Here is a 104,644-nt window from a genome sequence, read left to right as displayed (position 1 = left end):
CTGCAGCAGTAGCCATGGGCAGAGGGTGCAGTTGTCTGCTCCTGTCCAAGGGCATCAACATGGGGGTCTGGGCCAGTTCCTCAGACTAGGTCTCTGTCTATAGTCCAGCTGCTGTTTGGGGCTGAGCTGCTGACTCTGCTCTGTCCTCTCTGCCATCAGGCCCTTCACCATGCCTGGGATGCTCCTCTGCACAGGTGGTCTAGAGGCTGCGGCCAACTGTCCTTGAGCAGCATTGGCCACTGCGCTCAGGAGAGATGCAGTTGCCTTGGAGCTGAGGAAGGTTGCCTTGAGAAGGGCCCCAGGTGGCAGGTTCTGTCCTCCCAGGCTGAAGGTTACCCTGCCTCAGGCAGGGGTGTTCCCCTTTGAGAAGCTTCAGGCCGGCGCTTGCCAGGCAGCGTCTCCACACATCTGTGCCTGGTTATTGTCAGAACGCAATGAAGCCAAAGGGTGATTGCATCTCCTGCTTGGGGCTCTAATGTAATCACTGCCAGGGCCACAGCAAAGGCTCCCTGTACAGCAATGTGGAGCCCAGAAGTTGCATCAGGCTCTTTCAGCCCTGACTCATTAAAGACACCAACTTCTGATCTCTGCTGGGTGTGGGGTCCCGGACAGGTCAGGCCACCAGGTTGATCTGCAGCGTGTGTCCCTGCTTTCCCCAGAGCCAGGCTGTAGAGGGGAGCATCTGTGCACACCAGAGCCAGCCCAGTGCCCCCGAGGGTGGCCAGGAGCCGGGTGGCTCAGTGACCGTTCCTCACACAACCATCCTGCCTTATGGTGCTGCTGGCGGAGCTCTCCTCAGAGACTCCTTGACTCTGGTGGGGTGCCTTGGGAATTCACAAGCCAACCGCTGGCTGGTGCTGAGTTGGTGCACCTACCCTGCCCATCCCACTGTGATGGAGGCCAGTGCCTGGATGACCCCCACCATTCTCCAAAACCCCCTTATAACCTTTCTTTCCACTCCATGCCAGCTGCCAGAGGTGGTTGTGGGGCCACAGGCTCCCCTACTGCAGAGGAAGGACTCACAGCCCTGGGGATGGGTTGATGTAGGCTCTGACGAGCCGGCAGTGGTGACAACATCATCACTGCCATGGAGGAGAAACGTGCTGCCCAGCAGGCATGACCCCATGCCTGCTCCACATCCCGCTGGGTGCTCTGGGCCTTTACAAGGTGGCCATTGTTCAGGAAGGTCCCCATCCCATGAGGGCAAGTGTCACCCTGCTCGTCGCCGTTCCTGGGAGGAGAAACATCTGCCACTGTGTGGGGTGGGTGCCAGGGAGGAGGAGAGCCACCAGTGGCAGGAAGGTGGCTCCAGCCCATGATCCTGGCTGGGGACCATGGCAAGGCAGCAGCTCATCCAGTGGCCCACGTCCCACCAGAGCCCCGGGTAGCCACAGGCACGTACAGAACTTCTCCAGTGAGCGACCAAGGAAGGCTTGCTCAAGGTAGCCATGGAAAAGCAGGATGGTGGCACCCAACCACACAACAGGAGCGTTATGGGAAGGAGATGAAGGGAAGTGGAGGTCCAAAGCCCAGCGCTGAGTCAGGTTGAGCAAGAGCTGCCTCCCTTGAGCCACCGATCCCCACCGATTGTGAAATGGATGCTGGGGCCTGGAGAAAAGCCTCCTCCCCCAGCCCTTATCTTTGCTGCTTCCTCCTCCTCTAGGACTGTGCCTGGGCAGTCCCAGCTTGTGCAAAACGAAGCTGAGAAGCTCTGGGGCTAATTAATTACTAGTTGCTGGTAATGCTGACTGAGCCCCCGGGGACTCCAAGGCTGGAGCAGAGGAGAAAGTGCAGCAAGATACTGGAAAATTACTGTTTAATTCTTCAGCATTAGACTGGAAAATTACTGTTTAACTCTTCAGCATTACGTCTGAATATATGGCATCTGGCAGATAAAGGACAGGAAGAGGCTGATAACGAGCTGGCCATGGCAGCAGCTCTGTAAGCCTCGTCCTCCCCGGCAGCAGGGGTGGCCAGGTCCCTGGAGGGTTGGCTCCAGCCCTGGTGAGAGTTCAGTGTCCGGTTGGATGCAGGTCCTTGGGCCAGCGCTGGCCATGCCATCAGTAGTCCTGCTGAGTGTCGCAGCCCAGGAGCTCTATCCGCAGGGCAATGTGGTTGTGCCACCGGCGGGGGTGTATCCTCACGTAGCGTGCAAAGAGGGGGGGCTCCAGGGTATTCGTCACTGGGCTGGTGTGGTCTTGATTTGCCTTGAAAATCTGGAGAGGAGAGAGAAATCAGGGGGTGCGCTCTCCTCTGCTGGTATAGCGAGCCCATGACATTATCAACCGAGACAAGCATCACTTGGGAACGTTTTAGGGAGGGAGAAGCACAGCCCGCCTCATGGCTTTTGCAAAAAATCCCATGAGCATGTTTGCTGGCAAGGGCTGTGCTTACTGCCCTGGGGGTGGCCATGGGCTGCCTCTGGCCATGGAGCAGCTCTGCCTACCTTCTCCTTGCCGTCCTGCAGGACCGGGCTCCAGTGCACGCCGTTCTGGCTGCTGGAGACAGCAAACTCCTTCACAAACATAGGGGTGAAGACAGCTTTGGCACCTTGGGTTATGATTGCGGTCACCTTCTTGATTACTTCAAAGTCCACCTGCAACCACTCGCTGGGGTTGTTGCTCTGGGGAAGGACAGACCGCTTTCAGCCCTTCAGCAGCAACGAGAAAGACACACCTGTCGCAGCTGAAGCCAAGCTAGCCCTGCACATAGTCCTGGGCATCACCTGCCCTACCAGGTGTCTGGTTGGAGCTGCTGGGTGCTAAAATCAGGCAACTTGCACAGTGCGTGTGGCTGTACACACTACCCACGCAGCCCTGACCAGGAGAGATTGCAAGTACCCAGCCTCCCTGCTGGGATGCCCCCCTGCCTGCCCCGGGACCTCCTTGCACAGGCTACCTTTGGCCTCCATGCGTTGGTCCTCCCCTGCAGGTTCAGGCGGGCCTGGGAGGGTGACCAGTTGGAGAAGACGCTGATGCTGGAGGAGGATGCAGAGATGCGCTGGTCAGGGATCCCTCTGTTCTCCATTCCTAGGGGCATGGAGCAGCCTGGAAGAGAGGAGGGATGCTTCTTATAGCCATCACGGAGATGCCTTCTGGCTGTTCACTGCTCCAGCCGCCCGCCATGCATTTTCCCTGGTTACAGGTCCTCCTGTGCCTTGCTGCAGCGTCACGGTCCCTGCACTGGTCAGGGCCCCTCCATGCAGCGTGGCTCTGGCTGGGGAGTGCCAAACTACCCCTGCCACTAGTCCCACCTTCTTTTCTCCCTGGAGATTTTACCTAGGAGGAATGTGAAGAATTTGTGCATCTGCCAGGACATAAGGAGCACCTGTCTCCAGGGGAAGGGCAAGAATACCTAGCACGGAGACACCCTGCACCTGGTGTGATGGGGCACACTTGTGGCAAGGGGTGACAGCACAGCCACTGCTGCTTGTAGCTGCTGGAGAGCCTACCCTTTTGGTATGTGAAGCTAAAGAAAGGATCCCAGAGCACCACTGCCCCGGGCAGCACTGTGGGCCAGAGCAGGCTTGCCTTGGAGCCCCTGCCTGGACATGTTCCTGTGCAACCTGCTCTAGGTGGACCTGCTTTGGTAGGGGGGTTGGACCAGATGATCTCCAGAGGTCCCTTCCAACCCCACGTCATTCTGCGGTCTATCATTCTGTGATCTGCAGAGTGGCAAAAACAGAGGAAAAGCCAATAGCATCTGTCTCTGCGTGTTACCTGCTCCCCCAGACTGAGGCAGCAGCTCCCCAGCTATCAGCTTAGCTGCTGCTGGAGGTCTGGTGGTGCAGAAAAAGCAGTGGTGAGAAGTGTCCCCATACACTCCCTCTGGCATTGCCTTCTCTAAGAGCATAATGAGATTTTTCCAGCTTTGTTCCCCACCCCCCGACATCTCAATGCCATCTCCAGCCTCCTCCCTACCCCCTCCACAACCGCCTGGGGTGTCCTGAAACACGTGGGGCTGGCGCTCAGCACCCCACTGTGTCAAGCCCCAGCTTTGGTGCTCGGTGCCCGGAGGTGGGACGTACTGTTCAGATCGCAGCCGATGAGCTCCATGCGCAGTGTGGTCCGGATGCTGTAGTGAGTGGGGTTAATTCGGATGTACCGGGCTACGATCGGAGGGTTGAAGTGATTTTCTTTCACTCCGGTTGCATCCACGTTTCCAAAGAACAGCTGCAGGGAAAGGGAGAAAAAGGATTGTTGTGCCAGTGGAAAGAGAACTAGACAGGACCAGGATTAGTGGGGAGAAGAACATTCCTGTCTGGCACTTCTGTATCTTATCACCATCCTTACATGAGAATGGCAGCTCAGGGAAATGTTTTCAGATGTGATTCAGACCAAAGAAGTGTGAATGGGCCAAATCAGGATGAATCACAGAGAAACAGGAGGAGGAAAAACTTCGAGTCTGTGCAAACAAACATGTTTTTATATTTTCACCAAACAGAGGAGAGAAAAAGAAGGAAAAAAAAAAAAAAAGTAATTCCTGGGACTTTTGAACCTGGGAAAAGTTTTGGCCACAGCTGGTGTACATGATGGAGGCTTTTCTGGATACTTTCCTTCTCCCGCTAGAACAACCAGCTTATGTTCATTTAGGTTGTGGGGTTTTTTCTGATGAGATCCCCCAAATCATCTGCATCTACACAATGTTATCAGAAAGCCAAATTTGCCTTTGGGGTCAAAAAAGATATTCAGGCAAAAATCTTATGCCTAGCTCTAAGTAACATGCTGCATAACGTCAAGTGGTGGATTTCACAGCCACCTGGGATTGTGGAAAGAAATAGCTCAGTCAATGTAAAATGAGACAGATGGACACAGACAGCAAGTCCCTTGCAGATCTGTGATCTGCGATTCAGTCATCCTGGCAGTGAATGCTCACTGTTCCTGCCCTAATCAAATATCTCAAGGACTCAGGAGATCTCTGCCCTGTGCACAGAGCTCCCCTAGCCCTCATCACCCCAAGAGACCCCATTCTGGGGATACACTCTCCTCAAGACCCGCTTGCCTTACCATCTGGGTGCTGGTAGCGTTCCCCTTGTATGTCTTCCACCTTTGCCCATCAAGGCTGTAGAAGACAACAAACTGCGATACGTAAAGGCTGGAGAACTTTTGACGGGCCCCTTGGGTTTTTATGCCGTGAATAATCATGAGATGCAAAAGGTCCACCTGAGAATGAAAGTCAGGGATTCATTTCTGATGGAAAACTCAAGCCATGTTCAGGCAATGCACTGTTAACCCGTGGAACTCACTTCCTTGTGACGTAACTGAGCCCAAACCATGACAACAGGTTATGAAAATATTTAAAATAGTCTTTCATAAGGGCAGAAGTCAGCCAACAGCGGGGAGAGGGCAGGGGAGAGCTGTTTGGAGAGGTGAGCTGTTCTCACTTGGTCTTTGGGGGATTTTTTGCACAATCCAATGCTTTAGTCAGACCATCAAGTGATTCCTCTGCTGCACTGAGAATGGATTTGGGGGTCAGGCCAGCAGCAACCATGGCCAGACCACCTGCCACCAGGATCTCAGAGCTCCCCTCCCAGAGGGGAAGTAGCAGGATGTAGCTGGGGAGACACTGGCCATCCATGCAGGTCCTTCTGGGCAGTGCATCAGCCACCAGCATGCCTTTGCAATGTCCCCAGTGGTGTCTCCAGTCACAGGGCCCCTCTTACCTGGATCCAGGCATTGCCGCTGTTGGTGCTCCAAGCATTGATGGAGCCAGTGTTATCCAGCCTGGCCAGGTAAGGAGCCCACTGCCCTGCGAGGAGAGCACACAAATATGAGGGTGCTGCTGGCCCCTGGTGCTGCCCAGCCTGAGGCGGTGAGAAGTTCATCCACAGGATGGAGCCTGAGGATCACTCTAGGGTTTAGTAGCCACATACAGGGTGGCAGAACACTGACAGGATGGGCCAGACACGTGGGAAGGCACCTCCACATCTTAAGTGGGATGCTGGCATGGGCAGGGATGGAGGAAGGATGCTGCCAGGGACTCGGTGTAGCAGAGCCTTGGCCCGGCAATCACGTGAGTTGTGTTGGCTGAAGCTGGCCCGACTTCAGCTGCCTTCCTTGCAGCAACAACCCCTACTCACCGTACTGCCCCGACGCTGTGATCTGAGAGTCTGCAATGTGGCCCGAGGCCAGGCCGAGGGCATTCCGGCAGTCTGCAGCCAAACAGGGAGAAGGAGGGTGAAAACCAGGGAGAGCTGATTAGATAACAAGGCTTTTGAAGGAAAAGCCTAGGCTGGGTAGGTTGTCTCAAGCCTCCAGGAGCCCCCAGGCTTGTTTGTCTCACACCAAACTGTGAGTTTCAGATGCTTCTACATCCACCCCTGAATTTTAGGGGTGCTGGAAGTTCTTGCTCCCGTCCCCAGTGGCAGCAGCAGAGAGTCCCCAGCATCAGTCACAGAAGCCTCTTGCCAAACTCCTGTCCCTGAGTCCCTGACCTCTCATTCCCGTGTCCTGATCTCCCAGTAATGCTGACAAGTGTCTCTTCCTTATACCCATGTCTTGCTCCTGAGCCTTTTTGTTGCTAGGCAGCATCTTTTAAAAACAAATATCACGTCGCTAAAGGAAAGTCTGCCTGACACCTCTGTCTCTCTGTGTCTCTCTTCTGGTCTGCTGAGCACAGGGCTGTTTGTCTCTTATAATAACCATTATTATTAGCGACTTGTCACATCTTGGCATCTCCACCGCATGGCAAATGCTTCTGGGGAAAATGCGAATTTGAAGTCTTATGCACATTTGTAACTTATGGGAACAGTTTCTGGCTGACACTTAATACTCTGTTAGGAAGAGGAGAGACTGTCGCTGATAAAATACTGCTCTCACACACCGCTTCCCCCGGTGCTTACTTATGGCGAGGTGGAATCGTGTTGTTCAGGGGTGAATGGAGTCAGAGGTTTCCTGGATTTTGCAGTTGCTCTTGGGGCTGTGTCTATCAGAGCAACCTGTAGTCAGGCAGTGTCACTCGCTGCCTCCTGCCATCACTCCATGCCTCAGTTTACCTCTCGACACGAGGTTAGGCAGCTGGGGACTGTACCCTCCCGACAGCGTGGGGCAGGCACCGGCATGTGCCTGCGGTTGCTGGGGCAAGTGCATTTTACAGGAGGGTCCAGGGACCCTCAGGTTTGGAAAACAAGAGCTTTGGGGACAAATATTTACAGGCAAATGAAGCTGGTCTCCCAGCCTTCACCCCAACCATGTCCCCAGCTCTGTGCTTTGTAGGGTGGCAAAGGCTGAAGTTGTGCCTTTCTTTAAGTGAAAACCCAGAAGACCTCACTTGGGCCACCCCAGGGGAAACGCTGAGAGCCCTGGGGGACAGGGAGCTCAAAAACATGCTGACCGTGGCCATGGCAGCAAGCAGGCGAGGGCACAAAGAGGATCACTCACTCATGTTGTACACGAGGAAGAGAGCACTCATCCCAGCTTGCTGGTGCTCCCCCACTTTGCACTCTACTCGCCAGATCCCGGCATGTGAAGGCCACATCTCCACCGTTCCGAAGACACCTGGCCAGGAATGGAGAGCAGAGGGGAATTACTGGCTGGAATGGGATGCCACCATGCCAAGCACTATGCAAACACGGAGGCAGACTCTTCCAGATCCATTCCCCCCTCCTTGCTATCCCCCCAGAGACTTGGCACTTCCTAATGGGCATGGACATGAAGCCCCAGCAGTTGGGTGTACACGGTGCCCGCGCTGTGTCTCACCGGGATAAAGGTTGTAGACTCCCATGCGATACTCCTGGCTGGTCCTGATGCTGAACAGCTGCCCGTGAAAGTGGACGGAGTGGATATCCTCAGTGCTGCCCATGTTCAGGAGGTGCCATCGGACCCGCTGCTGCTGAGCCATCACCAGCCCAGGCAGCGTGTCACTCACGTAGCCGTTGATGGCTGGGGAAGGCAACGGTCAGGAGCAGCTCAAGGCTTCAGGGTTTTCCCATCCCAATATAGGTTGTGGGATGGAAAGGGCAAGGGTGAGACTCACCATGGAAGGAATGGTTTCTCTTAAAGTCAGGGTTATCCTGCTGGATGCGGCAGGGAGGGCGGCAGTTCCTCTCCATGTTCTCCAGGAAGTACCAGCTTTTGGTCTCATCAAAGATAGTGAAGAGCAGGGAAAACTCCTGCACAGCCAGCTGCCGCCTGAAAACGAAGCTCAGCACCCCACGGCGGCAGATGATCAGTGGCCCAATAAGGCCAGAGTGCAGATCCTTCTCCTGTCAGGGAGCCAGAAAAGAAGGGTTTGCCTCAGAGGGGGAGGCAGCGCTGATGCCCACAAGTGGCACAGCAGTGAGGAAAGCGGTGGCTCTGTCTCATCCCTGGCCTGGCTCCCACTCATGCACAGGGCATGGCACATGCAGGGCGGGAAGGACAAACTGGGTTCACTGGGGGATCCTCACTCTGCCCCTAGATAAGAAAGGCTGTGCAGCATGTATTTGCATGTGCTTTCCATGAGAAGTGGTATGTGTCTGTCTGTCTGTCCAAGTGTCCAACAGTCCCTATCCCACTACCATTGGAACCCACGGGCCAAATTCAGCTAGATTTGGCAGAGGGGTAGGGGACTACAAAATGCTGGTTCCCTGCGAGTCTCATAAGCTGGTACAACTGGGGGAAGGGGGGGGACAAAAACAATTAAGAGAAGGGAAGAGAGGAGAAAGCACCAGCATGGATTCATTACTCTATTAGACACCTGAGAATCTATGCAGCCACAGGCTGCTCTCAGCACAGCACCGCAGGAAAAGCCTTGACCTCACAGCCAGGACCCAGGCGTGCTGCCCGTCTCTCCTTCCTGGGATGCTCCTACCTACCAGGTCCACGTTGGAAAAGTAAGCCCAGGCCTTGCAGTCGAACTCGTGGGTGGTGGGTGCCATCTGAGGCAGGACTTTCCAGGAGTACCTCCGGAGCTCGCCGGGCTGCACCGCCTCTCCACCCTGCGTTGTACCCTGCGTCTCCTCGTAGGCTTGCAGTGTGGAGTGGAAGGAGAAGGGTCGTGAGGCCAGGTTCTTGAACGTAATCTGCATCGGAGGGAAGGGAAAGCAAAGGGATTGTAGGAGGGGGCTAGGTGTAGGGCTGAGAGTGCCCTGGACCCTGGGGTTGGATCCAACCAGCTGGTGGGAAGGAGGCAGCCATGCCCCTGGTGCCCAGACCTCCAGTTGGGTCAACTCCTGCTGAACCACAAGGTGTGGCTGTGCAGTGTGATCCCTAACGGAAAGCTCATCCGGCCACGTCAGCAGGATGAGGCCCTCTGCCTGCTCAGTGGGAGCCAGGGCAGCTACACTACTGTCTCTGGAGCCCAAAGATGCTCAATCCATCCTGGTGAAGACTTCAGTGAAAACTGGGCAACTTCTCCAGGCATATGAGTCCTGAGCCTGGTGAAGAGCCTTTCACCTCTTCCTTAGGTGGGCACTAAAGGACCATTGGTGGTGAGGGAAGCCCAAGCCTGCCCTCACATAGAGCACCCAAAGAAGCTGTACTGAACCCTGCTTAGCTCATTACGCTCTTTACAATACCTTCACCCAAAAGGCTCCCCATGGAGCTCAGGAGCTGTTACAGGGGTTGGGTCTGTCTCTGGGCCAGGGTGTTGCATCTGAACACTCTGAGGTTCTTACTGGCCCATTCCTCCACCCACTGAGGTCCCTCTGAATGGTGGCTCTGCCTCCCAACGTGGTGCCATACACATGCCATGCAGGGTGCCAACAGGGCAGCTCCTGCCCCCGAGCCCTGAAGGTGAACCTGCTGGCATTGCAGCGCTTGCAGGCCCACCTCAGCTCTCCCTCCGGCTGAGCACTGCCAGCAACGGGGGGATTTCAGGTTTCATAGGAAATGGGAACTTTCAATTCACCATGATGACGTCTTCAACTTCTGCCCTGATGTACGGCCCGAGGATGCCCAAGTGCTCGTCCAGCTCTCCCCGCTGCAGCGGCTGCGTGAAGGAATCGTCCATGTACTCTCGGAAAACCACCTTGCGGTACTGCCGGAAAGGCTTCCTCCTGCCGCTCCAAGGGTCCCTGCTGGGGTGAAGGCAGTTGAGCAGGTGATACTGTCCCACAGGGAGGACACAGAGCCTAGAGCACCCCTGACCCAATTGCAAGGAAGCTGGAGTTACAAAACTCCCCAAGTGGAGGGAAGGGCCTGGGAGCATCCTTCCCCTGGGCTGCTTGGCTGGGTCATACAGTCATAGACCTGTGATCCTGCCTGCCAGGACATGCCAACTCACTCACGAAGCCATGCCAGGCAGTGCAGGAGAAATACATGAGAGACAGACACACTTACGTGGCTTTTAGGAAGTGCTGGGGTCTCTGGTTCCTGTATTCCCACATCACCTCCACCGCTGCAATGAAGTATTGCCGTACCTCCCCCTGGAAGGAGCGCGGGTCGTGCTCCTCTTCCCCGTAGATGTCGAAATCCTCCATGGTCTGCTCTGTGTCACTGTACTCATCGTAGTCCAGCTTGTCAGCCCTTGGCCTCGAGGGGCTGGAATGGGTGCCGTTGCTCAGAGCCAGACTCTCCCTATGTCCCGGGGCATGGTTCCTCTGCCCAGCTGTGCTGTTGCTTTCCCCATCCTCCTTGGGGTCTCCTAGGCCCTGCCCCTCTCTCTTCCCGGTTTCTCTGGGGACATCTTCCCCACTGAGCACCTGCCATTCATCCGGACTGGTTTGCACATATTTGACTGTTTTTTTGGTAGTGCTGTGGTTGTGAGCAGGGCTGCTGGGAGACAGGGAATAGTTCTCTTTGGAGGCTGCTTTCATAAGGCTTTCTTCCAGGCTTTGCCCAGACATGCTCTCAGGCATGTAGTTCTCCGTGGCATTGGTCTTGACCTGCTGAGGCTGAGGACTGAACAGACCCAGATGCTCCACAGAGTTTGTCTCCTCCTCCATCTGGCTTCTCCCCTGAGCTTCCTCGCTCCCAGGAGCCCCCCAGACAGCACCTCTGCCCAGCTGCTCCTCGGCCAAAACTGGGCTCTCCAAGTCCCCAGCATGTCCCACTGCCCCCAGGGAGATTGGGTCCCAGTTTGAGGCCAGGTCTGCAGCCACAGCAGCAGCCTGAGTTTCTGAGCTGCTTGCTGCCATCGCCACCTTGCTCCCCAGTGCTCCCTGCATAGGGAAGGAGTGTCCACTGCGCTGGGCCACCTCATTGCTGCTCCGTACACCCCCATCGCTGCTTGGCCTTCCCTCAGGATGCATCTCGTCAGCACCATCTCCAAGCAGAGCCTGTGGACCATCGCTGCCCGGCTGTAGTCTCCCCTCAACCATGTTTGACTTTTCTTCCAGGCTTTGCTGGGCCACCATCACCTCAGGCAAAGTGCTGCTTGGTATCAGGGACCTCTTTTTGAAGCGAGCACTGCAAAAAGGGGAATGAGGTCCACACACCTTTGAGGCTTTCTTATTCACTGGTGTCTCAGGGGTCTGGCTGGCCAGATCCTGCTCTGCTCTGTTACCCTCAGAGAGGGGCTCCCTACTGCCAGGCCAACTGGGAAGACCCAGACCATGCATCAGGTCTCTGCTCTCCAGTGACCTGGCTTGTCGAGGCCTCCAGTCGGGGCCACTCACGCTCGGGGCTGGAGCTCCGTGTCTTGGAAGCTGCTCAGGGCTGTTTAAGAAGGCATTTGGGAACTGCCTTGTGTCATTGGCCATGACATTTGATTCAGGAAAGGCAAGATTGTCCATCTCTGGCAACTCCTTAGTGGCTGTAGCATCCTGAAACACTGCCTCCAAGACTAATTCATCTCTCTCCTCTGTCATCACGTAGCTGGAAGGCTCGATGTCATTGCTGTGTGGAAATGTGGTTTCTAGAAGGCCTGTGCCTTTGGCAAGTTCACCGGCTTCTTGTTCTGTGCCACTTTCTGCATGCAAGGAGTTACTCTCATCTGTGGGGATTTGTTCTTGTAGAGATTTGCTGGGTCCTAGGTCTGAGAAAGAAACATTTTTCCCTTCAAAAAATTCATAAAAGCCTTGCGAAACCACTTCATGAGGTCTTTTTTCCAGCCTAGCATCTACCTCATTTGATGAATAATTGCTTTCTCTGGTGTCACTGTGAACCACAGCGTGAGAAGTCCTGTTGTCTTCTGTCTCACCTGAAGATGCAGGATTGCCCAGTGTGGAAGAAGAATTATGATCAGTACTTAAAGCCAGTTCTCCATTGATTGTGTCCTGTGACTCGTATAGATTTAAGGACATTTTATCAGCCCCTATTCGCAACTTTTCCTCACCACCCTGTGAAGATGTGTCCTGAAGTCCCAGATTGTGCTCCAGGTCATTCTGGTGAAATGAGCTCCTGTTCTCTTGAAAAGGAGCTTTGCTAGCACCATAAGCAGTTGAGTCCCACAAGCTTGTTGCATGAGTAGTTGTCTTTTGAGGCTCTGCTTCCAGGATCTCTAATGTACCACCAGACTGGACCATTGTCCTTTTTACTGATTCCCGCACCTCTGAGATTTTTGTCACCTTCTTTCCTGCCAGAGCATCTTCTGGAGCTGGTGTGGCTTGACCTTCTTCTGAGCTCACAGTACCATGGACCCTTCCACTGACACTTGCCAAGTGTTCTCCAGGTGGGAGAGCCCCAAAACCTTCATCCTGGCTGATGGTTTTTGACAATTCTTCTTCATCTTCCAGGAAGGATTCATAGGACACTGGGTCATAGTTTGTCTCTGGCAGAGAAGGCATGGAAATACCAGGTAGGTGTGGGATTGTTCCTAAAAGCGTGGATGTGTCATTAGAAGAGGGATCAGAAATCCTATCATTGCTCAGGAGGGCCCCATGGTTGGGTTCTGTCAAGCACAATCTTGGCTTCTCTGTCTCATTTCTGGAAGAGGTGACGTTGTTCAGCTGCTCATTCACACATGGCCTGCGCAATCTCTTTCTTTTAGAAAAGCCCCTGGGTTGGAAGTCAAAGGCATCCTCCTCATCCTCAAAATCCAAATAATCTTCCCCATCAGGGTATTGCTCATATTGGCACTGCGAGACTGTGAACTTGGCGCGCATCCCTCGGTCTCTGAAATCAGAATTCAGGCACCCCAGCATCCAGACGCCTGTCTCAAGAGAGGACAAGAGGACACCATCAGGCCACCGTGGTGGGAAATCAAAAGAGCTGCCATCCCCATACCACTCCCTTGCTAGTGCGACCTATATTTTCAGGCAGCCTCTGGGTTATGGTTGAGATTTCGTGTTTTCATAACGCCTAGAGTATTTAACAGCTGGACTCACAAGACATCAGGGTTGCTGGCAACATCAGAGCCAGTCCTGACAAGCACCATCATCAGGGCCAGCGTTTCCTGTGAGAGCAACACACACCCGCGAGGCCCCAACAATAGCTTTGTGAGAACAGTTAATGCACCGAGAACCCACGGAGCCTCCAGGATCATTGCCAGCAGCAGAGTAATCACCACAATCCACCCCCAAAAGACATGCTGGTGCTGTCAAATACACCTCTCTCCCAGACGCAGTCGTCACGTCTCTCCCACTCAAGGGGAGAGAAATGAGAAGGCTGCCTCTCGCTCACATCCCCGGCCAATGCGTTGGCTCCCCGCAGCGAGCGCCGTCCCTCCAGGCGCCACGAGTGGGTGAGGAAGGTGTGTAATAACCAGGCTCTGACGCTGGAGAGAGCTGTCATCTGCTGCCGGCCGAGCTGCTTCACACCAGCGGGCAAAAATCAGAGCTCAAACGGACCCAGCGTTTGGCTGGGCTTTGGAAAGCTTCCTGGGGGTATCTAGAAACCCTGTCCCCTTGGCTCAGGGTGCAGCGCTCGTGACCATCGTGTCAGCGTTTGCAACCACACGGTAAATTCTTCTTTTCCCCTGCGAGCGAGGAAATGGTTAACGGCACCGTTTTTGCAAATGCTAAGGAAAAAATGCTGAGCGTGGGGGGGGAAATAAAACCGAACTCTGAAGCAAATCCTTCCTAGGACTTCTCCATGGCTGCCATTCCTGTCCCTGGCAGAGGTGTGGGGGTAAATGGGATGCTGTGACCAGCGGCTGAACCCACAGCAGGGACAGCTCTGCCACTCCTCGTGACCTCCGAGCTTGGAGCCAAGGGTGCAGATGCAAAGTCCACGGGGCTCACGTTACTGCAGCCAGTGTGACCTTAACACACCCTATTAACGAAGTAAAATCCAATAATTTAATTTCTTTGATTTAAGCTCTGGAAGGATTTAATCGTCCCTCTCGATTTGCTGTTCCAGCAGGTTGCGCATCCCTTTGCTCCCAGGGCTGCCAAAATGTGACCGGGTACCAGAGACCTGGCTGGAGGCGCTCACTTATCTCTGCTGTGATGCCCACCCCATGGTTTATAGAATAGCCCACGTTACTCACCTGGCTTTTCCAAACTCATGAAGACGGTTTCTCCAGAAAACGGGAATAGGGTGAGCACGTCCTCGAAGACCATGTTGCGCTTGAAAGTGTTTCCAGAGAAGAAGATGGAGAGGAAATCCGTTTGGGCCCCAACACTCAGGACGTACCAGTACACAACTTCATTCAGGCAGAGTTTTGGTTGGAGGTTGTCAAACACGAAGCCGTTAATAGCTGGAAGAGAGCAGGGGTGAAACATTTCATCAGGAGCTGATTCCCCCATGGCTGCCGAGCTGCTGCATGTTCCCTGGGGCAGGGATGAGCCTGTGCCTGCCGGGGCTGCAGGGAATACATGAGAACAGTCTGCAGGGAACCCCTGGCCAAACACTCACTGTGCATCACGTTGGAGGCATAAAACTGGGGGTCCTGGGTATCCACATGGGCTGCATCAGTGCAGAACCGCCTGATGTTCTCCTCCAGGTACCAGCTGCGGTTCTCATCGAAGACGGAAAACAGCACCAACCTTGCATTGTCTGACATTATCTGGAAGGAAGAGAGGGAAGGAGCTATTCCTGGTCCGATCAGAGCACCCCACAGGGCCCAGTGTAGACGCCAGGTCCTAGTCTGGGTGCATGGGGAAGAGTTTACTGCTATTTCACAGGAGTTAGGGTCCAGGTTTGAGGAGAAGGGAGCATGCAAGGGAGGACTGGGACTGATGAGAACAGGGTTGAAGAGCGCAGGACAGACAAATTTGGTTTTACCCAAATATTTCACCCACCACAGTTATTCCAGCCTTTCAGCCTGACAGTTGAGGCGACAAAGGAAGGACCCACCTGATTTCCTCTCTGATCCATGGTCTTCTTAAAGCAGATCAGGAGGGGCCCGATCAGGCCTGAAGCTGTGTCTCGGACCGGGTCGATGGAGCTGTAGTAGAAACGGGTGAGGCAGCGAGGATCCGCCTGCGTTGGCCCATCCTCAGTGGTGACTTTCCAGCTGTAGGTGAAGGACTGGCCAGGGGGGATAGGAATGTCCTTCACGTCCTTACCTGGCAACACACAGCCCAAGGACAGATCAGTTAGGTCGGGGCTGCTCCCAAATGGGGTGATGCCACTTTTTAAAAGAGCTCGGAAAGGAGGTTTTCTGACCACACAAGTTGCATTGAAAACTGCCCAAACCCCCACCCACCCCAGGATGGCACACTGGCTGCTAGCGTGGAAAGTTGATCTGGGCAAAAGTTGCCCCTGGGACCAGGTGAGGATGGAGAAGCACATGCCTACTTTTGAAAGCCCTTGGAACTCCTGCAAACTGGAAAATTTGCCCAGTCTCAGCAGTGTCTGGGCTCTGGGCTGCCTAGAGATGAAGGTACAGGTTTGCAGATGAAGGTACAGAGCTGGGCAGGACTGAAATGGGTGAAAAACAAAGCAAAGAAAGATAGATTTTTAAGCAAAAACAGCTAGACCATGAGAAAACCAAGGAGGACATCTGGAAGGAACAGAAGGAAAACTCAAATGCAAATAAATCCTCTGAGCATTCAGCAGGATCTTGCACTGATGTAGCCTTAGGAAAAGACCTTTCTCTGCTCCAAGTGCCCAGATGAGCTGCTGTATAAGGACAGTTTGCAAAGCTCATGTGTCAGTCAGGGTAGAAATAGCTCTTTTTGTTTATACTCCACTAAAGAGCATCATTCCTGTGGCTCCAGGACCATGACTTGTCCTCTTTCATAGAGTTGAATGGCTGGCAAAGCTGGTGAGCCACATCTGGCTGGGGGATGTTGACAGAGGGACAGGGACAGGGCTCCCAGCTCCCTTGCGTGGCTTGGCTCCTTTAATCTTGCCAGCCGATTGGGCCGCTTTGCCCTTTTGACTCTCCTGAAGGAAAACCTTAATTTAGATAGTAACAGGTCACAAAGCTGACCCAGTTCACTGAACTCATTAGTGGCTGCTGTCCTGATTGTGCCACTTCTGCTGCAGCAGAGGAGTTTTTGTCCAGCCTCTGCAATTGCTCCCATCATTGTCATGCACCCAAAAGGGCAGAGAAGAGGAGGGGAGAGGGATGGGGCACGATTTTTCCCTGGTGGGATGTGGGATGGTCTTTCACAAGTCGTGACCCTGGGAAGATGATGGCAGGGCATGAGAGCAGTTCTGAGAAAGGGACCTGGTAACTCAACAACTCCAGAATAAAAACCATGAAGTTGGAAGAGGGAGAGTCTGAATCGTTATTAAGTGTCCCCCCCCATTAAAGCGGGGCAGGTGGGAGCCCATGGAATGAGGACTGTAAGCAAACTGGCAAACACAGGCAGGATAACCAGGGTGGTTCCTGCCTCATCAGAAAGTGGAAGCCTCCAGGATGGACCAGACAATCTGGTCCCAGCTCCCTGGCTGACAATGCCCCTTCTTCCAGCCATCATCCAGGCCTTCCTTAAAGGCAGGGTTACATGGCACCAAGGGGGACATGAATCATTATCATCTCCGGGATTGCAGGTCTCAGGCGCTTGCATGGATGAGTTGGAAAACCAGTCTTACCATGGGCTGCAGAAAGCTCTCCTGGCCCAGAAGAATGGCAGTGGCCAAATGATGTCCCACATGCTTGTGCCAATGCCCAAATTGATGTGCCATGTGGCCTGCCTTACCTTGAGAGGACTTTATGGTGTGGTATGGCCTTACGCTGGTGAGGCCATGAGGGTAGATGTTGTATGGTCGGCTTGCCAGGTTCCTGAACACGATCTGAAATAAGGACAGCCAGCAGGAAGATTTAATGCTTTCTGAACATTGTGAGCTCTTGGGACTGCCCTCACTGTCCTCGCAGGGAGGGAAACACTGGGCAGCGGTGCTCTGGGATCAGCTACCTGCCAGTGTGCAGTGGGGAGGAGCCCAGACGTGTCTGGGACCACAAAGTAGGAGTCAGAATAGAAGAAATGACTGTTTATTTCTCTACCAATGTACACTGTGGGAGTTGTTCATTTTAGGGAGGGCATGAAAATATCAGATTTATTAAAGGGAAAGTTGCTGTCTTTAGTCTCACTTTGCATGAGACAGAAGAGGTCTGTCAATCCAGGAGGCCTCCGAGGACCAAGACACTAAGTATGCACAGCAATCAACAGCTTCAAAGTGCTTCCCCAGTTCACCGCATGAAGCCCTTCATTTATTTCTCTAAATATCTCTGTTGGGGCTTTGCCACAGGCGTTACCTTCAGCTCCATGCCCACACCTGCACACAGAAACCCAGGCAAGGAGCAGAAATGTGATGCTCCTGGAAACCATCCTATTCCTCCTGGCAGCAAACAAGTCAAGTGGTCGGTAGAGGCACTTGGGGAGACACAAGAAACAGTCCCCAGTACTATATGGTAAGAGCACACAGATGGAGAAGAGTGGAGGATGAGAGGACACTCTTGCCTCAGAGGAAGGTGCTGGATGCCATCTCTCATGGATTAATTCACAGGATTCCTAAAATGCCTGCAATGAAGTCAAATCAAGGGGACCGGGCCATATCCTGTGTATCTCTGCTGATCTCACCAAGAGTATTTAGCTTTAGCTTTCAGTAACATCTGCCCTTCTGGTGAACTTTGGACATTACCAAACATGACAGAGCACCTCAACGATTTATGTCAGACCTTAGCCACAAACCAAGAGCTATTAGGAGGAACATCATCAAACTTAGAAGTTTCCCCTTCCAGTCTTACCTTAAACTGATCTCCAACTTCTCCCTTAATGACAGGCCCCAGAATTCCCTTGTCCAGATCATTTGACACCTTGCGCTTCTTGAAGGTTGCATCCTCGTACTCCACAAACATCACTTTCTTATACTTTGAACCAATCCTCTGAGGGCCAGCCTCCAGGAACAGGCTCGTGATGTTTCTGCAGGCAAGGCAGAGAAAGAGCAAATGGCCACATGGGGGACACTGTCAGGACCAGAGCAAGACCTTCCATCATCCAAGGACCTACACAGCTGCCCGGGGACTACCAGTGCACAGTGGGGACACCCATCCCTGCAATCACAATCTGCATCCTGGGGATTAAGGTTTCAACTGATTCAGTGCTTCTTTAATGGAGAAAACTTCAACCAGGTTCCACAGTAGCATCCTTGGGCTGACACTGTCCTGTTCTGCGAGGAAGCGGTGGCTGTGGGAGCTGAGAGCCTGGCAGGTTGTCCTGTGTCAGGGAAAACCCCCAGTATCTGGGCATAAGGCAACAGAACAGCTGCCTTTTCTCGATCAGGAGAGGACACCTCCTCTGGGTTGGGGGCTGCAGGTGGGGATTTCTGCCCCACACGCTTTGCTCCAGCAGCCACTCTCTGGGATCCCCATCTAGAGCAGAACACGGTGACCCCGCTACCTGTGTCAGCAGTGACGTCGGGACTGGTGACAAGTGTCATCTCCATGCAGCAGTGACTAAGGTACTTCTGCTGAGGTATTGCACTTGCATCACCTCTCCCTCCAAGAAGTGGGGCAGCAACAGGGACTAATTGTCTCTGCCATCTAGAGCAGGACCTTCCAGACAGGGCAATGAGACCCACATGTCCTGGCTGCGCAGGACCTCCTGGCTAGAAGGTGAGAAGGGTCACCAGGAGCCACTGCCTGCTTAGAAGGGGCTGGCCCCAGAGACCTGGGCAACAGAGAGACAAATGCCCCAGCAGCAAATGCCTCTGCAGGACATTTGGTAGAATGAAGCAAAGCCAGGTCCTGCCTTCCCATGGCCTCCCCAAGACCATCCTTGTCCTGCATCCATACTGCCAACATTAAAAAGAACAAAACTGTCCAGGTTGGGCATAAGGAAAACAAATTTCTGTGGAAAAGGGGAAGAGCTGGCAGGGCTGCCTCGAGGAGCAGCCTCATGGGCACCCATCCCCTCTCTCACCTGTCCAGAGACACTGGCTTCACGGGGGCGTAGTCCCAGTCCATTTCCTCAGCCGCGATGTAGTAAGTCCAGGTCACAGGGTTCTCTTTGGCAAAAGAGCGCACTTGGATCACATGAAAAGTTTCCTCATCTTCTTCAGGGTAATCCATGTCCTCTGGGTCATCTGACAGCTGTCCCATCTTCATCAGGCGCTCCTCTGGACACTCCTCCACCTTCACAATGGCTTCCATGCCAGCTGGGATTAAAACCAGTCAGAAAGCGTCACATTGACATGCCAGCACAGGCCCACACTCTCCTAGGTTCTACTTGGGAGATGGCCTCTCCATCAAACCGTCCATCGCATGGGTCAACCTATACCATCCTGGTCACAGGTCAGGTTGTACGTGGATGTAACACTATGGCACCTTGGAGCTGCAGCACTGCATAGAACCCTGAGCCCGGGCCCACCCCTAAACTTCTTTTCCCCCAAGCTCTTGCAGAATAAGGTTACCTTGCTGATGGGACAGCATTTGGCAGAACATCCGAAACCAGCCAGCCGTTCCTGGCATGGTCTGGGCTGTGAGATATGTGGCAGGGGAGATTTCTAGGCTGCTGAGACGGTGGCCTCTCACCAGAAACGTGTGACCTTCGAAGAAGATGGAGTGGACTTCTGGCCCAGTGCCCAGCCCAATCACGTGCCAGTGGACCTGCTTCTTGAGGCACAGTGTGAGTCCTGCCAGGAGAGAAGAAATGCACCCAGGAGTCAGCGCTGTGTCCATCCCTTGTCCCCACTCTTGGTGTCATGGAGTCAGAGCCTGAGACATGCTGAGTAGTCCCCTGCCCTGTGAGGTGGTGGCTTCAAGCTGGAGAAGTCGCATGTGAACGTGGACTGTCTGAGCAAACCAGAGGCACAGGCGACATCACCCCCCTGAGATAAGATTGGATTTACAGAGTGAGGGGTGTGCTGATGGAAACTCAGTGGGATGCAGTGGCAAAAGAGGTAGATGTGCTCCTTGACTCTATAAATATGGGAATTGGGAACTGGAAAGGGGAATAATTTGCCTCATCACTGGCGAGCCTGATACTAAAACATTGCATCAGGGGCAGTAGCTGAAATACCCCAAAAAGGGCAGAGAGAGGTCACCAGGGTTATTTGAAGGCTGAAGAAAATTCCTTCTTCAGAGAGACTCAAAGAGCTCAGTGTGCTTAGGAAATGGGAGAGGACTTGACTCCATTGTAAAAATATTTTCCTGGGGAGAAATTAGAGTGTGCTGAAGGGCTGTGTAATCTAGCACGGAAGTGAATAACAAGAACAAGTTCCTGGAAGTTGAAGCCAAACAAAGTCAAATACAGAGTCAAGCGCTTGTTTTTGGCACTGAGTGTGATAGGTGACTGGAACAGATCCCAAGAGTCCCGGAGGAGACAGGGTGGAGGCTCCGTCCTGAGGGTCTCAGCTCTCCATTGCTACCTCTCCATCAGACTCCTCTCAGGCCACGTCCCACAGCCAGACAGGAGGCTGCTGGGTGGAGGTGGATACCTTCTCAAGGGGAAAACCGCTGTGCAGACACAGTGGCTGACCATGAGGTCTATTCAGCTCCTAAGCTCCATAGATCCACCAGGACAGGGAATTCAGGGGAGTTTTTCTTTTGCCTTTTATTGGAGAACGGCCAGACCCAGGTGGGAGGTTTCAGGGTGCGGTTTACCAAGCTTGCTGATGGAAATGACTCTCCTGACACTGTTTCCCAGTTTGCCTTGGAGATTCTTCACCCTCAGGCAAACTAGACCTTCTCCCAGAAGAACATCAGAAAATGCCAACATTTGTCTTCACTGAGACCACAAACAGCCTTTTCTTTTGCTTTTCTGGAGAAAAGAAGGCTGAGGGAGACCTTATCACTTTCTACAATTGCATGAAAGGAGGTTGTAGTGAGGCGGGAGTTGGTCTCTTCTCCCAAGTAGCAAGTGAGAAGACAAGAGGAAACGGTCTCAAGTTGTGCCAGGAGGGGGTTGGGTTGGATATTGGGAGAAATTTCCTCACTGAAAGAGTTACCAAACACCAGAACAGGCTGCCCAGGGACGTGGTTGAGTCACCATTCCTGCAGGTATTTAAAAGATGCGTAGAAGTGGCACTTGGGGACATAGTTTAGTGGTAACTTGGCAGTGTCAGGTTTACTGTTGGACTCAATGATCTTAAGGGTCTTTTCCAACCTAAATGATTCTATGGTTCTATTCTGCAGATCCTACAGAGGTGTGTTGTCAGAGCCAGGCTAGTGAGAACTGAATTTTGCCCTCAATGCTACCTCCAGCTTCGTTCACAGAGCTACAAGAGATGAAACTCTTTGCTACCAACACTATTCCTGGAGACATCCGAGGGGGTCAGCTGCACTTGGCAGCACAGACAGCTGGAAACAGGTCCTGCCCCACTCTAAATGGGCAAGGCAGATCATGGAGTTGAGATGTGATAGTCCTCCTGGGGTGAAGACAGCCTAGCAGATCCATCACCTGGAAACTACTCTTGATGTCCCTTCTCACATCATTTCACAAGCTAACTTGAGTTTACAGACCCTGTTCCTACCACCTCCCCTGCCCTCCATCCCTGTCCCCGGCACCCCGACACTCACCAGGCAGTGAGCCGTTGATGTAGCCATTGATGGTGTGCAATTCTGTCCTGTTGTGAGACAGGGGCTGAGAACCTGCCACGGAGCCAGGCTCAGAGTACCAGCTTTTCCCTGTGGAGATAGGAGGACGCAGTCAGCTTCCACTTGAGAGCATTTAAAAGAAGAAGGAAACCTTCCCACTGGGGTGAAACAGTATGAAAGCCAAAATCCAGTAAGGTCAGATGTGTGGTGCCTGTTGGAAATCCACCGCAGACCTGGCCATGGCTCTGCATGAATATGTTGGTGGCCATTGCACGGGACAGGGCATTACTCCCCAGCAGCTTTGGCTTGTGTGATGGGCACAAGGCCAGGGCATGGGGCGGTAGAGCTGAGGGGGCTGCACGCTCCCTGCACCTGGGGCACAGAAGGAGTAATGGCAGTACTGTACCAGGAGGACATTGGCTGGGGAGCTGTACAAGGCTCAAACCCTGGGGAGACAGAGTGGGACCTCAGCAGCTGTGTTCACACCACGGCCAAAGCACACACCCCGGACTAGGCTGAATTCAGGTTCCGACACCAGTCACCAGGGTACTTACCCTCATCAAACACTGCGAAGAGCATCACAAACTCTTGCTGCACGTTCTGGTTCCCATCACTCATCAGGCTCCCTGCAAGATGTCACAACACAAATCTCTTTAAAGGTCAGCAAGCACCATGCCCGTCTCACCAGGGAATTCCCTTTGTGCCCCTCCAAATCAAGGCCAGGCTGTGGATTGCTTTTCTCACATTCACAACTGGCACAGCCTTGTTTCCAGCCTTGCAGTCCCCAGAAGCCCATGGTTGAGAGGCAGCTGCCCCCAGAAGACATCAAAAGGTCTGTTTGTGCTGCCTTCTCCTCACAGGATACACTTAGTCACCTGGAAGAGCCCATTTTTGCTAGCCCCCTCATCAGCACCATCGTCTGTGCTCGCTCTTCGTCTAGACTTCGCTCATCAGTGGAGAAACTCCTCCTGGTGAGTCACTGGAGCCTGAAGACAGTGCCCTGGAAGGAGGTGACTCATGCCCATTCCTCTCCAGTGACTACAGAGGGGTCTGCACAACCACCTCCAGGAGACAGCTCAACAAGGGGTGACCAATCCCACCTTAGGTACACTTCTTGGTGCCTTGCACCCAGCAAGTATTAACAGTCAGGATTTCACCACCTCCATGTTTACCGAAGGAAGGAGAGCAGGCACAGGTACTGTGGACCAGGCAGTGCCCCAGGTGTCCTGCCTCTCTCCTGCCTGATCTTTAACCCTTGCCGAGACAAACTTCCCTCTAGTTCTTCCCACAAAACCCTGTTTGACAAAGCCCCTGGCTGACACTGAACAATCACAGTTTGGTGAAGTTCTGAAGGAAAGACATTTATGCCTCCACAGCAAGTCACCGCACGGATAGATAAGGTTCAGATACAAGGTAGAAGACTTCATCTGGGGTCTGAAGTCTTGCAAAGGAAAGAAACAATCGATTACTCCCCAGCAGGGAAATCCAAAGTGTGTTTGGCTCCTGCACTGGGAAGGGACACTTTGAGGAAAGGGCCAAACCCCAAAAGTGCTGTTGTTGACCACAGTTTACTGACTCCACTGCCACGTTCAGCCTCTAGAAGGGATCTTTGATTTTTCTGCTTTTTCATTCATGACTGCATGTGACCTGTCCCCATTCTGTACTGTCCTTACCAGGTCGGCACACGAGCAGGGCTCCGATCAAACCAGAGTTGATGTCCTTCACGCTGTCGGTGTTGGAGGAGTAGGAGTGGGTCAGGCACGCTGAGTCACCATCCGTGGGACCCTGGTTTTGCTGGATTTCCCAGATGTACGTGTGTGTCTTCCCCGGGTTCACCCTGTCACCCTCCTTCTCTGGCTGGCTGGCCTCATCCTCATACCCTGCACCTAAAGCCAAAGGAACAGCTAGATGTCAGCAAAGGTTCATCCCCAAGACACTGTGGCTACAGAAATGCCTCTTTCCCCAACCCCATGGCCTCTCTCCACCCCAGCCCCCACAGCCAGCCCAACTCCCACTGGCAATAGGTGGTCTCAGGGCAGTGAGCAGAGCTGTGCCAGAGACTTGACGGTTGGGCTGTGCACCCACCATCTTCCCTGAAGCTGAAGGGCACAGTCTTTCTGGCCCCAAGCATCCAACCTCAGGTTTAACCTGTGTATTATCTCTATAATTGCCCGACTCACCCTCTGACGCCTTCCAGTAGGACACCCCGACAGCATGGATGTTGTACGGGCGGGAGGCCAGGTTCTTAAACGTGATGACCACTGTGTCATAGACTTCTGCTCGGATGGTGGGGCCCAGGAGACCTGAAGGGAGGAAGACAACAGGGTCAGGCAGCTGATACCCACCCATGGGCTCCAAAGGGTCTGGGCTTTCCACCTGCACAATTAGCAGGTGTCCTTCAAGTACCACAGCAGCATCATCTGCTCCAGCACCAGCAAGGCTCCCTCTATCCCAGCAGCTCTGCTCTACTGGGACTTTACCCAGGTGCTTTCCCGTTCCTGGCCGAGGAACTGCCAGCACCCAACCCAGGATGAGTTTGGCCATTGTCATGGAGAGCTTGGGGTGACCGCGCTGCAGATGCTTCTTACCCATCCACGCTGGCTTGGGCTTGGGCTGCGTGAACGAGGCATCAGAATACTCCACAAACACGGCCTTCCTGTACTGGGGAAGGACACCAGGAGCGGGGGGCTGTGGGCCTGGGTGCCCCAACACACTGCAGGAAGAAGAAAAAACCAAGGCTGATTGTGCAGCCCCATCCACGGATGGGCAGCAGCCATCCTCTTCCTCCCCTCACCACCAGCTTGCTCATGGTGTGCCAGCCCCGGGGATCACTCCCCCTGTTATGTCCTTTGGGTTTCCTGGCAACCCCCCAGGTGTGTCTGGAAATGTTTTGCTCAGCTCATGGATGACAACGTGGCAGTGATTAATGTCACGGTGTTAGTCACGATGGGAGAAGGCACAATGGCAGGAGGCACAGCGCCATACCCAGGACAGCCACAGGCATCGCTGCCAGTCCCTGCCTCGTGCCTCACCTGGCTTCGTGCTTCCCCACCAGCAGAGACCCAGGGCACTGGGATTGCTGGGATAGCAGTGTCATGGTGGCCTCTGCCCTGCAGGCACCCCCCAACACCATCCCCAGCATCTTCAGGTGTGGCAGACACATCACATCCTGAATAACCTTGAGCATCCTCCCCAGCTTCCCCTGGGGAAGAGACTGTCAGGATGCATGGCAGTTTGCTCTGTGGTCCGAGCAACGTCCCCACACTCATTTATTTTCTGACCAAACTGGGATTTACAGCCAGCTCCTAAAAAACTGCTCCTTGCAGCAGGAGGATAAAGGAGCCCCAAACGTATTTCACACCCCACTTATCTCTGCTGGCCGCTTTCTATCTCTATAAGTGGCTTAATAAATTCATTTTCCAGAAGGAATCCAGCACATTTATCAGGATAAAAAAGCCATTAATTTCTCCAGGGATTTTAGAGGCTGGCTTATCAGCCCTGGGACTGACACCATTTCCAGTAACCAGACAGACCGCTTCCAGTCTTGTTTTGTTTGGAGCAAAAGTCAGGTGGTATTTTCTTCCCTCTGAAGAGGCAGCGAGGATTGCTCTCCCCCTCTGACTAAGCCTTCATTCAGGCAGCGGTTCCCTTTGCGACTCTTCCTCAAGAGGAAGAGGAAGGAGCCGGAGTGAGTCAAATTTGGGAAAGGGCGACGCATGCTCGCCCCCACACCGCCGGCTGGAAGCCACCTGCAGCCGGGGGATGCTGCGGGGAGAGAGGGATTCACCCTCCCTGGGGACAGAGCAGGACGGGTGCCCACAAAAACCCCACACGTGCCCAGCTTCTGCCTTTCCCACCACTGCTATAACCCCCTGTTCGGGCTGGCAGGAAGCCCCCAGCAGACACAGCCCCAGTGAGCAGGGCCACTGCATTCAGCTGGCTTTGCCCACCAGCCGTTATCACGCCTGGCTCGATGGCAGTAGGGTCCAGACCAAGCTTTGCTCTCCAGGGTGACCCCAGGCTGGGAGGTGGCAGTGCCGCGGGGTCGCTGGCACCGGGCTCTCCACTGTCAGGAAGCTGTGCCTTAATCTCTAACTTGCAGAAAGCCCAGCTTTCAAAAATACATCCCTGAGATATGAGGGTCTGGTCCTGCTAATTCTGCGGTAAACAAGGCAGGAATCCTCTGGAGCCAGGGGGGTTTTGCTGGCGTGTGGGGCCATGGCTGGGAGGAGACTTGGTGACACCAGGGCCCGGCGCTGGCGCAGCAGAGCCTGACAGCCTTTGCAGGGGATGAGGAGGCAGAGTTCGGAGCGAGGACATCTGATCCAAGTGCTTCTGGCCGGTCCTCTGCACTTGGGGTCCCCGTGGACTTCCTACCCCACGGGCGGCTGAAGCTGAGGCAGGGAGACAAGTTCCTGGCGCCTCGGATCAGCATTGTTAGCCGTACTATCTGTTCATCTCTCCGAGCCGGGAGACGGCCAAGGTAAACAGCCTGCGCTGCCCGAAGCACTCAAACACGGGCTGCTGCTACGTGGCCGCCAGCTCTGAGCCAGAGCTGAGATCCCTGGGGCTGTCGCAGGACGTGCTGGTCCCGGCTCTGACCCCACCGGTAGGGTTGTGTTTGGGAGGAAGAGAAACTGAAATCATGGGGAAGGCGTAAGCAGCCCCGGCCCCGTGTGCTGTAGCCCATTCATTTGGCAGAGCTTCCCACCAACGTGCCGGAGAAACTGCCGGACACATAACAAGGGTTTTGGAGGTCCTGCCTGGAGGTGCACCCTTAGGTGCTGCTATGAGATGCTGGTACCATGAGGGAGAACGGGTGGAGCAGAAGACACAACACACACAACTCCGAGGCAGCCCAGCTCTGCTCCTGCTACACTCCTACATGCCCTTTCTCCCCAGACTGGCCATTTTCCTGTGCCCTCCCCACACGGGGGGAGCTGGGCTGAAACTGCACAGCCAGGGAAAAGGCACCGTCATCCAGCTGGGAACAGCCAAGCCGAGCAAGCCCCAGTTCCTACCATTGCTTCCCAGGAGCCGTGTTGCCCTGACCTCCCCTGCCTCTCTGGGGTGGAGCACGCCACCAAGCCCTTCTTGAGAAGGCCAAATTTATCTTTCCCCATTCTAGAGAAGAAGTGACCTCAGACTGCCTGCTGATACCCCGCTCGCCCTCAGGGGCGCCCGCAGCCAGGTCCCTGAGTCACTCCCGGGTCAGAAACGATGCACGAGCGCTTCACTAAAGCCAGTGCCGAAATGGAAAGCTGCAGGGTTGAATTAACAGCGTGAGCGACCTCACCTCCACAGTGCATCGTTAGTAAAAGCAGGGCGGGGGGGGGGGGGCATTAGTAAAATGGGTGTGGGGGTGTGTGTGCTGGAAGCAGTTTTCCAAAGGGAGTAAAAAACAACATAACTGGTACAGTGACTACGGCAGTTAGTCAGGCTGACCTGGCCCACCACCGGAGCCTGGTTTCCAGTGCCTGACCACAGCTCCACACTCCTCAAGCCAGTACGGGTCTGAGAGAGGGTTGTGGGCTGATATCGCCCCAGCGCAGAGCCTGGGGAAGGGGACGTGGCAGCAGGAAGGGGTACAGCTTGGTCCACAGGGGACGTAGCTGCCCCACTCTGCTCCCCATGCTGAGCTCAGAACAGCCCGTTCACAGCCACGCGTGCCCAAGCCAACCGTGTCTCCAGACAACACCGTCCCAATGCCTGAGCAATGAAACTACCACTTTTCTTTCCCACTCCAAAGAATCTGGGCAAAACCACCCTGCCTTCCTCCCTCTTGTCGCTGTGAACAAACACCATTCTTTGCCCAAACACTACCAATTGTTTTCATTCCTTAAAGGAAAAATTTCAGCCCCAGCAATATAATGTACGCAAAGATATAAATACCTAGAGCTGGGTTTTACCGGACACAGTGGAAAGCTTTTGCTGCTCTGAGTTACATCAAGGGGGCACAGCCAACCTCCTTCTGCAGCCCCCAGGCAGGGAAGCATAGAACCCCATCTCCCCAAAGCTCCCCAGGTGCAGAGCAGAAGAGAAATCCCAGGCTGGAGAACCAGCTCTTGGCTCTGGGCACAGACTTTAAAGGCTCACAGGCAAACGGCATTAAAATAAAGCAGCACAGAGCATGTCTGCATCTTTCTCTACAGATTTATACCACCTGTGCATTATTAGGAGTTGCACTTAGTGACTCCCCATCGTGCAGAATCATCCGTTCCAGCTGTGCCAACAGCTCAGTACACCCACCTAGCCAGGTTGCCCCCAGGTGCTTGCCTGGACCCAAGCTCATGGTGCTGTGTGTGCCAGGGTGGGAGAACACACGTAGCAGGGTGCTGGAATTGCAATAGAAAGAGCCTCACCCTGCAGGCGCTTGCAGCACGGAGAGCAGGTCGCTGTGCGTGTAGTCCCAGGCGGTTTCCACTGCACCGATATAGTATCTTCTGACTTTGCTGATGCCCTCCTCAACCAGGCAGAGGAGCAGGAGGCCACGCAGGGCTCCCACCAGCATCGTGCCTGTCAGCCGGGAACCGCTCCTGCTTCAGGAGAAAAAGTGAAAAGGAAGGAATGAGAAAGGAAAGAGGAGAGGAAAGCCTTTATCTTCTCATCCAGCCGCTGTAATCCACAGGAGGCGATGATTTAAAGCCAGCACCCACAGGCTCAGTCAGAGCGCTGGAGAGTTTCTCAAAGACATCAGGAGAGGAATTGCCCGAGCAGGTTAGTACAAAGAGGAATGTGTGAGTGATGAACTCTCCCTCTCTTCCTCTGGAGTGCCAGTGACAGGAGGAGAGGAAAAAACAAAAGGAAAGGGAGGGCGAGCGCAGCAGTAAGCTCCGCTGCAGGACCCAGCTGGCTCAGTGTCCTGGCGGGTGTCCGGGAGCGAGGTGGGGAAAGGGAGGGTTGCAGAGGAAGGGGAATTTAGGTGCGGTCTCTGCCTGGTCCCACCTTCCCTCTCACGGCAGAGGAGAAGGAGGAGAGCGGGTTGCAGGCTAGTGCCCCGCTGCCATCCAGCCTACAGGACCCTTTATTTCCCACGCAGGGCAGCCTGGGCTTGTACCTGGGGCTGGAGCTCCCCAGGGAGCTGGCAGCTGCCTTCTGTACCTGCTAACCCAAATAGCTTGAGGAAATGGTGATTTAGGGGAAAATTTGCCTTCAGGATGCAGATGGCTTATTGATACGAAGCAGGAGAGGCTGCCCTGTCGCCCCCCCGCACCCGGTGCTGGGAGCTTGCAGGGCACTTTGCATCTGCAGGGGCAGGGCTGGGGGTGAGGAAATAGCCAGGGATGTAATATGCGTGTACGTATGTGGGGTGCATTGCTGTCCCCCGGGTGGCCGCACCTCAAGGAGTGACAATTTAGCCACACAACCTCGCTTCGAGCCACACGGGAGGGAGAGGGTTGGGGTGATCTCTGGGAGTCCCCCTCCCGCCAGCCCTTCCTCACCCTTCTCCTCTTCTCCCAGAGTCCTGCAGAACAGCTCAGAGAAGACGCACTGAAATGTTTTTGCGAATTTCTTCCGTTTTAAACTCACAAATTTTCTATTTATCTTTTTAAAAGCCCAGGAAATCCCGCACACGCCCCCAAAATGCACACATATGTGCTCACGCACACACACACCAGCACGTGGTTCTCCCTCAGCTCACGAAGGCAGGAAGATGAGGAGAAACGCCCTGCGTGGTCCCGGCGTCTGCTGGGCGAGCGAGGTGAGGAAACATCCCATAAATCACACTGTAGGGCAGCAGGAGTGCAACGGGGGTGGTGACCCCTTTGGTGACAGCCTCAATGTGTGCAGAAGCATCCATGTGACAGGTCTTGGTGCCTGGGCAACAGAGGGAGGCGGTGGGGATGGTGGAGGGATGGGTGATTTGGGGTCCCAGATGTGAATCCTCAGTGTGGATGGGACTGGTAGGATATGGGACGGGAGATAGGACCTGAGCCCCCTTGGGTAAGGGCAATCCCAGCGGATGCAGGAACACATTCCCTGGTGTCCCACTGCCCCATGTAGCCCAGTGTACCCTGGGAATGAGCACCCCAGCCCCACGGGCTCACTGTGCAGGAGCACCCCATGTCCCTGGGGTCAGTGATGGCTCTCTGTCCCCCTCCCTCAGAGAGGGGCCAGTTCTTGTCACTTCACTGGGTACACCCTCTCTCTGCCCACCCCTCTCCTTACGGCAGCCCCGGACCCGAGGGGGAAAACCATCCCAGACAGCTGTGTCTGGCTGGGGCTCCCACAGCAGCAGAAAGGAGCCCCCGGGGGGACTCCCCCTCGGTCCATGTAAAACCCCAACACGTCGAGGGGCTGCCCACTCCTTCCTGCGCTCGCCCAGGGGCCGGCTGATGCAGCAGGAGCCGGGGTAAAAAGTGCTCCCCACACACACACAACCCTGCTCCTGGAGAGGCAAAAATCCAGTGGGAAACACATTTCCTCCAGCTCATGCACTGGCGGCTGGCCCCGTGCCCAGCCTGGGGCTCCTTTTCTTTGCGAGGAAGATGAGCAACAGCCCGCCCCATGTTTTCCAGCAAGTATTTTGGGGCAAAACAAGCGGTGTGACACATTCGGGGATGCCCCCGGGTGCTTTGCACCACCTGCCCTGGCGCGGTGAAGTAGAAGGATATTGTTCAGTGCTGGAGGGGAAAGTGTTGTCTGGAGGTCCGGGAGAGACACGGGAGATCCGGGTTGTGCTTCTGGCAGCGGTGTCCCCTGCAGTATTGGACGTGACTTTACTCCAGTCATCCTGTCTGGGAATCTCCCAGTGCTGTGAGATTGTGCTCACCCGGAAAGTCTGGAAAAGGTGTTTCTTTCAGAAACAAGCAGATGACGAAAACGTCGCCAAGCGGACAACATGACTGTGAAGTGGGCAGTCGGGGGGTGGCAGCACAGGATGGGCACACAGTAGGGTTGGGGTTGGCTGTCAGGAGGGGTGCTGCAGCTCTGGCTGCTGGAAATCTGCAGGAGGTGGCATGGGGGCTTCTTGCCTCTAACCCTGGCAGAGATGCTCCAGGCACTGCAGGATGAAAACATCCAGGGATCACGGAGGGGAGTCAGGCAAAGCTTCCCTTGGGGGCTGCAATGGCAGGAGTCTGGACACAGTCAGAAATGAATGGTTGTGACACTGGCAGGTGCCGAATTTCTGGGTTTAACCTTCTACAGGAAGGCAGGTCCAGGTTCCTGACCCAGAGACATGAGTAAACTGGAGAGATGGGTTCTAACCCAAGGGAGCAGAAAGAAAATGATATTATCCAAATACTCAAGGCTGTGGGAAAGGGAATCCAGGTGTGAAACTGGAGGACGCTTGGAAGTAAGTTGGGAAAGGGGCCCAGATCCTGGCGCTCACTGCACGCAGTGGGTAGCTTTGTGCAGGCAGGAGAGAGCCAGCGCAGAGCAAAGCGTGCCAAGGACAGCCTGGCTCCCCCCCCAGCACAGCCTGGATATGTGATGGGGAAGCCAGGACAGACTCCTGCCGCCGAGAGTCCTGGAGAAACCTGCTTGGCCAGAGCCAATGACCCACGTGCACCCAGAAAGTGTTGGCTGTTTCCCTGAATTGTGCAGTCTTCAGCTCAATACAGGGCTGGGGCAGATAAAAATGACTCAGAACAAAGTGAGCCATGTCTGATCTCTCCTGGGACTTTTTTGTGTGTATGTATGTGAGAGTGCGAGCGAGTGACTCATGGCAGCTTCTTGGGAATGTAGAGCATCTCAGAAGCAGCAGCCACCCACGGGGCACTCATCCTTCCCAGCACTCACATGGGCAGAGGACACCGGGACACCAGCTGTGCCGCATGGCACCGGCAATCCGGCAGAAGGACCAGGCATGGCCCCTTGTACCAGCACTTCCGATCTGGAGCATCTCCCACTGCTGCCTGCATCCTATCTGGACCCTGCCTGCCCTTAGAGAGGGCTTGGTTTTAGAGTGTGGCTGCTCCAGAAGGAGGAATGGCATCCCAAGGGTTGGCAGGACACATCCCTGCTCTTCCACAGATGTGCCCTGGGCAAGTCCCCGCCATGTGGGCTTGCCACGCTTCTTCCCCGTGCCGCCGGGCGCACGCTGCTGGATGGCTCCTGCCCAGCCTGCTGGCCATGCCCACCTGGATGCGTGCCACGCTGACTCATTTAACCAAATGCCGTAGGAAATCCCTGTCACCTTTCCAGCACCTCCCTGCACAGCGGGAGTGAAGGATGCTGCGGGGGTTTCCAGCCTCCCCTCCAGAGCCAGCGCTGGAGTTCAGTCACAATGTGTTTATCCCACGTAACCAGCCTCACCGTGCACTGCAAGGGCAGAGGTGCTTTAGGGGAGCCACTTTTTTCAGAACCCAGTGTCTCAGTTAGGAAGAAAAAACAACTAAAACAAACCACCAACCCACCAGCCCAAAAAAAAAAGGCTTCTCTCCTGCTGCTTTTGTCTCCACCCAGGCTACTGCTAAACCAGCCCAGAGGGAGAGACAAACCCTGGCCCTAGTGCAGATAAATCACAGCAGGAGCAAAGCCCACACCTGTCCTTGGGGGAAAAAACCTCCCTCCTTTGGAATCAAAGTTCTGGGGCTGGAGGAGAAATGCCTGGTGGACCTTGCTCGGCTGCTGCGCCCCAGCAATGACGGAGCAAAGCGGGGCTGCGGCCTCACCAGCTCACAGACCAGCCGACCTGGAGAGAGCAGGACCCCGAGGGAGCAGCAGCACAGCGGAGCCGATGGCACCAACACCCCTGAGTACCCGGCAAATCCAGCCCTGAGGTACCCTAACCCCAGAGCAGAAACACCGACGTGGAGGAGGTCCCAAAAATAAGCCTCCTCTCCTCCCCTGGCTTTCCCTGCAAGAAGTGGGTCAGCGGAGCATTTCTGCTTTCTCTCTCATTTCTCACGTCAGAGGCATCTCTGAATGATTCAGGCAGCGGCAGCACAACGGCCGTGCTCCTGACACAGGGCTCCCCGGGGGGTTCTGCCTGCAGGAGCCGGGCAGGACAAGCATTCGGGGAGGTCTCACCGGCCAGAGGATGCTCCCCACGGCTGCTGGCTTCACTCGGCTATTACTAAAGGATCTTTGCTCCTCAAGTGTCAGAGCAGCCCAGGGAAAACAAGAGCAACCTCCAGGCTCACACGTCCTTCATAAGTCAGCTAATTAACCTGGTTGATCCAACGAGGCTCAGAGCAATTTCTCTCCCCTGGGCTTGCTTTGAGGGTCGCTGCTGCTGGGTCAGCCTGGAGATGGGGTCTTTTTTTCCCAAGGGGTGTCTGGTTTTGGGTGTCTAATGTGTACTGTGCTAGTTCATTTCCTGAGACAGCCTGGCTGCTGGAAAAACTCCTGGAATAAGCCCCAAGACCCCAGGGCTGCTCATACTCAGCAAGACTTGCCCTGCACCCCCCAAGAAGTGGGTCTCCTCCGCAGACACTGTGCTTGGGGCTGTGGGGAAGGGGCACTGTCCCCTGTGCCAGCCTGCCTTCTTGATCCCTAAACCTGGCTGGCATAAATCCCAGCTGCTGGCAGGAGGGAGCAGAAAGCCCCTTCCTTTGCGGGGTGTAGGTGGGGGAGGCTGGGGGAGAGCCAGCCTGTGCTGAAAAGCCCCCATGACAGCCGGGGGGGAGTGAAGGAGAAGGGCTGTCACCCCCACCCAGAGTGGCATGAAGGGCTGGAACCCACGTTTGTTTCATTTCCAGAAAATGAGAAAAGAGAGAGAGAGACAGCGGCGGAGAGAGAAACCCCGCTGAAAATCCCCGGGCTCTTGCTTTGACGGGGCTGAGCTGCAAATTTCCTTTCTGCAAGCTGCAGCGTGCCCCCGGCCAGCCCCCGAGCCGGGGCTGTCCCTGCGCGGCTGCGTGACACCAGCGCGGATGTCCCAGCCCAGGGGAAGGGGAATTCAGAGCTTGCTTCTCGCCGTACTAAAAGCAGCGACTCGGTGGTGGACGCGGCAGAGCACCGGACGGCCAGGGCCACGAGGCTGGCAGCATCGGGGCCACATCACACTGGGCCACCGGGAGTAGCAGCTTGGGAGCCCCAGGACACTGCAGTGGGGACACGTTTCCTACCAACGAGGGACCCTGGAATCTGGCGGAGGTGGCCAGGTATGGTGCCTTGCTAAGGCGCCCGGAGGGGCATCATGGGTCCATTTACAAGGCATTTTTGGGGGGCTCTGCAAGTGTGGACTCGCTGGGGGGACGTGGTTTTGTTGACGGTGTTCTTGCCCGGTACTGCTCACCCTGACCGTGCACTGGAAGCCCGTATGGGCTGGTGAGCTGCAGCTCAGCCCAGCCACGCAGGATGGGAGGAGGTGGTCCTGCCAGGAGGGAGGGGAAGCCTTTGAGATGGGGAATGGCTTTTCGTGCCTCTTGTCTCCTGACCTGAACAGGGCTGCTGGCCAGGAAGGCATCCTGCTGGAAATGTCAGTGGCTGCAGGGTGCTGAGGTACTGGTGCTGGCCCCTGTGCCACCCTCTGTTCCATGCTGGGCCTGACCCTGCTGCACAGGAGCCCCCTGCAGCCCTTCTAGCCCCCCTGTCAGCCCAGTTCCTTCCCCGCTGTGGGAGGAAGCCGAGTGCCTGTCCCGGGCGATGCTGCACGTGCGCCAGGAAGGATGGGGCCATGGGGCAGATGCTCAGGCCAGAGGGTGCCCCTGGGACCACGTGTAGGGGGGACCCCACAGCTGGCACTGGGGAGGTGGCACAAGAGGAACCCTGCCTGGCAGCCCTTTGCCCAGGGCAGGGAGACAAAACCAGACACGTGTGGCGATGGAAGCCCACCACCCACCCAACACGCAGGAGACCCCAGTGCCACCTGACAGTGGTGTTCGGATGGGACTTTTGAGATGAAACACTGCCGCCAGGCTCCCACTTTCCCCCAGCCATCCCTCCCATTGGCCATCCCCTCCTCGGCCACCGGATCTTCTTTTCCCAGGGAAAGCTGCTCTGCTCACTGCCAGCCCTGCCCAGGGAGGAGGCAGAGGGAGACCCAGCAGAGACATGGTGCTCTTGGCTGCTCAGTAGTCGGTGTAGGATCTGTCCGACAGTCTCGCTAACAGCTACATCTGATTACTGGGTCACCAAAGGGTGACCACGCTGCACCCGCAGGAACTGCCCTCTGATCTGCTGGGGACGGGACGACTGGGACTCTCTGGGAGCATGGTGGGGACAGAACCCTGATCCTGAGCAACGCCCTGGGGCTTTGGCTGCCCAGGAGAGCAAATGCAGGAGCTTTCCAGTTGCCAGAGAGTAAATAAACCCTTGTTGAGTGCAGTCTCCTTCTCCAGGTGGTTATGAGAGCAAAAGTCCTTTGGAGCATCCTGTCTACAGGGTCCCTGGAGCTCAAGGGCTGGGCACTGGGCTGGACACCCAGATTCTCTCCTCCTGCACATCTCCACATGTGTCCCTCCAGCTGTGCCTTGCCCAGCCCTGGGCACCGCAGCCAGCCGGGTCTCAAGTCCCAAACCAGCTGTGGGCAGCAGCCCCCGGCCCCCACGGCACGACAGAGTGTAAGATGTCATGCCTCGGTCCCATGGGAAGCGGTGTCCCCCCACTGTGGTTTGGGTGTGCACACACCGCGCCAGCCGGTTCCCCCCTAACCGGGGCAGCGCAGGAAACACGTGCGGTGCTGCTGCAGCTCCCGACACGTCCCCAACTGCCCGAGGGAGGGGAAGGAGGCGCCGGGCCATTTGTGAGTGGGACATCATGGCCACTGCGGCCGAGTGCTGCTGTTGGTTCCCAGAACGTTGTCTGTTCCCCCACCCGGTCCATGCCGCTGGCGTTCCTGCTCCCACTCACACCCTGGTTTCCATTAAACCCACGAGAGCATCAAACCCGGCTCCTCCCTGGCTTTACAGCCTCTCCAGAAGAATCTCTCTTATTTTGCCTGTTGTGTCTCAGGTTTTCTGGCGTGCCCAGGTGGGGAGTGGGTTTGTCCTGCAGGAGTTCAAGTGAGTAACGGCTCGGAAATCAAAGGGATGGCTGTTTCGGGGCAGACAATAATGGCTGCCCCAAAGGGGGCTCGGGGGCACATCAGGGCAGAGCCAGGGGCGCGTGTGAGGGACGCAGAGCAGCAGACCCTCCACGCCGCTTCCAACGTGCCCGAGACCCCCAGCCCCACCACCCGCCCACCCGGCTCCTCCGTGTCACCCAAGTCGGGAGAAGGAGTCCTGGCTCAGGTGGCGTGGCGCTGAGCTGCGGCGCTGGTCCTGGCTGGGAGAGAGTTCGTTTTCTGTGGATTTGTGCTGAAAACAAGCATTGATAATTCAGGGGCGTTTCAGCTCTCGCTGAGCAGCGCTCACGCAGCCAAGGCCTCTCCTGCTCCTCACATCACCCCGCCAGCCGGGGCTGGGGGTGCTCAGGAAGCTGGGAGGGGACACAGCCGGGACCAAAGGGATATTCCCGACCGTATGATGTCACGTTCAGGACACAGAACTGGGGAAGAAGGAGGAAAGGGGGGGGACACACTCAGAACGATGGCGTTTGTCTTCCCAAAGTCACCGCTAGGCGTGATGGCACCCTGCTCTCCCGGAGATGGCCGATCACCTGAGGACAGGGTCTGAGAGGCCCTGGGGAGGCCTGAGGACGGGAGCAGTGAATTAATTCCTTATTTCTCTTTGCGTGCGCGGCTTTTATGTACCTATTAAACTGTTTTTACCTCAACCCACGAGTTTTCTCCCTTTTACCTTCCCCATTTCCCCCCACCCCACCCCACCCACCGAGGGGATGTCACCGAGCGACTGAGCCGCCCGGGCAGGCGCTGTTTGTTTTAATGAACCCCCAAAGGCCCAACGCCGCCGCTCGACCCCCTCGCCCGCCCTCCCTCCCCGGCCCCACGCGTGCCCGCAGCCGCCATGACACCCCGCGCGCGCTGCCGCCATGACACCCCGCGCGCGCTGCCGCCCGCCCCTTCCTGCTCCCGCGCGCCTGCGCCGCCTGGTCACGTGCTCGCGGCGGCCCGGTAGCGGCGGCGAGCGGAGCCCAGCGGCGCGATGGCGGTGCCGAGCGGAGGTGGGCAGGGCCGGGCGGGATGGCGGCGGCGACAGGTCCCCCCCTACTCCTCTCCCCGCTGCCGGCGGGTCCCCGGCTCCCCCAGCTCGCCCCCGCCCCGCCCCGCCGGAGAGCGGGGCTCGTGGCCTGCGCGGCGCCGTTTCCATTGGCAACGCGCGGCGGCCGGTAGCGGGGCCTAGCCACCGCCTGAGGGCCCGAAGGGTCGCAGGACGCTCTGGGGGCGGCTCCCGGGACACGGCTCCTCAGACCGCGCCTTTTCCTCAGGGACATGACCTGCGAGAGCACGGAGGGGGTGAGGGGTCCCGGGGACGGGGTCTGAGAGGCCCTGGGGAGACCTGAGGAAGGGTCTGAGGGGTCCGGGGGAGACCTGAGGAGGGGGTCTGAGAGGCTGTGGGGAGACCCGAGAACAGGGTCTGAGGTGTCCCGGGGAGACCCAAGGACGGGGTCTGAGAGGTCCCAGGGAGACCCGAGGATGGGGTCTGAGAGGTCCCAGGGAGACCCGAGGATGGGGTCTGAGAGGCCCTGGGGAGACCCGAGGATGGGGTCTGAGGGATCCCGGGGAGGCCCGAGGACGGGGTCTGAGGGGTTCTGGGGAGGCCCTCGGGGAAAATGATGTGGGGCCTGGGGGTTCCCAAAGGCCCGTGGGGAAGTGCCAGGCCCCGTGGGCTGTGTGACTAGGTGGGTGTCCCATGTCCCTGGAGAGGCCTTGGGCAGGGGGCTGTGGGACATCAGTCCCGGTACTGAGCCTCTCCAGGTGCCTGCAGGTATGAAGGAGGACTCGTTCAACGTGCTGGACTTGGCGGAGTACACCAAGAACCGACCCTGGTGGCGCAAGGTCTTCGCCCCCAGCTCGGGGTCGAGCGCTGAGAAATACAACGTGGCCACGCAGCTGCTGATCGGAGGGGTCACAGGATGGTAAGCTGTGCTGGGTTACCGCTGCTGCTGGTGGCAGGCAGGATGCCTGTGGGGACTAGCCAGGCTTTCGGGAACACGCTGACAGGTGCAGGGTGGTCATCTGGCAGTCTCACAGAGAGGGCAAGTGTCCAGTGTGCTCAGTCCACTGTGCCCTGGCACACTCTTCTCAGTGGTGGGAGGTCTTAAAAGCTGTCTCTAAAGGGGAGCCGGAGAACTGACGCTATCTCCTAGTGAAGATAATGGCATCAGGCTTTAATTTTTGAGGTGAGAGAATTCTCTTTTAACTTCTGATGTAAAGTGGTGGTGTTGAATTTAAGACAGGCAAATATGAGCCTCTTGGAAAACAAGGATATCTCCTTCCTAGGAGGCGGATGTGCTTCGGGCATCTGCACAAAACCCTCCTGCGGAGGTGGCTTATGGCACCTGTGGGCATGGTTCCTGGGGTTTCGTGTCGCTTGTAGCAAGTGCTGGGGCTGGTGGCTTGTGGCTCTTTTTGCAGCTTCATTCCCACGGCAGCATGGCTTGAGTGGAAAACTTGGTGTAATCCCACTGCTTTGCTTCTTGCTCTGCCTGTCTCCTTCATCTGGTATAGGGGTAACCATCTGAAAGATCTTCATTTTCTGATAAAAATATGAGCTGGCCACCTCTCTCTTGTATCTTCATGAAGTGTATGTATTCAGAAATGGGTTAAGAGGAGGTTGCTGTGTTGTTTTGCAATGTTGACAAGGAAACTGGGGTCAAAGTAAAGTCTGACCCCAAAGTGAAGACATGAAAGTCTGGTTTGGGTGGGACAACACACTAGCCCTTTGCTGCATGACTGAGCAACGGGATGGTGCTTTCTTGAGTTCTGGTGGCTGCAGTGATGTCTTTCATGTTGAGAGGGTGTAACCCAGTTTGGAGACTTGTATTTCTTTAAACCACTGCTGCCTGCCTGGTTCAGAAATTTTCTCTTCTGAGAAATGAAAATTAAGAAGTTGTTTGGGCAACAAAGAATCCTGCCTTGTGACCTGCTCCCCGTGCTCTACCATGGAGCCGCAGCAGATGTGCTGCCTAAATTTCCCTATTTCCCTTCAGAGATGGTACCAGTTTAAAAAAAAAAAAATAAAAAAAAATCACTTGTTGATTTTGATGAAATCACATGCTTCCGATTACTCTTTTGGGAGGTTGATGTTGAAGAGATAAGAATCAAAACTGCAAAAGGCTGAAATGCGATAGGGAGAAGTAAAAAGCTATAAAGCATCCCTTCTGGCTGGGTGCAGATCCTTTCTCTTTCTCTCTGGTTGCATGTGGGTTTCTTCTGCCATTTGTCGGGCTGTCTGCGAGTCTTGGGTAATTACTGCCAAAGGCAGCCTTGGCTGTGGGAAGCATGTTGAGGAGTATGTGTTTGGTGTCTCATTCTCCTGACTGGATCCTGGTTGATTTGTAGGTGTACTGGATTCATCTTCCAGAAAGTTGGGAAGCTGGCAGCGACAGCAGTGGGAGGTGGCTTTTTCCTACTTCAGGTGTGTATGAACAGTGGGTCAGGCTTTCCAAGAACTGTGCTGGTGGCGACGAAGGGCTGTCGAGTGATTGTTACCTGTTGAGACGGGTGGAGCCAATTCCACACTCTGCCAGGAGCTCTGCGTGGCTGTGGATGCCAAGGGTGTGTGTTCCCCGGGGCACACAGATGTGGCAGCAAAGCAGGGTCTGTGGGTGTAAACTTGATTGCCAAAAGGTTGGCAATCCTTTTTGGTCTGCTCTGACCCTCTGCAGCTGAGGGTCTGCTCACAAAGGCACGTGGGGGCTATTACTGCAGGGGCACCTGAGTGAAGCAGGAGGCAGCCTTTGGCTGTGGCAAACCACGCTGCTGCTGCAGGACTGCCTGGTCAGAACAGGCTACTGTACTTAGTCCTGTGCCTATGGAGATGGTGTTCCTGGAGGAACAGCCCTGGATGTGTCCTGGAACAGCCCAAGGATGATTTGTCCCTGTCTGTGATAAGCTTCCTGTCAACCCGGCTACCTGAGGAGTCAGGCCGGCACAGATGGGGCTCTCTGTAAAGTATTGGGGAAGAGGAGAGAAACAGAGATACACCTCTGTCCTCAACCATTTTTCCTGGTTTCCAAGAACCTTGGCACTGAGGGGAGCTGCTCGGATGTGAACATTCAGCTTGTGCATCCTGCAGGAGGCAGCAGTCTTACTTGTTTGCTTCTCAAGGCGCTGTCTGTGTGTGACTCGTTCTCCCCGCTCTTCTGGCTCTGCTTGTTCTGCCGAAAGCCCAAAAGTGTTCTCTGAGCAGGGAGAGTTTCACTGGTGAATCATCCTGACCAGATAAAATATTTAGAGAGGAACAGGCTATTAATAGCTGTGTCCACCCACAGCAGCAGGAGAGCTGCAGAGAGTCCCAACAACATACGTGGCAGTTGCGAGGGGGAGGTGATGCCAGCTTCACGTTAGAGAATAGAGGCTGAAACAGGCTAAGCTGCAATGCGTGCCCTGCTGTTGGGGGATTACTGCGGAGGACAGATGTTGCAGGACAATTAATACAGCTACAGGGGTGGTCCTTTGGCCAATTTTTAAGCGAGTGTGCTCATCCTCTCAGCCAGCTGGACCAGCGTGTGGGAGGTGGCTGTGGTCAGGGAAGGTGGGTGGGCAAGGGGGTCTGTTTAGCCATGGTCACATGGGACTTTACTCCAGCAACTTTCTTGCTACCCCTCACTACTGTAGATTGCAAACCACACGGGATACATCAAAGTGGACTGGAAGCTAGTAGAACGGGACGTGAACAAAGCCAAGCAGCAGCTGAAATTTCACAGCAGCGGTAACAAAATGTCTCCAGAAGTGAAAAGCAAAGTGGATGAGGTGAGACAACTCTCCCAGGGCGTGTGTGGGTGCTTAGCTGGAGGGACAGGAGAAAGTGGGATTGACTCTTGGGCTCTTAAGGATCTTGGGTTGTGCAAATACAAGGAGGGGATGATTGCATGAGAGCAAAACTGGAGAGACATCAAAGCTATCTATGTGTATTTGAGACAACCAGGGTGGCTCCTGGACATGACACCGGCTCGCCATGTGTTGCTGCAAATTCCTTGGGGTTGGGAGAAAGCGTGCTGGGGTTGTGCGGAGAAGTGTCTCTTCAGTCTGACAGGAAAAGCTGAGCAGATCTGGCAGCAGAGTGGCCTCGTTACCCTGGACTCTGCTGTGCCCTGGTCTGGCAGATGCAGTCAGCGGCCCCTTCTGTCAGAGTGACTGTGCTGGTTGTGAGAGAGCCCTGGAGCACGTAGGCTTGGACTGCAGCTCTTGGAGCATCTGGGCTGCACTGGGACCAGACCAGTTCAGGAGCTTTACGTGCAGCAGGGAGATCGGGGAGGGGATATTATTAGGTAGAACACTTTTCCCAGACCTGAGCAGTGGCCTCTCTCTGAGCATCGCTCACGTTGGAGAACAGCTTGAGGGATGTCTTCTGATGGGGAGGGTGCGTGGGTGGCCTGCTGTTGTTGAACACTGTTGGCTCTTCTCTCCCCTGCTCAGGTGATCATCTTTCTGAAGAAGAATGTTATCCTGACTGGAGGGTTTGCTGGAGGATTCCTGCTCGGAATGGCATCCTAGAAACTGCACTCGACAGTCCCTTCATGCCTAGTCTCCCCTGCCCTCCTCTACTGCTGTTCTCTCTCACTTAGAAGTCAAAGGATATTGCCGACAGGCACAATCCCTTCTGCTCACAGGTTCCAGCCCTTATTTCTTACAATGCTGCTTCTGATTTCCAACTTTTTTCCCTGTCTGGGCTGTTAGGGTGCTGGGATCGATCTGAAAGCTTATGACTCCCGGTGTATCATTGTGATTCCTTTCCCCACCAAATACGCCCAGTCTCAAATTTTCTGATGAGTTGCGGCCTCATAAACATGTAGCGGCAGAGAAATCTCTAAAATACGCTTCTTCCCAGGTGCTCAGGCTGTTACATGTACGTTTATCTGCCGGTGTATGTATACAACAGCCGTCAGCTCTTCACTGCTGTTTAGCTTGCACTTTTTCCGCCCCGGTACCTGGAAAGCCTGTGCTTCCTTCTGTGCAGAGATGGTGTGTGCAGTCCAAAATATGCTTGGCTGTCCGGGAGGGGGGGATGCAGAAATGTCAGGGGACAGCCTGGGCTGTGTCCAGGGCAGGTGGATAAGGAGCAAGTTCACTCTGTATGTGGTGCTGGGGGTTCTCCTGCCCCCCCCTGGCCGTTGCACTGCACGTAGATGGCCGTTTGGCTTCTCCCCTGCTGTTATTTATACCCCTTACTGGAACCGCAGCACTGGCACCGCTGATGGAAACTGAGCACCGCGGGTGACTCTCCGGGCCCTTTCCTCATCATGTGTTCTAAAAGTCACCAAGCTTCCTGCGCTGTAGAGCGTCTTTCTCACTTGCTAGCCGATTGCTCAGCCTTTGAAACGTGCTGAGGTGCTCTCTGGTGGTGGGCAGGCTTCCAGCATGCTTGACATGTCTGTGTCAGGCGAGAGCTGGCGTAGGCCACGTGCGTTTCAGCTGTGCCGCTTACTGTAAATCACCTTGGGCTTCAGACTGGTGTCTGCCATGACTTTCTCTGGCCACTTTGGCAGTGGTGATGCTCTTAGAGCCGTAGCCATGTGGGACAGGAAGTGCATCCTTGTTTAGGGCACATTGTACTGGTCCAGGGTCCCTGTTGCCAGCTCTGCTGGAGCGGTGGCAAGGGAGGATGTGAAATCTGGAGTGCGGTCCTTTACCTGCCTCTGCAGAGCACAAACTCCATCTCCCCGGTCTCTGCAAGCAACCGAAGTGACAGAACTGTTGGGAAAACCAGGTTGTGCTCTTGTGGGAGTGGCTCGTTTCCATACTGTCTAGGCTATTTTCTTTCCTTCTTTGTTTTTACCATTTCCACACAAAAAAAAAAGCTGCTGGCTTAATTCCCTCTGCTGCAGCCCTTCTCCTGCAGGTGACGAGGCAGCCCAGATGCAGAGCTCAGCTCTTTTTGGCCAGTCTGTCCCCGTGCAGCTGTGTGCAGAGCAGAACTCTAACCTACGAGAGAAAATGACTAAAAAAACCCCCCAAAATCCCTTAGAGGTGTTCTGCACTGGCTGTGCCGGGCTGGCATTGCCGCTTTCCAGAGCGTGGGGACTTGCATGATGGTTGGGTGATGTCCTCCTGCAGGTACATGTAGGAGTTCTTTCCAAGAACGTGTTTTTTTTTGTGTTCCCATCCTTCAGTGGGAAACATGCAAGGGAATGATGATGCACGTGGGGATCGGGACGCAGCACCTGGCTCTGCGGCTGCACCCCATCTCCAGTGCCATGTAATGCCTTTTTGATTATCCCTGCTGCTCCCAGCAGAGCTAGAAACGGGGATTTCCCCCTGCCAAGAGCTGCTGGAAGAGGTGGAAGGGTGGGTTCTTCCACCAGAGGTTTTGGAATGAGCGCTTGCAGTTGTTAACTGTGTTTCAGCTCTGTTGATTGTCAGTGTAGCAACGCAATTAGCTGAGGTTTTCTCACCTTCAGGATCTGAAAAGAAGCTGCGGGTAATCAAGAAACGGAAGTTGGTCTCTTTGCTGCTCTCCTGCCATAGGTGGCCACCAAGGAGAATGAGGAGCAGCTGGGCTCACTTCCATGTAATGATGGTCTTCCTAAAAGCCATCCAGGAAGGAGTGATGTGATGCAGCAAATAGACCTTCAGTAAATTGGTGTTCGGGAATGGAATGACAGATGATGGTGATGGTTTTGGGGTTTTTTGATCTATATGTTTTTTTGTGTGTAGGAACCCTGCAGGGCTGAAGGTGCACGAATGGATACGTTTGTATCGCAGGGTCTCTCTTCTTCCTGTAGGAAAACAGCGTTGCTGCCCCTCTGCCTGCTGTGCTGTATGACACAACTTCTTCTGAGGTGCACTAATCTCCACAAAGCTTTCTCCAGCGACGAAGCTCAAAGTAAATCATTAACAGATGGTAGGGATGTATTTCAGGCTTAAATCAGTCACGGTTTCTGCCCAGCCCCGGGGAAGGGTGCGCTGGGTTCTGCTTTACGGGGTCCCGACTCGCTGCTATGGGGAGAAGTGGCCCAGAGAGGGAGCTCAAACGCCTCATTTGCTGCTGGAAAGGGGAAACAAGTGACAAATTCGCATTGAGTTGGGTGTGAGTGCAGGCAGGGAATGGAGGAGGACATCAGGATCTGGCCAATCTTTCCGCTGTGCCGGCGTCGGGCTCGCGGCTGGCACCGTGTGATGCTGTGGGCTCCCACTGGAAGCTTTGATGCTGAATCGACCTCTGTGGGGAGGCATTTTCAAGGTTGCAGGTGCCAAGATGAGGTGTTTCCCCACGCCCCCACCCGCCCCTGCTCTTTTTTGGTCTTGTTTCAACAACTTCTGGTGTCTGTTCCAGTACGAGAAGGTTTTTAAAAAAAAAAAAAAAAACAACACCACATTAGGCTTTTAAAGTGTTTTTATATATTGTATGTAAATGCTTGTTGAAGTGATATTTTATTAAACGGTTTTGCTCTAATAGTTTCTACGTGTGAGGTCTGACTTCTCGGGAACCAGCGTGGCGGTTTCGTTTCACCGGCTGTTGTTGCGGGTGACTCGGGGGGGCGGGGGGGGGAGCAGTTACAGCCAGCCCGGTAGCCCGAGGCCAGCAGCCTTCCCTCTTCTCTGCAGGTAAATCCATCTCCTCCATGATCCTGGCGCCAATCACCCGTGTTCCTAAAAGGTGGGATGTTTCTGGGGCAGGAGGGTTCAGACCCTCCCTGCTGAGCAAGTTTGCTCCACTCAAGTAGAAACGGGCACGGAGATGAGGCTTTAATAGGCACAACGGAAGCCTAAATACTTATTTTTTTTATCATCTGCCAGTGACTTTTTCTCCCACTGCTGCTGCTCAGAGAGGGCAAAAGCGGAAAACGAGCTACTTGTCAACTGTTTGAGCTGCTTTACAACATTGTCATCACTTTCCCCTACTTTTCAGGAATACTAAAACCCCTATTTTGTCTTGAGGGTTTTTTTTCAGGGGGGTGGGAGGGGAAGGCCAGCCCTGAATGATTCTCATCTTGAGCCCCGGGTTATAAAAATACCAAGCGGCTTCTATATTAAACACGATGATATCGCTGTGAATGGCAGGCAAGCTGCCCGCCTGCAGCTACGTTGTATTCTCAATAAACAACCAAACCCAGCCGACAGTTTGTTCCAGTCATTTATTTTGTATCACGGTATTTCAGAGCGGTGAATACAGATGGTTTGCTTTTCTAGGCTTCAATAACACTCAACTATTGTGCCTAGACTACAGTGGTCTGTTTATAGAAGCTGTATTTTATAAGTAAGTTGATCACAGCACAAAAGTCCTTTACGGCTAGATCTAATGACAGAGTTAGGAGCCGGGTGGGTTTGAAGTCTGGTATTTAAGGTGCCAAGGCCATGAGAGGGCCTCGGCACCCGCTGAGGTGCCTGGACTCCTGCTACAGGGGATGGAGAGACTTAGGCAGCTCTGAGGGGTGATGCAGGAACCTGTCTACTGAGCTCTTCCTACAGGTCACAGGAAAATTGCTGCTGCGCGAGCGAGAACTTCTGAAAAGCCATCTCTCCCTTGGGGTCCAGACACAGCCGGTTTGTGAGTGAGTCTGAAATGCTTTGTTGAAAGCCTACGACTGCTTGTTCAGTAAGCAGCACCTAAATCCGTTCTTGGATCTAGCCCAGGGCTTTGTGTCAGGCCTCTGGGTGCCAGCGGGTTGAACTGCGCTGGGTTCGTAACATATTGCTTAAAAGGTGTTCAATTATACATAAATTTATAAATTTTATATCAACAGTCAGATCTCTCAAATGAATATTGCTTTTTTTTTTTTTTTCTTCTTCTTTTTAAAAATAAATCCTATTCCTGTAGCAATCCCTGAAATGTTCCTGTAACATCTTTGTCATGCAAATAGCAGCGTGTAGGCAATTCAAATAGAAAGTAACCAAAAAATCTGTCCAGTGGGAAAGTGAGGCACTTGGGCAAAGTGACTTGTGGTCACTCGTGATCTATGCAAGACCTAGGAACAACCCCCAGACCCGATTCCCGTTCTTGAGCTTGGACCACTGGACAGGCAAATGTTGTCTGGAACTACTGCGTGGTGGCAGCAATACCTTTGCTGTGTCAAAAATGGGCTTGTTTCGTGTGTAACGCTTAAACTCACTCACTCTTCTGAGCTCGTTTCCCGTACCTCCCGCTCCGCAGGCCAGAATAACTCGGTTCCAGTTCTCCATTTTGGGAGCAAGGATGGATTAGAGTAAGGTAAGCATTCTAAAAACATCGAGTTGACTTTTCACAGACACAGGTGCGATGCAAAGACAATGCAGAGATGACGTTTTGGTACAGAAAACAAAAGTCTGTTAACCATCTGTTGGTACTGCGTTAGATTTTTTTGGTGTGCCGGATGGTGTGGTCTTAGGAGCGATCTGGCTTTCCTGAAAGTCTAAAGAAGGCTTGAAAAAACACAGACGAGCTCTGCAGGTGAGTCCACGCTCCGGTACCTGCTGGAGCCGCATTGTGTTACTGAGGTGATGGGGGAATTCCTTCTGAAGTCGCCTTAAGCTTTTCTCTCTCCCTTTCTTCTTTCTCAAACCCTGAACAACAGACGGATCTGCCCTTGGGGTACCGGGCGCAGCACTTCCGCATCTCCCGCAGCACGCTTTCACACTTAGACTCCACGTAGTTGTTCACTGGAAAATAAGAAGGAGACGCTAAGTCTGCAGAGGGAAACAGCTTTTGTCCCCGGAGGGGACGCGTCTAACCCAGCCCTAAGCGCGTTGCTCTGAAAAGCAAGAGCTGCTTACAAGCATTTCATCGCTTTCTCGGCTCTACGACAACCTCTCTTTAGTTTCCGCTATCTAAAGCCACGCAGAGGCAGCCTCGCCGTCGTGGGTGGGAGCGTCCTCGGTCCCCCAGTTCTGTAGCTGTCACATCTCACTACAGTAAGAACGAGCTTTCCCTTATCGCTGCCCTTCAATCCTTACTTTCTTTAGCCCGGGTGCTTTTAAGCTGGATCTTGTCATCCAAGACTTTCAACCCAGCTGCCGTGTGACTATAAGGGTCACAGCCGAGTGTGAATGTAAGAGCATCCAAAGAGGACGTGGTGTGAGCAGGGACACCCTTTGGCAGCAGGAGGTTTGTCAGAGGAAGGGGTGAGGAGTTTGACTGGAGCCAACCTCCTGCTGGGGGCCTGCTGTGGGCAGGCTGCAGCTTTGCAGCGTGACCGGAGCAAGCAGGAGCGCTCCGCCAGCAGCTGAACCCAACTGCGCAGAGCCAGCGACACGACCACCTTCCACACAAAGGTCTCGCCTCCAGCTCAGGAGGTCCCTTAGCCACACAACTAGCGTCACCTCCTCTTGCTTTCCTTCCTAGGCTTCTCCTCTTGGACACTGCGGAGCTGGGACACGGGGCTAAACAAGCTCTTCATCTGAGCTGGGATGAGCAGACTCGTGTCTTTGTGCCTGGCACGGCTATGCCCACCTCTGTGCTTTCTCCACGTTGCCTTTGTGGCAGGCTGGGAGAGATCTCACCGCACCGGCAGGTTCAGGCACTGCGGGACGCGGGTGATTCATCCAGCAGCCCTTCCACCCTGGCGCTTTGCTGGCTGCCACCGCCGGCTGAGGTGACAAAGCCCACGGTGCTTTGCAGGGCTGGCCACCAGGCTCTGGGAGAGAAGCCCTGCCGGGTACGTGAGCAGACTGAGTCTGTGGCCTGAATTAATAACTACCCGCCTGCCTGCAGGGAAGCGCAGGGCGTGCAGAGCCACCCGCACTGCCTCGGATGAGCCTCACAACCACTACACAGCTGCACCTGCCACCGATTTTTTTAAAAGACTAAAAGAAGCAGCAGCAGCAACCCAATGTGAGAAAGGCACAGCACACGCTGGAGAGCCCAGAAAACAGCAGCGAACGCCCTCCGGTTAACGAGCAAGCCAGCCCCACTCTGATCACTGGGTTGTGAGTTGCCTAACTGGGCTGGCGAGTGACCTCTTAACACAAGCACAGAGGTCACCCCTGAGCAAAAGGTTATGGCGATGTTACTGCTTTTTGCAAGCTGAGGAGGCCTGGCAGGCCCTCGGAGAGGAGAGCTAACCTCTCTCTGCCATGCCCTGCTGATGAGGAGGGCTCCAGGGCTCTCCTGACTGTTCCTCTGCCTGTGCAGGTTTGTTTCTTGAACTAGAGCTACATCCAGGCACACTCTGCTATCTGTCAGGGGCGCACTCCTGAAAAGCACAGCGGTTAGTGATACAATGGATAGCAAAACACAAAAGAGATCTACAGTGAGCATTCGGTCTCACAGAGGAAGCAGGCAAGATCTTTTGGAATCAATGACCCTCTCCAAGACCAGCCTCTGAAAAGCCAGCATCTCCCAAAGGTCCCTTCTGCCCTCCATCTTCTCCACTGTGTCACTGTGGTCACTGTCCCTGTGTATTTGTCAGTTAAGGCTCCGTAAGCGTCCTCTATTGCATTAATTCTTAGAGGGAAAAATTGTTTTTGCTGTCTGTCAGCTCAGCTGCTTCATCTGTGCAACTCCACAGCAGGACAACACACGAACAACAGCAGCACTCCAAAACCAGAGCTAGGGAAGCGGTGGGCAGAGGAGGGTGCACGGGGCAGTCAGAGCTTCCTCGCTAACACTGAACCATTCAGATCAAATCCAGCCACAAACCTCCACAGGTAAACCACTTGGAACAACCTCCATGAAAGTTAAAAAATTAACATTGTCACAAGTGGAACCAAACCAGGGTCAAATATTAGCTTTTAAGTGCAGTTACTATGGGGAGAGAAGGCAGCCCTTCATGGAAGAATGCTCCAAACCATGAGGACAGTACAAGTGTCCAGACAAACGTTGGGGACATGTAGAGGGGGTTGTCTGAGCTGAAGGCAGCTTACAAAAACCAATCCTGGGAAAGAGAGACATCTACCAATAAATGACTATTGCTTCCCCCTAATTTTTCCCACCTGCTTTTCCTCCCATGCCCCTCCTCAGCCACAGAGGCTGTTGTGTTACCTGCACAGATCGCTGGAGCCTGCAAAGCCAACCTTCTGCTTCCCCAGCACGACCCCCTCTGCCCTCCCTGCTGTATTTTAGCTAACCCGCTTGGAGTCCGCAAATAAATTAAAGGCAGAAACGGGTTGCTGTGGAACTGGCCTGGCTGGTTTTAGCTGTGGCATTGCTAGCCTCCTCATCCCTGGATCCACCAGGAGTTATCCTCAGGAGAAGCTCAGAGTGTGCTGGGGAAGGGCTCCACCAGGTAAGTTAGGAAGGACTCTTCCCCATAGGGCTGAGCTGCCTTGGCACAGAGGAGTGTTTTCTCTTAGTCCTTCCATAAGGCAAATCCTTTTCCAAAAAGCAATCAAAGTTTTTAAAAAATAACGTCCTCTGCAATAACAAGCCTGCTCTCCTCAACTCAGGCTCCCAAAACATTTTATCACATCATCTCCCTCGCCCCTACAAATATTTAGCTAAGCTGATACAAAACAACTTGTACAGGTCTCCAGAGGGAGAGCATCTCACACCTCGAGGCCAGATCACAGATCCTCAACCCCTTCCTGACAGACATCTGTCTGACCTGCTCTTAAAAACACCCCTGGAGCTAGAAGCTCTGCAGCCTTCTCATACGATCCACCCACCACCCACTCTGTGAGAGAGCTTATTATACCGTCTAGCTCTCCCCGCCTACAGCCGCGTCCCAAGACAACACATGGGATCTCGCTCCCAGCACGGAGAACACTCTGAAAGCAGCACAACGTTACCGTTACAAACGCTCTGTTTTGTACTAATGGTGTCTCATCATTTCAAATCAAGCACAAGGGAATTCTATCAAAACCATAGCTTAGTTTGCTTTGCAGCCAGGTGATGCTAATGTGCTTGTTTTCTTCCTTTTCAAGGTGAAAAGAGAACAGGGTTAAGTATAAAGAATTAAGTTCCACCCAAAGGTCAAGACACCAAAAAGACAAAAATGACACTTGGTACCTTGCAAGCATTTCTGTATTGCACAGGCTTGTTTCTGGCAGGGATCCTTCTGGGACATGTTCAGAGAACTAAAATGATAGGAAAATGTTACTGTAGAAACAACGTGCTTTTCAGGGGGCGCAGGGCGGGGAGGAGGGGGGTGGCAAGACAACTGTCCTAAAGCCAAGGCTTTAAAGAGCTCTCAATTTCCCTCTCTGTCACAGATAGATCAGAAAACATCTGTTGCTGCTCGCAGGTGCCTGCCAACGTACGCAAGAATTCTCTGTGTCTGGCTAATGGGTGATAATGTGGACAATGAATACGGGAAGTTTTATGTTGCCAGGCTTGACGGCATTTTTCTTTTCTCTGGTCAAAATGTGTCCTTTTCCACTTGGATGCACCAAGATTCCAGCAAATATTCAAATTAACACGGCTGACTATTTTTTTAACAGTTCTGTGCCTCTACACCTTATACTAAAGCATATATTTGCATAAAAGCCCTCTGTGCGACCTCTACACAACCAAGGATTTGGTGTTAGTCATATAACTACAGCTGGAGGAAGCATTTAAAAAACCAACCAAAGAAAACAACTTAGTTGGGTATGTCCCATAAAGACAACAAGGAGGGCTTTTTTGCTTTGTTTCAGGAGAAAATCTTTCAGAAATCCCGCACCCCCCCCAAAAACCAGCCTGGAGGACAGCTCCAACTTGCTCAAATCCCTAGAAAGCGAGATTTCAGACACTCAATTTGACTTTCTGTGGCTGTGACACCCGTAACTGTCATCTTCAGTGAGAGATCAAAAGACAAGCGATAACTGGTGGTACTAGTAGTTGGATGGGAGACCTCTACAGGAAAGCACCGCCGTTACCGAAAGCGGTGATGGGACTTCAGCTCCCTCTGAGCCACAGTTCAGCTCCTGCCCCTGCCCAGAGCAAGGGAGGTGCCGACTTTCAAATTTCTGACAATTCACCAGCCCGCAGCACTTTTCAATATCGCTAGGGCATCAGTTCCAGCATCCTGGCCAAACTCCACTTGGGGCAATTACATTCTGCCTACCTAGAACTCCCCCTGATGTTTCACTTGGACACAATACTCCTCTTCACTGCCTGTCCTAAACTCTTGTGTGATGTTGCTGTGTGTTGTTTAACTGCTTCCACCTCAGAGGTGGCTGCATTTCAGTGGAGAGAGAATCATTTATTGTACAAAATATACAACGACATCTTCCTAGAGCCACTGCTCCTGAAAGACAAAAATTCATATTAAAGAATGACTGGGAATAAACAGAGCACAGTACAAAGCAGGGGTAATGTCTCCACGTACCAGATTAATCACCAGGCACGAGTTTAAGCAGCAGTTCTTCAACACCACCGAGCTGTAAGCGACAAGGAAAAGTTCAATACGTCTACAGTTAACTGTGGCTGAGCTAATGGACTTCAACAAAATAACAGTCCTTTGCCGTCCCTCAAGGATCTCAAATGACTTCACAAACAGGCATGACTATGGTCTATTGTTGCCACCATCCTTACCATGAGATGGTGCTCTATCTCCCAAACGCGAGAGTTACTATCCCTGTACTGCTCACCCTGGGACAGCTGCCACATATGAGGCAGCCGGGATGGGGGGAGCTGGCTGGGTCGCAGCGCCTCACCCAGGGGAACCTGAACTCTTTGGATCCGAGCCCTCAGCATACCTTCCTCCTGGGGGGAAAAGTAACAAAAAGAGCAGGGAGTTACAGGCAATGCAGTAGAGGCACCTGCAACAGCAAAGCTACAATCACTGGGAAGCCCCAAAGGACACTTGCCTCTTCCGCAGCCACGAGCCACGTTTTGCGGTGCTCATCGCAGTAAACACCTACGCGTCGCACCCAGAGTCGGACAGGAGGAGCGCCTGCGTGCCCTCCTTCTGCCATTCCCCCAGCGGCGGCAGGATGCTCCCGTTAGGTGGTCGGCATCAGCCCGCAGGACGCACGCATGGTCTCTTTTAGCTCTGAATACATTGACGGAGAAAGCTCTCAGACCTGAAAAGGCACCTCTGGGTGGCGTCTGACTTACGGTGTGAGATGCTACGTGCTGAAACGTCCCTAAAAGTCAGCTCGGGAAACTAAGGTGGTGTCTAAGTGAACAGAGATTTCGTGAGAAGTTGTACGCTGGGACGTGCGTGCTGTATGGCGTTTGTAAGGCATTCTGGGGCAAAAGGTGCTATTGGTACAAAGTTAAACCCTGTGAGTATTGGCTTTGCTTATTCCACTAACAGTCCTATTAACAGTCTTGGTGTAAAATAGGGGGAGGAAAAAAAAAAAAAGAAAAAGAAAAAGAAAAAAGTGGTTTACAGAGGAGTTCCGTGGCTAAGGATGGTCTAAATCCCAAAAGCAAAACTTGTGACAAGAGGTGAAATTAGCTTAACAAGAACGAAGATCAGTCTGGAGACAAAGCATGAAACTCCGTATGCGCCACTCTCATATTTGGAACTTGCGGAGCTGTCATTGTGAAGGGTCCTTCGTCTCATCTCTCAAGGGGATGGCAGCATTGTCCGTTCAGATACAAGCTTCTGGTGACCAGCTCTTGTGACCTTGCGTAGTTCGGCTTTTAGATGGTTACAGAGAGCCACCGATAGCAGCAGGGGCAAAGGAATTTTGGACATTGAGGTGGTTCTTCCTACCAGAATTTTTGTTTAACAGCAAGTTTATCTGAGTACCAGTTAGAGCAAGCTGAGCCATTAGCAAATGAAGGTCAGGGGAAATGATTCTCTCTTTGAACCCTAGAAGAGGTAATCAAAATGGTACAGACAGTCTTCATTCTTTATCTAGGTTTAAAGTAGAACAGAATTAAGCTGTAATACATATAACATCCTCCTGCTATGAAGCAGATGCAATATTCCTATCGCAGTGAAACACAGTGGTCTTCTGAAAACTTGTAAAGCTATAAGGCATATTTCAGACAGCAGCAAGAAAATCTGGGTACAAAATAAAGCAGGGAAAGTCAGGGAGAGAAAAAAAAAGTTGTTACACATTGGGGTATACATATATAACAGGAAATACACTTCCATGTTGCCTTTCTATATCTTACATCAGTGCTTCTCTACCTTTTTGAATCAAAGAATCACTCAGCCTTTTTGAAAACAAAACACCAACCACGGATCAGCCTGAACAGCACTGTCACAGTATTTTCATTTCTGACAAAGAAAACTTTGAATGTTCTTTTATTGTTTCTTTTTCTCCCATTCTGTTTGTTTCCTTGCTTGATGTGCGGGAATGTGTACGTGCATTCTAAAAAGCACCACTGTTCTGAAGACCATCCTGTGACGTGGTACAGCCATTCCAAGCAATGCCCCAGCAGCTGGATCGCTGGCATTTAGAGGAATGTGAAAGCAGACTGACAAGCCCCACAAGGCCTTCAAGAATAAGCTATGAGGGTTAAAGGGACATTTCTGTAAGTCCTTTTCATTCTGCTTTACCCCGAGTCACTTTAAAAAAATTAAGCCCGTGTGCGGAAATCACTTTGCCCAACAGCGAAATGCAGCAGTCGCCGCTGCTCATTTTCAGTCAGCTGAATGTAATCACCCAGGTTGGAATTTGGCCAGGATACTCTCCTACTCTGCAGCAAACTGCCAAAAGCTCCATCATGACCAAAAATGCTCAAGAACTTGCTTTTATACCCCATTCGAAGCTGGAATTTCTACAGCTTGTCATCCCCAGAAGCAGAGGACTCAAGACTGACTTCAGTATTGGAGAAATATTACTCGGTAAATAAACACTATTTCCTATAGCAAGTAAACTCTCCGGGAAGGTCTCCTATCCAAATACTAACCTGGTTCAGTCTTGCTGAACTACAGGTAGGAGGACTAAAGCACAACACATATGTTTGTGTTTATTGTGTATGGACATGGCAGTAATGGCAGGTACAGGACCAACAGAACAAGGTCTCATGCAGAGGACACTGTGCAGAATGGGCAGCAGTTAAACATGAATTTTCACCCTTTGCCCCACTAATTCGTCCCAAACTTCCTCCGAACTCCATAGCTCTGAGTTCAGTTGCCAAAGTTCAAAGGCCCAGTCTGGCCTCTCTTTCCAACAGCCTCGAAGACTGTTACGAAGGTGCCCAGTTAGTACCACAAATAAAATCTTGAGGTCAGGCAAAACCGTCAATTGGGTTTGAAGTAAGACAGGTCTGTCTTCAGCACTCAAACATACAAAAGAAACAGGAGATCTGAAAAAGCATGCGCTTAGACATTTGCACCTGAGACTATAAGAAGGGAAAAACATATACAATGCCTATTTTTGCAGATTTTATCAGAAAGCAATAAAAAAGCCTGAAGGAAGATACGGGTGAAAGGAGAAGTAAGCTTACTTATATTTAAAACAAGTTGTAAAACCTGTTTCTTATATCGCTTGCTTTATAATCTATTAAAAAAACCCACTGCATCCAAAAAAACAATCAGTTTAAATGTGCAGGATTGCAGCGTCACCCTTTGACACAGATTTTAATGTTCCCATCAACATAATTGCAGAGATCTGAGCTGCTTAAGGTATTGATTTGGGGAGATTTAAAGCCCAATCTCCACAGACAGGAACAAGACTTGCAGGGATTTGTCCATCTCAGTATCAGGCCTTAGAAGTTTAATGCTGTTCTGGGACCTGGATGGATTTCTGAGCCATACAATACATGAATAAATGTGAAAATGGCCAGGAGGAGGACTGCATCTTATGACGAAGACAATTTATTTGCTTTTAAATTGGGTACATTAAAATATTTATGAAAACAGTGAAAGGAATTGCTCCAGCTGCTGCTCGGACCAACCCCAGAGCTGGAGGTCAGCATGCTGAACAAACTCCACCCTTTTATTACCTTCTATTTTATCAGGGGACTGGGTCACATTGTTAGAAGAGTTCAGCTGTCACTTAGGAACCAAGGGAAAAAAAAAACCAAAAAAAACCCTGATGCTGTGGCTCAGTGAACAGGGCACACTGCTCTGCTAACACAGCTTCTGGACCAAGGCTGGCCAATTAGGCCTTCTGGTGGAGAGCGTGCAGCTGCCTGCGCGCCTCCATGCGTGCAAGATTTCAGGGAGCTAAAAGACAGCTGAGCTTTCCTGAAAAACCCAGCCTGCATCTTGCAACAAGTCAGGGATCAGACGAGCTGTCTGCTGATGTAAGAGCATGTTGACTCACTCTAAAGCTTCTTCTTGGGGGTTTGGACTCTACTCTGCCTGGAGCACTCGCCCTGAGCAAGCACCTCCGTGACTCCACACTCCGCTCTACCCGACCTACTGAGGGGTAGCAGATGCTCACCGACCAGCCGGGGCTGTCCAGCAGTTTGGGGAGGGAAGGTCTAGCTTTGGTAGGATCTAAAGAAACAGGAAGACAAAAAGAAAAAAAAAACAAAAAACAAAAAACAAAAACATATGGACAAAGTGTGCGGGGAGCCCCGGGGAAGGGAGGGGAGGTCGAGGAAAGGGCTGAGGGAGCCAGGCCCAGTGAAGGGCCGGCTAAGGAGGGGGTGCGGGGAGGCGGTGCGTCCGGGGGGAGCAGGGAGGGCTGGCTGGGGAGGGGGTGCGGGACCGGTGCGGGGAGGCGGCGGGGAAGGCCCGGCCGCCGCGGCGGGAAGAGGGCGCAGCACGTCTCTATAGCAACCGCCTCCCACCCGGGCCGGGCCTGCGGGGCTCGGCGGCCGCCCCTCGGCGTGAGACGGCGCCAGGCGGAGCGGGAGGCGCTGGGCCGGGCCCATGGGGCCGCCCGCCCGTGACCTACCTGCAGCCCCGCGCCAGGTGACAGCCACCGCCGTGTGCACCGAGCAAAGCCTTCCCCCGCCCTCCCCTCTGACCCCGCCGCCTCCCCCCTCCCGGGCTGCTCGCAGGCCCCAATGGCCGGGCCCGCAGCGGAGCCCCGCCCCGAGCCGGGTCGGGCCGCCCCGCTCCGCCCGTCCCCCTCCGTTCCGCCGCCCGCACCGCCCCGTCCCGCCCCGGCGGAACCCCGGGGCCGCCGCTCGCGTGGGCGACACGGGCGTTTCCGCCGGGAGGCACCGCTCGTCTCTCCGGAAGCCAGGCGCCACCTTGGCCGCGCCGATTGGCTGGAAGGGCGGGGAGCCCCGTTGGGATTGGCTTCGCTGGCGAGAGTGGGCGGGGAAAGTGGGGCTTGTCCCTACCGACTTCCGGGACGGCGGGGGGGAAGACGGGTGGGTGGCGGCAAGATGGCGGTGCAGGCGGTACACCTGGAGGCCGACGCCTTCCTGGTGTGCCTCAACCACGCGCTGAGCACCGAGAAGGAGGAGGTCATGGGGCTCTGCATCGGCGAGGTACCGGGGCCGGGTGGGGCTGCCGCGGGGAGACGGCGGGAGGCGGTGCTGCCCGGGCGGGGCGAGTGGCTTTCGCCGCTGCGGGCCGTGGGAGGGCGGGCTGCGGGCTCTTACCGTCTGAGCGGGGCTCGGTCTCCGCGGCGGGGAGCGTTGTGCGGGCCTGCGTGGGGGCGGTTCCGCTCCAGCCTTCCCTCTCCGGCCCTGACTCGCACAAAGCTGGGAGCGAGGAAAGCTTCCAGCCCGGCCGCACTCTGTACCGTCTCCTGCTGGAGCGACAGGAGCCGGCCCTTTCCCTGAGGGTGGTTGTGCCTTTAGCAGAGAAAATGATGGGGTTTTCTTTCTGTGTCGCTAGGTTGATACCAGCCGAATCGTTCATATCCATTCTGTCATCATCCTGCGCCGCTCCGATAAGAGAAAAGACCGCGTGGAAATTTCGCCAGAGCAGCTTTCAGCCGCTTCTACTGAAGCGGAGATATCCTTTGGCAGGGGCAGCACCAAACCTGCCAGTGAGGTGGTTTAAATTATGTTTTAAATTTGTTCTTGAAGTTGCCCGCTGCTTCCCTCCTACAGCCGTTGGGTTTGGAGGGCTGTCGCCGTTCTTCTTTGGTTCCAGTTTGCAGTAGAATTGTGTTATAACTGTGGTTTGAGTTTTTTTTATAATTTCTTCGTATTTGGTCACAAGTAAAATTGAATCCTGTTTTTTGGGGAGGTTAGCAGTTCTGCAGGGAAACTTTGTAGAAGATGAAAGGTTGACAAGTCTCTGTTTCCAAGTCTCTGCGTCCTTTTCCCTGCGGATGCTCAAGGATGCTGTTTTGGACACCTTGCTGCCGTGTCACTTAATGCCACATGCAAACAAAAGCCAGTTTGCTTCTGCAGCAGCGGCATCCTGTCAGTGCTGGGGAAGGGGCTTCCACCAGCTTCCTGCCGCGTGTCTTGTCACCCCTCGAAAGGGATCTGGAATTCTGTTGAGCGATGAGAAACTCTTTTAAAAATCTGCTGGGTTTCCTTGTACAAAAAATCCTGCTTCGGCAGGGGAGTTGGACTAGATGATCTTTATGGTCCCTTCCAACTCTAAAAATTCAGTGAAATTCAGTGGAAAAAAAAAAATAAAAATAAAATTCTGCCGTTTGCTCTGTTGGTTTCAAAAGCACCTTGACTCACACACAGGTTGGCTGAAATGACGGGACGTCCCATGAGAGTTGTGGGCTGGTACCACTCTCATCCTCATATAACTGTCTGGCCATCGCACGTCGGTAAGAGCGGTCTTGGGTTGGGTTCGATGTGAAAAGTCACAGTTGGATAACTGTGTACAGCAGAGGGCTACAGAGATGATGAGGGGCCTGGAGCATCTCTCTTACGAGGAAAGGCTGAGGGACTTGGGTCTTTTTAGTCTGGAGAAGAGAAGACTGAGGGGGGGATCTGATCAACACCTATAAATACTTAAAGGGTGGGTGTCAAGAGGAAGGGGCCAGTCTTTTTTCAGTGGTGCCCAGTGACAGGACAAGAGGAAACGGGCACAAACTTGAACATAAGAAGCTCCATCTAAACATGAGGAGGAACTTCTTCACTTTGCGGGTGGCAGAGCCCTGGGACAGGCAGCCCAGGGTGGTGGTGGAGTCTCCGTCTCTGGAGACATTCAAAACCCACCTCGACATGTTCCTGTGCAACCTGCTCTGGGTGGACCTTCTTTGCCAGGAGGGTTGGACTAGATGATTTCCAGAGGTCCCTTCCAACCCCATATCATTCTGTGATTACTCAGTTTACTGGATTTTTTTAGAGCTGTACGTCCCAACTATCAAAGTTTGGTTTCTCAAATGTCCTCTGGTAGGACAAGATTGTCTGGGTGGGCTTCAGGAACCTCTGCCAGTGTAGCCCCATTCCTGTCTGTATCCTCCAGGTGCTCAAACTGCACGAGACTGGGTAGTCGCAGATCAGCTAGTACTAGTACTACTGTTCTTCCAGACAGGAAAGCTAGACCTTGAGGGTGGGGAATAGCAAAAAACGCTGTGGGAATCTGTGATGCCCAAAAGCCTGCTGTGATGATTTTTGACATTTGTGAGTGTTAATGAAAAAATTAAAACTTTTTTGAGAGAAGCATGCAAGTATGTTTTAAGTGTTGGGCATTATGCCTATATAGTGATCTGTGGCACCAGGCTGATTCTAAGATCAGTTCTTGTTTTGTTAACCCATCCTGTATTTTTAAGATTTGCTGTTTAATTACATTTTAAATTGGATCTTTTTTTAAAAAAACAAACAAACCTTAGTCCCCTGGGGTAAGTACTTTAAAATAAAGCTTGTGCCATTTGTTACCAAATTCCAAGCCATCCTTCAAAAGGTGGCAAATCTTTTTCCGCTCCTTCAGGTGACCAATGCCATCCTCATTCTCTTACTTCTCTGTCTGCAGATGTCCGCACGCAAGCTATGTATCAGATGATGGACCAAGGTTTTGTAGGGCTTATCTTTTCCTGCTTCATTGAAGACAAAAACACAAAGGTAGGCAACTTAAGAATGGCAACAAATTCTCCAAGTACTCATGAGAAACATCAGCCCCAGGGCAAAGCTGAAATCCTTGGATGCAGCCTGTAAGAAGGGCTGAGCTCTGCTTGGAGCACAGTCAAAGCACAACTAGAATGGTGATGTTTGGATCGTAATCCCAATGACAGAAGAATGAGTTATTAATTACTCTGTGCTGACCCACAGCCTTGCTCTCCAGCCAGCAGAGCTGGGCTGGTACCAGGGGTCTGGGGCTGCATCAGGTGGCTGCAATATGTGTGTGCATTGGAATGTGTGAGTGCCCTTCAGCTCTTCAGTCCAAATACAGCTCATGGCACCTCTGTCCCTCTGGCCTCTTTAGGAGATGCTGCTGTAGCATGAGATAAGCCGATAGAGATGTCTCTTGTCTAGGTTTTCCAGGTATCTGTCGTTTAAGACTCTTTTTATAGTCAGTGGATATGTCAATATCTGCTTGTAAACAGTTCCATCCAGCATACCAATCAAAAAGCATGTACCTTTGCAACCTGTTAAAATGCTATTTGAAAGGATATTCTACTTCCTAAAGGAATATGTGGGTTTAGATAATTTTTTTTGCTCTTGGAATCTGACTTTCTTCTGTCTCTCTTAGACAGGCAGGATTCTCTACACCTGCTTCCAGTCCATTCAGGCCCAGAAGAGCTCAGAGTGAGTACAGCAGAAGAATATTATGTCCAGCGTCAGGCTGTGTTTCATCTTGTCTCTCCTTTCTGGGTTGTCTCAAATAAGCGGCTTCTGGGTTTATCTTGAGGAGCAAATACTATAGACGTGCTTGAATGAGCTAATACAGGGTGCTTGAAGAGAATCTAAAGATTAGGACTGATTAATTCAGACTAGAAAATTCGGTAGCTTAAGATTTGATGTAGGACTCTGTAGTCTGAGTACGAATTTGGGCTGTAATCCGTTGTATAGAAGGCCCATCCTTTTGCTTTCAACTGTAGAGGTCGAGGCTACAAGTTTGCCTGGTGTAGAGTCCCCACCAACTGCACACACATTGTGCATCGTATTGTCAGTAAAGGCCATCTAGTTGCTTTAGCATTAAAATTTAAGACAAGTGTGTGGCTATAAAAGGCTCCCGTTTACCCATCAGCTCAGGCATGTGTTCCCAAAAGTAAATCTGCAGCAATGGCATGCGTTGGACAGGCTGTTGCAGGTTTGTAGAAGTCCTTTTTCTTTCTCTGCTGCTTTGAAGTTAATTGTGTCTGATGCCTTTTTAGATATGAAAGGATTGAAATTCCTATTCATGTTGTCCCCCACGAAACCATTGGGAAAGTGTGTCTGGAATCAGCTGTAGAGCTGCCCAAGATCCTTTGCCAAGAAGAGCAAGATGCCTACAGGAGAATTCACAGGTAACAACAGCGGGGCTGCACCCCTCTCCAAGACTGTTAGCAACAGTAGAACACGTTAGCAGTACTTAAAGTACCATAACCTTAGCAGGGGTATAGAAAATAAGAAGCATTAGCAGCTCATGTGCCTTTGTAGGAGAACTGATTGAATACCTTCGCACTAAGGAGTCTGAGTTCTCTCAGCTTTGCACACAAGAATTAAGCATATACACTTCTTTCCTGCAACAAAAAAAAAAAGAGCTAGAACGTGTGTGAGCTGATAGTGGCAATGGCACTTCAGCGATGTGTCTGCGTATGACAGTAATTAGTGTTTAACCAGGGCAAGAGTGCTGAGAAGTCTGAAAAATGAGATTAAGTTTCAGCTTTTTTTCTTTTTCTGCCTCTGGTGCTCAACACATGTTTTTGTGCTGTAAGCTCTTTGTTATCCTTATGAATGTACAAAGCTTCAACAAGTGAAGAGGTTCAGATGTACCTGCAGCGTCAGGGACTTGTAGGTAGCTGGTTCTATAGCCTGGGTTTGCCTAATACACAATTCACTGCTGTCTTGTCACTAACCTGCATTCTGTTCGTTCTCTTAGTCTCACCCATCTAGACTCCGTAACCAAGATTCATAATGGCTCAGGTAAGGATTCTTTTTTCGCATGCACAAATCCAGGGTGGTGCTCCCAGAGTCAAAACAGTAGAGCCTGGAGCAGGGGTTGGTTTGGCTCTAATTTTGGGGGAAGAGTAGACCACAGCTGTGTAACAGTTCTCTCTTTGCCATAAAAGGCGTTTGCAAATAAGTATAAAAGCACAAACTTTTGTCTTTTTCTTTGCCATACAGTTCATATCCAATCATAAACACTGTGTAACCCAAAGATTGCCCTGGGACTGTTACCTTGTTACGTAAAGTCTAGTGGAGGATCAGAATTGTAACTAAACACTTTAAAGGAACACACCAAGGCCTGTAAAATAACCTAATCCTGCGGTTTATGAATCTGTTGTATCCTTCAGGCTTTGTACAATTGGTTACAATTACAATAGACATTGGGGTTTTTTGGTTGGTTTGGGGGTTATTGTTGTTAGAACAGTAAGGGGATTTTGGATTTGGTGAGTCTTGAAGTAGCATCTGGCTGATCTATACACATGCATCTCCTGGTACTTCCTGTATGTTACATGTATGTGACAATTTTGCTTTTGCCAGTGAGACAGGGTGAATCCTAAACACACTTCTGTTCCAAGATAAATACCCCGTTGTCCATTCTCATGTGCTCAATAAATGAGGCATTCTTTGCTTCTGAATTTAGAAATTAATTAGCATCAATGATGACTGACTTACATGCAGACTTCCAGATTTTTGCTGTAGATCTGTCATCCCTCCCCTGGGTATCTAAAGCTCAGATTGAAATTGCTTGTTGCCCTGTTTAGCAAACTGCTGATTCTGACTTTCCTGTGGGGGTGTCTGGTTGTCTTGGCCAGGATGCTGGAGGGTTTTCTTGGCTGTCTCTAATGCTCGTCTTTGGGGTTGTAGCACATCGAGTCTTTTGTGTGTTTGCACTGGCATGAAATGTTCTTCCTCTTTCCAGTGTTCACAAAGAACCTCTGCAGCCAGATGTCTGCCATCAGTGGGCCGCTCCTTCAGTGGCTGGAGGACAGACTAGAGCAGAACAAACAGCGGGTGCAGGAGCTGCAGCAGGAGAAAGAGCAGCTCCTGGAGGAACTAGCAGCTTTAGAGTGAAGGCAGAAACGCAGACCCTTCAGAAAAGAGACATGGAAAAAAACCTCTACGAGACCTACTTCTGGCTGAAGAGTGGCCCTGCACTGCCTTACAGTGAAAATACTAGCTGTGCCTCTTCTCTTGCCCCATGCAGCAAAGAGCTCTTCTGCGGGATAAGGGCTTTATCTGCCCCAGGTTGATGGAAAGCAGTGGTATCTCTCCAGGTGCTACGTGATGCAGTGCAGTTGTAGCTCAGTGGTGGGGTTGGGCAGCACCTGAAGAGACGTCAGTTCTGGAAGGCACACACCTAAGGAATGTGTTGTTTCTCCTTCCCCTATATTTTGACAGAAGTCTTACTGCTTTACATGTATTCCAGGAGCCTAGAATGGGAGGGTTAAAGGGGAAAAGTGTGTCCTTGCAGTCATATCTGATGCTGCCAACTTCTGCCGCCTTTTAGTAGCTTCAGTTGACCGTGGTCTTTTATCTAGTAATGTTCTGGATTACTGATTATCCACCCAGGCAGGTGGGAGGGAAGCTTGGGAAGAGACCTGGAAGAACTTTGACATAGGATCTGTGTTCAGCGTACTTCAAACCAAATAAAGAATTCCAAAGCCAGAGCTGTTTGGAGTAGAAATTAAATGGATGCTACAAAGTGTTGGTGCCTGCAATTTTTGGACACGGTCTGTATTCTTTTGCTTTGTGTGATGCTGTTGCGTGCCCAGCGCTGAGGTTCTTCACAAAATAGAGTGGTTTTGCTGGCTTAGTGGGAGGAGTCTGGTTCCTTCCCAGAGGGGAAAAAGGTTAACATGCTGAGAAGAGAACTGAAAAATATGCAAGCCTGTCCTTCTTACATGCTGAACTTAATTGCAGAAATTTCATTAGATTGACATGGAACAAAATACCTTGTTCTTGAACTAATCCTTTAAATGTTCTTGCTGTTGCATTTCAGAGTATCCCCCATCACATCCATCATCATCATCTGCGTTCTGTTATGTGAAGCCTGTCACCTGAGTGAAGGAACCAACAGCACAGTTAACACTTGTTTCAGCTCCTTGGTTCTAATGTAGATCTTTACACGCTCAAGTAGATGAAAATGAGCTGCCTACATTAGTGGAGGTTGTGACATTCCTGATAACTCATTAGCTTGACCGTGTTATTGGGGGAGTTGAGAAAGAGGCACTTCTCTTCCAGTGAACAGCCAATATTGATTAGCAACAGTAAATTGCTGTCAGACCTGGAAGCCCCTTAACCAGCTTGTTTTTGTCAGATTTCTTTTCAATCTTTCTGCATTGATATTAGCAAAACCCGTAACAGTAGAACTTTGAAGTAAAATGCTCGCTTTTTTTTTTCTTAAAAGTGCTGTAAATAGTATTTTTCTTTAATTAGTTTTTGAACAGTGTCTTTGTTCTGTTGGTTTTATTATTGTTTTTGAGTTCAAGTGCTCTTTACCTTGATCTTTGTTGGGGGGTTGTCCCTCACTGTCCCTAGGCTCCGTGAGAGCTCCTTGGCGATCAGCTGGCAGCTGACTTTCCAGTGCCATTTCCCAGAGTATCCTGCCAAGCACATCCCAGTCAGAGCCCAAACGAGCTCTCCTGCAGTCCAAGCCTGCTATTTGGTTAGTTTTATTTTGCTTCCCTCAAGATCCCAGCCAGGGCCGATGGATTGCCCCCCCCTCTAGGGAGGCGTGGGACCGTTCCCACTCGAGGTTACACCTCACAGGAAAAAGAAGTTGGTTTGGTTTTGGCTCTCTATCCGCTCCCTGAGTTTTGTCCTCTCAGACTCCCGACGCTTGACGGGCCCAGAAGTGGAGGGGGCGGCGGCGGGAAGCGGCGCCCTCAGGCCCTCCCGGCCCGCCGTTGCGGCCTGCAGGCCCCGGTGAGCGCCGCCCGGTACCGCGGCGGGTCGGCAGCTAGGGGAAACGCTTCCCGTGACGGCAGGGGTTAACGATGAGAGCTAAGGTTGGTTTGTAAACACCGGGAACGGCCGGCGAGAAAGGACGGCTGCCGTCCCCGCCGCCGGGGCACAGACGGCGCTCGGGGCGCGGCACCCTGTACTGCGCATGCGCCAGGCCTCCGCGGCGGGGGACGGCGGCTGCACTGCGCATGCGCACTCCGGCGGCGGGAACTATTCTGTCATGGAGTCGTTTGGGTTGGATGGGACCTTAAAGATCGTCCAGTTCCAACCCCCCTGCCCTGGGCAGGGTCCCCTTCCACCAGACCAGGTTGCTCAAAGCCCCATCCAACCTGGCCTTGAACCCCTCCAGGGATGGGGCATCCACAGCTTCTCTGGGCAACCTGTTCCAGTGTCTCACCGCCCTCAGGGTAAAGAATTCCTTCTAATATCTAATCTAAATCTGCTCTCTTCCCGTTTGAAGCCGTTACCTCTTGTCCTGTCAGGCCTATCCTAATTCAGTGAGCTCTACCAGTGAGGTTCAAAACACAGGGAGCGTAGGGCCAGGGCAGTGACCGTCCACCCGTACTGGGCACTGGTGAGTGTCCAGTGCACGAGTGCTGTGTCCAGTTTTGGGTTCCTCACGACAAGAAAAACACTGAGGTGCTGGAGCGGGTCCAGAGAAGGGCAACGGAGCTGGTGAAGGGTCTGGAGCACAAGTCTTGTGAGGAGCAGCTGAGGGAGCTGGGGTTGTTCAGCCTGGAGAAAAGGAGGCTGAGGGGAGACCTTCTCGCTCTCTACAACTCCCTGAAAGGAGGTTATAGTGAGGTAGGTGTCAATCTCTTCTCCCAAGTGACAGGCGACAGGACAAGAGGAAACGGCCTCAAGTTGCACCAGGGGAGGTTTAGACTGGTTATTAGGAAAAATTTTTACACTGAAAGGGTTATTAAGCATTGGAATAGGCTGCCCCGGCAAGTGATGGAATCGCATACCTGAAGGTATTTAAAAGATGGGTAGATGTGGTGCTGAGGGACATGGTTTAGCAATGGTTTTTGTCAGTGTTAGGTTAACGGTTGGACCTGATGATCTGGAAGGTCCCTTCCAACCTACACGATTCTATGATTCTAACTTTTAATACAGCCCTGAATGTACATTGTCTTATGCTCCCCTTATGGTACCCTGCAGCACCGGCTGTCCCTTACTGCCCAGTATTTTTTCAGCGTCTCAGCAAAATAGTCATAGTTTTTAACGAAATCTGAATTTTGCTTTTTGTTTGTTTGTTTTTTCTAGGTATAAGGATCTACAAGTGGCCCTGAAGTTACGTTGTATGCTGGTTCCTCTCCCACCCCCTCTCTGGTACATAGAGTGAAGTAGGTACTAAAATACCTGAGGAGACAGATGGGTTTTGGTCCACTGAAAAGGTGGGTTTTCTTTTAATTTGCACATAGTTCTCAATTTTCTGTGTCCTTTGCAATGTAACCTGCTTGCTTTTGGAAACTTCTGCTCTTGTCTCTGGAGAGACTGATGTCATGATTCCCTTATAGGCAGGGATTCCCTTATAGGCAGGGAATCTATGATGAGTAGAAAGCTGAGAGCAGGAAGCTCAGCAAAAGCCTCAAAACCACCTGTTTATGAAAATATATTGAATTATATCAGTGACATATGAATGTCTGCTGTGAGGAAAGAAAGTCTGGACGTTGGTGTCTGGCATTTTGAGTTTTAGCCACACCACTCACTTCAGTGTAGGTAGTTGTGGCAGTTGGTTTTCTAGTTTGGTCCATATAGCCGTCTCCTGATGCACAGTGCCGTCCTCAGTCTTGTTCTGCTTTGATTTGTAATGAAGACTCCAGAACAGAATCTCATCAGCCTGCTTGGTCTTCTCAAGATTTCTGTTACAACTGGAGTAAAGAAAGGTATGTTTCGCTTGTATTAGGTGATTATTAATGCTAAGCTTAAATCTTAGAGTTAGGAAGATCATGGGTTTGGGAGCTCATATTACTGCAGGATCTTGCTAAGCTCAGGAAAATATGATGGAAGCTGATGTCAGTTACAGGGAATATTTCAGGGTTAGTTCTTAGGAAGGTGTGAGTCAGTGCATTGGTTTTGTGACTAATGTTACAGGTAATGTTACAGCTGGGGTTAGGATTAAGGAACTGGAAAGAGCAGCTGGATGAACAGAGATCAGTGCAGGATGTTTCAGAGTTTGAACAATTCAGATGGCAGTAAACAAAATGAACAGAAGCCAAACTATTTCTTTCATCTTGGAATGTCTCTTATAGTACAAAGGAAGATTAGGGCAGTCATCAGGTTTGATGGCTTATGTGTGTTTGAAGACAGTACCTATGGAAAAAAATCATGCTTGTATTTAACCAAGCACAGGTTCTGAGCTCTGTGAGGTCTGGGACAGACATTCTTCTCTGAATCCAGGTATGAGAATGGATTAGGTTATTTCTCAGAACTCTTTTCATTACCATGCAGTAGGTTACCACCTTTGCTGGTGGCGTACATCGTATGTGGGCTTTCCTGACAGAGCTGGGTTAGGGAACACTCCCATAAGCTCCTCAGTCACTGCTTTGTTAAGAGATGGAACTTCCAGCAAGCAGTAGCAGAAGATACAATCTCCTAATGGCAAAGCAGGACTCTAGAAGACAGCCATCCCCTACCTTAAATCAGAGAGGGAATCGTGTCTCTTGCTGCATTCAGTTTAACTTTAGAAAGCAAAACAAACCAGGAGGTTCCTCAGTAGTAAAGAACTGTGAAAAAATATGGGTTTTGGCCTCTTGACAATCTAGCACCTGACAGAAGGTGTTGGATATGACTCTTTTCTTTAAACTCAAATCTGTCTGAGCGAGACTTTTATTCCCACCTAAGACTGGTTTGTTTGGAATTACCTTAAATTGACTGGGAACTAGTTCCAGCTGAAGCTCTGCGAATCAGTCCAAAACTGAAGTAAACCCCCCCAGTCAGAGCTTTCAGTGGTTGAACCGCAGCAGAGGGACGCGATTTCCTTGTTATTTTTCTGGGTCTGTTTGAGTTTCATAACTGGACACCTGCAAGGCCAAATTAGGCATTTTTATGCACAGAAACTCTCCAGTTCCAGTGTTAGTAGCCAGTGGTAGCAGAGGATAGGCTTGTTTCAGAAGTACCTTGTTTGGGGAATTAAGACACTGTTTCTATGACTCTTACACAGATGCAGAAATCTTGGAGCTTAAGCACACAGTGGTTTGCGTTCCAGAAATGCGACTTAGAAGTTTGCCTAGGTTAAAACCTGTCCTGCTATCTCCTTTTCCTTTCTATTTTCTAAAGCTCATTAGAACAGGTATTTCTTTGCTCATATTTATGTCCATAACGTTTCTATAATTATGGCTAATTGCATCCTGTTAAATTAGAGAGCTGGGTTTTACCTTTCAGGACATGGCTGTTTCTCAGTAGCAGAAGCAAGTAACAGATGTGAAAACAGTCTCCAGGAGGAAAGCATGACATGAAACAAACATTTATTAAAAAGGACTGTACAGACAAATTAAACAAGTAGCACACTGTTACTCCTACTGGGCACAGGAGTAAAATATATAAAACACAGAAGCCAGTGGAAACACCAGATATTGCTAAAATACCTAAATGCTAAAAAGAAAACCTATGTTGGAGGAATTAGAAAACTGTAAAATAAAGGAAAGCACTTTTGTTTATTTAAAGGGCTAGTAAAGTCTTAATTTATTGAATAGTCTGCTATTTAAAATAACACATCAATGGCTATTCTTTCAAAATTAGATTCTGTAACTTGAAGCCCCTGGCAGGTTCAGTCAGTCAGTGTCCTGTTTAGAAAGCTGAAGTTGAATTCAGGCAGTGCAAGTATCAAAATTTGGCTTATGTCTTCTCTGTAGTTAATGAGGTCCTTGGCACGAAAGTTTGAACAACTGATCTACCCCAGCTTGGGTACGAAAATGTCTATAGCAAAGCCTTTAAACACAGTAGACTGTTTGCATCCTTTCAGCATGAGCTTAAGGTTGGGGGCAGGGGGAGAGGCTTGTGATTCTTTTTTTTCTGCCATTTGGTTGAAGAACAACATGACTGTCCTTTGAGGGAAGTGAGGAACCAGGAAAAGACCCTGGAAATCATCTATAACAAAAGAATCCAGTAATTTTGTTGTTGCTTGAATACCCATTGAAAAGGGAATGACAAAGCCAGGGTTAAACAAGACTTTAGTAATATAAAAGTCTTGTAAGCTTTGAGAAGGGTCTCTTCGTGGCTAGTAAGAGAATTTACCCCAAATAAGAATGAATTTAAGCCAAGTGAAGAAGTATCCTCAAAGAACCTTAGGTACAAAGGAAGAGGTCATTGCTGCTCCACGGAGCAAAAATGCACTAGACTTGTGCTAAGAACTGTACTTCAGACGGCTTCCTCCTCTGACTGAAAAACAAAAAAATCAGTATTTCATAATTATCCCTCTAGTCCCTTGAGAAAGGTGCCTGGGAGAAAAGGGCCTGGGGCTGTCAGGAGAAGAGCTCTTCAGTTAAACTTCCTTAATTAATCTGTAAGAGAAAAGGAGAATACTGGTTCCCTATGAAAGATACTGCTTCCCTCCCCCCGCCCCCAGGATCCCTTAATAATAATACAGATTTTGTCTCCTTGAAATAGTTAGAACTGTAGAATACCTTTAGTTGGAAGGGACCCATAAGCATCATTGAGTCCAGCTCCCTGCTCCTTGCAGGACTACCTACCACTAAGCCATGACTAAGAGCATTGTTCAGATGCTCTTTGGACTCTGACAGGCCTGGTGCCGTGACCACTTCCCTGGGGAGCCTCTTCCAGTGACTGACCACCTTCTCAATGAAGAACCTTCTCTTAATGTCCAATCTGACCTTCTCCTGATGCAGCTTCATTCCATTTCCTCATGTTTGGTTGCTGGTCACCAGCGAGAGGAGATCAGCAGCTCCTCCTCCGCTGTCCCCCTTGAGGAAGCTGTAGACTGGGATGAGGTCACCCCTCAGTGATGAGATCCCCCCTCAGCCTTCTCTTCTCCAAGCTGAACAAACCAAGTAACCTCAGCTGCTCCTCGTAAGTCTTGCACTGGAGGCCTTTCACCATCTTCGTCACCCTCCTCTGGACACACTCCAATAGTTTGATGTTCTTCTTACATTGAGGTGTCCAAAACTGCACACGGTGCTTGAGGCCGCACCAGTGGGACAGTCACCTCCCTGGCCCGGCTGGCCATGCTGTGCTCCATGCACCCCGGGACACGGTTGCCCCTTTGGGCTGCCAGGGCACGCTGTTGACTCAAACTCAATTGGACTCATATTCAGTTGGACTCATTCTCACGCTATTCATACGGCAGAACTTCATAAAGGACGTGAAAACAGATTTGTAAGCGCTAATACATGATTGATACAAACACAACATGTCATATTCACATTTTTTTTCTTTTTTTTTTAAAAAACCAAACCTTGTTAAACACGAGGGCACAAGAGACTACTTTAAAAAAGTAAAAAATACAAAACTGCTGTACTAAATCAGTAAACGGTGCATCCAGTTTAGAGCTCCAGAGATCTCCCAAGAAAGAAAGAACCTGCCAAAGTACCAGTGAAGTGAGAGCAGCTACGACTACCCCTATCTGTCTCAGAACGGTGAGTCGAAGTTTCTACAAATCTATCCTCCTATTTGCACTGCTTCATGGCAGGCCATTCACCCGTTCTCCACTGTCACTACTTCTTAAATTTACATACAACCGTCATCAATGTATGCTGCTCTTGTGCATGCGCTTTGGGGGAGTCCATGTACTGTCCTTCAACTCTTGTGTGCGTTTTCCCTCAAACCCAACAGGAATTGCTCTGAATGGGGCATACAGTATGTGGCCACTCTGACATTTAAAACTTGTGTTAGGAAACATGCATAAGGATAGAATGGTCCACGTTCTGTCTCTGCCATCAACAGATGTTTATTTGGCTATGAAACATTAAAATGGGAGAATATCAGCTGAACTTGGCATAAATTTTAGGGCTATATTCAATGAAATACGTGCTTTATGGTGGAGTTGGGAAATTAATGGCAATGTATGTGATGTGGCCAGCAAAACTGGTTTATGTGGATGTGTACAGTGCCCAGCATTTGGCAAAGTTCTGACCAGAGACTTGGGGCTTCCCTGTTCTTCCTATTTAAAAAAGCAAAGTTCTCAATATAACCACTCTAGCATAAAAGTAGAGGAAAACCTGGGTTAAAAAAGAGAGGAATGTAAACAGGCAGTCCCTGCTTCCTGAAGTTAGTGAAAAGAATATTTAATACTTGAGATCAATTTAGACAAAAAGGTGGTGACAAAACTGAGATCAGAAGTGAATGTTAAGCCCTGGTTCTGTAGTTCGGTCGCTGCCGTCCTCCCTGTTGGAGGAACTGTTGTTACATGGGGTGAAAAAAGAGGGTACAGGGAGGGGTCTAAAGGATCCTGTAGTCAGGGTTCTCTGGGCACACATACAGAGCAAGAAAAAAAACTAGGTTGAAATAAAGCGCACTTAAAAATGACCTATTAAAAGACACAAAATTAGGAACTTTTGGTTGAGGGAGGACGATGGCACCAAAGCCAGGCATTTCTGGTGAAATACATCATTTTTAAGTGACGCTGTTCTTGGTGCATGTTACTGACCTCCCCTGTGCTCCCGTGGAGGATGTGTCTGCCAGGGGAGTACTTGGGCTGTGGAAACCAGGACCAGGAGCCTTGCAGAATGGCTGTTGGGCAGTCTGGGCACGTAGAGATTTGGGATATTTCATGCACGTTTCCTAGAGAAGCACAGTGAGCTGACTCTGGCCACAGAGCCTCGAGGACCACTAATACAGTTCCTCTGAGCCCTGTACTCAAGTCAATCAGTCTTCTGAGTGCTGGAGATAATACCATATTATGATGTTAAAGCATCACAAATTATATCATTTTTAGAAATTTATACACAGCCAGCAACTTGATCCCCCTTCCAAATTTTAAGTCAAGTTTGAGGGAATGCTACAATCAATCTCCAGTACATCAAAACTCACGTGTCCATAATACACTGATTTCCTGTATAACCAATTTATTTTTTTTCCTGAACATTTCCTGTATAAAAAGAGCTCTACTGGATACCTAAACCTATGCGGTTTTACTAGATCGGAAAACAAATTCTTCTTTAGTGAAACAAACAGTCTGCTATTTCAGTACTTCAAATAGTCTCCTGTTATCAGGAGAAAACAGAATAGTCTTCTAGTAACTGTTTTTAAAAAGAGAACGTAAAAGCATTTATGGTAATTGCCCATAGGAATAGCCTGGCATTTAGGATACTTGCATAAGAATTCTACTTCATTTAGGAGTCCAAAAGATGGAATGATTGAAAGTTAAACTGTAGCACCAGTAATACTTACTTTCCTAAACCCAAATCCCTAAGGACTGGAAGGAAATTGGGACAGAACAGGAACATTGTGCTTACATTGCATTAAATAGAAAACAATGGGTCGGTCGTACTTGAGTCTGCACTTCAGTAAAGTCTGGTCCAGTTCTACTGGAAGAGTACTGGAACCGGTCACGTGTTTGTTCGTCAGGCTTCTGGGTTTCATTCGTCTTGTTTCCTCTTGGGCTTTTTGGGATTCCGGGACCGGCTCTTGGCTTTGCAGAGTGGACATATGGGCGCGTTCCGATGAATTTGTTGGTGACAGGATAAACACGCCTGAAATGCGACATCGCAGCCTCTTGTTACATACATTTAAGTGGCATTGTTAACGTGGGTTATTGAGTAACATACTCTAAGTACAGAAAAAAATAAGGCTTCTTACCTTCATAGGGAAACCAGAGCTATACTCTATACAACCCAGGTCTCTGGATTGTACAGTAACTTCAGGCCAGCTGAAAAACTAGAGTATCTCATTGAATTGAAACTACCGTTCAGCAAACACATGGGTCAGGCATGTATCAAGAACTTGTACATTAAATTCTATGTTGTGTTAAACGTTCCACACGTTTTGAAGATGTTTACACGTGTGATAGCTCACTGGGTCACAGTGAAGGCCAGCTGTGATGTTAAAGGATTCAAAGCAGGAGCGGGTGCTTAGATGAATTCCACATATTTAACAAAGATACAGAACTCTGCCCTTTTGCTCTGTATTACTTTCAGAAAGGCTTTTCCATGTCCTAACTCCAGACAGTAAGTACAGAACTATGGAGTATATCTACGTCAGTTTGCCTCCTTCATCAGTGAATCTTTGGAACCTGGATGGGATGAATACCCCGCTGGAATTCCTTAGCTCTTTTTACTGACTACAGAAGGAGCTGAGTCAAACTGTCACTTAAGTGCCTGTGGTTAGGTTAAATTAATCCATACGTTAGTCCTGACTTGAAGATCCCATGAAGTGCAGAAACAATCACCTTCCCTGGTAATTTGCACCATCAGTAATTACTCTCCCTCATAAAATACATGCATTGCTTCTGATATGAATCCATTTGGGATTAACTCCCAACTATTAGCTTTCCTTTTGCCCAGCGTTTGGTGTTGGTTTGTTTCTTACATGCCTTTCTCCCACATGAAATACAAGAGGAGTGGGAATGGCCTACATCTCTGCTGATGGAAACCCTTAAATCATAAAGGAGTCAAATAATACAGAGCCTTGTCCTTAACCCCTGATGACTGGTGCTACCACTTAAAGTCTACTTGGGGTTGCTTTTGATTTGAACCACTGTGAGAAAAAATCAGAATCAGGACACATAATTTTTCCTTTTTTTCCTTGCTATTGATCAGCTTTATAAATATAATATTTTCCAATGACAAAAGAGAAAGCCCAGGGCATTCCATCTCCTGACCTTCATGGGAGGTGGCTGTTGTCTAAAGGTTGCCGTCTGTCTGGTGTCTTGTTTCCGAGCCACTTGCAGCTGCTGGGCGGCTGCTGCAGCTGCAGCCAGAGACTCTGGGATGGGAGGCTCCTGTGGTTCAGTCTGCCATTCCGCTTTCTGCTTTTCAAAGTAGCTAGCCAAAAGAAAACCAGATAAAAAAAAAAAATATGACCGCCTTCTGCAGTATTCCATTAGTTGGTAAAGGATTATTTTGTGTTAAAACATAGTGGATCACATTTCCCCATCACATTCCTCCACTAGAGTCAAATTGCCTACACTTAGACACCGCTTGGACTAGTTCATAAATAGAATTGGTGGTATTTTCCTCCGCGTTTATACATTTCAGCCAGATTCCACATTGTCAGTTTCTAACGTACCTTGATTTACAACTGGATATAAACCTAATAGGATGGAAAACAGACAACATATATATTTAATCTTTAACACCTTTGGATGCACCTCTGTCAAACTTAGTTTATAGATTTTATTCTGTTAAAATTAATAACTTCTGTGTGCAATAGATCAATACATTCTTTGTAGTGTCAAGGTGCTTGGAATGGAAAACAGCATTTCTGAAGAAATGCGAAAGAAATCTTGGTAACTGTGTCTGAAAATTATGCCAAATGTGCTGGGCTTTAAGAGAAATGTAAGTTTCTTAAAACATCACTTGTGTTTAAAACTGATCCGTTAAACAAAGGACACTGTTCTTTTGAATAGTAGCTACTTCTGTCACCCTCCTCCACCTAGGTTATACCTAAAAATGAAACTGCAATTTATTATCCAAATCTGCTCCACATCTAGGTTAAACTTACTTCTTGACAGCCATAGGTATATTGCTAAATGCCACTGCCATGTGCATGCAGCAACAAGTAAAATTCTGACTAGCAGTAGCACAAACCAACTAAAGAATACTTCGTTCGTATCCCTTCCTTGTATTGCCTCCTACCTCTGCTTGCTAAATGAGCAAAAAAAAGAAATTATTTTCAGGAAAAAAGTCTTGCTAGAAATAGCAGCATATGGTATAAAAATCTAGAAAACCAACCACCCTGAATTTTGTATGTAGAGTTTGCAGCTTGTAATAATCTAAATTTAACTTCTAACAAAGTTAAGTTTCATTCCGACTGAATGTTACCAAATACATGTGCTCCCACATCCCTTTTTTGTTAACTTTTCTGTTTCATGCTTACCTCTTAAGTTCTTTTTTCCACCTACCAACAAAAGTAAAACGAATCGAAGGTACAAAAGCAGATAATGTTTGCTTTGGAGACTTACTCAAGGGACAGTTTCTCTTCCTCCTCACAGAGATCTGGCAGCCTCTGCAACCCCAGAGTCATCCGCAAAGCATCTACGTGCTCCTTCAGGGGCTTGTACTCCTCATGCAGGCGGCGGGTAGATTCCAAGAGCTTGTTGAGATCGTTCTCGGACTGCTTGATAGTATTCTCCATCTGAAACAGGAGGATGGGCATGTTTTTAAAGAACTGTTCCTTTAATAGAGCTCCGATTGAGCAAAAGGCTGTATCAGAGAGAAGAGATTTTTCTCACTCAAGTTGGAAGAGGCTGGAGACAATGCAATAGTAAAAACAAAGAGTTAAGATACCGAGAGGATGAAAACTGGGCAAGGAAGAAGCAACTAAAAGTGACACGAGATGCATTTTCATTTATAAAGGTGCACTCAGCCTATCTGACCTTCTGAGCAACAGAAAAAAAGCAGGTAGAGAGGCTATAGATAAGTCAGCGAGTGAGGAGCTGTGGAAAACTCAAGGGACATTCAAGAAGAAATTAAAGTAGAATAAACTAATTTTCTCTGTTTCTAAGATGCCTGAACAATGTTGGTTAGAAGTTAACAAACATGCTAAGGAAAGGTTTCCGCTTCTCTTACTGTAAATGGGAAAAGCAGGAGAGAAAAAGGCAATCTGACAGGAAAACGAGGGGAGGATGAAACAGAGACTGAGGTTCCGCAGCTGGGCAGGGGAACAGACATTTCAAGTGATACATAAATGCAGTCTGCACATCCTTGTACTGGCTTACAGTGTAGGAGCTTTTTTCTTCTGGTGCAAAGCACAGAAACCTTCAGAGCTAGAAACCACTATACAGTCCTGTAACTGCCCTAACATGACGTAAAAAAATGCAATTTAAAAAATATATTCCCTATTTAGTCCCTCTAATTAGCTAATCTTCCTTATTTATAAACTTCTCTTACCTGTATTAATTCTCTCCAGGCTGATGCTTTTTAATATTTGGTGGGTCTGCTCAGTGCTGAAGGTCAGCTCTTACTAAGAAGTTAACAAATATCATATCAGGGCCACAAAAATGCTCAGAGGGCTGGAGCACCTCTGCTATGAGGACAGACTGAGAGAGCTGGGGTTATTCAGCTTGGAGAAGAGGAGGCTCCGGGGAGACCTTATAACGGCCTTCCAGTACCTAAAGGGGGCTACAGGAGAGATGGGGAGGGACTCTTCATCAGGGAATGTAGTGATAGGACGAGGAGTAATGGTTTTAAATTGAAAGAGGGGAGATTTAGATTAGATACTAGAAAGAAATTCTTTCCTGTGAGGGTGGTGAGACGCTGGAACAGGTTGCCCAGAGAAATTGTGGATGCCCCATCCCTGGAGGGGTTCAAGGCCAGGCTGGATGGGGCTTTGAGCAACGTGGTCTAGTGGGAGGTGTCCCTGCCCAGGGCAGGAGGGTTGGAACTCGATGATCTTTCAGATCCCTTACAACCCAAACCATTCTATGATTCTATATATTTTCACCTTCTCTTCCAAAAACTCCCCATCAAAAGTCTCAACTAGCTGCCAAAGTTTCTCTGTTTCCAGGTGCTAAACGAGGAAAGACTGACAGGAAGAAGAGTTTTCTATGGGACTGCCCAGAATGATGTTACTATGGCTACTAGTAAAGTTGTAGCCACAACGGGCTTGGTTATTTATCCTCTGGGTGCAGATGTTACTGTGCCAACATTACAAAATATCCTGCCCAACACAGACAGGAAAAAACAATTATCCTGAGGAAAACTGACTTTGTGCTTTATGTAGTTTCCTGGGATGGCAGTGTACGGTCCAGATTACTGAACCAGTGATGGTTCACTGATGTGCACGATTCCACAGCCTGTGGGCTGTCCCGCGAAGTGGTGGAGTCACCGTCCCTGGAGGTATTTAAAAGATGGGTAGATGTGGTGCTGAGGGACATGGGTTTTGGTGGTTTTGGCAGTGTTAGGTTGATGGTTGGACTTGATGACCTGAAAGGTCCCTTCCAACATAGACAATCCTATGATTCTATACACAACCATGTCTCGCACTGTTCCGTACCACGTTAATATCAGCATGGATCAGCCGCAGCTCCTCCACATGGGCCATCTTCTCTTGCAGCAGCAGGTCCATTTCCTGCTTGTATTCTTTCAGGTGCCGCTCCTCAGACTCCAGGGCTTCAAATTCTGCTTTCAGCCGGGCCTTTATTTTTTCCATCTGCAAAGTCTTATTCCTGGATCCCAGTGATAATTAAAAATACAGAGGGACAACAGTAAGTCACTGCAACGTATTTTTGTGAGGTGTCACTTTATATGTGAATAGATGGAAGAAGGTGACAGCAGTGATAGACAAGAGTGAGGCTACACACGTCTGAGAAAGGATGAGGTGCAATGAGAGAACAGAATTCTAATACCAGCTCTTTTGGTGAGCTTTTCAGTGCTATGAGAATTCTTATACTGAATTATGAAATTATCAGAACATTGACAGTTACTGTAGATTCAGAGAATTCAGACCCATAGAGTTCTACTGCATCAATTAACTCGGATTAAGCCCTATTTCCAAAATAGAGAAATTCAGAAAATCTGGCAGGTTTAGCACAGGATTCTGAGAAATGTAAAATGAATTGGACGTGATTATAGTATCACAGACACAGACTAAAACTATGTGGACAGTAATCTGAACTGCTAAAATACTAACTTCAACTTCAGGTTAAGGAAAATTCCAGAGCAATGACATATCAGAATAGTAAAAACTCAAATGACATTGCCCATCAACATCCCACTTGCGAGTAACTCTGCATTCTCTTGGCTCTTTGCTAAGATCTAGTACCTGTCCCATATTTGTAAATGTTTCTGCCCATGTCCTGCATTCTGATTTTTTGGGGTTTTTTTGTGCCAATCCGTAATTCCATAGCAAAGATGTTCAGACGCACAGTCCTTATCTCTCTCTTCAAAGCTAATAATCAAAGAATGTGAGTTTCAGTCATCAGACAGTTTTCAGCAGTGGAACAGCCCACTGCTGTTGTGATTCAACGCTTGTCCAAGCTGTTGAATGGAACAAACAAACTGTTCTTGTTCCTGTGATTTAGTTAATGAAGAGTTATTTTTCCTGTACTGGGTGTTAGAATATGATACTGGGTAACCAGTGTGTCAACAACACTTAAACGTTTCTACCAACAGGCATTGGTACTTCAGAAAGAATCTTAACAGTAAAGTTATTTCCTCTATATAAATAAGTTGTAGGAGATACGGATTACTATTGCCAGTGATGGCAATCCATGACTGTTAAGAATAGAAGTACCAAAGATAGATACAGAAAAAGCCAATGACAAATAAGGTCACACCAGAGGTCACTCAGAGACATTTACAGATATTGTGGTAGACATGTTTAAAACCAAATTTAATAAAATTCACTTGGTAAGTACGAGTATTAGGTCTGTAGCTCACCATAGAGTTCACCTTTTTTCATATAGTATGTTTATTATAGAAAATGGAAATTGTATACCTGTGAGCATACATTTATTTTGAAAGGTACGCAGTCATTCCAGTTCTGAAAAGTCCGTATCTCACCATGAGAGTAAAAAATAGCTGATGGAATAATAAGGCAACTAGTAGAAGTTTTTATGAATGAAGTGCAGAAGCAGCCTGATGGATGTAGATAGAATGCATGTATGTAGCTATAACACTGTCATCTTTAATGTCCTTGGAGGTGTCCTGTCATTTACTGTACAATGGCCTATACTAATCCAAATGTAAACATTGGACTTAAACCAGTAAAAGAGATCCTCTCTGCCTTCCATTTTATATGTGGCAATATCCCACTAAAAAATACCATCCACCCCTCTTTTCATCGAGTCTCGTTGATCCCATTTACTTAAAACATTTATTTAGTAATGGCAGCTTTGATTACTGAAACTGGGAGTATTTGTCCCCAGTTTCCTCCCTGCTTCCTCCCTTGTATTTACGGCATGCGTTCACCTGGGACAATGGAAATAGAGCCGTTTCCTCACTCTTACTAGTCACTGGCTGCCATCCTCTGCCAAACTGCTCCAACAAATCAGTTGCAGGGGATTGTTTCAGTCCAGATGATTAGCTTTTGATGTTAGGGAAGGAAAAGTGTACACAAATTAGAGCTCTTCCTGTTAGCATCAGGCAACGTGCCGTAATGCTTTAAAACAGAAACCACAAGTGTGATTTCAAGACTGCCTAATGAATTCTGCCCTCATACTCTTTTCCCTTCTATTTAAGTTCTTACACTACACTGATGACAGTAGTCACTAAGTGTGTCCCCACAGGGCATTCAGCAGCGGAATTAGCATCTGCCATCAGTAAGTTCACTCTCATTCTCTTTTCTGTCCTCCCAGTGAGAAGACTAAGCACCGTCTTTACGTATTTGCTTAATTGTATGACTTGGGTCATACAATTAACTACTACTTAATGCATACAAATAAGCATGTGCAGATATGTTTGGATTGTTTACTGACAGCAGTAATTGCATTGACAACAAATTATATGTATGTATCTATAGATATGGATATAGATACAGGTCTTCAAAATCAGATTTCCAGGATCCCTTCGAAAACCCAGCTGAGCTGCCTTTAATAAGTGGTAGAGATCAACTACAGGAATGGGCAATTTCTTAATTTTGATTGCAAGGGCTTTTTTTCCTCTCTGCCTGTAGAATAATACATGGGATGCAGATTAAAATAAAGCCTGCCAAATCTATCAAAGGTGTATCTGTAAACACGAGAAGATCTCATGTTTATTTGAAGGAAATTCTTCACAGATTGCAAGCTCCTTTTAAAAGATTTGCGGATGAAAAAATAGGTTTATTTGATCGGGTTATGTTAAAAGAGACTCAAAGTTGACATCAATGTTGCAAGTAAAATTGACTTTTTGATGTTGATTTTTTTTTAATTTAAAATATATTCAAGCAACTTTCTTGATAGTTCACTGTACACTAAAGCTAGAAATGTCGCTTTTACAGTACCTTATGCCACAAATAGCAAAAAATGTCATTATAGTTTATATATCACCTTTGAATATATTATCAGAAAAACTGAATGCACCATAAATTTCCAAGTACCACTCTCTCTGAAAAGATAATTTAATGAGGCATTTAAATTAAGTGTTATAATAATTGGACCACGAACTGTAGCAGGCCATATTTAGATCTGTATTCTAAAACCGAGCATTGCCTAACAGGGGAGTAGAAAAGCCTTGTTCTTACTCTGCAAAGTATGTGTTGTCCCACCTCTTTCTACAAATAGTTTTGGGATGGCAGACACAGAAATATTTCTGCTTGATCTTTGTTCACCTTTTATTGTGTGAAGGCGGCCGAGGCCCATACACTGCTGCCTAATTCACCTCTTCCGTGGGTAAAATGTGCTTCTCGGAGGTGCAGTTGCCAGCCAGAAGTCTCTGTGACCGGTGGCAGTGTCTTTGTCCCCTGCCCTCTGTCCCCAGAAGCCCCTCTCCAGCTGTCATGTCCCAAACCACTTGTCATCGCTCTGGGGTTGCCCACCGTCGGCGTGTCTTATACCTCCCAGCTACATCCTAAATCACTGCCCTCGCTCTCTTCGTAACGTATTTTAGCTTTTGGATGCATTAATTCCTACTGAATAAGACACCTCAGGCCTTATCTGGAAAATTGATGCCCTAAGCCAAAGAGTGGAAAGGCTCTACCTAAAGCTGTGAAAGAGGCACGTCCCCGACGTGGGCACACGGGGTGCCGTGCCTGTGAACCCCCTCTTTCAGTGCACCCTGTGGGTCACCGTGGGGAGGACGCTGTGTACAAACCCCCGGTGCACCCACCGCCTTGCACCCAGCGGCAGCGAGCTCCCGGAGGGACAGCCGGTGTGTCCCCATCCATCCATCCATCCATCCATCCATCCATCCATCCATCCATCCCTCCCTCCCTCCCTCCCTCCATCCCTCCCTCCCGGTAACACCCCCCACCACTCGGGGTTCCCTTGCCCCCTCGGCCCCCTCTCCAGCTGGTAACACGGGCACGAATTCCACGCTCCCCGCAGGCCACAGCCCCGGGGAAAGCTGATCCCGACCCCGGGGAAAGCTGATCCCGACGACCCCCCTCCCCGACACTGGCCGCCCGGTGCGGGGCGGGGGGGGCGGCAGCCCCGCGGGTCTCCACCCGCCGGTGCCCGTCCGTCCTCGGCTCTGGGAATCCCATCCTGCCATCCCCTTCCTCTCCCAGCCCGTCAAGGCTCCTGCCCGGGAGCGAGTGCAAAACAACAGATTTACGCCAGAGAGCCTCAGGAATAAGAAATAGTAATTCAAAGGTCTTAAAAAAAAAACCCCGGACCCCGCTCCCCCGGCTGCGTGGGGCCGCCGCGTCCCGTCCCGTGTCTCCCCCCCCCCCCCCCCCCCCCCCCCCGATACCCCTCGCCCCAACCCGCGCCCTCTTCCTTCTCCTGTTATCGCTCGGGAGCAATTCCCTGGAAATACACGACCATCGCCGCCCTCCGCTGCGCATTCCAGCGGCGATTCCCAGCAGCAGATGCTCCTCTATCTAAGAAAAAAACAACCCTCATTTCCAGCTCCCAGGGTAGGGCCCGGCGGTGGGTCTGCTCTCTCTGGGGGGCACAATAGCTACTTTCGGGTCCGTGCGACTCCTCCGCTCCCCCCGGAGGGTAAAAAAAAAGAAAAAAAAAAAAAGCTGCTTCACGTTCACTGATGCGGCACAAAGCCAACGTACCTGATCTCCTTGATGCTCTCGAGTTTGCACATAATTTCTTGCTCATCTGCCATGCTTTTCACTCCGGGTTGAAAAACCTCCCGTCAAGTGTACAAAATGCCAGGGGAGAAAAAGAAAAAGGGGGGGGAAAAAAAAAAAAAGAAAAAAAAAAAAGAAAAAAAAAAAAGAACACCATACAATAGACACAATGTAGTCACCCCCCTTCCAGCATCTGGTCTCTGAGCCTGTGCGGTAGGCTCTAGTGGGAGCTGTGGGACTTAGAGTCCAGCTTCCCATTGCTGCCCGGGCAGATCCACGGCAGAAAGACTACATCACCCACAAGGCAGAGCAGAGCTTTCCTCCTGCCCTCCTTCCTGCAACTACATTTGAAATCAATTTGTCACACCTCATTATGTCAAAGGTTGTTAGGAGTGGGGGGAAAAAAAAAAAAAAACCAAACCAAAAGATAAAACAGGAGCAGGCGGCTTCCTCCTGAGACCTGTGCAGTGTTTAGCGTTTCGTTAAAATTACGGAATGCGCGCTAGGAGACTGCTGAATGAGTTCACGATTTTCATTTAAAACTTTTTGGACACAAAGGCATCCTCTAGCCATTATTACTGGCTAGACATGCTGGTTTCTGCTAGGTGCTCTGAGTGATGTGACAGTGTCCAGAGTTCAGAAAAGACATATTTTGTTCTTTAGGTTCTTCTTTTTTATTTCTGCTACTATCCGTAGCACTTGTAACTACGTGTCCTGGGTTGAGAGACACAGGACTAACTTTTCTTCTAATGCTGGGGAAAATTTCTCTTTTAGAAGACTCTAGTATCTGAATTTGTGAAAATATTTACTTTATAGCCAGCCAGGCTCTGTGGGATTCAAGGTTAGTGTTTTCGAGCCTTGCCAGGTGCAGGGACAAGGAGGAGCAAGGCCTGGGCATTTGACCCAGGCTGGCCAACAGGATTATTTCATACCATGAACGTCACATCCAATATAAATTAGAAAAGTTTGCTGCATGTGGGGCTCTCTCCCTGATGGCGGCGGGTCCAGACAACTCCTTGCCCCGGTGCCGGACCCCTGAGCCCTTCCCTTCCTCCTGAAGCCGTTGCGTTCGCAGTGTCGGATATTTGCTGTCCCTGCTGGGAGTGCACAGCTTCTGCTGATAGAATTGGCTGAGTATAATTCCTGTATATCTTATATCAGCATCAGGATTAATACTGGTTCTTTAGTATTATTGTTAATTTTTTAGTCTTAGTCTATTAAATATTTATATTTCAACCCTCGTTTCTTTGTGTTCCCCGATTCCCCTTTCCGGGTGGGAAGGGGTCATCGGGTGATAGAATAATTGTCTAACGACAATAGATTGTTATGGGTTCTCTCAAACCATGACACTACGGAAAAGAAAAACAAAATGCAAATAAAACTGTTGGGTGGAGGAAAGTGACCGTTTGTCTTTCTACAGACTTTTTAGCCAAGAACATCAGAGCACTTTACAGACATTGATGAACAGACTCAGCCTTTCCTCAGCCAGGTAATTGTTTTCCTTCGTCTTCTGTAAGGTACTAAGCTCTGTGTTTTAAGTTATGAAGATAACAGTTATTAACAGTTACATCTCAACACTTTGGAAGGACTCTTCCAGGATCTGTCCTAAGGGATCCAGAGTGTAAATTCAGCATCCTTCACCTGTTTGCCCCAGCATTTACCCTGGGGTTTGCCTGCTCTTGATGGTCACGCTGGGCTGAAGGGTCAGCACATGAGAATGAACCTTAAGCTCAAGGTCTAAATGGTCAGTGGGGAAATCAGATTCTGCAAACATAAAATTCTCTGTGTTACAAATGTACAAGCAGCAGGACCACAGTTTTAGTGAATGCAGTGGACCACTCATCAGTGAGTATTGTGAGGCTGACGAGAACAGGGGACTCGAGGTGATCATTGCCCTGTACTCGGCACTGGTGAGGCCCCACCTCGAGGGCTGTGTCCAGTTTTGGACCCCTTCCCACAAAAAAGACATTGAGGTGCTGGAGTGTGTTCAGAGTCATCAGAATCACAGAGTCATCTCTTGTGCACTCAGCAGAGCTAAATCTAAAACTACAATAAAAATATTGCTTACTTCCTTTGGAAATAACAAATACAGAAAACCTACTGAGAAACCGGACACAAAAATGAAAGCGAAAAAGAAAACCACAAAACATTCTGTGTAACAGAAGAGATTTAGGCCTGTGGAAGGGAATATGACGGGTTAACATTCCCTCTACCTTCTCTTGAGTTCTTGTCAAGACGAAAGAAAAGGCTTAAATTCCTGAATTCTGATACCAGGCCAGTTTCCAAAGAATTTATTTTTATATATATATTCATATATATATATATACACATATTTATATACCTTCTCTACCCTGCCCTGCTTCTTGCCTAACGGTGATGTTTAAGCAAACCTTTTGTAACTGAGGCAGCAAATGTTTATCAGTGGGATTTTCTTTTTCCTGCACAGATGACACTGAGTGATCAATGTGATGTAATTGTGGATCAGACCCTGTCCCAGGCCGTGTGAGAAGCTGAAACTCCCCAGAGATGCAGTTTGGCCTTTTTTTTCTTCTTTTTTTTTTCTGCTTTCACTGATCAGTGGAAACGAATGATCCAGGAAATCAGGTCACTCATAAAAACTCTTCAGTGCTCAAGGATGACATCAGAACCAGGGCACTGCAGCTTTCTGCTCATTTTTCCCTGATGATAATAATAGCTTTAGTCATCTTTTTAAATGCTTTCAATTCCTAGTGAAGTAAATGAGAATTTGGAATGAATGCAGATTCCAGTATCAGACCCTCCATTTATTTTAAAAATTGGATGTTCTAATACCAAAAATGCTTAGTTTTCATTAAGCACAGGTGAACAGGGTGGGGTTTTTTCCCCTTTTTGGTTTACCTGTGTTCTCCAACCTGCTCTTTACTATTCCCTTGTTCTCTGTGGCAGCCTGTTTTCTTCTAAGTGCTTTTACTGCTGCTCCTATTTACCACTGTTGTCCCTTGTGCTGCTTTGGATCAGGGACCCCATTTTTGTATACACCTATAAAGTAATAGAAATTTGCATGAAGTTAAGAGGCCAACATAAATCCCAGAAACTAATGCCATGTATTACTGCAATATTTGGTAACTGAACTCGCATAGTCCAGGTAAAATAGCTGGTTCTGAGCTAAAAATTGATCTTGGAAACTCTTCAGATGCCACAGTCCCCAGCGTTTCACATGGACTGCACATTTGTGCAGTAGAATGGAATTCAGGTGTTGGGAGTTACCCTTACCAATTCTTTACCCACGGTTTTTGAGGTGTTTTTTTTCCAGGGAAGTTGTAAACTGAAGCTGTAGAGAGCCTTGGATGAGGCTGCTGGAGTTGGAAGAAATAAAAAGTGAGGAAACAGGCTTCAGAGCTGTGTCTGAGGTTTGTCCTTGGTCTGAGGCAGGGACTAGTCCTAATAGCTGGAGTAAGCAGCCCCAAACTGATATTCCTAAATATCCATAATTTGGGAAAATAGCTGAATTGATTTTTGTATGTCCTGCCTTTCACTCTATTATCTTAACCATAATAATGATAAATCCCTTGATGGATTGCTTTTGACCAGCCACTGAGGCACCTAGGTTGATTCAGGATGTGAAGCAAGAGACATTCTCTTAGGGATTAATGGCAGATAGCTTGATTACTTTTTTACACTTTATTAGTAAATTGGTATTTGCTTTTTGAGAAATGGTTTTCATGAGAGTAGAGGTGTCTGCTCTGAGACCATACAAGTTGTCTGGTATCTCTCTACAGCAAGATCTTCCCTGTCATGAATTTCATCACGTTAGTGTCTATAGTCTTAAGCTATGGAGCAGGATCCCTTTGTAATTAGCACTGTAGAAATCCAAGGACAAAAGCTAGTGGTTCCTGTTCCAAATATTTTACCTGAATATAAGGCAAGAAATGAGAAGAGAGAACGAAGAAAAAAAAGACGAGAGCACTGGACACCATGATAAGCAGTGGCTGAGGTTCACCTAATGCCTCAGCAAGTGGCAGCAGGGATCAAACATTCCCCCTCAGACAAAAGATTATTAGTGTTGATAATCTATTTATTGCTAATTAAAATTAATAATCAATAGTTAGAGTTAAAAACTCAGATGACTTGCAGAAAGTACCTACCTTCTTTTTCTATCAATCCCACTAGACAATAAATTAAGAAATAAATGGAAGGTTTCAAGCATTATAAAAAAATATTTCTGAGTCTCTTATGAATCTTTCAAGTAATGATTTTGAGGATTTCTCTGTATTGTACAAATCCAATTTTTATAAGTGCACTGTTGCTGGCATTGCCAAAGACTTATTTCTGGGACAACTAATGAATAAGCAGCAGTTGTGAATGGGGAGATGTTCTAGTTATTTTCTGCATTATTTAAGGGTGTTGTTCTTATGATGTTGTGTTCTTCAATTAAAGAAAAAAGAAGATAAAGGAAAACAGTGATGGGCATCAGCATCCTCTTCATCGTCTCACAGCTTTTGTAAAGAAATCAGAACATGCAGGCTCTGATCCTCATATAATTTGAGTCAATTGCAAACTCCTCGTGCTGCCTTAAAAATTGAAGTCTGTAGGATTGAGCCTTAAGTGAGGTGTGTGCTCAAAGGGGGCAGGCTGCTTTGATGCATGATTTAATAGATGAACTAATTGATTTGAGGGGGTAGGAGACAAGTTAGCTACAGTGGGCCAGTGAATCTTGTTGCTAAGACGCTGGGGGAGTGAGAGCAGGCAGGGAGAGGATACGAGAGGAAGAGAAGGAAAGTCCCTTCTAACAGGAGTGACGAGAATCGCAGCCAACATTCTCAATGTTTATCCCATTTTCCATTTCTGATTTTACAGACTAAATGAAAAGGTCGAGGGCAGAAAATGAAAATGCAGATATTCAACTTCCTACTTGGCTCTGAATGACATAAAGAAAACCACAAAGTGTTATAATATATTTGGAAGTTCTTAGATGGGAAGTGAGCCTACCCACAAGCATTAGCAGTTATTTTTCTCTCTGTGCTTAATAAAGGGACAGAAAATACTACAGCTACATATTTCGAAGTGGTCACAAAGTTTGATACTTACATTGTGTTATATGGATCTAGGAATACTTTCAATGATGTGATACAGATGTAGGGATACTTTTGATGTTATATAAACAATAGCTGAGGAACAAGTCCTATCACCTTTCTTCCTTTCCTTTGGAATAGAATTTTCCAGTCCACTCCTGCGTTGCTGTTATGGTTTGAGAAAACCCATAACAATCTATTGTCGTTTAGACAATTATTCTATCACCTGATGACCCCTTCCCACCCGGAAAGGGGAATCGGGGAACACAAAGAAACACGAGGGTTGAAATATAACTAGATTTTTTAATAGACTAAGACTAAATAATTAACAATAATACTAAAGAACCAATATTAATCCCGATACTGATATAAGATATATAAGAATTATACTCAGCCAATTTTATCAGTATGAAGCTGTGCACTCCCAGCAGGGACAGCAAATGTTGGACACTGTGAGCGCAACGGCTTTGGGTGGAAAGGAAGGCCTCGGGGGTCCGGCACCGGGGTAAGGAGTTGTCTGGACTGCCACCATCAAGGGAGAGAGAACTACACAGCAAACTTTTCTAAGTTTCTGGGTCAAATGCCCAGGCCTTGCTTCTCCTTGTCCCTGCACCTGGCAAGGCTCAAAAACACTAAGACCTTGAATCCCACAGAGCCTGGCTGGCTAAAAAGTAAATATTTTCATGAATTCAGACACTAGAGTCTTCTAAAAGCGTGGGTTTCCCCAGCATTAGAAGAAAAGTTAGTCCTGTGTCGCTCAACCCAGGACAATTGCCAAAATTCAGATCACGTATCTGTTTGGGCTATTCTTGTTTTAACAGAGAGGATGGGAAGTTATGGAAGGATGGCTCCTCTGGTTGAGGAGGAGGAGTGATAGAGTGGCTTTGGTGGGCATCCAGGCAGGATCAACCCACCACAGCCGTCAAAACATTCCTGGAGCACGTTTAAGGCAGTCTCTTGGGACTAGTAGGTGCTTTATGCAAGCCTGTCTTTCCCCTTCATTTCCCCAGAAGAATGAGACTTTAAAGGTTTTATATAGTTTAATTTTTGCTTTATTTATACAATATACACCTGTCTATATAAAAAGCAAGGTCAAAGAAGGACCACTTGTGCTCAGGATGCATAATGGTCAAAAACCAGCTGGGTGTGAGGTGGGTTAGGTCTCTCATAAAATAATTTAAAATATATGAATACAAACGTCATCATTTGTACAAAGCTACAAATAATTAGCTGTGCAGAATAGCGAAGGAAAGAAACGATACTTAAAAGCATTCAAAAGAAAAGAAGGCTTGAGGCGAACTTTATTTCCTATCAGTAGGTAGATTCCCATTGCTCTCGGCGGGTTTTAAAAAAGACTCTAGATAAAGAGAAGTCTTCCGGAGCACCCCATTAGCTTGAGCTCGGCATCCACAGGAAATCAGTGCCCGCTGTGGTAACACACCCTGGGCTTCTCTCCGTTGGGGGATCAGCACGTCTATTTTCTAGTGCTCTCTTCCCCGTGCTGCCTTCGAAGTACTGTGACTCTCCTTTGCTCTTTGTATCCTCTCAGCTCTCCCTGCTTTTGCTAATGTAGCATCTTTTTTTTTTTTTGTCTCCCCACCATTGAAGAATACAGTCCTTTATCTGCTGCTTCTGCTACTGCTGCCAGATTTCTGATTATTTTCTCGGCGTCGCTTTCAGCAAAGTGAGGGAGGAAGAAGAAGGAAGTAGGTACTTCCACCACTGCCATCAGCTGAGGTGACAAGGCGAGGAAAAGGCACAACGTACCCTGCAGAGATTTGTCAGTGTTCTGATAGATGTACACCCTGAGATCCCTACCGTTTCCAGAGAGGAAAATCCTTTTCCAGATTGCAAAGTCGAGAATCGTTACATCATGGGGCATGTTCCTCTGAGGGCAGAGCAGAAGGCCAGAGGTCTGGACGTCAGGATTGCTCTTTCAGCTCTGATGCCAATGCTCGCAGTTCAAGCACATTCAAATTGGCAGCATTTGGCTTTTGCTTTGGTCAAGTGTCTTAATGTGTCTGCGTTTCACTTTTCCTTCTACACAAAATGGGTCTGACGGTTCTTTATACGATCTGAAATCACCGCACCGATGTTTAATGTCCGTTCTGCTGCTATTTATAAACTTTCATACGTGGGATCCAAACAACGGCGTGGATTAGATTTTTTCAAAGGGAGCGAAGGGACTTAAGCACCAAACGGCCATTGAAAGAAACCTTTCAGCTGACCCTGAAAAGTTCAACCTTATTTCTATTTGATCCTTTTTAAACCAAAAGCTAATCATAGAATCATAGAATAGTTTGGGTGGAAGGGACCTTAAAGATCATCAAGTTCCAACCCCCCTGCCATGGGCAGGGACACCTCCCACCAGACCAGGTTGCTCAAAGCCCCATCCAGCCTGGCCTTGAACACCTCCAGGGATGGGACATCCACAGCTTCTCTGGGAAACCTGTTCCAGTGTCTACCCACCCTCACAGGAAAGAATTTCTTCCTAATATCTAATCGAAATCTCCCCTCTTCCAATTTAGAACCATTACCCCTTGTCCTATAGCTACACTTCCTGACAGAGTCCCTCTCTATTTCTCCTGTAGCCCCCTTCAGATACTTGAAGGCTGTTGTAAGGTCTCCCTGGAGCCTCTTCTTCTCCAGGCTGAACCCCAGCTCTCTCAGCCTGTCTTCATAGGAGAGGTGCTCCAGGCAGATACATTTCAAAACAAGCTGCAGGATTTCCTTAAGCTCTCGAAAAAGTTAAGAAACTGATAACCGCTTGGTGAAGATCTGGACTTGATCTGCACCAAGGTCCTGTGAGGAGCTGCTGAGGGCTCTGGCTTTGTCTCCTTTGAAGAAGAGGAGGTTGAGGGGCCACCTCATTGCTCTCTGCAGCTCCCTGAGGAGAGGACATGGAGAGGGAAGTGCTGAGCTCTTCTCCCTGGGATCCAGGGTCAGGACAGGTGGGAATGGCTCAGAGCTGCGTCAGGGGAGGATCAGACTTGACATGAGGACACGTTTTCTTTACCCAGAGGGTGGTCAAACACTGGAAGGGGCTTCCTGGAGAGGTGGGCGATGCCCCGTGGCTGTCGGTGTTTAAGAGGCTTTTGGACAATGCCCTTAATAACATGATTTAATTTTTGGTCAGCCCTGAAGCGGTCGGGCAGTTGGACTAGAAGATCGTTGTAGGTCCCTTCCAACTGAAGCAATCTGTTCTTAAAGAACGTGTCCAACACGTTTTATGAAACAAATAGCATTTAGAGAAATATTAGGAAATAACGAAGAGCCCCCGGTAAAACACAGGAGGACTGAGCTTTGGCGGATGCCCTGCTGGGTTAGACGTGGGTCCACCATGAGCAGGGCGGGCAGCGATGGTGTCAAGCCCAAACACCAGAAAATGGGCAAAACGGTGCTTCCCGAGGTGTGACATTTGCTTTAAATTCCCGCGTTTTTAAAAGGGAAAGGGACCCTTTCTGTATCCCAGTGGGGTTTTGAGCCTTCAAAAGGGACTCGGGTCACATTGGCAAGATTTTTCCCCGACAGCTGGGCCACCCCCCTGCTGTACTGGCCCAGTTTGTATTTTGAGGGAAAGGCGGTGTTGGTTTTGGGGAAGTTTTGGGAAGCCAAGGGCAGTCATGGGCAGCGCTGGAACTCCATGCCAGCCTGGAGATCTTCCCAGCAGCTGGCCTTTACCTGTCAAACTGATGCAAAGCCTGAACCTTTTGCAAATTTCGTTAATCCTGGGTGTAAAAGCGCCCGTTCCTGTCCCAGCAGCTGAAGGTTTCCGTCCCCGGGGAGGTGAATCCCGGCCCATTCCATGGGGGGGGGGGGGGCGCTGACTTTGCCACGTCCTTCACCCCACCCTCCATCCCCCTAATCCCCAAAACGGGGAAAACACCGTATTTTCACCAAGGCTGCCCGCCATCCACCTGCCCTCCCCCCCCCCCCCCCCCCACCTTGCGTCAGCAAAGGCGGGGGGTGTTAGATCTCCATGGGGCGGGGGGGGGGGGGGGGACGGAGACACAACGCAACGGGAAACCGTCTCCCTCTTCCCATTCTTTCCCGGGACCTGAGCACGCCAACCACCTTCTTTCCAAGAAACGCTGTTTTTTAAAAGAGCAGGAAAATCCACGAACCGCCCTGCCGGGGGGGGGGAAGGAAGGGAGGGGGACGCGAGTGCCCCGCCCCCGGCGGGGGGGGGGGGGGGAGAGGGGCGGGAGGAGGAGGAGGAGGAGGCCGGCGCGCGCTGCCTCCGGGAGCGCGCGGGGCGCCGCGAGGAGCCGGGCGCCTGCAGCAGCGGGGGCCGCGCGCGGTTGCTAAGCGACGGCGCCCGGGCGGGCAGCGGCGCCGGCCCGGCTGAGGCGCAGGCAGCGGGGATGAGGCGCAGGCAGCGGGGCCCGGGCTGCCGCCGGCGCTGAGCCTTCCACCCCGGCTCCCGCACCTTCCCCACCCCGGACCGCCCTGGCTCCGCTCCGCCACCCTCCTCCTCCTCCTCCTTCTCCTCCTCTACCCTCGCTCCGGCCTGCCCTCCCCCCTCCATGCGGCGGGAGCGGCCGGAGTGGGGCCCGCGCCGAGCCCCGCCGCCCCTCGCCGCTCGCAGGGAGCCGCGGGCGGTGTCTGCAGCCACGACAGCGGGTGAGGCCCCGGCTGGGGGAAGGGGGAAGGGGGGAGGTGGGGGGGGGGGAGGCAGCAGCAAGGCGGGGGTGGGGGGGTGTCTGCGTGCTGGGCGGGGCCGGTAGGACGCCCCCTGCCGCCCCGCCGGGCGGCCTCCAGGCCCGGTGGCGGCACGGCCTCCTACCGGCCCCCGGCCCGGCTCCGCGGTGTGCCGCCGCTGCCGCCCATTCTCCCGCCCGGGCGGCCTTAGCTGCCCCGTGTGGCTGCCCCCGCCGCCCGGGGAGGGGTGGTGGCTCGTCCCGGCGGCTCCCTCCCCCATCGGCGTGGCCGCTGCCGGTGGCGTGTCGCGGCCCGCCCCGCGTCAGGTGCTGCCTGTCGGGGGCCTTGTGGGGGGACCCGGCGTTGTCGTGCCGGCAGCTGCGGCAGGAGCGTGCTCCGGCTCCAGGAGGAGGTTGCCATGGCCTGGGCTGTTGTGTAGGGAATCGGGGAGATTCGCCTGGTTTCATTTAGTGATGATTGCGGGTGCCGAGGAGGGATTGCCGAGGCTGCCGTAGCGCGCTGCTTAGGAAGGTGTTCGGGGTCTGACCGTGAGAAGGGTAGCAAGAAACTTGCATTAACGAAAGCCAGGTGGTGAAATAAGGAAATTACTTCTGGAGGGGGTACCTGGTGATCGCTACTCGCATCCTTCCATTTTGCTTTATAGTGGAAATGTGAATAAGGAGCTGGTCACTTACTGCAGTATACATGAGGTTTGAGATACTTTTACTGATCTGTTCATTTAAAAATGTTGTTTTTCATAGCTGTCTGCTTGTCTAATTGTCATTTAATCCTTTGGAGATGATATTTCACATGAGCTGTGTATTTCCTTTGCAAGTTAGCAAACAGTAAAATTGAATCAAAAGCGATATTATGTCTTCCCGAGTTGATAAATGTGGGTCTAAATTAATTCGGGTTTATTGAGATATATGTGATACTTTTTTACTTTTTTTTTTTTTTGTTTAAATCTTGCAATGCGATTCAGTGATTAAGGATGTATTGTCATAAATGGGAAGTAGGAATAGAAAGAAAATTAAAATACTGGTCATTTATGAGCCTCCATTATGCATATCAGTAGTTCTGAGTGCCTGAGAGTGTGCAGCATCTGATCCATCTGATTTCCATCTGATTCTGAGTGTGATCAATCTGATTTCTTATGCTTGGTATGTTTGTTTATTGAAATGGATGTGTCTGTCAGGTAGTCATTTTTGTATAGGAGGCATCCTTTATTGATGAGATACATCTTTTGCTTGCCAGATGTTATAAATGGACTATGGTATGTAGAACTGAAAGGTGTATTTCACAAGGGAAGCTAATGTCACTTATAAAATTATTTTTGCTTCTTGCTGAGAAAATGGGTTAGTGGGAACGTCAAGGTCATCTTCACATTTAGAACAATTTAACTGCCTTTGGAATAGGTCTTTTCTTCACTGTTACATATTTTCCATGTACTGATCCTGTGGCTGTTGACGTTTTCTGGACCCGTGATCTGTTTGTCTTCTAAAATGATCTAATGCTTAGTGAGTTTTAATAGAAGCAATCTGTAAAGCTCCCAAAGTCGATTTCATTTGAATGACCTCTTTAAGATGTATTTTTAAAAAAAAATCTATGGCATCCAAACTCATTATTCAGAAAGACCGGAAACAAAAGGTGTTAAGAGGGTGAATAGATACTAGCTCATCTGCATGTAAAGCATAATTGGTAAGAAAGTAGATTCTTACTGTCAGCTGCTGTGAATGAGGTAAGTTCTGGCTTTCTGTTCTTTGATCTTTCTGGATGCATTTTCCAATGCAAATTATTCCATTGTAGACATCTACTGGTTTTGACTTTCCTAGCCACTTTCACTGGAATGTCATTTTTTTAAAATACTTACAATTCTACTATAGATCTGTGAATAATAGAAATAAATTGCTTCCGTCACTTCCATTCTGTTACTGTTTACATCAAGAGCAGAAGCATTGGAGCTTTTGGGAATAAGGAAGGCAGCAGGTAAGTTCAGGAATAGAAGCAGGGCTTGGGAAGGTGAAGAAATGTAATTTATAAACTCAGAAGAAGTTTCCCAGGTGTTGCCACATTGTAAAGTAGTTTCATATATTGATTTATCCATCTCATAATGTAGAAAAAATAAAAATAAAAAAAAATGGCTGTAATGCTACCTAGACATCACACACATCCCTGAGAAACCTATCCTCTTTCCATCATGGAATCTGCTAGACATAAAGAGCTTTGAAGAGCCATGTGTATGTGGCCAGACAAATAAATATTTTTATATATACAAACTAACATTTTTTGTAAGTTTTTTGTAAAAGACTATTTTTTTCTAGGCATTATAAATGAAAAGCATGTTTGGGTAGTAATACTGGTATTTTTAAAATTCTTTACGTCTGTTAATGTGTGGTTTGTTTTTTTTTTTTTTTTTTTTTTTTTTTTTTTAATTTTCCGGTGAATTGTCCCTTTTTATCGATAAGCTCTATTTGATACAGTGTATTCATGGTAATACAGATAGTTCATCTGGAAGTAAGAATACCATGACCACCTTCACAGATCTCGGCTTTCTGATGCCATGGTATGTAGTATTGCGTTTGATATATTTCACATTTAGGAAACATGGAAGCGCAGAGCTAAGCAGTATAGCATCTCCAAAGCTGTAGTTTTATTGTTCTGAGGTGAACAATTTATTCATGAGATTGGCCATAATAAGAAAAAACCTTTATTAGCTGGTGGTTTTGATTCAAATATATATGTTCTTTCTATATTTAAACAGGTACTTCAGCTAAGTGTCTTTGAGTTTTAAAGGTAGCTATTGTATTTCGTTTTCTTACATGAGTTATTTTTGACATTGCTTGCTAGCAAAGCAGGTTGAATCACCATGTCAACATAAAACCTAGGCTTTACATGGTTTGTTGTGGGCCTCTTCTAGAATTTCATTTGGATATCATGGTACAATATAACTAAAGCCTTTTACGAGTCCTAGCATAGGCCAAGGTGCTTGTTGGTTACGTAGCTGAAATATAAGAGCTCCTTTTCCACATTCAGTCCATCTGGAGAGTCCCCTCATCAAGATTAATATCTGTTCTGATTATCTGAGTCAACTTCTATTTCAGTTGTCTGGAGAGGAATGCTATAAGAGCGACAGAGTATCAACCTCAGACTAAAGCCAAAAGTTTAGACTCTAATTGTTTTTAGTAAGGACACCCACAAGAAATTTAACATATATGCTCCTTCATTGAGCCCACAGACACCTCAGCCACGTCACATAAAGTCAAAACTGAGAATTTTAAACTGAAAACCACATGCAATTGCCCCTCTGACACTACCCACTATTCTTTTCTTTTTTCTTTTTTCTTTCTTTTTTTTTTTTTTTTTTTTTTTTTAAGATCAAACACTGATTTCAGACTTTCTGCCAAGTCTTTCCCTTTCTAGGTTGTCCAGATACAAAAAGCAAACAAAAAAAACACCCTCTAAAACAATCTAACCCACCACACCAAAAAAACTTCCTCTCCAAATATAGATCTCCTTTTAGAAAGGGAGAGATGAAGTTGCTGGAGAATGGGAGGTTGTTCTTTTCATTTTCAAATGGGCTTTTTCTCTTGTCTTCTTGAAGATGACTTTCCAGCTTCTTCACCTTGGAAAATGAGCAGTGTTGTCATGACAAGAATGGAGGAATCTTAGAATAAAAGAAAAATTAGTTTGGATTGGACTTCAGGAGGTCATCTGGACAAACACCTTGCTCAAAGCAGATCTAATTAGCAATGGACTGCCTTGTTTTTGCAACAGCAAGGTAACAGGTGTGAAAATCTGAAGTCACAAGATGCCTTTAAGCGCTTCTTGCTGCTGTCTGTAAAGGTACTGTTTGATGCTTACTAAGTGAAGTGTCTCTCTCTGCTTCTGGCTTTTTTTTTTTAGTAGCTTCTAAAGGGTTGTTTTAGTTTATCAGAAAGTGTATGTCCTAAAAACTGAGTATACATCCCGCCTCTCGTTGGATGGCAGAGCATGTGGGGGTCTACCCAGTATATTGAGACCTTTAGAAACAGAATACCCTTTGTTTTTCACGTTTCTCAAAGACTGCTTCTGGATGAGATATTTGGTTTAGTCCATCAAAGTAGACTTCTAAATACTCAATTGCAAAATTAGAATGAGTGTAAGTTAAGATGATAAGATGCATCACGTTCTTGATGTGTCTCTGTCTTGGCTGCAATCTCAACTTCTTTTTTTTTTTTTTTTTTTTTTGTTCCCAAAGCATTAATGAGTCATTTAGATCTGCAGAGTAGGTAGTACCAAACGGCCTTCTATCTGAACGTGGATGAGGAGAACCAGTGTATTGCTTTGGTTTTAGTACCGAATACATGATCTCAGTTTATAAGGAACTGCTAACAAGTAATCTTCTATGGGGTTAATGTTCCTGCTCCTATTTTACATAATGATGTCAACTGAAGTGTAAATGTTGCCTTGGTAGGGACAACAGACGTTTTGAGTATCAATAATGATAGCTGTAACTGCTTAAGATTATTACAAAGAGAAGATTGGTGGAAAAAGGTACTATATATATTATTGTTAAAACACCTTTTTTTGAATTCGTATTTACTGTCTACTTCTTTCCTTTTTTTCCTGTCTTGGGAAGTATGGTTGAATACCTAATGCAATAGAAATATTCCATTTGCTTCCCTTCAGATGTCTGGCCTGTATTTTATTACTTGTCTTCTGCTCAGCACTACCCGTTCTTTCTAGGTCATGAAATTGGTTAACTCCATACGCAAATCGTGTATCTTTAGAAAAAGTTAAAATGCCACTTCCTCTATTTATCATTCCAACCATATCCGTCCTGTCCATTTGAATTTGTACTTAGGAGCGTGACTGAATGAAATTTGAGGTAAGATGCTTAAATTCTATACTGCCTTTGCATTTCTCTTCAGTTCATACTTGATTTGTAGTTGACTACTTCACAAGCGATTTCAAGTCCTCTATTTATGTGACATGCTAGACACGGCTTTTTAATACTAACCAGTCTAATGCTGATATCAGTGGTCATCTGAAGTATTTACTGAAATAAATTTGAAGTACCTCAAACATAGAGGTGATATTGTAGTTTCTTAGTACAATTTTTCAGCTTAACAAAACTCCACAATATGCTAAGAATGAGGTGAAAATGGATACCTTCCTACCAGGTTTTCTGTTCTATGATACTGTTTCTGTCATATGTTTTGAATTAAGTCCTGCAGTCGTCACCAAAGCAAAATGACTTCTTCGCAAGTTTAGTCTTGGTAAAGGCTGTAGATTTAGGCCTAGGGTTTGATTGCATATTTGCACAGCAAAGAATACATTGTTCTATTTAATGTTCCAAACCTACTGTGACCTTAGCTTTTAATAGGTTTTATTTTGGATTTTCAGAAGTGGCCATGGTTTCTCAAACTCCTAGCTAATCGAAATGCTTTTACTCATTTCCCTGTTGTCTCTTAACAGGATAATGTTTTTCTTTTCCTGGCATTGTCTAAAATGGTCTCTAGGTTAATTTCTGAATCCTTTATGAAAGGTGAGGCATCATCATTTGGGCCAACTGTGGTAAAGGGATTTCAGGGACAGTGCGCTAGAAGCTGGTGAGGAAAAACAACTGTGTGACTTAAATTTTTGCAGCATTTGGGAAGGAAGAACTCGATTTCACTATTCTAAATTGGTCTGTAAAATGTATCAAGTGATACATTGACAGATTGAATTTATGTATATATATGCATGTCTCTATCCATGTTTGTGTGTGTATGTAAACGGTGGGGTTTTTTCCATCGCTGTTCTGTGTAGACCGGACACACGTAGGCACAAAAAGATACAGAAGATCAGAAAGGTCATTGCTATTTCTATATATTCTGGTGTGTGGATTCCTCAAATTCAGTCCTTTCTGCACAGCTAAACCTCTTCTACCATTACAAGTGTTCCTTCAGCATTTTGTTAAGAAAGAATTTCCCCTTCAAGGTTGGGTGGTGATGATGATTACATTCCTCTTAACTGGTGAGTCAACGCTGAAAATCTTCCTTTGCTCTTTGCCTCTGTACCAGAAGTGTGCTAAGTCACAGTTCTTATTGTTCTACTTCAAAGGTAGTTAAGGGAAGGACAGAGAGATGCAGAAACAGAAATGGCAAATTTGCTTTTCTTTTAAAATACAACAACTCAATTGACTCAGAAAGGAGGAAGCTTCTAAATTAAAATTACTAACCATAGCCAGCAGGCTATTTTTCAATTGTGATTTCAATATTAATTTTAAGGACAAGATGTTCGCTACTGGTGTAACCTGCTAGTGCTTTACTTTAGACTTAATGGATATCAGTGTTTCACTTCAGAGAAGTCACAATGAATAGAAAAAGTAAAGTGTTTTTCTTGATGTTATTTTGAATTTGGCTTGATAAAAGACTATACAATATTAGGCTTTTGATTTGCGTAAATTTAAGGTTTCTCTGTTCGTCAAAATGACAGTGTTGAAACTTCCCATTAACGTGTTGAGACTGACATTACATAGTAAGATAAGAAAAAACCCCATTAAACCGAATCAAAATGCTGTCAGTTATATGGCTCTAATTATCAAGGGACTAAAAACTCTGATCTGCCATTTTAACGCTTCTGTTGAAAATGCTATTTGATTTAGTGCATACGCTGGGAATAGTGATTATACATGTCTCTAAATGTATAAATGAGCTGCAGATCTGTGCTAAGGTCTTTGGTTTGAACCATCTCTTCTAGAACGGGGAAACGAGTTGGTTTGATTTATTGGATTACGAAGTAGAAAAAGTATTTGAACATGGTTTCATTTTAAGTATCTTAAAATAGGAGTATTCCTTTTTAAATAAGGAAGATTCCTTGCTCCTCAGCGAGCAAAGTAGTATAAGTGATGGGTATGCCAGATATTTGCACGAAAAACCAACTGCTTTTATCTTGGTTAAAGCCTGATATACTTATTTTCCTTCACTGAGTGACTCTTATGTATTTTGGTCTTTTTATGGAAGTTACATCATCATATATATGCGATACATCTGTCAATGATTTGATGCTTATATGACTGCTGTTTGCTAAGTACAAAAGCTCTTAGGACAGTCTTAAAACTATGCAAAATACAGTTTTAAAAGGAATAAAAGGGCAGAATTCTTTATTCCAGGTTCTGCTAGATAAATTCAGAGTGCTTGGTCATATGATCTTGTTGACATTACTGAGAGGTGCACTTGAAACTGACTGTGTTTTTGCAAAAGCATCACATTTTAGAGTCACTTTAATTTCAAAATGGCCAACTTAAATAGGAAAATTTTCTACATAGCTGATTTTATTCTGTTTTCCTATAGTCTTGCAACACTTGATGCAGTAAATGAAAATTAAATTTGCTAAGCTACTGCATTTGTTACATGCTGAAAATAATTCATTCTAAGATTCAAAAAATACATTGGTAAAAGTGATTAATTCCTGTTGAATTGCAGCATATGTATTATTATGGTATGTGTGTGTAAACTGTAATGTATTCCTGTTATCTCTGTTTAAAATAATGATAAATGTGGAAATCTAGTCATTGAAGGTGTATAAACACAGAGGCAAATAGCTACAAATCACCAACCCTTTCTCTTTTCATTAAGGACAAAAGAGAATTGCACATAATGTCACGCAGCGCAACTCTTCCAATTTTTAATCCATACCAAAATACCCAAATGTTAATTTTAGAATATTTTCTGCGTTTCTTCAGTTGTGAATCTGTCCCAGCAGATGTGTACCACCTAAGTGTATAATTAGAATGAGAAAAAACTACCATTTTTATTTGTGACTCATATACTTTGTCAGCTTTAAGCGCTTCTTTCTCAGTAGATAAAATAGCTCACTACCTCAGAAAATACTCAAAGCAGCAAGCAGTGATGTGTAGTATCTGTACTGCTCCTGAAATTAGAATTCAACAAGAACGTTGTGTCTTCAATGCCATGAAAACACCGATGTTGAGTTGTGTCATTTTTTTTCATGAGCACTGTAGAAATGCAGTTTTCAAAATCAAGGGCTGATCCCAAGTCCAGTGCCATCTCTGCATCTTGAGCTGCTCTTTGGCCGTGTCTTCTGACAGTAGCTACTGCCTAATAAATGCTGCTTTGTCACGTTCCTGAAGACAGTGTGTACAATGCATTTTATCTTTTTTTTTTTTTTTTTTTTTTTTTGTGCTGCAGGCCCAAACTGTAATGTCTTTAAAGTGGCAATTAGTCCTGTGCTGGAGAAGTTTTTAAAGATCACAAAAACCTACTCTGAGGATGTGTCTTTAGAACACACTGGTCTGTGCTGTAGCACACTGCAATGGTGAAGGTCCTGTTGGATGTGGCATCTCTGAACACTGAATCATTTTTAAAAAGGCTTCTCTTTGTCTACTCATATTGTTTCCATGGTTTTAGACTCTTAATTTACCATGTGTGTAACCAGGAAGTTGTCAGCTTTTGTGTCAGGAGGCTTATACGCTGTGTACACTGCAACCACCAGGTGTAGCTGCAGTAGATCTATAGTATAGCAGCCCTATGTGTGGTTTAGTTGTGAAGATGATAAAATGGGGTTAATTCCTTCATGTGTTGTAGAACAAGTAACCTGGGCTCACGCTAGGTTTATGCAGTTTGTGTTGAATTCCATGTTGTTATTACTTGGCTGCTCTTAATGCCTGAGCTAACTACATGAAAATTAGTTTGGATGTATGTCTTTGTGTACTTCAGTCAGCTTCTGATGCTGTAAAAATCACCACAGGAATCAAATGTTGGCTAATGTTTAGAACAGCCTTTTTCTGAAAGATGCCTCTTCCTGCGTGCCTGTCTTACAAGGAGGAATCTATACAGAGGAGCATGCTAATGACAAGTTAGTGAAATGAAGAGCAAAGAGAGATAGTTCATGCTGAAGCCATGGAGGGAATAACTTTATTTTCTTAATAAAAAACATGCCAGGTTTTAAAATTCTTGTTAAGATGTTTGTTTTACAGTTTAAGAAACGCAAAAGGAGAAATTTGCAATATTGATTCTTCACTGTGCGTACGGAACTCCCGCAGATGTTACTATTTCATGTATCAGTATTCAGTTAGATTTTTTTTTTTTTTCTTGCGGTGTTACATTTAGTTAATAAGTAATCTTTTTTTTTAATATTTCAAAAATATACAAGGGAAAACAAACAATCCTCCTGCTCCTTAAAATAAGCACTGTAGAATCATTGTCATCTGTATTTATTATCCAGGTGAGACAGACATTTGAGGAAATACTTGGGTTTTTTTTTAATTCAGTTTTTTAATTTTGCATTTTAATATCTGCAATGACAGAAAACAAGTAAAGCTGCTGAAAAGTTGATGAAAGGAGTTAATTAATACAATGTTTTTCATTTAAAGGCTGTTCCTCATAATAGACATGTGCATCATATAATTGCCTTTTGAAGGGCATGCTTAGGTGGTGGAAAGATATTGTCATAAAGTTGTTCAGTCCATTCTTTCACCCTGTCTTCTCTGGTTCTTTTGGTCCTGATGAAATGAACAGGCTTTGAATAGAGTATTTCTGTATTTCTAGCACTGCTCTTTAATAGCCATTATCATTTGAATAGTAATTGTTAAATAATCCCCCAAGTGTTTTCCATAAGTATTACAGTACTTTATTACTAAGCAGATATTTTCCTTCTGTTTTAATACCAGCAAAAGTAAATAGATGCTTTCTGTTTGGTCCTTTATGAACAAAATTCAGATAATCTTGCTTCACTCTTTTCTCTGAATCACATTATCAATTCTACTAGTCAGTCGTGACTGTGCTGAAAGAGGTGTTTAGTAAGAAAACTTGGTTGCTTAGCAATGAACATCATGAGAATTAAAATTTTAAAGCTGCAGTATATACATTTCTGAGTTATTGTATCTTTAAATCATAAATTGGTAATAGCTTACTTTTCTCTCCTTAAGGGTATGTTCATATTCGTTTGTCTTTGGAGAGAATGTAACTCATACTAAACAAACACTAAAATTTCAGTGATACAGTGTTGTTGTTTATGATCTGCGAAGATGAGCTTTTATTCCATCTTTCAGAAAATTTTGAGGCACACTGACTCATAGTCATTTCTCAATTTTGTAGTTACCAGGAAAATCAAGTATTGCTCAAATTATTTACGTTTTTTAATGTTTGTTCTGTTTTTCCTTGTAGTGGATTTTTTTTATTATTTATCCCTGTATAATAACTCCTGAATGCATCTATACTAACTTTAAAAAGTGAATTGATTCAGAAAATGAATGGTTAAAGGTTGTTAGTGTGGATTTAGTACAGCCTGGTATAGCGATATACCAGTATAAGCGATAGCAAAATAAAAAAGTGGAAAATTATCTGCAAGGATCGTTCTGTAAACTGATTACTAGTTCTTTTTTTCCAGTAACTTTTTTTCTGTGCACAAAAGGGCAAAGTGAGCATAAAGGCAATGAGAAAAAAAAAAAAATATTTTTTTGCACATACTTTCTTTTCGACTGTGTGTACAAATTATGCATATTACATACAGCCTGCCACTTTAAAGTTCAGATATAATCTTTACTCCACCTCTTACTGTAGAAAAAATTAGTGGTGACTTGGTCGATTCAAAAAATTAATCATGTGGGACCTGATGCCATTGTTAGAAAAGAAGTTGAATATATTTGGCTTTAGCCGGTTCCTTTACGAAACGTGGAATTTTGAAGGTTTAAGTGCCCCATGTGAGATGCGTGTTTTGTGCAGTTACTAGTAACAAAGAGAGGCTTGTAACTCCTTTACATTAATTCAGTACGTTAATTCATATGTTAAGTTCTTTGCATTGCATTTTTGCATGTTCTACTTTATTAAATCATTTTTTAAAAGAATTCAAGGCAAAATTACAATGTTTGGACAAAGCATGATATATGAAATGTGTGTAATATTCAAGTAATATTTATTTTAATAATAACTGCAATGCAAATGGTATTATATATATTAAGAGTTTAGTACTAGATCTAGCTTTCATTGTTTGAACCTTTTCTAATTTTTTGTGTATTATGATGCGAGAATATCATTTTGATTTGTCCTCTCAGCCACAGTTCATTCAGCTGTATGGAAAACATTCTAACAGAAATACTTGCAACAAATTACTTAGAAAGCTCGAGTAGTGAAAATGTAGATATTTATGTACACATAATAATAAAAAAATGCATCTTGCCTGAAACGGTTGAAATATGTGTGTGATAAAAAGCCTGTCTCCACAACCACAAAGGAGTGTGGGGTCACAAATCGGAACTGTTTCTGGAACAGAACCCATAGTTATTTGGTACAGTATATGGCATGTATTTGACAAGTGATAGTTAAGAATCAATAAGCAGTGTGGGAAGCAGGAAACAATGCTAGCAGCTATAAATGTGTTTTCAAATTCTTGGTTAGGCTTCAGTGGCAACAGATAACAAACAGTGAGGGAAGGAGCTAGTTGAAGAGGTAGTGAGGGGAAGGCAAGACAAGCTACCTAGGAAAAGCTTAATAAAAAAATCCAAAACTTGCTCAGAAATGGATTAGAAATTGTAAGAGCTGTGAAAAACGGAGGACTTGGACTTGACTTAATGTCAAGATAAAATGTTAATCTTGTATCTGTTTAACACCATTTCACCTTTCCTGTAAGAAGGTGTAAAAAGCAGTGGCCACAACTCTTCCCTGGGCCCTTCTTGAGGTAGCAAGATAGAGTCTGGTCAGCATTTCACTCATTCTTTATTTCCTGGCAGCATCAAGCTTCTTTTAAAGGAACTTCGCAAGTTCCTACTTAGAGTTTTTAATCAGCAATTTCTTTAGTTTGACTATTGCAAAGGAAGCAGTTGTACAGTTGAGAGAGGTGGTGAATTCAAGTCACTTAAATGCTTTGAGCATACAGAAAACTCATTTCCCTGAGATGCCTGCGTAATAGATGACTCCTTTATTTGCAGTAGAACCACGTGGCCTACTAAGAAGGGATAATATTCTGAATGCTTGCCACTCTGTAGGTGGAGAGGTAATGATAGCAAGTATCATTACTTAACTGGAAGTCAGAAATAAACTGAGACCAAATATAGTTTCAGACGTGGAGTGGGACCTCAGCTTCCCAAGAACAGGGGACCTGAGCCTTTTCAGAGCGGTGGCACTGATTACACCTGGATTGCTGGCATTGACAAAGGCAGTGACTGACAGGCTTGTTAGGTCAAAATACCGACTGACTGAAAAGACATACCTTCTGTACTGTAGTGATCCTGGGCTCTGGAATAGGATTGCAGATTTATTTAAAAAAAAAAAAACCACAGCTGCAATTTGAGGACAAGTAGTAATCGGTTTCTGTAGCTGTGCCTTTTCTCGCTGCTGAGAATGGGCTTGCTCAGGGACAGGGGTCTGGATCGTAGTCTGTGAACACACATAGTAAATCTATAGTGTTATCTGTGGGGCTACAGGTAGCTCCAGGGGTTACAATAGGGTATCAACTGGACTGTTCAGGGCTGTGAAGAAATGAGGGAAAGGCCATGGTGCTGTTTTTGTAGCTGAATGATGGTATTACAAGTCTGGCTTCTAACCTGGAGGGTGTGAAGAAGGGTGCTGTGTTAAAGTAGTGGTAGTTGCTGCTGCTGCTCCTTTCTCCCGCTTTGTTCTTTGCACTGTTTGCTGGCTTAGGAGCAGCACAGCACTTCTTCCTTCCTGCGTTCCCCCTCTCCATGGTCAGTGGGAAAACTTGCTCCTGTGCTGTAATACTTTTGTAGCTTTTGTTTGTTTGTTTGTTTTTATTTGTTTTGGTGTTTCTGACCCAATAATGAGATGACCCTCCTTACTTGAGAATCTTAACATTATGCATTTGGGAACAAATCCTCCAATGTCCCAAGGCTGTGGATGCAGGGAACAGTTCAGTTGCACTGATGGAGCGACTGGCTAAGGGTGGAGAGGCTTCTGGGCAAGCTGACTTGTTTCCTGGGAGCTTTTTGAACAAAGTGTACAGGGTTGTAGAGATGGGCTCCGGAGACAGCCTACCCCATTTTCTGTTAGCATGGCAATTGATGCTAAATCAGGTTATCTACTTGACAAAAGTTGCCTCTTCACAAATTGGCTCTGTGTGCTGAGTGTTTAAAGAAAATGGGGAAAACTCCTTGCTTTTCCAGAGTTACAATGTCAACATGTTGTATCTTTTTTTTTGGTGAAAGATCTGTGATATATCTGGGTAAAAATGACTGCTGTTGGTACCTACAGGACTTGTGGACTTTTGGGGCTTCCCTCACAAGATCCTAGATGAATATGAAAAGGAGACTATTTAAAACACTGATTTAGTTTTTAAATAGTTTGAAGGTAACTAGAGATTTATTTCTTTTTTTAGCGGATTTTTAATTCCCATCTCAAATATTTGAAACATAATGGTGATCATTACGTCACAGACCAAATATTTTCCACTGCTGTGCAAGAGAGGGATGAGACAGCTAAATTTCCCTAGTCGGTGGCTTTCAACCAAAGGCTGACATGAATGAAGAAAAAAAAAAAAAAAAAAAAAGGCAAGAAACTCCAAGATGAGTCATAGAAGTGGGCGTTTCCATAGAGCAAGCTTTCATAACACATCCACCAATCTATTACTAGCGACCAAAGAATAGTAAACCACGGCACAGGACTGTCAGAGAGCAGTCCTCCTAGATAAAATACTGCTTCCGAACACGGACTGTGTATCTGAGCCGTTTTCTTCATAAGCGAGACAGAAGTGAGTATGCCAGCAGCAGTGCTAGAAAGTGTTCGTAGTATTGAATTTCTTTGTTTATACTTGAAGTAATTTTTGAATTCGGGATTCTTTAGATCTGACTATGATCAAACTATTGTCTCGTTAAAATAAGATCTTACTTTCAGGGAAGGAGAAATGAAATTTATGGTAAATTGCTTATATGATGTTAAATAACAGAAAACTAGAGATATGTATGTGGAATAAGGACAATGCAACAAAATAGTGAAATCAGTTTTTATGCAGATAAGATATATTATTTTCCAGTTAAGAAAGAGGAGGAGAAAATTAAGAGCAAAACTTGTATAGTTCTCATTTACAAAAAAAAAAAAAAAAAAAAAAGTTTTAAAAAATCTGAATCACACTATTACTTCTACATTTAGATTATATTATTACTTATAAAAAAATCATAATCTCTTTGAGTGAGTCCAGTTGATTTAATTTCTAGTTGGGAAGGAACATACTTTGCTTGTAGTTTAATATTTAACTCTTTATAAGAAAATGTAAATTTGGTCCTCTAAAAATTGGTTTAAATGTATTACTTCTGGAAAATCCTTTGTTGAAATAAAACCAGTGGAGAAGTTAACAGCAAATTTGAAATCCTAAACAGCCTTCTTTCTCCTCATCATGCTTTGAAGGCTATTTCCAGTCTTAAGAACCTTTATCTTATGAGATTTCCACTGGCAAAGGGGTTAGGATTATTTACTAGAGGTGGAAAAACAGGCGTGATAAGTTTAACAAAAGCCAAAAATATTCTTGTGCCATTACGTTTAAAGAAATGATGACAACTTGGGAAAAAGAACGGAGATCTTTAAACTTGGACCAACAGAATCAAACTGTTCTTTGTCCAGTCTGAAAGCAGCACAGTGTCATAAATCTGAAAAAAAAAAAAAAAAAAGTTTTACTGCAGGTGTTGTAAAATGTTTCTTAGTTGCAATACTTTGTAAACTGAGGGTGTAGGGTGCTAACCTGTTCTTTTAATCTTCTTTGATAATATTTTTTAATATCTTTTGTTTTAGTTTTGGCAAGGTACAAGGTTATACATGATAATTAATGTATACATGATAATTAATGTATACACGATAATTAAATAATTAAAATCCATTCCAGATTAAGCTGTTATGTCTTTGTTGGCAAATAATGGGGTTGTAAATATAC

The 104,644-nt window shown here is 48.6% G+C and overlaps 6 protein-coding genes across 9 annotated transcripts; 2 read left to right on the top strand and 4 right to left on the bottom strand.

Annotated features, from left to right (window-relative positions):
- Positions 1–1,800: 1,800 nt before the first annotated feature.
- F8 (coagulation factor VIII) lies at positions 1,801–28,243 on the bottom strand. Of its 2 annotated transcripts, none has more exons than XM_074147203.1 (26): positions 28,095–28,243; positions 24,321–24,445; positions 23,913–24,035; positions 23,406–23,618; positions 22,287–22,358; positions 21,715–21,822; positions 19,608–19,829; positions 19,118–19,352; positions 17,944–18,118; positions 16,895–16,988; positions 15,099–15,310; positions 14,658–14,808; positions 14,290–14,499; positions 10,260–13,011; positions 9,829–9,997; positions 8,795–9,001; positions 7,975–8,203; positions 7,698–7,880; positions 7,380–7,496; positions 6,080–6,151; positions 5,663–5,748; positions 5,007–5,162; positions 4,028–4,172; positions 2,899–3,047; positions 2,447–2,623; positions 1,801–2,216 (listed from the first exon to the last, which is right to left on the bottom strand). In XM_074147203.1, exons 1-26 carry the CDS (start codon positions 28,241–28,243, stop codon positions 2,061–2,063), a joined length of 6,687 nt encoding a protein of 2,228 aa, XP_074003304.1. In that variant the 3' UTR covers positions 1,801–2,060. The 2 variants fall into 2 exon arrangements, with proteins under 2 accessions (XP_074003304.1, XP_074003305.1); XM_074147204.1 differs by having other exon boundaries at positions 9,829–9,994.
- Positions 28,244–36,631: 8,388 nt separating this feature from the next.
- On the top strand, positions 36,632–44,089 carry FUNDC2 (FUN14 domain containing 2). 2 transcript variants are annotated; one of them, XR_012463255.1, is made up of 6 exons: positions 36,643–36,687; positions 37,452–37,602; positions 39,029–39,104; positions 40,307–40,441; positions 41,108–41,301; positions 43,414–44,087. XR_012463255.1 is itself a non-coding variant. In XM_074147032.1 (5 exons), the coding sequence occupies exons 1-5, from the start codon at positions 36,669–36,671 to the stop codon at positions 41,183–41,185; spliced, it is 459 nt and encodes a 152-aa protein (XP_074003133.1). In that variant the 5' UTR covers positions 36,632–36,668; the 3' UTR covers positions 41,186–44,089. The 2 variants fall into 2 exon arrangements, 1 of the variants encoding a protein (XP_074003133.1); XM_074147032.1 differs by having other exon boundaries at positions 36,632–36,687; positions 41,108–44,089.
- A 669-nt stretch (positions 44,090–44,758) lies between these two features.
- MTCP1 (mature T cell proliferation 1) lies at positions 44,759–51,442 on the bottom strand. Its single transcript, XM_074147611.1, has 6 exons — positions 51,335–51,442; positions 51,060–51,230; positions 50,854–50,905; positions 50,590–50,772; positions 49,554–49,621; positions 44,759–46,267 (listed from the first exon to the last, which is right to left on the bottom strand). Exons 1-3 carry the CDS (start codon positions 51,440–51,442, stop codon positions 50,858–50,860), a joined length of 327 nt encoding a protein of 108 aa, XP_074003712.1. The 3' UTR covers positions 44,759–46,267; positions 49,554–49,621; positions 50,590–50,772; positions 50,854–50,857.
- Positions 44,759–55,342, bottom strand: CMC4 (C-X9-C motif containing 4). 2 transcript variants are annotated; one of them, XM_074147614.1, is made up of 4 exons: positions 55,280–55,311; positions 54,821–54,876; positions 49,554–49,621; positions 45,427–46,267 (listed from the first exon to the last, which is right to left on the bottom strand). In XM_074147614.1, exons 3-4 carry the CDS (start codon positions 49,609–49,611, stop codon positions 46,098–46,100), a joined length of 228 nt encoding a protein of 75 aa, XP_074003715.1. In that variant the 5' UTR covers positions 49,612–49,621; positions 54,821–54,876; positions 55,280–55,311; the 3' UTR covers positions 45,427–46,097. The 2 variants fall into 2 exon arrangements, with proteins under 2 accessions (XP_074003713.1, XP_074003715.1); XM_074147612.1 differs by lacking the exon at positions 54,821–54,876 and having other exon boundaries at positions 44,759–46,267; positions 55,280–55,342.
- Positions 55,343–55,718: 376 nt separating this feature from the next.
- On the top strand, positions 55,719–62,153 carry BRCC3 (BRCA1/BRCA2-containing complex subunit 3). The gene is made up of 8 exons (XM_074147504.1): positions 55,719–55,823; positions 56,176–56,295; positions 56,989–57,076; positions 58,228–58,316; positions 58,945–59,000; positions 59,570–59,701; positions 60,277–60,320; positions 61,264–62,153. Exons 1-8 carry the CDS (start codon positions 55,719–55,721, stop codon positions 61,413–61,415), a joined length of 786 nt encoding a protein of 261 aa, XP_074003605.1. The 3' UTR covers positions 61,416–62,153.
- Positions 62,154–68,712: 6,559 nt separating this feature from the next.
- On the bottom strand, positions 68,713–80,308 carry ZC4H2 (zinc finger C4H2-type containing). The gene is made up of 5 exons (XM_074147974.1): positions 80,076–80,308; positions 75,423–75,594; positions 73,390–73,562; positions 72,088–72,250; positions 68,713–70,960 (listed from the first exon to the last, which is right to left on the bottom strand). Exons 1-5 carry the CDS (start codon positions 80,126–80,128, stop codon positions 70,847–70,849), a joined length of 675 nt encoding a protein of 224 aa, XP_074004075.1. The 5' UTR covers positions 80,129–80,308; the 3' UTR covers positions 68,713–70,846.
- Positions 80,309–104,644: the final 24,336 nt, after the last annotated feature.

Source organism: Numenius arquata, chromosome 5, assembly GCF_964106895.1.
Source record: "Numenius arquata chromosome 5, bNumArq3.hap1.1, whole genome shotgun sequence".
NCBI classification, from domain to species: Eukaryota; Metazoa; Chordata; class Aves; order Charadriiformes; family Scolopacidae; genus Numenius; species Numenius arquata.
Note: the sequence above shows the minus strand (reverse complement) of the source record. Positions and strands in the feature narration are given on the sequence as shown.

What these genes read in the sequence shown, in the direction of transcription:
- CMC4 (XM_074147612.1), bottom strand. Translation starts at nt 49,611, where the DNA reads ATGTCCCAGAAGGATCCCTGCCAGAAACAAGCCTGTGCAATACAGAAA. An exon ending in AATACAGAAATGCTTGCAAG is followed by an intron (nt 46,268 to 49,553) that starts GTACCAAGTGTC and finishes CTTATTTTCCAG; the next exon opens with TGAACAACTACGTGGAGTCT.
- FUNDC2 (XM_074147032.1), top strand. An exon ending in ATCGGAGGGGTCACAGGATG is followed by an intron (nt 37,603 to 39,028) that starts GTAAGCTGTGCT and finishes GTTGATTTGTAG; the next exon opens with GTGTACTGGATTCATCTTCC. An exon ending in TGAAAAGCAAAGTGGATGAG is followed by an intron (nt 40,442 to 41,107) that starts GTGAGACAACTC and finishes TCCCCTGCTCAG; the next exon opens with GTGATCATCTTTCTGAAGAA.
- MTCP1 (XM_074147611.1), bottom strand. Translation starts at nt 51,442, where the DNA reads ATGGCAGAAGGAGGGCACGCAGGCGCTCCTCCTGTCCGACTCTGGGTG. An exon ending in GGCTCGTGGCTGCGGAAGAG is followed by an intron (nt 51,231 to 51,334) that starts GCAAGTGTCCTT and finishes TTTTCCCCCCAG; the next exon opens with GAGGAAGGTATGCTGAGGGC. An exon ending in AGATAGAGCACCATCTCATG is followed by an intron (nt 50,906 to 51,059) that starts GTAAGGATGGTG and finishes TGTCGCTTACAG; the next exon opens with CTCGGTGGTGTTGAAGAACT.
- ZC4H2 (XM_074147974.1), bottom strand. Translation starts at nt 80,128, where the DNA reads ATGGCAGATGAGCAAGAAATTATGTGCAAACTCGAGAGCATCAAGGAG. An exon ending in TCCATGCTGATATTAACGTG is followed by an intron (nt 73,563 to 75,422) that starts GTACGGAACAGT and finishes CTCCTGTTTCAG; the next exon opens with ATGGAGAATACTATCAAGCA. An exon ending in AACAGCCACCTCCCATGAAG is followed by an intron (nt 70,961 to 72,087) that starts GTCAGGAGATGG and finishes GTCGCATTTCAG; the next exon opens with GCGTGTTTATCCTGTCACCA.
- F8 (XM_074147203.1), bottom strand. Translation starts at nt 28,243, where the DNA reads ATGCTGGTGGGAGCCCTGCGTGGCCTCCTGCTCCTCTGCCTGGTTGAG. An exon ending in ACTTTTCCAACGTGGACCTG is followed by an intron (nt 8,204 to 8,794) that starts GTAGGTAGGAGC and finishes GCTCCCTGACAG; the next exon opens with GAGAAGGATCTGCACTCTGG. An exon ending in ACGCTACCAGCACCCAGATG is followed by an intron (nt 4,173 to 5,006) that starts GTAAGGCAAGCG and finishes CTTTCCCTGCAG; the next exon opens with CTGTTCTTTGGAAACGTGGA.
- BRCC3 (XM_074147504.1), top strand. Translation starts at nt 55,719, where the DNA reads ATGGCGGTGCAGGCGGTACACCTGGAGGCCGACGCCTTCCTGGTGTGC. An exon ending in TGGGGCTCTGCATCGGCGAG is followed by an intron (nt 55,824 to 56,175) that starts GTACCGGGGCCG and finishes CTGTGTCGCTAG; the next exon opens with GTTGATACCAGCCGAATCGT. An exon ending in CAGGCCCAGAAGAGCTCAGA is followed by an intron (nt 59,001 to 59,569) that starts GTGAGTACAGCA and finishes ATGCCTTTTTAG; the next exon opens with ATATGAAAGGATTGAAATTC.